This window comes from Balaenoptera ricei, chromosome 1 (genome assembly GCF_028023285.1).
Source record: "Balaenoptera ricei isolate mBalRic1 chromosome 1, mBalRic1.hap2, whole genome shotgun sequence".
NCBI classification, from domain to species: domain Eukaryota; kingdom Metazoa; phylum Chordata; class Mammalia; order Artiodactyla; family Balaenopteridae; genus Balaenoptera; species Balaenoptera ricei.
The window spans coordinates 90,131,454-90,275,632 of record NC_082639.1 but is presented as its reverse complement, the minus strand read 5'-3'; positions in this window follow the sequence as shown (position 1 = coordinate 90,275,632).

Here is a 144,179-nt window from a genome sequence, read left to right as displayed (position 1 = left end):
TTGGTGGTGCTGAATTCTCTTAGCTTTTGCTTGTTTGTAAAGCTTTTGCTTTCTCCATCGAATCTGAATGAGATCCTTGCCAGGTAGAGTAATCCTGGTTGTGTGTTCTTTCCTTTCATCACTTTAAATATGTCCTGCCACTCCCTTCTGGCTTGTAAAGTTTCTGCTGAGAAATCAGCTTTTCACATTATGGGAGTTCACTTGTATGTTATTCATCGTTTTTCCCTTGTTGCTTTTTATAATTTTTCTTTGTCTTTAATTTATGTCAATTTGATTATTATGTGTCTCAGCATAATTCTCCTTGGGTTTATCCTGCCTGGGACTCTCTGTGCTTCTTGGACTTGGGTGGCTATTTCCTTTCCCTTGTTAGGGAACTTTTGACTATAATCTGTTCAAATATTTTCTTGGGTCCTTTCTCTCTCTCTTCTCCTTCTGGGACCCCTATAATGTGAATGTTGGTGCTTTAATGTCCCAGAGGTCTGTTAGGCTGTCTTCATTTCTTTTCATTATTTTTTCCTTATTCTTTTCTGCAGCAGTGAATTCCACCATTCTGTCTTCCGGGTCACTTATCTGTTCTTCTGCCTCAGTTATTCTGCTATTGATTCCTTCTAGTGTAGTTTTCATTTCAGTTATTGTATTGTTCCTCTTTGTTTGTTCTTTAATTCTTCTAAGTCTTTGTTAAACATTTCTTGTATCTTCTCGATCTTTGCCTCCATTCTTTTTCCGAGGTGCTGGATCATCTTCATCATCATTATACTGAATTCTTTTTCTGGAAGGTCGCCTATCTCCACTTCATTTAGTTGTTTTTCTGGGGTTTTATCTTGTTCCTTCATCTGGTACATAGTCCTCTGCCTTTTCATTTTGTCTGTCTTTCTGTGAATGTGGTTTTCGTTCCACAGGCTGCAGGATTGTAGTTCTTCTTGCTTCTCCTGTCTGTCCTCTGGTGGATGAGGGTATCTAAGAGGTTTGTGCAAGCTTCCTGATGGGAGGGACTGGTGGTGTGTAGAGTTGGGTGTTGCTCTGGTGGGCAAAGCTCTGTAAAACTTTAATCCACTTGTCTGCTGATGGGTGGGGCTGAGTTCCCTCCTTGTTGGTTGTTTGGCCTGAGGCGACCCAGCACTGGAACTTACAGGCTCTTTGGTGGGGCAATTGGTTGGGAGGCTCATGCCAAGGAGTACTTCCCAGAACTTCTGCTGCCAGTGTCCTTGGCCTTGCAGTGAGCCACAGCCACCCCCCGTCTCTGCAGGAGACCCTCCAACACTAGGGTCCCTCTGGTTCGGTCTCCTGTGGTGTCACTGCTCCTTCCCCCTGGGTCCTGATGTGCATACTACTTTGTGTGTGCCCTCCAAGAGTGGAGTCTCTTTTCCCCCCAGTCCTGTCGAAGTCCTGCAATCAAATCCCTCTAGGCTTCAAAGTCTGATTCTCTGAGAATTCCTCCTCCCGTTGCTGGACCCATAGGTTGGAAGCCTGACGTGGGGCTCAGAACCTTCACTTCAGTGGGTGGACTTCTGTGGTATAAGTGTTCTCCAGTTTGTGAGTCACCCCCCCAGTGGTTATGGGATTTGATTTTATTGTGATTGCACCCCTCCTACTGTCTCATTGCGGCTTCTCCTTTGTCTTTGGATGTGGGGTATCTTTTTTGGTGAGTTCCAGTGTCTTCCTGTTGATGACTGTTCAGCAGTTAGTTGTGATTCTGGTGCTCTCACAAGAGGGAGCTAACGCACATCCTTCTACTCCACCATCTTGAACCGATCTCCCAACCCATAGCCCTTATGAACACTTTGAAATATTAGAGTAACTAGAAAAATATATCAAATTGCTTGATAGCATTTGAAGATCTCATTATCCCCCTATTTATATCTTGCTTATGAGAGGGAGCAAGTTACCTCTGTGCCCCCTGCCAAGAATACTTAGGCATTACCCTGAGCTACACACAAGATGAGAATTCAGCATTTCTAATATTAGTTGTAGCAGAGAGCACAGTATCCTTCTTTTTTTTTTTTTTTTTAATCCTGGAAGTAGAAACAGTGATGCAGACAAGGACCAGTATGTGGCTGTCAAAAGTACAGGTCTAGGAATTTCACTCAAATTCTTGCCAATAATGCATTAAGTATTGAATGCTGGAGGGATCCATTGTGATGTAAGAGGTTGAAGCCAAAAAAAGCCAGAATGATATTCTTAAGCCATTTCTCTTTCCTAAAAGTATATGGGTGGAAGCCCAGTAACAGGTAGGAAAATAGGGAGTTTTTATTGTTTGGGCCAAAACACTAACAGGGTGCATAAAGATCAGCTAGTTGTTTCTATTCATATAGATTATATACAGGTTATGATATCTTTGCCCAAAGATGCAGAGAGAAGAACCTAAAGCAAAAAGAGGTAGAAAATTGTCAGAAGATTTTACCTATTCAGAAAAAACATATTGAATGTTTTTTATTCTTCAGGTGTTCTTCTAGATTCTAGAGATACATAGTCCCTACTTGCTTACATATTCCATGAATTCCTTTTGTATGGAATGGCAGAAAGTAAGGTTTTGGAAAGAGGGGCAAAAATTTAAGGGCAGAAGTGACAGTAGCTGAAAGAAAACCAATATCTCCCACAAGGCATAACCCAGGATTTATAGTTGTTAACAGATTGAAGTTAGGTACCTTTTTCTTCAGGGGTTAAGCAGGTAATGAATGGCCAGTAAAATATCTTCATGGGTAGACAATGGTTTCATTCAATGCTTGGAGGAGCTGAGTCGTGGGCATATAGTAAAGGTTGAAAGCAGGTAACTAACTTCCAAAATCTCTCTCAGGGCCTCCAGCCATTTGCTTTTATGACCTAGTTTCTGAGGATTTCCCTCATTCAAAAACCGATTGAAGGAAAGCAACATTTAGGAGAAGCAAAACCAAATACGTCAATACCATATCAAAGCAAATAACACGGAGATGAACCACAAACTATGAAAAGTGTTAGCCATGGGCTGAGGTAGACAGCCATCTATTTATTATTCTATGGTATCTAGATCTTTTATGAATATGACCCCAGACCCTCACTTCTTGTCAAATTGCTTAGATAAGAGACATGATAATGATGAAGAGGGTTAAATGGTAAAATGCTAACCACTTGGACAGTTACCCTCACAACAGTCACACAGAAAGAAGCATAAACAAATGCTTTTGAGAGGCTGAGTTACACTAAATCAACAGGAATGTTTATAAAGACAATCCAAATTTTTAGTCTTTGAAGATATCAAAGTCAGATTTTGATGTTGATGTTCAGCTTAGTAACTTACTAGTGAGAATATCAGTAACAGTTATTCTCTTAAAAGCATTTTTATTAGAAAACTCAAGGTCTCCTGATATTTCTAAATTCGAATAATTGTTCACAATCAATTTTCTTTATACATTGTCATATCGGTAATGGAATTCTTAATGGTGTTCTCCATGATTTTGAAGTTGTGTCTCTTTTTAAAAATATTTCTGTTCTTTTTTTTAAGAACTTTTTTGAACTTTTTAATCCATGACTGGATATCCTTTCTTATAGGTTTGTAAGATAATGTATGCATGTGATAAAGACTACAAATTCCATAAAAGAATATGCAATGGAAAAATAAGCCCTGATTTATCCTTTACCCACAGTTCTCAGCTCTGATCCCTAGTTGAAACCATAATAATCTGATTCATGGATATCTACACTTCTCTATTTTCCTCAAAAATATATTTAGGAAATTATTTCATATCAGGCTTTAATAAGTCTCTTGAATCTGGAGAAAAGAAGTCATATGTTGAGACATTGGAAATAAATAATAATAGAGCAATATGAAAGGCATAAAATATTTAAAAGAAAGTTTTTCTAAATGATAGCATGGTCTTGTTAATACATTGGTTTCACTATTTTCCTGCTTATTTGCTGTTTTGTGTGTCAAGTGGTTTGACTGCATAATTTTATCCAATGAACTTGTCTGTGTGAGTGTGTGTGTGTATGTGTGTGTGGCCAGCAGGGGTGGGTGGGGTGGGAAGTGGCAGGTTATTTAAAGTATTTTTACTCATATTATTAAAATTGGCTGATTCAAAGCAGAAACAATGTGGATTGATAAAGATCTGAATTTAGATCACTGAACAAATGATAAATGGATGCCAAAAAAAACCAGATGATAGGGTTGCTTGGAATCAGAGATTTCGATGACCTGTGTTTATCTAATCAAGCCACTGAAGAATGGTTCCCTTTGGTAAAATGCCTAGTGCAGTCTATTTTTATGGCCTAAGAGATGGTACTTCTAACCACTTCACTTAATAGGCTGTTTCACAATCCATCTGATTTAATCATTTGGATATTGCTTCTCTGATAGTCAGCCTAACATTTTCTTTGCTTAATTTTATCTGACTTCTACTTTTACTCTTTTATCACATTATTCTAGAGAAATATGACTGGCAGGTTAATGGATGTAACTTGATGTATACCTTTAATTTGGGGCATTAAAATAATTAGGAAATTAAAGCCATACGATCATTTCTTATCTGTCCCATTAATTGCCTTAAATATTCCTATTATGATTTCACATTGGTCCCATGAGTAATGATATAAGGAAGGACTCATTATGTTATGAAAAAGGAACCTACACATTTATTAGATTTATACCTATGGGTCAAAGTCCATTGCAATGTTACCCCTGATTAATATTATTTTACTTCCCTGAGTTGCAATTATGCTTTGCATAATGGGTGATCAGGATTCAGTACAATAAAAGAGTCATGGAGGTCATGGTTGAACAAGTGGAATGTGATGAGTAATAGCTCTGAGGTCTAGAGTAATATTTAATATAGACTTCATTATTTTGCTAATATATGTATCATTCTTTTTATCCAGAAATTAGGACGTTATTAATGTTCAGTGACATCATGCCTCTTTTATCAAATAAAAGTACAAGACCTTTGCATGACATACTGAAGGAGTAAAAGCACCACGTTTCAATGCTGTTACATAAACTTCTACGTAATGAAAAGTTAAATTTTAATTTGAGTAAAAAAAAATGGATCATAAAATACACACATCTTTGCAATCCCTCCTTGCTAATCTGTTTCACTGATCAACAGAAAAGAGCCTCAAAACATATATTCACATTTCTTGTCTGTAATCTGGTTAGTCAACATCACTTCAGGAACATTTCTCCCCTTTAAGGAAACAGATGAGAGTAGTTGGATGGCTATGGGAGCACTGGGTCCCCAAGGTACAGCTCTATTTTGCTGTTTGAGTTACTACACTCTTAGAAAATATGTTGGAATCCCAAGATAGAAGCAATTAAAAGAATATATTTAATTATTGGACAAGAGATAATTTATCCTCTATATATTACATCCTCTTTGTCAAGATATAATAATATAGCCAAAAATATATCTAACCTTGTGAGGCATAGAATGGAGGTAGGATTCCTAGAAAACATTCCAAAAGAATCTCCCTATAGAAACTTAGAAAAGAATTAACCCTTGTTTTCCCAAGTTTTCTCTATCTGGAGTTATTGGTGTCCTCTGACTGCACTTTTCAATCTTCCATGTTCTCAGCCAGTCCAGATATAGTTAGAAAATAAATGGGCAACTTCAGATTCAGTGACTAATAGGGCAAGGAATTTATTGTACCTCTCTTTCTTATCTTGCAATCACTCCTACCTTTTCCTTACCCAGAAATCTAGTTCCTGCTATGGTCTGAACGTTTGTGTCCCCCCAATATTCATATGTTGAAATTCTCATGCTCAACATGAAGTGATAAATTTAGAAGGTGTTTAATATCCTTCCAAAAGAGGCTCAAGAGAGAGCTCCTTTTTGCCCCCTCCATCGTATGAGAAAACTTGGAAAAATCTGCTACCTGGAAGGAAGACCTCACCTAACAATGCTGGTACCCTGATCTCAAACTTCTAGCCTCCAGAACTGTGAGAAATAAATTTCTATAGTTTATAAGATACCCAGTCTGGGGTATTTTGTTTTAGCATCCTGAATGGACTAAGACATTTCCTGTGGATGGCAACTCAGCAGTTAAACCCAGTTCCCCTTAGCAACAACACAGCTACCCATCCAGGCACTTTCTAATCTTCTACTCTGGAGTGTTAAATCTTGCTCCCTGTACCTCTAGTCATAGACATCCTTCTAATGAATAAAAATACTGCCAAAAAATTGTGTTATTTTTTACCTGAATGTTACCTGTTCTTTAGAGCATTATTTTCCAGAGTTATTGCCTACCACATGGGACAACTTTAGCTTTCTGTAATTAGCAAAAATACACCTGAACTTGCTCTGCCCACTTAGGTATTTTTCACAAGAAGTCTCTGCTGTCCCTCAGGCACCTGCACTAATTAATTTCTAACCACTCTCTCCTATCTAGGATGCCCAGCTTGTCTTATCTGGATACTCTCCTAGGATAACAAGAGTAGCATGTTCCTGATATTGAGATGGCGATTAGTGCTCATTTTCATTTAGCAAGTATTTTGCATGTCAAGGGCTTAGGATTTCCCCTAGAGCAGAATATTAGGGAGATCCCTAACTCACTATAGGCAATTGTTCAATTTCAGTGATGATTGATTTGAGTGGACATCAGTTTCTTGTCAAACAGAAAATCTTGGAATGGGCAAAAGCTATTGTCACAGTACTATATAATGTATTGACTATACTGGGATTCTTTTAAGAGTGAAAGGAAGAGGGACAAATGTTAAGCTTACGAGATGCCCAAGACATAAACCAGGTGATGTATTTGAAGAAGAAGAAAAAAAAGTAAAACTGCCAAGATGGCTTTAACATTCCCCTCAGCTTGACTAAATTTTAGACAGGCTTCTTCCTGATTCTAGACCCCTGACCTTTTCTTAGAACATTTACTTTAGTAAATATAATTGCAAATTCTTTCTCTACCCCTTTGACATGTAAATCTTCTTCCAGCTTCTTGCCAGTTTTACAAACCAGGAATGTCTCTCAAGGACCTGGGAGCCATCCTTGTGAAATGTAATCATCAAGGAGATAGCATCCCTATCTCCTAGTCTCTGAGGGAGGGCAGGAGCCTAATCTAGATAAGGGATAATTAGCAAACACAGATGGCCATATAACACTGACTGCCTCCCACTCTATGTCCTCTAGTACTTTTCCATTAGCTCACTCCAGCTTTAAAATTCTGCTGCCTTTTGTCCCAGTGGAGTTGAGTTCAATTTCTCTCCCCTACATCAACAGTCTTGAATACAGTCTTCCTTGACTGTTTCACTCTATCCAATGCAGTGTTTCTTTTATAAGACTCAGAGAAAAATAGACAACATGGTGCTTTTGAGGAACAGAAGAAGTCCAGTATGGCTAGAGTATGGAGAATTCAAAGGAGTGGTCAGTAGTTTTTATGTTGCTGGAGAATGCAGGGCAACTTTCATTTAGTGAGAATCTGTAGAGAAAATGATTCACTTTGATGTTTTTATCAAACTTCAATAACTTAAGCCCTAAACACCTGGTCCTGATGAATTCTCTCTTTAATGCCAGGTTCCTCTAAACCACTGTTTTAAGTTTTAGCCACTTGCTCAACAACATAAGTAAATTCTATATAGCATAAGCTATGCTCATCACTGTGCATTAGAATGTAAAAAAAAAATTAAAGAAATGTTAATCTGACTTTTGGAATTTTATATTAAAGTAAGGCATTTATATGGCAATATTCAGAATGTACCTGCAATGAGAGACCTAAAAGACAGATATATTCAAGCTGAGGTTGTCAATTTCAATATTTTGGTATTCATACCTTTCCTACTGGTTAAGTCTTTTCAATTATTGGCCTCCTTTAAAACCTCTTCCTATTTATATATTTTTGATTACTCTGTATTTTTGTAGTTATATAATTGGCTCAACCTGATAGAAGCTAATAAGAGATTTCTTAGAGCAAATGTTATCTACATCTCATGACATCACTTTGACATCATTCACTAATACGGTAAGTAATTCAAATGGTTGCCTCCTTTGCCATATCCTCCTTTCTCTATTCTAAATATTTAGATGTGATCTATTTTTTAAAATTATTCATTTAGTGAAAATATGGTACCATATTGAAAATGGTAAAGTACCATTGAGGAAGAGCCCAAAGAATTTTTCCCCTCAGCCTTACCCTATACTTCCCTGAAAAAAAATTAAAATACTACTATGATTCTATGATGAGGCAGTTAAAAAGAATGTATTCATTACCATAATAGAACAGGGAGATTTGCTGGTGAAAAAGAAAGGAGTTAAGCTATGATTCTCAACTCTGGTTTTACATAAGAGTCACAGGGGTTTTTTTACATACCCCAGAGCATGAGCCACATCTACAGAGATACAAATTTAATTGTTTTGTGGTAGAGCTAGGGTATCAAAATATACACTTCATATATATTTTCTATGTCTCCAGGAGAATCGAATGTGCTGTCACAGTTGTGAAAACTGACTAAAGTTAGAGTCTATGCAGGTTGATCTCTCCTAGTATTTCTACTCTATTTCCAATCTGGGAGGCATTGCAAAGAAAAAAAAAATGGTGTTTTACTTCCTCCTTACTGACTGCTTCCACAGCAGGAAAGAATGTGTAATATTATGGCATATATTTGGGGGCATATCTCAAACACCTGAAAATAGTTCTGCTTTGTTTTGTTTTTCTAGCCTGTAATACCTCTCTGTCAATTAGATTACCATGACTAAGTAAAAGGGTTTCTTGCTGTACTGTAGCCTATTTATTAAAGTTCTATAAGTTATGTATGGCTAACATCTCTATAAGTAACATTATAATCTTTGCCAGCATCATTTTATGCACATAGATTTCTCCCATTTAGATGGGATGAACAGTTCAGAATATTTGTGACCCTGGAACCCTTGGCCAAATATCATGTTGATGTCAATCTCCTCTAATACCATCACATAGATTTGCCTGTATGAAAACATTTCTGCCTAAACAATTTATGCTCTAGGTGTGTGATAGGCACAATTTTAAAATAATTGAATAATATGATAACATGATATTAATAACAGCATTGGTAAAGTAACTATCAATACTAATAATTATTACTTATTATAGCTTCAACTCACTGAGGGCCTATGATGTTCCTAAACACATACTAGTCTCTTTACATTCATTTTCTCATTTAACCTTCACTATAAATCTATAAAACAAATATAATTAGACTCATTTTCAGATGATAAAGTTAAGACTTAAATACTTTAGGAAACAGAGGTGAAATTTGAAATCATATTCTAAAATATGTGATGTTTTCATTACAGTAAATATTAAGTTAAATATTAAAATTTCACTATAGTAAATATTAATAGCTACTGTTTACTGACTATCTATTATGTGTAATGCATTCAGTAGATTACTGATCCCCACATTACTGTTTTAAATTAGACATTAGTATTTATTATATATTACAGACAAAGAATAGGAGACATAGATATTTTATGTAAATTGCCCAAGGCCTCCTCACAATTTGGTTACAAATCTGGGTCTGCTGAATCCATAGTTTGTGCAGGAATACTGGCTTATTAAGAAAAAGGAATAGAAACAATTTTAGGAAGAGTGAGCAAACTATTGAATATATATGCGAAGACTGAAATTTAAAAGTAGTATGGTATAACTATGGCACTGGGCAGACATAAGAGAACGTAAAAAGATGAATAAGGAAACCATGTGATATCAAATTATATAAAGCTTTTTACATGTCATTCTTTCAAGCTTGAAAAACAAATATCAACGTTTATGGATCACTTTCCATGCCATATACTCTGCCAGATGCTTTATATAAGAAAATAGAGTCCAACTCCTTGATTACATCACCCACTTGAGCATTCACTTTATGAAATTATGTATTCTGTATTATACAATTAAAACCCTTTCACACAAAATAAAGAGTCAGTTTTTCCAATCTGTATATCTGGAGGAAGAAACACTAATCTGATGCCTTTTCTTTCAGGAGTCCAGAGAAGCTGAGCTCATAAAAAAGAAACATGTTTAGGCTTTCGATTCTTAGTAAATTTGGTTTAGGTATTAACTAAACCATGAAAATGGAGAAAAAAGGAGTAGAGAGTGAACTAGAAGAGACTTCCATAGATGACAACACAGTTGAGAACCAGATCTGGTCCCAATCTAAAGTATTACAGCATTAAGCAAAGATCAGGATCAAGTTTACCTATGAGACATAAAACTCAGGAAGAACCAGATCTCTCCATTCTCAGAAAATCCTGTCAAATTTTACACTGGAACATGACTAACGAAGAATTTACCAAGATTATGAGGTTTTAGAGCACAGGGGTTACTCCTTAATGTCTTTTGTTATCCCCTCAACATACTTTCTATATTGTTTTATATTCAACTAATTATAGAAGGAAGCTGAAAAAGGACTATTGTTTTTAACTTTCTCTTTAGCATTAAGGAGTGACTAATCAGATAATCTCTAATAAGACCCTTCCCTGAGCACCCCATATAAGCAGGTATACTCCCTTAATCTTTGTATTATTCTCTATCACTAGTGCCTATTGTTTTCTTCACACCATTTATAAGTATACATTTATTTATTTATTTATTTTTCTTGCTTAATACCTATTTTCCTCACTAGAAACCAGCTCTATAGAGCTGGGGAGCAAGTCCTTTGGTTCATCAATGTGCCTAGCAGTCGACTTGAATTTAGAGATGTTCAATAAAATGTCTTGAATGGGTTATCAATTAGTCACCCCCAACATATATTCCCTCTATATTCCCCAAACATTAAAGTTGATATGAAACAGTTTTTAATGGTGCAATAAATGGATAAATGTAATAAAATGCCTAAGTAATGCATATACCAATAAAAAGAAAAAAGTGAGAATTAAGAGCGATTAAGCCATTATCAGCACAACATGCAAAATGTTTATTTCTTTTATTACTATTGTTATTATTCCACTAGCCAGAAGAGTTAAAAATGATTTTTGAATTCATTTAACTGACTCCTAAGTAACAGCTCACAAGTAAATTTAATCTGCTCTTGCACTCCTGCCAAAATTGGGGAAAGTTTTAGCACTAGAAGCTAAAAAAAAAATTGCTATCAAAAGAATAGGAGCTGAGAAATTAGTGCTTGAAAATGCAGAAGTAACCATACTAAGGAAAGACATCAAGTCTCCTCCAAATGAAGCACTAAATCATTGTAAAATAAGAAACTAAAGAAGATCCTCACAGGATAATTGAAAGCTGGTTACAGAAACTTGACCCATAACCACAATCCTAACTCAGTTTCATCAAGCCCAAAAATGAAAAAAAGTTTTAAAAAGCTAATAATAGAATACAAATACTAATACTCATAATGTTACTACTACCACTAATAGTTATAATGAAAATAACAGCTCTCCTATATTGATTCCTTCCTATGTTACAGTCATTGTAAAACTTATGTATTAGATTATTTATAACTTAGCAACAACTATGAAATAGATGCTATTATCAGTAATATGTTAAAAATTGAAAAGTTGCACAAAGAGGTAAAATAATTTGCCTAAGTTCTCACAGGCAGTAACTCAAGACCAAAGTTAAACCTAGGTAATGCCAATTCCTCTCAGGCTGAATTGGTGTTAAAAATATATTCCAACCAGCCCTTCAGCTTAAGATCTGGTAGAAGGATATAGATTAAAATGTGGTAAAAATTCGGGGAATTGATTTTTCTACAGAACATATTTTTTGTTTTGACAGTGAGTTCTTAGATATAACAAAAAAATACATGATCTAGAAAAGAAAACATTGATAAGTTGGACTTTATTAAAAACTTCTGTACTATGAAAGACACTATTAAGGGAATAAAAAAGAAAAGCTATAGACTGAGAGAAAATATTTGCAAAACACATATAAAATAGAGGACTTCTATCTAAAATATACAAAGAACCCTTAAACTTCAATAAAAAGAAAATAAACAATCTAATTTAAAATGAACAAAAGATCTGAACAGACACATCACCAAATAAGATATACAGATGGCATAGAAGCTTATGAAAAGATTCTCAACATAATTTATCATTAGGAAATTATAAAATAAAGCAATAATGAGATATTACTGCATACCTATTAGAATGGATACACCAAATACAAAATAATAGTAGAGAGGATGTGGAGCAACAGGAACTCTCATTCATTGCTGGTGGGAAAGCACAATGGTATAGCCACTTTAGGGTGTACTTTGGCAGTCACTTTAAAATCTAAATATATTTCTACCATAAAATCCAGCAATTGAGATAATACTCTACTGATTTGAAAAGGTATGGCCACACAAAAACCTGTATGTGAATGTTTATAGAACCTATATTCATAATTGTCAAAAACTGAAAGCAAGTGAGATATCCTTCAGTAGGTGAATAGATAGACAAACTGTGGTACAACCATATAATGGAATATTATCAACAATAAAAAGAAATGAACTATCAATCCACAAAAAGACATGGGGGAACCTAAAATGCATATTGTTAAGTGAAAGAAGCCAGTCTGGAAAAGCCTTATGCTGTATAACTTCAATTACATTATGAACTTCAATTTGCATTATGGGAAATGCAAAATTATAGAGACAAAAAAAATCAGTGGTTGCTAGTGGCTTAGGGTAAAACTAGCTAAGCATGGGGACTTTGGGGGTCAGTTAAACTATTCTGTACAATATTCTAATGGTATATATTTGACCTTAAGCGTTTGTCAAAACCCATAGATTTTTACACTACAAAGAATGAACTTTAATCTATGTAAATTAAAAAATTATTTAGAAGATGATTAGGGGATCCCAGGAAGGAATGTACACTGTGACAGGAGACTCTAACTGTATTACAAATATATAAACAACTTCAGTGAAGAGAACTGGGGGAAAAATTGCTAATTCAAGTAACCTTGGCTATAAGTAGACTCTATGAGGATTAAGTCAAAAGGAATCACATATAATCTCTGTATTTTAGTTGAAAAAGTTGCTTCCCACAGGGGTACAAGTTATCAATTCTGATATTGTTATATAAGTACACAAAATCTGAACAATTAACAAAATGCCTGGCCAAACTGAGGGCCAGGTTCTCACTGTTGGAGTGGGAATTTACAGACAAGCAAGGGAAGGAGGCTAAGATGACCCATATGGTAATGGACTAGAGTTGAAACATCAGTATGAACTGATGTTTAGTTTAATATAAATGCAGATGAGTATATAAAGAAACAGTCATAGATGAGAATATTTACACACACAGACAAATACTTACATATTCATATTTCCTTGCTCTGTCAGATGAGACTGCCTAGAAGCAATGGCACTCCAGTAGCAAAGAACACACCTAACAACCAGATTTTGCTCTCTAATATCATTCTCCAGTAAAAGGAAACAGAAGTCTTTAGAGAAATGGCTGATTCTAAACTGAGGCAGGAAACATACAAGAGGAACTTGGAGCATTGTAGTGCCAGAAAGTAAGGAATGTCTCAAAACAAAAACAGTAAAACTTACTCTGATGGGAATATGTCAGAGGGACACAGGAGCCAACTGAAAGAGCTCCCAATAGTCAAAGCTGGTACAAGTTGAGTGACAAAATAAAGTAATTTTGGACTATAATCCAAATTATGAAATAAATATCTATAATCCATACTTATATAAATAAATCATAAATAAATTACTGGGTAAATAAAAAATGGGGAAGAAGAGACAAACTTCCCTTGGAGAAAAATTCCAAATAATTGATATACACACTCTATACTTGAGAATGAGAAGCATAAATCCAAATTTATAAAGTGTGGACTTCACATTGTGACTTCTTCCAAAGAGTACAAAATGAAAAGTGGATAAAAGATTAACTTCATAGCAATAAAACCTGACAAACACTACCTCAACCAGCTGATCAAGGTCAATATCAAAAGTAATAAATCATGTTGCCAGTATGATCCCTTGATATGATGAAAACAGCACTTTAGTTATGTGGTCTTCCTCCCCAAACCCATAACTTTAATCTAATCATGAGAAAAAAATCAGACAAATCCCAATAGAAGGTGTCCTACAAAATGCTTGACAAGTAATTCTCAAACGTATCAAGGTCTTCAAAAACAAGGGAAGTCTGAGAAAAACTGCCCAGAGGAGCTTAGAGACATGACAAGTAAATACCAGGTGGTATCCTGGATGGGATCCTACAACAAAAAAAGAATTTATTGATATGTAAAAACTAAAGAAATCAAAATAAAGTATGGACTTTTGTTAATAACAATGTATCAGTGTTGGTTTATTCTTTGTAACAAATGAACCACACCAAGGTTTGATAATAATTATAAGAGAAAATGGGTGAGAGGGTATTTGGAGACTCACTGTACTAAATCCTTCATTATTTTGTAAATTTAAAACCATCCTAAAATACAGTCTTTAAAAAACCAACATTTTATGTCAGAGAAGCAGTTCCTTTATATCCACTTAATTCACCTGTCCACATTCAGCAAAACCAGAATGGCCTTGGAGGATGGCAGTAGACTACTTCACTCGAACAAGAAGTAGCACCAATCATAGCCACCATGACAAATGTGGAATCTTTGCTAGAGCAAATTAATATATTATGTAGCCACTGTTCTGGAAAACGCATTCTTTTTCATCCTTTTACGAAATAAAATTAGTAATGGTTTACATGCAGTTAGAATAAATGACAGTATCCATTTAGTTTTGGAACAAGGCTCTATTAACTCTCCCATCCTAAGGCATAATACAGTCTGAAGAGATCTGAATTATCCGAATATTCTTGTATTAGTTTCCTGTGGCTGCCACAAATTATCACAAAGTTGGTGGCTTAAAACCACAGAAATCCATTCTTTCTTAGTTCTGGAGGGCAGATATCTGAAATCAAGATGTAGGAAGGACCGTGCTCGCTTCAAAAGCTCCAGAGGACAATCTGTTCCTTAACTCTTCTAGCTTCCAGAGGCTGCTGGCATTCCTTGGCTTGTGGCCATATCTCTCTGCTCTATCTTCACATCATCTTCTATGCTGATGAATACTCCTTTGTCCTCTCTTATAAAGATACATATAATTGTATTTAGGATAATCTCTTGATATATGTATTGTACATATATCTATAAGAGATTATTAAATTCATCAGAATAAATAATTTTGAAGAGAGAAAACAGAGATGAGGTGCAGTGGGGGAGAGAGACAGAGAATAGACATTGTAAAGAGAAAAGGAAATCAATGAATGAATACTGGAAATTTTCTAACTTTAGGAATTAGGGCAAGAAAGAAAAGGAAGAGCTGGTTTCCACCTTTTGCAAAACAAAAAGCTTAGATTAGTTTTCTGTTAAAAGAGCTAGATGGAAGAACTAATAGAAAAACTAATATGACCATCCAAAAGCCAAAATTCAAAACTCCAGAAGCTAAGAAGGAGTGTGTGTGATATAAATGTGCTTGTATAAAAATATAATCTACAGAAAATTATACCACCTGAACTCCTCCAAGATTGCTTTAGCTAAATATTCCATGACTTATAAAAAGAATGTAAAGAATGGGCATTTCAATGTGAGGCAAAAAAAAAAGGTTTTGTTTTTGCATTTATAATTAAAACCTGGCATTTCTTAGTATTTTGAATAAATCTGAAGAAAAGACCCTAAAAATATTTAATTATCTATTTTCAAATTTGTTGAGAAACAGCTTATTTTCTTCCATCTATGCCTGCATAATTCACTTTTACAGTCATTATGAAGTCCCTATTTATACATCCATTTTATTAGGACCCCACTATATTTTAATCTTCAGAATAGACTAGAAACATTTACAGATTCAAATTCCCATAAGCATGTTTAAATCTAATATATTTGTTCTTGTGTAAAATTGTATATTTTCTCCTATTTCCTCTCTTTCTAATAAGATTTCTTGGGTAATGAAACTTTTATGCTTCGGTGTTTTAATTTTGCATTTATTCAGTGAAATCATTTTGAAAGTACTGGTGTATAGTTAGGCTAATTAATGCATCTAGAAGTTATTATTACTATTTTCTAAATCTCCCTACCAGGATCAAAAGAGGGTCCTCTTTTCTCCAAACACATCCCAAATCTCTTTCCTGCTTTTCACCATAGCGTTTATAAATACATATTTTATTTATTTAATATTATGTTGGCTATCCGTTCCACTAGAAAGCAGGCTCTATGAGAACAGAACAGTTTTGTTCCCTACAACAGTACTTAGAACAGAGCCTAGCTTGAGTTAAGCATTTCATAAATACATACTGAATGAATGAATAAATGTACTTCTGCCATATATTTGAAAGTAGTTCCACGCTAAATTCACTTTTCTTGCTTTATGGAGAATCTTGTACCATTACTATGGAAATTTTTCCGAATTCAATTAATGTTAAATAATGGGTTTTGACAAAAAGGACTGCAAATACTCATTTTATTAATAAATTTCTCTTATACATATAAAACATTAATTTAAATTTGAGAGAATTAATTTTCTAATGTAAATTTAATTTACATGAAGTTTAAGGAAATAAATACACTTAAGCTAATGGGCAGAAGACCTAAATAGACATTTCTCCAAAGGAGATATACAGAGTGCCAACAAACACATGAAAGGATGCTCAATATCACTAATCATTAGAGAAATGCAAATCAAAACTACAATGAGGTACCACCTCACACCAGTCAGAATGGTCATCATCAAAAAATCTACAAACAGGGGCTTCCCTGGTGGCGCAGTGGTTGAGAATCTGCCTGCCAATGCAGGGGACACGGGTTCGAGCCCTGGTCTGGGAAGATCCCACATGCCGTGGAGCAGCTGGGCCCGTGAGCGGCGATTACTGAGCCTGCGCGTCTGGAGCCTGTGCTCTGCAACAAGAGAGTCCGCGATAGTGAGAGGCCCACACTGCGATTAAGAGTGGCCCCCGCTTGCCACAATTAGAGAAAGCCCTCGCACAGAAACGAAGACCCAACACAGCCAAAAAAAAAAAACAAAAAATCTACAAACAATAAATGCTGGAGAGGGTGTGGAGAAAAGGGAACCCTCTTGCACTGTTGGTGGGACTGTAAATTGATACAGCCACTATGGAGAACAGTATGGAGGTTCCTTAAAAAACTAAAAATAGAACTACCATACGACCCAGCAATCCCACTACTGGGCATACACTCTGAGAAAACCATAATTCAAAAAGAGTTATGCACCACAATGTTCACTGCAGCTCTATTTACAATAGCCAGGACATGGAAGCAACCTAAGTGTCCATCGACAGATGAATGGATAAAGAAGATGTGGCACATATATACAATGGAATATTACTCAGCCATAAAAAGAAACAAAATTGAGTTATTTGTAGTGAGGTGAATGGACATAGAGTCTGTCATACAGAGTGAAGTAAGTCAGAAAGAGAAAAACAAATACCGCATGCTAACACATATATATGGACTCTAAAAAAAAAAAAGGTTCTGAGGAACCTGGGGGCAGGACAGGAATAAAGACGCAGACGTAGAGAATGGACTTGAGGACATAGGGAGGGGGAAGGGTAAACTGGGACGAAGTGAGAGAGTGGCATGGACATATATACACTACCAAATGTAAAATAGCTAGTGGAAGCAGCCGCATAGCACAGGGAGATCAGTTTGTGACCAGCTAGAGGGGTGGGATAGGGATGGTGGGAGGGAGACACAAGAGAGAGGGGATATGGGGATATATGTATATGTATAGCTGATTCACTTTGTTGTAAAGCAGAAAATGACACACCACTGTAAAGCAATTATACTCCAATAAAGATGTTAAAAAAAAAAAGGAACACTTAAACTGCAGCATACAGAAGTTATTTGAATAAGTAAAACCACATTCTCTAAGTATCATAAATTAGCTTTCATTCATGGCTTACCACAATCAAAATTATAACATTCATTAGATTAAAGGATCCCTCCTTTGTTCTGAGTTTTATTTTTTGGCCAAAAAGAAAATAATAAGATTTTGTTAGGTATTAGTTCTCATAATTTATACACTTAAAAAATTTAATATATTCTTGCACATGTATTTATTTAATTGCCCTGGGCAGCAGTTTACACTTCAACTAACTTCTCTTATTCTAGACTTTTCAGTTTAGTTGAGGTAGCAGGTAGACTAAATGAATGGGTATATAGAAGTCACTGATTATACTTAGTTAATTTATAGTATAATATAAATGAGCCTTAGGTGCATTTTAATCTAAGGTTCCCTAAGATCCTGACCAAAGTACCAAACTGCACACTAGAGAGCTGTCTCTCAATGTCCCAGATCTCAAATTCTTTATGTCCCAAACAACTCACTAATTTTGTTTCCTTACACCACTGCAACTCTGCTCTCCTCCTGTATTTCCTGTATTACCAACGAGGTAACAACTCAGACTAGAAACTTAAAAATCATAGTCAGTTCTTTCTTTCACCCCTTTTGGAGCCAAATTATCATACTAGTTTTATCTATGAACACTGTTTTAAACTATTTTTACTCTCTACGTCATCTGCCACTGAACCAGTCCTCAGTTTTTGCCAGAACAATCGCAGTGACCACCTAACTCATTTTCCTACTTTAATTTTCTCACCATTCCTAAATTATCCTCCTGCCTAAAGATGCATTTTTCCAAAATGAATGTCTCAGCAGGCCATGCCCCTGCCTGAAATCTTAAACGGGTTCCTGGTTGCCTACTGGAAATTCAAAATCGATGGTATACCAGGTAAATAAATCCTTCACAATTTCAGCCGAGATAATCTTTCTACATTATTATTGTCTGCCTCTGTATGCTAAGCATCTTCACACAGAATTCTCTGTCATAGGCATATTTCCTTTCCACTGAATATCTTTCTTTTCTCATCGTGCTTAGGATCCTTTTCAGTCAGTATAAATATCATCATTCCTTAAATACCTCCTGCAATTCCCCCCGAATTATTTCAACCACTTCGCTCCTGTAGTAATCTTCTATGTATCTTTATTTTATATTTTATTAAACTGCATTGTAATTCTGAGTCAATGTGTCTGTTCTACTAGGCCAAGAATGGCAGTTTATCTTTGTTTTCTACATGACTAGTATAATGGATGACACACAGATATTATGTAGTGAATATTTCATTTTGGTTATTGTATTTTTCAATCTGGAATTTTCATTTGATTTTTTAATATTTTCTATCTTTTTATTGATACTCTCTGATGAGACATGAACTGCACCTTCCCTTACTTCTTTAGTTCTTTGAGTTTTCTTTAGTTCTTTGCACTTATTTATACTATATTCCTCAAAATTTTTTGTCTGACATCTGGTCCCTCTCAAAGGCAATTTGTATTTTCTACTTTTTTTCCCCTGGGTGTGGATCACACTTTTCTGTTTCTTTCTTGTCTCATAATGTTTTTGTTGAAAACTGGACATTTTAGACAATACATTATAGCAACTTTGGATTCTTACATCTCTCCTCACCTCAGGGCTTGCCATTCTTTGCTTGTCTATTTGTGTAACGCCTACCTCAATTATTTCAGTAAGGTCTATTACCTCTTCTGTTTGCAATCTGATACCATTCCCCAGAGGGTGCAGCCTTGGACATGCATACAGTCATGTGAAATTTATTAGACTTTCTTGAATAAATGTTTCTCTATTGTCTGTATGCCCTTAGGATAATTTCTAGAGACTACATGCTTGGGATTTTTGGTAATAATTTTAACTAATTATGATTGCTTTTCTAGGGAAAATGGTCACAAAGCTCCTTATGGTACCTTTTCAGGTACCATATTTTCTATATTCTATTAATTTTTAATAGGAGCATATTTTCTATATTATATTAATTTATAAGAAAATCAGGAACATATTTTCTATATTATATTAATTTATAACAAAAATCTTTGAGTATTTTAATGATAAAAATGCATTTACGTTTTAATTTTCCAGAAAACTGAGACGTAGAAAACTTACCAGACCTATAGGAATTAATATATAAAAGTATTTTTTAACTGGTGAGATAATATAGTAAATCCTACTGACTCTTAAATATTTAATTTGCTACATGATCTTTGGATTTGAGTATTTGCTCTGTCTTGGAATTACTAATTAAGTAGCTTTTCATTCAATATACTGAAATGACAATAGTATGGACATTGGGTTATTAAAGATGAGAGATGCATCTTATATTTATTTTATTCTGTTTTTTTTTAAACATCTTTATTGGAGTATAATTGCTTTACAATGGTGTGTTAGTTTCTGCTTTATAACAAAGTGAATCAGTTATACATATACATATGTCCCCATATCTCTTCCCTCTTGCGTCTCCCTCCATCCCACCCTCCCTATCCCACCCTCTAGGTGGTCACAAAGCACCGAGCTGATCTCCCTGTGCTATGCGGCTTCTTTCCCACTAGCTATCTATTTTATGTTTGGTAGTGTATATATGTCCATGCCACTCTCTCACTTTATCCCAGCTTACCCTTCCCCCTGCCCGTATCCTCAAGTCCATTCTCTAGTAGGTCTGTGTCTTTATTCCCGTCTTGCCCCTAGGTTCTTCATGACTTGTTTTTTTTTGTTTGTTTTTTTTTTTTAGATTCCATATATATGTGTTAGCATATGGTATTTGTTTTTCTCTTTCTGACTTACTTCACTTTGTATGACAGATTCTAGGTCCATCCACCTCACTACAAATAACTCAATTTTGTTTCTTTTTATGGCTGAGTAATATCTGTCTTGGTGTTATAGAAATGTATGATCACTATGTATTATCAATGAATGAAAATGATAAATGAAACAATACCAAACATGAATTTAGATTTAACAGTCCCCAGCTTTGACAAGGATCCAATATCTAGTCTTTGAAATAAAAACAGAGTAATGGAGCATGTTCAGATACAACAGCATAGTTTATAGAAAGGCATATTTGAGAGTTAAATTCCATGGGCAAGTATAAAATCAAGTTTGGTCAAAGATAATAAAGAAATAAGACCAGTATCTAGGACCAGTAGATGGCTGAAAATGAATTATCACATTATTGTGTCCAGTGTAGAACCCAAACTTCACAAAATGACCAGTATGGCTAAGATTGGGTAAAACCACATGGTTAGCAAGGTGCTGAAAAACAGAGGCCTTGTATTAGTTACATAACTGCCTGTACTTAAGAACAGCTGCCCTGAAAGAACAAATGCCTTCATTCCCATTAACCAACTCTCAGTCTCCATTATAAGTCTACTATATCCTAGCCCACAGACCAGACCCTCATCTTGTACATTTTTTTGTACAGCCCAGGGGACTAGCATAGTTTTACTTATATAACAAAATAGTATTTCCTAAAGTGTATTCCATGGGACACTAGTCACATAATTCAGTAGTTGCAAAAGGCTTATATTTTGAAAATAAGATTGAGAAACCTCATACATTATAGCCTATCTCTAAGAGATTAAAAATCTACACAGGTATATTGTTTGCTCTCATACAAATTCTACAATAGAAGGAGTCTATTTTGTTGTATTTTAATAAATATCTTCCATAGTCTGTTGACTACAATGCTCTTTTTATGTAGCAAATATTAAAATCTCTAGAATATCTCCTGTGCATAGTTTGGAAAAACTTGGTTGGATACATTGAATACTGAATATATGTTTGGCCATTTCATTCATTGATTAAAAATTATTTATTGAATGTCTGCATTGTATGAAACACTGTAAGGGGCACTGAGTATATAATGAATGGCATATTAACTTGAAGAGTGTTCTATTATTATACAAATAAGATCATAATTTCTTCATCTATTCTCTTATAGAATGAAATTTAAATATTTTCTATTGACTCTTCTTAACAAAGAACAAGACTTTCAAGATGATTTTATGAAAGCTGTAAAGAATATAAAGGTGTCAATATAAAATTAAAATTAGAATCTGAACATGTTTTACTATACACACACTTGTTAGGCACTTATTTCATCATTACAGTTAACAGAAGAAAACTACTTGCATTAAACTAGAAATATTTCTGATTCAAGGATCAAAGTGCCCTTTATAGCTAAGAAAGAGAAGCAAAACCTCACTTAAGGCAATTCTTGATAATACTTTTGAGTCTGAAAAGAAAATTTAGGAAACCCAAGGTCACATATTAGTATGGCCAAATAATAAAAGATATAGTTTCTATCTTCAATGCAGTTTACTAAAATGCTTCTCTAAATTTTGCTTGTATGAACAGATTGTTGTTATTAGAAAAAGCATAAACAGAAAAGTGTTTACTACAAATCACACTACAAAAGGACATCCAAGTTAAATATATTTTAGTTTATGTACATTGCATATAATTTCATAGTGTTTTTTCATGGTGTAAACACTTAATACCAGCCAGGGTGGTGATATACAATCCTATAGAGCATTCCTGCAATCCAAACTGCCTGTCTGCTAGACAGTCAGGTGATTTGATATCTTACAGAGAAAGCAATTGAATGCTGTCCCCAAAAACCCTATGTGTCAAGGATAACCACATTTAGAATTGAGTGATCAATTCTAGTTCCATCTACACTTATGGGACTTGTAGTTAAAACTATTCTCTCAACCCTTTTTTTCCCCCTGAAAAATATATTGAATTAGGTGATAAAACAGATCTTAGCCATCACATTCTCTAACTTATTCAATAATGTCCACCAATGTTTACCTGTATTTCCCTTGCCTTACAACATTTATCTCTTATCTTTAGTTGATATTCTGAGTCTGTACAAACTTGCTGTTGTTTAATCTGTTAGTGTTGCACCTGAAGGCAGACCACAGTGATGCATTTGGTGTCAAGATATTTGACTAGCTCATGAATATCACCAAATGATAGGAATTCACAAGCAGAAGCTAGAATGAAACTTCCTGAGACAAACATTTTGGAATTATATTATGAAAGTTGATGTGTCAAGATATTCATCTGAGACTCTCCCTGGTTGCACTGGTTATAGGAAGAGTCTAAAATTGGGGGAGGACTGTTGAATACTGCAATGCAGTATGACAATTTAATCTGTCATATGGGAGCCTTTTGGGTGCATATTTTTAAGCTATGTCCTATGATGTCTCAAGAATGGTGACATAAAAAATAAGTAACTAGGAGGAATAATGTCAATAAGATGGCTGAATAAGATGTTTCTTGATATCCCTCCTCAACAACAATTTGGTACTCATCTAAGGATAAAAGTGTCTTTGTGGGAGTTAAGGGATCCAGTTAGGAGACTGTGAAACACTGTTGAAGTCCAAGAATAAGGAGAGACATTTTGAGAAGGTAGATCTGCACCCAGAGAGCTGACTCACTGACTGTGGTCCTGATTATAGACCAGGACAATTCCATATTCATGAAGACTCAGCTACAGCAATGACTGGCTTTGGTTCTGTCAACAGCACCATACAAGGGACCTAGGAGAAATTTCAACCACTCATGCATTGAGTAATAAGCAGACAGACCTCCATCCTGGCTCTGGACCCTGAAGGGTCTGGCTCTAGCCCTTCTCATCTGCAGTCCAGGAACTTCAGGAGAACCCTGAATTAGACAATCATGTACAGATGAGAGAGCCTTTGAGGATGTCCCAAAGTCCAGTGGACACGTTCCAACATATTATTGGAGCAAAATATGAAATTGGACACATTCATGAGGGTAAGAGATTCAGTTTGACTTTAACCAATTCATCCCTCCCACAAGGCGGCACAGCTCAGTGCCCAAGAAGCCCTTCTCAGACTGTGATTTGTCCTGCTGGTAGAAAGTGAGAATGTATGAGTGAGCACCCAGTTTCCCCAGCTGTGTGGGAAGCTGCCCCAAAGGCCCATTTCTCTCTCTCTCCCTATCCAGGGTGCTGAACAGTGAGCGGCACAACTGAGGGACAGTGAGCATCTGGGCTTGAAATGGAAAGTATCAAAGGCACACAGATGCTACAAACTACATCAGGAACTCCACTGGGAGGCTCACCCACAAGCCACTGAGCATGCCTCACCTGCAGATCCCCTGGCTGGCCCATAGGCACCTCCAGCACTCTGCGATTTTCATGCAAACACACTTCTACCCCACGGCCAACTCGCTGAGCATGGTCCTAACAGCAGCAAAAGTGAGCTTCTGTAGATAGCTAGTGAGCATGCACAGAAAGCCAGCCAAATCTTCAGGTCTGGGAAAGACTGCCCTTGGAAAACCAAAAGGGAGATTTTCAGCACCTGGCTGGCTCTGGAAGATCAAGAAAAGTCATACACACTTAAGAATTCTGCCACAAGAGGGAGCAAGAAGTGTGGAGCAGGCATATTCAGAGAAGGACTGAGAAAGACTCAGAATCCCTAGCAGGACTGACAGAAGGTATTCCTTTCCCAAAGTCAGTCAGTAAAGACTGGAGATGACTGCTACTTAAAAAGCAAAGACACTAGTGCAAAACTTCAATAAACATGAAAAATTTTAAAAAAATGACACCACCAAAGGCACGCAATAATTCTGCAATTACAGATCCCATACACACAGCGATCTGTGATTTACCTGATAAAAATATCAAAATACCCATTTTAAGGAAGCTCAATGAGCTATAAGAAAACACAGAGAGACAATTAAATGAATAAAGTCAGTAAAACAAGAAATAAGCAAAATGAGAAGCTTAACAAATAGAAATCTTAAAAAGAAGCTAACAGAAATTCTGAAGCTGAAGAATACAATGAATGAAATGAAAAGTGCAATAGAGAGCATCAACAACAGAATGGATCAAAGAAGAAAAAAATATGTAAATTAGTAGGTAGACCTTTGAAATTATTCAGTCATAGGAGAACAGACTGAAAAAATAAAACAAGAGCACAGAAAGCCTACACAGTCTAGGGCATATCATTAAAAAAAGCAATCTAAGAATTATTGGAGTCCCAGAAGGAGGAGTGGGAGGCAGAAAGCTCTTTAAAGAAATAATGGCTGAGAATTTCCTCAAACTGGGAAAAATTTGAACATCAAAGTTCATGAAGCTCATAGGTCCCCAAACTCAAAGAGATCTTCTCCAAGACACATTATAATAAAACTATTAAAATCGAATAAAAAGAGAGAATATTAAAAGCTGCTAGAGAAAAGAAGCTTGTAACTTACAAGGGAACCCTAATAAGGCTGTCCATTAATTTCACAGCAGAAAACTTACAGGCGATGAGTGGGATAATATATTCAAAATGCTGAAAGAAAAAAATGACAACCAAGAATACTCTATCCTTCAAAGTTATCCTTAAAAAATGAAGGACAGATAATGACTTTCTCAGACAAATAAAAGCTGAGGGAGTTTACCACCTCTATACCAGCCTTGCAAGAAATTCTGAAAGGAGTTCTTCAAGCTGAAATGAAAGAATGCTAGTTAGTAATATGAAAACGTGAAAATGTACAAAACACTGGTAAAGGTAATTGTACAGTCAAATGCAGAATGCTCTAATACTGTAATATGGAGGTATGTTAACCACTTAACTCTAGTATAAAAGTTAAATGACAAAAGTATTAAGAATAATTATAGCTACAATAATTTGCTAATCAATACACAATATAAAAAGAGGTAAATTGGGACATTGGAAGCATAAAAGGGGGAAGTAAAGGTTAGAGTTTTTGTACGCGATCAATTAAGATATCAGCATAAAATTGTTATATCTATGTTTTATGTAAGCCTCGTGTTAACCACAAAACAAAAACCTGCAATTGAAAAAAAAAAAATAATGAGAAGGGAATCAAGGCATATGAATATACAAGATCATCAATTCACAAAGGAAGACAACAAAAGAGGAAGAGAAACACAGGAACTTATATTCATCCAGAAAACATTAGTAGTTCACACATATCAATAATTACTCTAAATTTAAATGGATTAAACTTTCCAATCAAACAGCATAGAGTAGCTGAATGTATTAAAACACACACACACACACAAAAAAAACAAGCCCCAATTACAAGCTGCCTACAAGAGACTCATTCAGCTTCAAGGACATACATAAGTTCAAAGTGAAGGGATGGAGAAAGATATCCCATGAAAATGGAAACCAAAAGAAAGCTGGAGTAGCTAAACTAATACCAAATAAAATAAATAACTGAGGCAGAAGAATGGATAAGTGACCTGGAAGATAAAATAGTCGAAATAACTACTGCAGAGCAGAATAAAGAAAAAAGAATGAAAAGAATTGAGGACAGTCTCAGAGACCTCTGGGACAACATTAAACGCACCAACATTCGAATTATAGGGGTTCCAGAAGAAGAAGAGAAAAAGAAAGGGACTGAGAAAATATTTGAAGAGATTATATTTGAAAACTTCCTTAATATGGGAAAGGAAATACTTAATCAAGTCCAGGAAGCACAGAGAGTTCCATACAGGATAAATCCAAGGAGAAACATGCCAAGACACATATTAATCAAACTATCAAAAATTAAATACAAAGAAAAAATATTAAAAGCAGCAAGGGAAAAACAACAAATAACACACAAGGGAATCCCCATAACCATAAGGTTAACAGCTGATGTTTCAGCAGAAACTCTGCAAGCCAGAAGGGAGTGGCAGGACATATTTAAAGTGATGAAAGAGAAAAACCTACAATCAAGGTTACTCTACCCAGCAAGGATCTCATTCAGATTTGACAGAGAAATTAAAACATTCACAGACAAGCAAGGGCTAAGAGAATTCAGCACCACCAAACCACCTTTACAACAAATGCTAAAGGAACTTCTTTAGGCAGGAAACACAAGAGAAGGAAAAGACCTACAATAACAAACCCAAAACAATTAAGAAAATGGTGATAGGAACATACATATTGATAATTACCTTAAACGTAAATGGATTAAATGCTCCAACCAAAAGACAAAGACTGCCTGAATGAATACAAAAACAAGACCCGTATATATGCTGTCTACAAGAGACCCACCTCAGACCCAGGGACACATACAGACTGAATGTGAGGGGATGGAAAAAGATATTCCATGAAAATGGAAATCAGAAGAAAGCTGGTGTAGCAATTCTCATATCAAACAAAATAGACTTTAAAACAAAGACTATTACAAGAGACAAAGAAGGACACTACATAATGATCAAGGGATCAATCCAAGAAGAAGATATATCAATTGTAAATATTTATGCACCCAACATAGGAGCACCACAATATATAAGGCAAATACTAACAGCCAGAAAAGGGGAATTCGACAGTAACACAATCAGAGTAGGAGACTTTAACACCCCACTTTCACCAATGGACAGATCATCCAAAATGAAAATAAATAAGGAAACACAAGCTTTAAATGATAATTTAAACAAGATGGATTTAATTGATATTTATAGGACATTCCATCCAAAAACAACAGAATACACATTCTTCTCAAGTGCTCATGGAACATGCTCCAGGATAGATCATATCTTGGGTCACAAATCAAGCCTCAGTAAATTTAAGAAAATTGAAATTGTATCAAGTATCTTTTCCAACCACAACACTATGAGACCAGATATGAATTACAGGAAAAATATCTGTAAAAAATACAAACACATGGAGGCTAAACAATACACTACTTAATAACCAAGAGATCACTGAAGAAATCAAAGAGGAAATAAAAAAATACCTAGAAACAAATGACAATGAAAACACGATGACCCAAAACCTATGGGATGCAGCAAAAGCAGTTCTAAGAGGGAAGTTTATAGCAATACAATCCTACCTTAAGAAACAAGAAACATCTCAAATAAACAACCTAACCTTACACCTAAAGCAACTAGAGAAAGAAGAACAAAGAAAACCCCAAAGTTAGCAGAGGAAAGAAATCATAAAGATCAGATCAGAAATAAATGAAAAAGAAATGAAGGAAACGATAGCAAAGATCAATAAAACTAAAAGCTGGTTCTTTGAGAAGATAAACAAAATTGATAAACCATTAGCCAGACTCATCAAGAAAAAAAGGGAGAAGACTCAAATCAATAGAATTAGAAATGAAAAAGGAAAAGTAACAAATGACACTGCAGAAATACAAAGGATCATGAGAGATTATTACAAGCAAATATATGCCAATAAAATGGACAACCTGGAAGAAAAGGACAAATTCTTAGAAATGCACAACCTTCCAAGACTGAACCAGGAAGAAATACAAAATATGAACAGACCAATCACAGGCACTAAAATTGAAAGTGTGATTAAAAATCTTCCAAGAAACAAAAGCCCAGGACCAGATGGCTTCACAGGTGAATTCTATCAAACATTTAGAGAAGAGCTGACACCTATCCTTCTCAAACTCTTCCAAAATATAGCAGAGGGAGGAACACTCCCAAACTCATTCTACGAAGCCAACAGCACCCTGATACCAAAACCAGACAAAGATGTCACAAAGAAAGAAAACTACAGGCCCAAATTACTGATGAACATAGATGCAAAAATCCTCAACAAAATACTAGCAAACAAAATCCAACAGCACATTAAAAGGATCATACACCAAGATCAAGTGGGGTTTATCCAGGAATGCAAGGATTCTTCAATATATGCAAATCAATCAATGTGATAAAACATATTAACAACTTGAAGGAGAAAAACCATATGATCATCTCAATAGATGCAGAGAAAGCTTTCAACGAAGTTCAACACCCATTTATGATAAAAACCCTCCAGACAGTAGGCATAGAGGGAACTTTCCTCAACATAATAAAGGCTATATATGACAAACCCACAGCCAACATCGTCCTCAATGGTGAAACACTGATAGCATTTCCACTAAGATCAGGAACAAGACAAGGTTGCCCACTCTCACCACTATTATTCAACATAGTTTTGGAAGTCCTAGCCACAGCAATCAGAGAAGAAAAAGAAATAAAAGGAATACAAATCAGAAAAGAAGAAGTAAAGCTGTCACTGTTTGCAGATGACATGATACTATACATAGAGAATTCTAAAGGTGCTACCAGAAAACTACTAGAGCTAATCAATGCATTTGGTAAAGTAGCAGGGTACAAAATTAATGCACAGAAATCTCTTGCATTCCTATACACTAATGATGAAAAATCTGAAAGTGAAATTAAGAAAACACTCCCATTTTTCACTGTAACAAAAAGAATAAAATATCTAGAAATAAACCTACCTAAGGAGACAAAAGACCTGTATGCAGAAAATTATAAGACACTGATGAAAGAAATTAAAGATGATACAAATAGATGGAGAGATATTCTTGGATTGGAGGAATCAACATTGTGAAAAGGACTATACTACTTAAAGCAATCTACAGATTCAGTGCAATCCCTATCAAACTACCAATGGCATTTTTCAAATAACTAGAACAAAAAAAGTCACAATTTGTATGGAAACACAGAAGACCCCAAATAGCCAAAGCAATCTTGAGAAAGAAATATGGAGCTGGAGGAATCAGGCTCCCTGACTTCAGACTATACTACAAAACGACAGGAATCAAGACAGTATGGTACTGGCACATAAACAGAAATATAGATCAATGGAACAGGATAGAAAGCCCAGAGATAAACCCACGCACATATGGTCACCTTATCTTTGATAAAGAAGGCCAGAATATACAGTGGAGAAAAGACAGCCTCTTCAATAAGTGGTGCTGGGAAAACTGGACAGCTACATGTAAAAGAATGAAATTAGAACACTCCCTAACACCATACACAAAAATAAACTCAAAATGGATTAAAGCCTTAAATGTAAGATCAGACACTTTCAAACTCTTAGAGGAAAACATAGGCAGAACACTCTATGACATAAATCACAGCAAGATCCTTTTTGATCCAACGCCTAAAGAAATGGAAATAAAAACAAAAATAAACAAATGGGACCTAATGAAACTTAAAAGCTTTTGCACAGCAAAGGAAACCATAAACAAGACGAAAAGACAACCCTCAGAATGGGAGAAAATATTTACAAATGAAGCAACTGACAAAGGATTAATCTCCAAAATTTACAAGCAGCTCATGCAGCTCAATAACAAAAAAACAAACAACCCAATCCAAAAATGGGCAGAAGACCTAAACAGACATTTCTCCAAAGAAGATATACAGATTGCCAACAAACACATGAAAGAATGCTCAACATCCTTAATCATTAGAGAAATGCAAGTCAAAACTACAATGAGATATCATCTCACACCTGTCAGAATGGCCATCATCAAAGAATCTACAAACAATAAATGCTGGAGAGGGTGTGGAGAAAAGGGAACCCTGTTGCATTGTTGGTGGGAATGTAAATTGATACAGCCACTATGGAGAACAGTATGGAGGTTCCTTAAAAAACTAAAAGTAGAACTACCATACGACCCAGCAATCCCACTACTGGGCATATACCCTGAGAAAACCATAATTCAAAAAGAGTAATGTACCAAAATGTTCACTGCAGCTCTATTTACAATAGCCAGGACATGGAAGCAACCTAAGTGTCCATCAACAGATGAATGGATAAAGAAGATGTGGCACATATATACAGTGGAATATCACTCAGCCATAAAAAGAAATGAAATTGAGTGATATGTAGTGAGGTGGATGGACCTAGAGTCTGTCATACTAAGTGAAGTAAGTAAGAAAGAGAAAAACAAATACTGTATGCTAACACATATATATGGAATCTAAAAAAAAAAAAAAAAAATGGTCATGAAGAACCTACGGGCAAGATGGGAAAAAAGACACAGACCTACTAGAGAATAGACTTGAGGATACGGGGAGGGGGAAGGGTAAGCTGGCACAAAGTGAGAGAGTGGCATGGACATATATACACTACCAAATATAAAATAGATAGCTAGTGGGAAGCAGTTGCATAGTACAGGGATATCAGCTCAGTGCTTTGTGACCACCTAGAGGTGTGGGATAGGGAGGGTGGGAGGGAGGGAGACGACACAAGAGGGAAGAGATATGGGGACATATGTATATGTATAACTGATTCACTTTGTTATAAAGCAGAAACTAACACACCATTGTAAAGCAATTATACTCCAATAAAGAAGTTTAAAAAAAAATAGACTTTAACTCAAAACAGTAAAAGAGGGCTTCCCTGGTGGCGCAGTGGTTGAGAGTCTGCCTGCTGGTGCAGGGGACACGGGTTCGAGCCCTGGTCTGGGAGGATCCCGCATGCCGCGGAGCGGCTGGGCCCGTGAGCCACAATTACTGAGCCTGCACGTCTGGAGCCTGTGCTCCGCAACAAGGGAGGCCGCGATGGTGAGAGGCCCGCGCACCGCGATGAAGAGTGGCCCCCGCTTGCCGCAGCTAGAGAAAGCCCTTGCACAGAAACGAAGACCCAACACAGCCATAAATAAATAAATTAATTAAAATAAATTAAAAAAAAAAACAGTAAAAGAGATCGAGATGGACGTCGTGTTATTATAAAGGGGACAATTCAAGAAAAGGATATAATAATTATAAGTATATATGCACAACATCAGAACATCCAAATATATTAAGCAAATACTAACCTATCAGAAGGGAGAAACAGACAACAATAAAATAATAGTAGGAGACTTCAATATTCTACTTTCAATAATGGACAGATCATCCAGACAGAAAATACATATGGAAATGTTGAACTTGAACTATACATTAGATCAAATGAACCTAAGAGACATATAGAAAACATTTCAGCCAATATCAGCATAATACATTTTTCTCAAGTGCACATGGAACATTCTCCAGAATAGATCACAAAACAAGTCTTTGCAAATTTAAGAACATTAAATTATACCAAGTATCTTTTCCAACTATAATGGCATAAAACTAAAATCAATAACAGGAGGAAAACTGGAAAGTTCATAAATATGTGAAAATTAAACAACACACTTCTAAGCAACCAATGGGCCAATGAAGAAGTCAAAAGGGAATTCAAAGAACACACTTAAGCAAACAAAAATGGAAAACAACATACCAAAACTTACGGGATGCATGAAAATCAGTACCAAGAGGGAATTCTATAGTAATATATGCCTACATTAAGAAAAAAAAATCCCAAATAAACAACTTTCTCCTCAAGAAACAAGAGAAAGAAGAACCAACTAAGCTCAAAGTTAGCAGAAGGAAGGAAATAACAAAAATCTGAGCAAGAATAAATAAAATAGAGACCAGAAAAACAATGGAAAAGATCAACAAAACTAAGAGCTAGTTTAAAAAAAAAGATAAGGAAAATTGACAAACCCTTAGCTAAACTAAGAAGAAAAGAAAGAATACTCAAATAAATGAATTCAGAAATGAAAGAGGAGACCTTACAACTGATACAACAGAAGTAAAGAGAATCATCTAACAGAATAGTAAGACTACTATAAAAAATTATATGCCAACAAACTGGACAACCTAGAAGAAAGGAATAAATTCCTATAAACATAAAACCTACTGAAACTGAATTGTGAAGCTACAGAAAATCTGAGCAGGTCAATAATGACTAAGGAGGTTAAGTCAGTAATCAAAAACCTCCCAACAAAGAAAAGCTCAGGACCAGAAGACTTCATAGGTGACTTCTACCAAGCATTTAAAAAAGAATAAATACTAATACTTCTTAAACTTTTCCAAAAATTTCAAGAGGAGGGAACACTTCCATTTCATTTTATGAGGCCCACATTACCTTGATACCACAGCCAGATAAATATACTACAGAAAAAGAAAACTATACAGAAATATCCCTGATGAATATAGATGCAAACATTCTCAAAAATATTAGCAAACTGAATTCAACAACAGATTAAAGGACCATACATCATGTCAAGTGGGATTTATCCCTGGCGTGCAAGGATAATTCACTACACATGAATCAATAAATGTGATACACAATATTAACAGAATGAAAAATAAAAATCATATGATCATTTCACTAGATGCAGAAAAAGCATTTGGCAATGTACAACACCATTTCATCATAAAAACTCTCAAAAAGTGGTATAGAAGGAACTCATCATGATAAAGGCCATATACAACAAGCTCACAACTAAAATCACATTTAATGGTGAAAGGTTGAAAGCTTTTCCTCTTAAAATCATGAACAAGACAAGGTTGCCCACTCTCACCACACCTATTTGACTAAGTACTGGAAGTCTGAACCTGCACAATCAGGCAAGGAAAAAAAAAATGACATCCAAATCAGAAAGGAAGAAGTATAATTGTTTCAGTTTGCAGATGATATAATTTTATATACACACACACATATATAAAATTCTAAAGAATCCACCAAAAAACGGTTAGAACTAATAAACTAATTCAGTAAAGTTGCAGGATAAAAAATCAACATACAGAAATTGTGTTTCTATACACTAACAAGAAAATATCTAAAAAACAAAGAAAACAGTCTCATTTAAACAGCATCAAAAACAAACAAAAAAATACTTATAAATGAATTTAAACAACAAAGTGAAAGATCTGTACACTGAAAACAATAAGACACTGATGAAAGAAATTGAAGAATACACAAATAAATGGAAAGGTGTCCATCTTTAGGGATTGGAAGGATTAATATTGTTCAGCTGTTTGTACTACCCAAAGTCATCTATAGATTCAATGTAATCCTTATCAAATTCCAATGGCATTTTTCACAGAAAACAAAAAATCCTAAAATCTGTATGCAAGCAAAAAATACTTCAAATAGCAAAAGCAATTCTGAAAAAGAAAAACAAAGCTGGAGGCATTACACGTTCTGATTTTAAACTATATTACAAAGTGACAGTAATCAAAACAATACGGTACTGGCATTAAAAAGAGATCATGGACCAACAAAACAGAATAGAGAGCCCAGATAAACCTCTACATCTACAGTCAACTAATATTTGACAAGGGAAATAAGAATACTCAATGAGGAAAGGACATGTTCTTCAATAAATGGTGTTAGGAAAAGTGGATAATCCCATGCAGAAGAATGCAATTCAACTTCTATCCTACACGACTCACAAAAATTAACCTGAAGTGGAATAAAGACTTAAAAATAGGATCTGAAACTGTAAACTTCCTAGAAGAAAACATAGGAAAAAAATTCCTTGACACTGGTATTGTCAACGATTTTTTGGATATAGCACCAAAAGCACAATCAACAAAAGCAAAAATAAGTGGGAACTACATCAAAATTAAAAGCTTCTGCACAGCAAAAGAAACAAATCAATAAGATGGAAAGGGAACCTATGGGATGGGAGAAAATATTTGCAAACTGTCAATCTTATAATAGGTTAATATCCAAAATATACAGGAATTCATACAAATCAATAGTGAAGAAACAAATAATCTGATTAAATTTTTTTCCAAAGAAGACATACAAATTCCCAATAGGTACATGAACAGATGCTCAACATCACTAATCATCAAGGAAATACAAATTAAAACTACAATAAGATATCACCTCACCCCTGGCAGAATGCTGATTATCAAAAAGACAAGAGACTACAAGTGTTGGCTGTGGAGAACAGGAAACCCTAGTGCATTGTTGGTGGAAATTTAAATTGGTGCAGTCACTATGGAAAACAGTATGGAGGTTCTTCAAAAAATTTAAAATACAACAACCATATGATCCAGCAAAACCACTTCTGAGTATACATGCAAAGGAAATGAAACCAGGATCTCAAAAAGATATCTGCCCTCCATCTTCACTGCAGCATTATTCACAATAGCCAAGATATGAAAATAACTTAAGTATATGTTGCTGGATGAATGCACAAAGAAAATGTGGTATATGTATATCCAATGTTATATTATTCAGCCATGAGAAAGAGGGAAATCCTGTTATTTGCAACAGCATGGATGAATCTTTTGGGCATTATGTTAAGTAAAGTAGCCAAAAACAGAAAGACAAAAACTGCATGAACTCCCTTATATATGGAATCTAAAATAGTTGAACTCATAGAAACAGAGAATAGAATGGTGGTTGCCCGGGGCTGGGAGTGGAGGAAATGGGGAAATGTTGGTGAAAGGGTACAAGCTTACAGTTAGAATATAAATAAGTTCTGGGGATCCAATGTATAGCATGGTGACTAAAGTTAACAGTATGTACTGTATTATATACTTGAAAGGTGGTAAGAACATGTGGAGAAAGAAGAATACTTTCTCACTGTTGGTAGGAATGTAATTGGTGCAGCCACTATGAAGATTCCTCATATGAACCAGAAATTCAACTTCTGGGTACTCATCCAAAAAAAAAAAAAAAAAAAACACTCAAAAATATATATGCACCCCCATGTTCATTGAAGCATTATTTACAATAGCCCAGATATGGAAACAACCTATATGTCCATCAATGGATGAATGGATAAAGAAGATCTGGCATATGTATATATATAAATATATAGTGATACTATTTAGCCATTAAAAAATGAAATATTGCTATCTGAGACAATGTGGATCAATCTTAAAGACAATATTCTGTCAGACATAGAAAGATAAATACCATATGATCTCACTTATATAGGGAATTTTAAAAAACTAAAAAAAAAATCCCAAATAACCAAAAAACAAAAACCAAGCTCATAAATACAGAGAACAGACTGGCAGTTGCCAGAGGTAGGGGGTGGATGAAATGGGTAAAGGTCAAAAGGTCCAAGTTCTAGTTATAAATGTCATGGGGATATAATGTGGAACATTTCACATAACATTTCATTATTCTTTGGCAATGGCACTTCTAAAAAACAGGACCCTCTCCATTGTTGCTTCCATTCTCTAAGGGCTAGGCAGGGGCTAAAGCAGTGCAGGTGCAGAGAGCTTCCTCCTAGATGTCACCCTTGCCATCTGTGTGCTGACATCCACCTTAGGAAATGTATGGTGAAATGCAGCATGCTGGGCTCCCTTATAACGTTAATGACTGCTGGGATGCTGCACCCAAATCTGTCCCTTCAGAAGGGCATTCATTTTCCCAGCTGCCGGGAGAGTTGACTGCTGATGGCTTATACCTAAGACCCACCTCTGGGAATGGAACTCAGCAGAAGGGTGTTTTCTCACCCAAGAATATTCTCCTTTTCCCATTCCAGTGACAGGTTGATCAAAGTACAAAGCATTGCCCTCTTGCCTTACTTTGGGACAACTCTGCAGAAAATTCCCAGTCCCGGCTCCACCTGGGGTGGGCTTAAACCTCTGTCAACAATTTCATCTCAGCCCAGTTTCTCTCTCTGCTCAAACCTGCTTCTTCCAGGTCTCTTCCTTAGAGCCCTGCTCAATAAGCCTTGTAATTGCAACCTCCATTTGAACCCTGTTTCCCTGGGACAAGGTAGGCCTAAATTTCCTTAACAGTAAAGTGAAGGTCTTTGGTGCCATAATCTTTAAGATATGTCTGAGCTTTAACATGCTTTGATTCTAAAGCCATAGCTCTTCACTCTCCTCCTATAGTTATATTTGCTTAGTCTGCTATTAATTGAGAAAATAAATTAATTGCTCACAACAGATTTTCTGTTAAATGAAGGGTATGAGTTTAAGTGCATGGGCTTAAGTGTACCATAGGGGCTACATAGACAGATTTTTTTTTTTTTTAATTACACTAGGTTTTGGGCTACATTCTGAATAATTTGGTCAACGGATAGTGACTATAAGATAATTGCTATAAGATCATTTATTTTGAGGGCAGATACTGAGGAACACATATAATTAATAGAAGCACCTACACTTAACAACTTCCACAAGTATAGAACTTTTATGAAAATTGCTGACAAAGGTGGTACTATACATAATAGTGTGATTATGCATTAAGTATTATAAATATTTTAATTATACAATTTAGTAATTTATAAAGTAGGCGAATAAACAAAAATAATTTAAACCTTAAGAGCTGAAATGGAATTGCTTTTTGATAAAGGAGCCTAGAACAAGGATATTTGAACAACCAAAACATTCTATATTGCAGACCATTCTTTTTTTTTTTTTTTTTTTTTTTTTTTTTTATTAAATATAACACTTTAATAAACTCTCTTTCTAGCCACATTTTAAAAATCCTACTTGAAATATCTTGACAATTTTTACCATGCCTTCTGAAAACAAGTATTTCTTTTTTTTTTTTTTTTTCACACACACACACACTGTATTTTATTTTTACAAGAGATAAATCGACTGACACCAAGCATTGTACATGGATGACCACAACAAAAGCAACAATGATTGCAATTACCAAACATGAAACACACTCATACTATGTCATAGTATTGACATTCAGTCCAGTAATCCTCCACTGTAACAGCTCCTTTACTTTGCAGTGAAAATTGATTTGTATATTCTTTGCCTCTGAGTCCTTGTGGAATTTTTTTTTTTTTTTTTTTAAATTCAGACAGAAAGTCACAAAAATTATACTCATCCTCATCAGTTCACTCAGTCCCATGTAATTAATTTTTTTTTTTCATCTTGATCTTTTGTTAGCACTTTTATGAGTTCATCAGTTTTTCATTAGAGTTCTGAAAATGCTTATTCATTCAGTTCAGCAGTACAGTCCGTTACCAGAAACCTGTACTTGTCAGAGTCTTTTCCATGTATTTCTTGAAGATGAAACCCTTTTATAGGAACATATTTGCAAAATCATCAGAGTACACCCAGAACTGTCTGTAAATGACAAAAGACTTAAAAATGACCCCGGTTAAAGATTTGATGACAGTTCATAATAATGCAGTTGACAAGAAAATTAGTTATTTCTGAGATATACATTTTAAAGTAATAAATAGGATTATTACTTATAACATTATACCAGAACATATAAGATTTTTAGAAATTTCATGTGATGTCTGAAACATTTATATTAACATATTTCCATACATATTTCCATACAAGTACAAATATAAGATTTTTAGAAATTTCATGTAATGTCTGAAACATTTATATTAACATATTTCCATACATATTTCCATACAAATACAAATATGATTTTTAGAAATTTCATGTAATGTCTGAAACATTTATATTAACATATTTCCATACATATTTCCATACAAATACAAATATAAGATTTTTAGAAATTTCATGTAATGTCTGAAACATTTATAATAACATGTTTCCATACAAATAACCCAATGAAAGTTTAGTATTAGTTGTTTTGTTTGTTTTTTTATACTGCAGGTTCTTATTAGGCATCAGTTTTATACACATCAGTGTATACATGTCAATCCCAATCGCCCAATTCAGCACACCACCATCCCCACCCCACCGCAGTTTTCCCCCCTTGGTGTCCATATGTCCATTCTCTACATCTGTGTCTCAACTTCTGCCCTGCAAACTGGCTCATCTGTACCATTTTTCTAGGTTCCGCATACATGCATTAATATACGATATTTGTTTTTCTCTTTCTGACTTACTTCACTCTGTATGACAGTCTCTAGATCCATCCACGTCTCAACAAATGACTCAATTTCGTTCCTTTTTATGGCTGAGTAATATTCCATTGTATATATGTACCACATCTTCTTTATCCATTCGTCTGTTGATGGGCATTTAGGTTGCTTCCATGACCTGGCTATTGTAAATAGTGCTGCAATGAACATTCGGGTGCATGTGTCTTTTTGAATTACGGTTTTCTCTGGGTATATGCCCAGTAGTGGGATTGCTGGGTCATATGGTAATTCTATTTTTAGTTTTTTAAGGAACCTCCATATTGTTCTCCATAGTGGCTGTATCAATTTACATTCCCACCAACAGTGCAAGAGGGTTCCCTTTTCACCACACCCTCTCCAGCATTTGTTGTTTGTAGATTTTCTGATGATGCCCATTCTAACAGGAGTGAGGTGATACCTCATTGTAGTTTTGATTTGCATTTCTCTAATAATTAGTGATGTTGAGCATCTTTTCATGTGCTTCGTGGCCATCTGTATGTCTTCTTTGGAGAAATGTCTATTTAGGTCTTCTGCCCATTTTTGGATTGGGGTGTTTGTTTCTTTGATATTGAGCTGAATGAGCTGTTTATATATTTTGGAGATTAATCCTTTGTCCGTTGATTCATTTGCAAATATTTTCTCCCATTCTGAGGGTTGTCTTTTCATCTTGTTTATGGTTTCCTTTGCTGTGCAAAAGCTTTGAAGTTTCATTAGGTCCCACTTGTTTATTTTTGTTTTTATTTCCATTACTCTAGGAGGTGGATCAAAAAAGATCTTGCTGTGATTTATGTCAAAGAGTGTTCTTCCTATGTTTTCCTCTAAGAGTTTTATAGTGTCCAGTCTTATATTTAGGTCTCTAATCCATTTTGAGTTTATTTTTGTGTATGGTGTTAGGGAGTATTCTAATTTCATTCTTTTACATGTAGCTGTCCAGTTTTCCCAGCACCACTTATTGAAGAGACTGTCTTTTCTCCATTGTATATCTTTGCCTCCTTTGTCATAGATTAGTTGACCATAGGTGCGTGGGTTAATCTCTGGGCTTTCTATCTTGTTCCATTGATCTATGTTTCTGTTTTTGTGCCAGTACCATATTGTCTTGATTACTGTAGCTTTGTAGTATAGTCTGAAGTCAGGGAGTCTGATTCCTCCAGCTCCATTTTTTTGCCTCAAGACTGCTTTGCCTATTCGGGGTCTTTTGTGTCTCCATACAAATTTTAAGATGATTTGTTCTAGCTCCGTAAAAAATGCCATTGGTAATTTGATAGGGATTGCATTGAATCTGTAGATTGCTTTGGGTAGTATACTCATTTTCACAATGTTGATTCTTCCAATCCTAGAACATGGTATATCTCTCCATCTGTTGGTATCATCTTTAATTTCTTTCATCAGTGTCTTATAGTTTTCTGCATACAGGTCTTTTGTCTCCCTAGGTAGGTTTATTCCTAGGTATTTTATTCTTTTTGTTGCAATGGTAAATGGGAGTGTTTCCATAATTTCTCTTTCAGATTTTTCATCATTAGTGTATAGGAATGCAAGAGATTTCTGTGCATTAATTTTGTATCCTGCAACTTTACCATATTCATTAATTAGCTCTAGCAGTTTTCTGGTGGCAGTTTTAGGATTCTCTATGTATAGTATCATGTCATCCGCAAACAGTGACAGTTTTACTTCTTCTTTTCCAATTTGTATTCCTTTTATTTCTTTTTCTTCTCTGATTGCCGTGGCTAGGACTTCCAAAACTATGTTGAATAATAGTGGTGAGAGTGGACATCCTTGTCTCGTTCCTGATCTTAGAGGAAATGCTTTCAGTTTTTCACCATTGAGAATGATGTTTGCTGTGGGTTTGTCATATATGGCCTTTATTATGTTGAGGTAGGTTCCCTCTATGCCCACTTTCTGGAGAGTTTTTATCAGAAATGGGTGTTGAATTTTGTCAAAAGCTTTTTCTGCATCTATTGAGATGATCATATGGTTTTTATTCTTCAATTTGTTAATATGGTGTATCACATTGATTGATTTGCGTATATTGAAGAATCCTTGCATCCCTGGGATAAATCCCACTTGATCGTGGTGTATGATCCTTTTAATGTGTTGTTGGATTCTGTTTGCTAGTATTTTGTTGAGGATTTTTGCATCTATATTCATCAGTGATATTGGTCTGTAATTTTCTTTTTTTGTAGTGTCTTTGTCTGGTTTTGGTATCAGGGTGATGGTGGCCTCATAGAATGAGTTTGGGAGTGTTCCTTCCTCTGCAATTTTTTGGAAGAGTTTGAGAAGGATGGGTGTTAGCTCTTCTCTAAATGTTTGATAGAATTCACCTGTGAAGCCATCTGGTCCTGGACTTTTGTTTGTTGGAAGATTTTTAATCACAGTTTCAATTTCATTACTTGTGATTGGTCTGTTCATATTTTCTATTTCTTCCTGGTTCAGTCTTGGAAGGTTATACCTTTCTAAGAATTTGTCCATTTCTTCCAGGTTGTCCATTTTATTGGCATAAAGTTGCTTGTAGTAGTCTCTTAGGATGCTTTGTATCTCTGCAGTGTCTGTTGTAACTTCTCCTCTTTCATCTCTGATTTTATTGATTTGAGTCCTCTCCCTCTTTTTCTTGATGAGTCTGGCTAATGGTTTATCAATTTTGTTTATCTTCTCAAAGAACCAACTTTTAGTTTTATTGATCTTTGCTATTGTTTTCTTTGTTTCTATTTCATTTATTTCTGCTCTGATCTTTATGATTTCTTTCCTTCTGCTAACTTTGGGTTTTGTTTGTTCTTCTTTCTCTAGTTTCTTTAAGTGTAAGGTTAGATTGTTTACTTGAGCTTTTTCTTGTTTCTTTAGGTAGGCTTGTATAGCTATAAACTTCCCTCTTAGAACTGCTTTTGCTGCATCCCATAGGTTTTGGGTCGTCGTGTTTTCATTGTCATTTGTCTCTAGGTATTTTTTGATTTCCTCTTTGATTTCTTCAGTGATCTCTTGGTTATTTAGTAACGTATTGTTTAGCCTCCATGTGTTTGTCCTTTTTACGTTTTTTTCCCTGTAATTCATTTCTAATCTCATAGCGTTGTGGTCAGAAAAGATGCTTGATATGATTTCAATTTTCTTAAATTTACTGAGGCTTGATTTGTGACCCAAGATGTGATCTATCTTGGAGAATGTTCCGTGCGCACTTGAGAAGAACGTGTAATCTGCTGTTTTTGGATGGAATGTCCGATATATATCAATTAAATCTATCTGGTCTATTGTGTCATTTAAAGCTTCTGTTTCCTTATTTATTTTCATTTTGGATGATCTGTCCATTGGTGTAAGTGAGGTGTTAAAGTCCCCCACTATTATTGTGTTACTGTCGATTTCCTCTTTTATAGCTGTTAGCAGTTGCCTTATGTATTGAGGTGCTCCTATGTTGGGTGCATATATATTTATAATTGTTATATCTTCTTCTTGGATTGATCCCTGGATCATTATGTAGTGTCCTTCCTTGTCTCTTGTAACATTCTTTAATTTAAAGTCTATTTTATCTGATATGAGTATAGCTACTCCAGCTTTCTTTTGATTTCCATTTGCATGGAATATCTTTTTCCATCCCATCACTTTCAGTCTGTATGTGTCCCTAGGTCTAAAGTGGGTCTCTTGTAGACAGCATATATATGGGTCTTGTTTTTGTATCCATTCAGCCAGTCTATGTCTTTTGGTTGGGGCATTTAATCCATTCACGTTTAAGGTAATTATCGATATGTATGTTCCTATGACCATTTTCTTAATTGTTTTGGGTTTGTTTTTGTAGGTCCTTTTCTTCTCTTGTGTTTCCCACTTAGAGAAGTTCCTTTAGCATTTGTTGTAGAGCTGGTTTGGTGGTGCTGAATTCTCTTAGCTTTTGCTTGTCTGTAAAGCTTTTGATTTCTCCATCAAATCTAAATGAGATCCTTGCCGGGTAGAGTAATCTTGGTTGTAGGTTCTTCCCTTTCATCACTTTAAGTATATCATGCCACTCCCTTCTGGCTTGCAGAGTTTCTGCTGAGAAATCAGCTGTTAACCTTATGGGAGTTCCCTTGTATGTTATTTGTCGTTTTTCCCTTGCTGCTTTCAATAATTTTTCTTTGTCTTTAATTTTTGCCACTTTGATTACTATGTGTCTCGGCGTGTTTCTCCTTGGGTTTATCCTGTATGGGACTCTCTGCGCTTCCTGGACTTGGGTGGCTATTTCCTTTCCCATGTTAGGGAAGTTTTCAACTATAATCTCTTCAAATATTTTCTCTGGTCCTTTCTCTCTCTCTTCTCCTTCTGGGACCCCTATAATGCGAATGTTGTTGCGTTTAATGTTATCCCAGAGGTCTCTTAGGCTGTCTTCATTTCTTTTCATTCTTTTTTCTTTAGTCTGTTCCGCAGCAGTGAATTCCATCATTCTGTCTTCCAGGTCACTTATCCGTTCTTCTGCCTCAGTTATTCTGCTATTGATTCCTTCTAGTGTAGTTTTCATTTCAGTTATTGTATTGGTCATCTCTGTTTGTTTGTTCTTTAATTCTTCTAGGTCTTTGTTAATCATTTCTTGCATCTTCTCAATCTTTGCCTCCATTCTTATTCCAAGGTCCTGGATCATCTTCACTATCATTATTCTGAATTCTTTTTCTGGAAGGTTGCCTATCTCCACTTCATTTAGTTGTTTTTCTGGGGTTTTTTCTTGTTCCTTCATCTGGTACATAGCCCTCTGCCTTTTCATCTTCTCTATCTTTCTGTAACTGTGGTTTTTGGTCCACAGGCTGCAGGATTATAGTTTTTCTTGCTTCTGTTGTCTGCCCTCTGGTGGTTGAGGCTATCTAAGAGGCTTGATGGGAGGCTCTGGTGGTGGGTAGAGCTGACTGTTGCTGTGGCGGTCAGAGCTCAGTAAAACCTTAATCCACTTGACTGTTGATGGGTGGGGCTGGGTTCCCTCCCTGTTGCTGTGGCGGTCAGAGCTCAGTAAAACCTTAATCCACTTGACTGTTGATGGGTGGGGCTGGGTTCCTCCCTGTTGGCTGTTTTGCCTGAGGCAACCCAACACTGGAGCCTACCCGTGCTCTTTGGTGGGGTTAATGGCAGACTCTGGGAGGGCTCACGCCAAGGAGAACTTCCCAGAACCTCTGCTGCCAGTGTCCTTATCCCCACGGTGAAACAGAGCCACCACTCGCCTCTGCAGGAGACCCCCCAACACCAGCAGGTAGGTCTGGTTCAGTCTCCCCCAGGCTCACTGCTCCTTCCCCTGGGTCCTGATGCACACATTACTTTGTGTGTGCCCTCCAAGAGTGGGGTCTCTGTTTCCCCCAGTCCCGTCAAAGTCCTGCAATCCAATTCCCACTAGGCTTCAAAGTCTGATTCTCTAGGAATTCCTCCTCCCGTTGCCTGACCCCCAGGTTGGGAAGCCTGACGTGGGGCTCAGAACCTTTACTCCAGTGGGTGGACTTCTGTGGTATAAGTGTTCGCCAGTCTGTGAGTCACCCACCCAGCAGTTACGGGGTTTGATTTTACTCTGCTTGCGCCCCTCCTACCGTCTCACTGTGGCTTCTCCTCTGTCCTTGGACGTGGGGTATCCTCCTTGGTGAAGTCCAGGGTCTTCCTGTCAATGATGGTCCAGCAGTCAGTTGTGATTCTGGTGCTCTCGCAAGAGGGAGTGACAGCACGTCCTTCTACTCCGCCATCTTGGTTAATCTCCTGTCTCAGTTCTGCTCTCCACCTCACCTCTGGCGCATGGAGAAGGGAGACTGGGTTTAATCTCTTGCAGACCATTCTTAAAAAAGATTTTTAATATTTTACTGAGTTTTCAAAAAGTCAGTGAAAATAGGGAGAAGGACACAGAGAAAGTTTTTAAAATGTAAAAGTTCAAAAGCACAGCTGATGTATATTATAGATTCACAATATAGGTGAAATATATGGCTTCTTAGGAAACCACTTTTCTTAAAGGTTGATGCATAGTTACCATAATCTCCAATTTTAAAGATACATTTAAGATTCTAGTGAAGCTTTACAAATTAGGTTCTATTCTTGCAATTGTATCAATGATAGAATAATTCACAAGATCCTAAGTGTTAGGTGCTACCTTCTACTATAAATGTTGACACTTCAGTCATTCACCTTCTAGAAAAGCCTACTTTCAGAGTAGCTATAGTTCCCAACACCTTTTATATGGATTTTAAGTATTTTAGTATAAGTGATACAGTGCACCAAATGCCACAGGCTCAGGTGACTGTAGATTCCTGCAGCTCTCAAAAGTTTTACTAACTAAAATGATATGATCAGAGACTGACAAGTTCCAGGAACAGGGAAAAATGCAGAAGACTTCTCATTGCTTTTGAAAATGACTCATTCAAATGATAATTCTAGATCAATCAGATGAACTATAGTGACCTTATTCACAGTTTGACAAGTGACAAAAAGATTGACTTAATGGAACATTTGTTACTAGTCTCCCTATTTTAAAATGAGCAAGTACAACCAGCAGTTCTTTTCTGTTGAACAAATAATACCGCCACCAAGAAAGGATACTAAAATATGGTTAAAGAAAAATATTAATCTTACTTTAAAAACATTATAAATGACAGAAAATATTTATGTTTCTCGTGGAAAAAAAAGTATTTCAAAGAAGTTCGTGTGAATTCTAATCTATTAAGCATATATAGGTTCCCTGTGAAAAAATTTTATTTTACCCTTCAATACCTTTCTCATTAAGTTAACAATTTAAACTGGCCATAGGGATTTTAACTTTTAAACCAACTTAGAATATTGTACTCTGGGATTTATTGTATTTTGTAGCATTCTTACAGTATTTCTGATAAGACCCACTTCATTTAGTCTGAACATATTGACATTCTCAAAATTAATTATCCGAAAGTTAAAACTAAAACTTCGTGAGAAACAAAACAGAAAAACCCCAAGCATCCATCACACAATCTCAAAATAGTTTCAACCCTCACTTTCTAAAAACTAGATCCTTCCTGATAAATAAGAGAATTTTGATTTTTTTTGCTTATTTTGTTTTGTCTTTTTGTCATTCAGAAAACAAAATGATGATGTTTAATATAGAGAGTAAAACTGAGTTTTAGAATTGGAGTTCAAGTTGAAAACACAATATTTATATTTTTAATTCAACTTTTGTCAAATAATGTAAAAAATAAAAACACAGACACTAGAATAATATATGTCATGTAATCATCACTCAGTGATTTTGTTGAATGAATTAGCATATAAGTTTAATTAAAATAGTTAATATTACATACTTTGACAATATTTATTAATCAAAAGAAATAGTAAATACTTCGCAGCTTTTTACCTTAGGGTAATGTGATATCTATATATAAAGGATACCCTTGTTGAGAAACAAATTAATCTTTTCTATTGAAGGCACTGCATTTCCCACTTGGGGAACCATTCCAGAAATCTGAAAATGAATATCCTCTATGTCAGCCTATATCCCTATACCCCTTACTCTCCACCACAATCTTAGTTCCAAAGATGTATGAGCATAGAGCTTTTCTAAGCCTTTCTAAGACTCACTGCCCTCAGCTTTAAAAAGTAGATGGTAATACCTACTGTGTTAGTTATCAATTTATTGCCTCTCAGCTCCAAATTCACTCTTAATTGCCTGATCTGGAAAAATGGAACTAGGTCCTTTAAATAATTTTTCTTTGCCACCTACCAGTAAAGAACGCTAGGGAGATACTGCAGGAGGAAAGGACTTGCTTACTGGTTCTGTGGTGCCTCTAGTCTGGTTCCTGCAGCACGTGTAACTCCTGCATTGCCAGCTCCTGTGATGCCAGCTCTGGGCTCCTTCAGTACATGGCAACCAGCAGCATCCAGCAAGTTTCCATGGCACCCCCTCAGGCAGTTTCATAAAGAAGTGTCTCCAGCAAGACACCTCCTCATGAATAGCTTTTCCTAGCACCTTAAAGGACAAATTTCCAGCATGTTCCATCATCATGCCACCAGAGAAATTTCTGTTATTCAATGAGCAGAACTCTCACCAAAAAGCTCTAATCTCAGCCCTGGAGTCAAGGGTCTTCATTGGATGCTCTATCTTAGCCTTAGGGATAGTGATTGTTCATTATATCTGATATTCCTATGTTTTTTACAATTCCTTTTTTTTTTTTTTTTACTAGGTAATACCTTGCCATTCCAGTCTCCTATTATATTGAATCATTATTTATATTAAATCTGGACTTTGACTGACACACTATCCTACATTATTTAAGGATTATTCATACTTAGCACATGCAATGTGAAGTTCAGAGGATGCCACCCCAAAATATGCCTTTCTGGTGTAACAGTTTTGACTTAAAGTCACTTGAAAAACAGCAAGTAGAGGAAAAACACTCTGATCTTCCTTCTTTTTCTTTAAAACAGGAGATGAAATTCCCATGTGAAAGATGCCCACCTCATACTAGAAGGAAAGTAACATTCTTATCACTGGTGATGAGGGGTTGAGACACAGAAAATTCTACACAAATAGACCTTGTTAAAATAATTATGTTTCTTTAGCTTCCCCACATAGTTTAGTTACTTTTCCACAATTGCCTCTCTTTGTTCAACCTAATATAAAAGCAAGTAGGCTTTACCATTTCTTTGGGTCTTCATTCCTTATAAAGGCTCCCATGTCACATAAAACTTGTATTAAATAAATGTTTATGTTTTCTTCTGTTCATCTGTCTTATGTCAATTTAATTCTCAGGCTCAGTCAGAAAGGACTCTAAGGTGGTAAAGACAAAAATGTGCCTCTCCTACAAAGCCATCTGATATATAACAGACACTCCACAACTAACATTTCTCTTTCTGTCCTTGGATTTTCAATATCATTACATCAATTGCGTATTTGTCAGAAGCAAAATTTACTAAATATTAGACATTTTACATTTAAGCAGAATAGCAGAATCTGTTAAAAGGAGTTACATTTTTCCCAATATACTGACAATTTAATTGTAAGGAGAACCCCAAGGTGAAATGTATGTGAACAACTACAATTTAAAGAAATTAAAAAAAGAATCTGACAACTTTCTTTGTTACTAATCTCTTTTTTCCCTTTCTGTGTTCATTCATGGTACCTACCATGTGTCAATCATTGTTGTAGGTACTAGGGAAATCAGAGTAAAAAAACTCTGGATGTTATGATATTAAATCAAAGTAAAAATACAAATGTAATATAATGCAGTAATTAAAATAAGGAAGACAATAACAAGATTACAAGTTATATAGGGAAATACATAAAAAGGTCCCGATCCTGACTCTGTATATGAAAGAGTGAGGGAGGGTTTGCTCTGAGAAATCTCCCTAGACTAGGAATTTTGATAAGATTATGCTGGGAAATTAATGTTGGAATAATAAATAATATTTAATCAGACTAAAAGGCAAATAATGAAGAAGCATGTGGTAAGCAAAACCTATGTAAAAGCTTAAAGACATAATAGAAGTACAGAAAATCCACGTAGAGTAAGTAGTTCTTGATGGTTGGATGAAATAATGTAAGAAGGGGGGAATAGCAGAAGATGAAACCAGAAAGGTAGTCTTAGCTACCTGCATACCACTAGCTTGCAATACTAAGGTGTCTTAGCACTGAAGATGTTGGCAGAGACAATAACATGATCAGCCTTAGGTTTTCAGAAGATTATAGCAGCAATAAAGAGAAGTGAGTAGTGGGTCACACAGAGTGGGCCAGGAGGCAAAGAGGAGCAAAGATATATAACAAGAGTCTACAATCAAACAGAGAAGACAAATGAGGAAGATTAAAGAGATATTTAGGAAATAGAATAAACACTCTTAGTCAATAATTGGATGGACTGATAATGGAAAGAGGAATGAATTAGTGATGTCCCCCATAGTTCTGGTTTGGTCAATAGATGAAATGATATCAACTGGGAGGGGAAATTGTAAAGAAGATGATTTGTAAGAGTGGTGGGAAAAGAAATAATTGGTTGAATTTTGAACTGATTGAGTACAAGATATCTGTTTTTAATTACTAATCATTTAGATATCTTTATTTGACATTCAAAAGAATGATTTCAGTGGGTGTATATGATATGCATTAGCTCACCATCAGTATATTTTATGTAGATGGAATCAAGAAAAATCTATGTTCATAATGGGGGGGGGGTGCATTAGTAGGCTATTGACACAATAATACTGCATTAACAAACCACCTGAACATTTTAGTGGCATGCAAAAGTAAGCATTTATTTTTGGCTATTGCGTCTATGGATAAGCGGGGCTTCAGCTGATACAGGCTGTGAATAAGTAGGACCAATTCCAACATGCAGACTGGGTCCAGGTCCAGGTCTGCTTTATCTATCTAAGCCTCCTTGGGTCGGTGGCTAATCAAGGCAAGTGTGCCTCATGGCAAAAGGCAGGAATACAAAAAGGTAAGCCCAAACATGCAAGCACATTTCAAACCTCTGTTCACATCATATTTCTTAGCATCACGATGGTCCAAGCAAGTCATATGACTGAGCTAGAAATAAAGAGCAAGAAGGGACATTATGAACTCTTTATGCTTTATAGAGCAGAAGAAGCAAGTAATTCATCACAGATGATCTCTATTTTCTGTGAGTGAAACTTCTACTGGGCCTAAGAAGCAAGGTAGTTGAATAGAGGCTTGAAAAGTGTGATAAATTCTAAGGAGGAAAAATATTTTGTTCAACAGAAATTTGGAAGGATCTGCAGAAAACTTTAAGGAATATGAGACAGGTTGAAAACTGTTTATTGTTTCACTTAAGGCAAACATGAGGGGGATCCATGAATATGACCTTGGTAAATATTTACAACTCTAAGAGTTATTGTAGTTTTCTTTATTACTATTCTTTCAGCATTTTGTATATACTAATTTGCATTATTTGTGGTTTTATGTTAATATTATCCTGTCCCAAATACATTACAGTTGAGACTTTTTATAGCTACTTATAACACCATCAGTAACTTAAATCTTTACTCTTAATGATGTTTAATGATGTTGATAGCATTAAAAATATAACGAGGTAATGTAAACAAAGAGCTTAGCACAATGCCTGGCACAAAACAGTTGTTCAATGACTCTTACTTTTCTTCCTCATTATGCCTATAAATATTAAATCAAAGAATAAATGGAGGAGAACAGGGTAAAATAAAATCAATGGCAATTTGGTTTTCCTATGAGTGAGTTTCACTTTCTCATTTTAAAGTGAAAAATATAATAATTTAATGTAAAATAAAATTGGAGGAAGATATAGAATAAGTGAATTTACATATATTTGTGAAATACCCCAAATTATAGTATATACTGTTAAAAGGGCACATAGAAAAATATCTTTTAAGGATATAAAAATTGTGGGATCATAATAACTTCTGAGAGGAGAGGAAAGAGAATAGAATTAGGGCAAGACACAGAAAGAACTTGAATAGTATCTTTAACATTTTATTTGGAAAAAATATTTCAACAGATATGGCAAATATAAAAGGTCTATATTTGTTAAATCTGGGTGAAGATTATTCTCTCCAATCTTCTAAATATAAAGAATATTTCATCATTTTCAAAACTGGAGGAAAAACAATAAAGATGTGAAATAAGAATGGTAAATATATTTTAGAAAGGCAAACTAATCTTTAATCTGGCATTTAATATGTAACCAATGTTTTTCAGAATTTGTATTATCTGAGCCCTGATGTGAGGATTACTTATGAAATTTTTGCTTTCAGATAAGACAAGACAAGAATTGAAGCAAAAATTGAGGAGTGGCTTACAAATATTTCAGTGAGGTTCTGTTAATATTTCAGTTGGATCAATAGGTAAAAATCTGACCAGCTGTGATACTGAGAATAAAGTTTGCCTGAGTGCTGGAAAATTAAACAGTGTACTTAAGTTAAGCAGTCCATTCAATTGATGAGAATATAAATAAAGGTATTTACACATAGAACCTCAAAAAAAAAAAAAAAAAGGATTCCAATCAGTACTTTTTAGATTGATAAGTAATACATGATCTTTCCTGACTTTTATCCTTTCTCAGCTGAAGTAAAATATTAACACAGTACAATACATAATTTTCATTGTACAATTTGATGAACTTTGACCTAGGAATGCACTTAGGTAATCGTCACCTAAATGAAGACATAGAACATTTCCCACGTTCCATTAAAATCAATTCCCACCCCCGATAAACAAGCACTGTTCTAATTTTTATTACCATGGATTGCCTGTTCTGGAGCTTCATATAAGTAGAATCATACAGTATGCACTCCTTTTTATCTGAATTACTTTGCTCAACATACTGTTTTTAAGATTTACCTATTATGTTGCATATATCAGTAGTTCTATATTTAATGGCTAAGAAGTATTCCATTGTATGAATATATGAACATTTATTCATTCACCTATGTTTATAAACAATTGATTGTTTCAGTTTTTACATATCAATTGCCATATTAATTTTATATAGGTCTTTTTATGGATATATGTTTCCATTTTTCTTGAGAATAAGTGAGTAAATATAGTAAATAAGACTAGAGTTCCTGGGCATATACATATGTAAACTTATAAAAAACTGCCAAAGTTTTCCAAAGTGAATATACAATTTTATACTCTCAAAGCACAGATATATAAGAGTTCTAGTTGCTCCATATTATCACCAACATTTGGTGTTTTTCGTTTTTAATTTTTAACCATTATTATGGGTATATAGTGGTATTTCCTTCTTAGTATTTTTCTTAATGTATTCTTTTATTATTGATATTTTATTATTGATGTACTGATATTCTTTAGAGTTTCAATATATAAGTTCTTTGTAAGATATGTATATAGATCGAAAATATTTTCTCTCAGTGTGCTCTTTGACTTTTTATTTTGTTTTAAATGTCTTTTGATAACCAGAAGTTTTAATAATTTTGATGAAGCACAGTGAATCTCTTCTTTTTCTTTGTAGTTGTTTTTTTGTGAAATATATAAATAAATTGCTTAATCCAAGGTTGTGGAGGTAGTCTCCTTTGTTTTATTCTCTATACTTCATAGTTTCAGCTTGAAGTTTATGTTTGTAATCTATCTCAAACTTCTTTTTTGTACCATTCAAGGTAGGAGTCAAGATAATTTTTTAATATAGCTGTTCCAGAACCATTTGTTGAAAAGACTATTTTTACTGAGTTGCTTTGATGCTTTTGTTGAAAATTAATGTTTCAAATATATGTGGGTAATTTTCTGTCCCTGTCCTGTTCCATGGTCAATTTATATATTCTTAAACTCAAACTAACAAGATTTGAATAATGTAGCTTTTATAAAAAATCATGAAATCAGGTAGTGTGTATTTTCAAACTTTACCTTTATTTGTTTGAGATTGTTGTGTATACTCTTGTCCCCTTGCTTTTCCATATAAAGTCAACTAAGTATTTTATGTTTTATTTTGATGCTATGTAAATTAATTTTTAAAATTTTATTTTCCAAAGTTTGTTCCTAGTACTACTTAGGAAGGCAATTGATTCTGCATGTTAACCTTGTATTCTATGACCATTATAAATTCACTTATTAAAGCAGTTTTTAGATACCTTTTGATTTTATGTATATATTATTTAGTTATCTAAAAGTAAAGAACGATTTTACTTTCTAAACTATTTTTTGCCTTTAATTAACTTTTATTGCCTTATTTTACAAGATGAAATTTTCAACATGATATTGAATAGAAATGGCAAAAGCAAACATCTTTGCTTGTCTCTGATCTTGGGTGGAGAATCATTCAATATTTTACCATTAAGTATAATGTTACCTCTAGGTATTCCAGAGGTTGTCTTTAATGGAGTAAGAAAGGTTCCTTTATTCCCAGTTTTCTTGGTGTTTTTAACATATATATCGTTGTTGAGTTTTGTCAAATCGTTTTCCTGCATTTGTTGGGATAACCATATGTTTTTTGTTTTTTTTTTCTAATTTATTCTGTAAATTTGATGAGCTACACTGATTACTTTGCAACTAGTAAAGCTTTGCCTTTCTGGGATAAACTCTACTTCACTATTATGTATTATCTTTTTATATACTGCTGGATTTGTTATGTTAATATTTTGTTAAGAAGTTCTGCATCTAAGGTCATGAGAGATACTGATCTATAATTTTACTTTTCTGTAATGTTTGTTGAGTTTTGCTGTCAGGATTTGTTGGCATCATAAATTGAGTTGGGGTGGAGGCCTTCTGTCTATTTTTTGAACTAGTTTACCCATGATTGGTATAATTTCGTATTTAAATGTCTGCTAGAATTCACTAATATAATCATCTGGGCCTGCAGTTTTCTTTCTAGTAAGATTTTAATTACCAATTCAATTTCTTTAGGAGATACAGAGCTATTCCCATTTTCCATTTACTTGGTCACCCTTGATTCATCACGTTTTTCCAAAAATTCATCAAGTTTATTGACAAAGTTATTCATAGTGCTCCATTTTTTTCTTTTACTATATGGAGGTTTTATAGTAATAGCCTTTCTTTTATTCCTCATATTGATAATTGGTGACTCCTTTTTATTTTTCTGTAGTCAGGTTTATTATTATTTTATTATGATTTTAAAACAATCAACTTTTAGAGTTGTTAATATTATTATATCTTTATCTTATTGATTTCTGCTTACAACTTTCTTATTTCTTTGTTTCTAATTCATTATGTTTAATTTGCTCTTCAGGTAGAAACAGATTTTAAACATTTCTAATTTTCTACTATTACTATTTAAAGCTCTGAATTCCTCTCTAAATACAGATTTAACTGACTCTATAATTTTTTAAATGATATATAACCATTATCAGTAAATTTAAAATATTTTCTAATTTTACTTGTGATTTCTTCTTGACCCATGGATTATTTAGAAAAACGTAGCTTGTTTTCCAAATATTAAAATAGGTGAGGGAGATTAAGAGGTACAAACTTCCAGTTATAAAATAAATGAGTCATGGATATGAAATGTACAGTGTGGGGAATATAGTCAAAAATAATGTAATGTCTTTGTGTGGTGACAGGTGGTAACTAGTCTATAAGCTATTTTATTGTTATTGATTTGTAATTTATTTCTGTTTACATTAGAAAATGTACTCTGTAAGACTTCAGTCTTCTAAAATTTACTGAGTAATATTTTATTACCCAGCTTATGGTTTATTTTGGTAAGCATTCCATTTGAACTTGAAAATAATGTATGATATGGAATTGTGGGGTATATTAATTAGAATCAAGGTTGTTGACAATGTTATTCAGATATTCTATATTTTTACTGGGTTTTTTTTTTGGTTTAATTATTCTATTATTTATGAAGAGAGTAGTGGAAATTCATCTACTTTGTCTACTATTTTCATTAGTTCTATCAGTTTCAGCTTCATTAAAAAGTGAAGTTCTATCATTTGGAGTATATACACATTTATGATTGTGATCTTTTCCTGATTAACTAACTCTTTTGTCATTATAGAATGTCTCTATCTCTGGTGATACTGCTTTTCTTGTAGTCTACTTTGATATTAAAATCACTAAATCGGCATTCAAAAATCTGTTTATATTTTTAAAGTTTATCATAGAAAGAATATATTTGGGTCTTACTTTTCATCCAGTCTAATACCCTCTGCCTTTCATTTGGAGTATTTAGCCTATTTATATCTAGTATAATTATTGATATGGGTTTAAGTCTATCCTTGTATTAGTCAACAATTTGTCCCATTTTGTTGTTCTTGTTTTTCATTTCCAGTCTTCCTTTAGTTGAATCAAATAGTTTTAGTATTCCATTTTAATTTATCTACCAGCTTTTTAGCTGTATCTCTTTTTATTATTATATTTTTAGTGGCTGCTCTAGGAGTTACAAGATATAATCTTACCACATAAAAATTTAATAATTTCCAAGTAATATTCCACTTGTTTTTCTGGCCTTTGTGTTATTGTTTTCAGATATTTTACATTTATATACCTAATAATAGTGTTATTAATATTTTTGTTTGGCTTTAAGTCATCAGTTTCCTTTAATAAAATTTAATGGGGAGAAAAGGTATTTATTCCAATTTTGACCATTTCTGTAGAGTTTCCTTCTGGTATCATTCCACTTTATGTTAAAGAAGTTTTTCCTGTCATACAAGCCTTCTCTCAGTCATCTCAGCTTTTGTTTAACTTTTGTATTTTCCTTCCTTTACAGTTCACAGTCTGTGCTGCTTCTTGTTCAATGCCTGAAAACAGTTGTCATGTATTTTGTCCATATTTGTAGGTATTTTTAATGAAGGGCAAGTCTGGATACAGTTACTACGTCATTGCTGGAAGCAGAATGTATCACTTTTATTTTAATAATTATCACTCTCCTATAAGAAACTATGGCAGGAAAGAATAGCAAATGGCCTTAGACTTCTCATTCTAAAGCTTACATATAGATTACTTATTGGATCTGTGTGTATTAAGGAGGTTAATTTAACCTGTCACTGTCAGTAGGAGATAAGGTACAATTTAAGTATCTTATTTCATTTTATAAGGTAGATGAGACTTGAGCTCCTTCTATTAAACCCAAGAAACCCTTCTACAAAAAAAATAAATAAATAAAAATAAAAACAAACAAAACTCCACCAAAAACAAAAAATAAAAAAAAAACAAGGAAAAAAGTTTAAGGTTGTACATACCTTTCTTTGTAACAAGTCAATAGACAACTGTGTCATAAGGGGCAGTTTTCTATCTGCAAAGGTTGGGGCAAGATTAATATTATTGAGAACAAGTATGGGCCAAATGCCAAGCTTGATCAATTTTGCATGCTTCAAGTCAGTAAATTCTTAGAATTCCTATTTTACACATGGGAAAACTGAGGAACAGAGATGTTAACCAACCTTCCCTTGGTCAACAGTTAGTAAGTTTTAACCTGGGAATAGGAACACAGTCTCTTTAAAAATTAAAGCACGTTTACCAAAAATACACTTTGGATAATCTCTAGTGATACTGTCATCAGGCAAAAGTTCTAGCTACGATAGAACAAGATTATAACTAAAGAAAGTTGACAGTGTGTGGTAAAAAAGAAAATAAAGAATGGAAGCTTTAGTCAGGAATTGGCCACTCAAATTCCTTCAGTGTGCAGCCAAATGTGCACCTGCATAATTGCAAAAAAATTTTAAGGATAAGTAAAGAAAACAGGTCTGCCTGCAGCCTTTTTGCCTTCCATTGGCTGCTACTTGTTCCATTATTTCCAAAGTTTTCCAGTGGCTTTCAAACGGTTCATGATGGATACAAGGAGATGCTGAGAAAGTGCCTGAGAAACTGCCATATGGGAAGGTTCTGAGAGGGAAGATAAAAATTCCACCTCTTCTTCAAATAGAACTCCATTTTTAACACTTTTATAAATTTGACTTCCTACTAAATTTTTTAAAGAGTTTTGTTGCTTTAAAAAAAATGGAAACTACTGAACAATGGATTCAAGGAGGTTTCAAATATTTTAGATCCATTTCTATGCCTGACCTCATAAGCTCAATAGAAGGATTCCAGGAGGTAACAGCGGCATGAGGGAAGGAGGTCAACCATTTTACAGTCATTTCATAAAGTACCTCCTATTTTAAGTCACAGAGAAATATGGCCTGTGAGGTCAGATAACAGGGTTTCAAAGGGCTGTGTTACCTACAGAAAGTGACTGGCAGCTGCAGAAAGGAACGTGATTGGAGCACCAGGATGTCCTGTCCTAAGTTAGCCTTTCCAACCACCTCCACACTTTATAAGGAAAAACAACAACAACAATAAAGAAAAATCTCCCCTAATGTCATCTTCAAAAGCTGAGAACTCTCATGCATGTATTTTTAAAACAAAAATCTTTCAAAAATATTTACAAGAAAAATTATGCCATTATTCACTGTAAAATGCTCATGATACAATCTTATTTCTCTTTTCTTATCCTAATACAAAACTGAATTTTTTCATTTACTGAAGGACATACTGTTTTCTGAGGAAAGGCAAACTGAAAACACAGTTTTCCATAGTAGACCTAAACATCATGTTTCTGATTCCAGTTACCCCAATGTACGTGGTTAACTTAGTGATTGTTATTTATGTATTTTTGAGTATGGCATTCTCTTGAAACAAATATGAATTGCATAGTTAGGCAATAAATATATTAAAATTAAATTTCCATAATATCTCTAATACTTAACCTATTTTCTTTAAACTTGACAGTTAAAACCTTCTTTAAAATCTGATTAAACTATTGGGAACTCTTTTTCATGTACATTTTCTTAGAGACTCAGGGATACCTTGCACTATTCAAGGTTATTATGGCTCCTGCTTGGGCTCCAGGGACAAGATAGATATTCTTATTCTGCCTGTCTTCCAAGGAGATGATATGAGTAACAGGAAACAAAATAAAAAGGTCTCTTGGTTAGGTGATGTATTTTTGCTTGGCAAAATTACAGAGCTCTAGAATTATGATAATTACCTCTTCTCACCTTAGTCTCTTTTCTCTCTTTCATTATCCTCATTTCCTTTCTACCTATTAATAGTTATGCATTACCTTGGAGGACAAATAATCCTGGGATATTTGTTATGTTATTAAAGTTAGGGAAATTTTCCTCTTTCATCACCCCATCTCTAGCATTTTCTGAGGCATATTGTAAACAGTTAATACATTTTTATTGAACTGGGCAGATCCTGGTTCAGGAAAGAATCTAACAGTTCAGTATAAATCTAGCATAGATTCAGAATAAAAAATAAATAACTTCCTGAAACCTTCCTGAATCTATTACAGTAACAATCAGTAGTAGAATTAAATCATATTTATTTTTGAAAATAGCTGCTCTATAAGTTTTGGTGAGGTCAAAGAGTAAACTTTGTAAAGAATTTTCATCATAATTTTGCCAATTATTTAATATTCCCAGCATTTTAAAAAATGGATGGTGTATAAATCAATTTATATGCAATTTGCTGGAGATAAAAAGAAAGTAAACTGTATTTGTTTGGAGGGTACCAGTATACTTAGAAATAAGCATGCAAACAAATAATTGCAATGCAGTTATTTGGAGATTGCTATATAAATGTGTGCATATACAGATCATAAGGATATGAAACAATGAAGTAAAGCAAAGGCAGTCAAATAAGGGTTTCCCAGGAGAGGCTGCTTTTGAATGGAACTTAGGAGAAGTAGGAGTTGTGAGCATATGCAGTCATGACAGTGTAAAAAAAAAAAAGTAACAAATTCAGGGAAGATCATAGAGATTGTCAAGGATGAAAACACGTTCAGTAAAAGACAGAAGTACAAATTTTGGTAATAGAAATGAGAATTGCAGAAAGTTAAAAGACAGGGAACATGTTATGAAAATCCCTGTAAAATATACAAATATGATGATATTTGACCATAAAACAATGCTAAGTCACTAAACTGAGAAATAAAAATAAAGTTTTTCCTTGCTTTAAAATATCTGCATTAAGAATGAATAAATTCCCATTTAAAGCATAATAGTTAATGATAAATATTTTTCAAATATATAATTTTAAATAGCTGTCATATTCCATTGTACTGTATTTAATAATGCTTGCCTATATGTTACTTAGATTATTTTTTAAATTTCACAATTTTAAGTACAACTGAGAAAAACAGATCAACGATTATTTCTTTAGGACAAGTTTCCACAAAAGGAATTACTAAATACTTAAGTTTTTAAACTTCTGGTACTTGCTATCAGATTACTCCAAAGAAAGAGGATACCAACTTATATTCCAACCACCTTTATCCCTTAGTCTTACCTGAACTTAAAACCCCAAAACTGTATCATTATGGATGCTAAAGCTAGTGGGTTAACCTTTCATAAGAAATAGGGTTTTACAAATCTTTAAATACCTTCTTGCATATGTAAATTAAAAGCCAAAAATAGTGATTTTAACATAGAAAGACCTAGCAGATAGAACTTCAATCAAGTAACTGAAGTTGATATCACCAGTAATAGATAAAACTACAAAATTCACTAGAAAGAACACAGCCTCGCTTTCATGGTGTTCCTGCCAAAATATACACATACACTGATATAAGCATGAGGAAACATCAGACCAACCCAAATCAAGGGACATTCTATGAAACAAACTAGCCTATAAGGTTCAAAGAGGCAAGATCAAGAAAGATAAAGGAGGGGGAAAAGGAGGGAGACAGAGGGAGGGAGACAAGCAAGAGAAAGAATGATGAAGTAAATGAAGTAAAATGTACATAATTGCTGACTATGGGTAAGGGGTATTTGGGAGTTACTTTTACGATTGCAGCTTTTCTGTAAATCCAAAATTATCAAAATTAGAAGGTACAAAAATTGTCAATGTGATAGAAAGAAGCCATAACTTAGAAAGAAAAAAAATCTGGTTAAACATGCTGTATATTACAAGCAGTCCTCACTTGGCATGGTATCGTGAGATGGTAATATAAATGTGCAAACTGAAAGCACATAAAGAGAATTTAATAACCAATGGGAAAAACCATGATCGTTCCTTGATCTTTACAAATGTTTGTTAAATTTAAAATCTCTATTAATGTCAGTTATAAATGTATAGGGAAATGAAAAAAACCTGATATTTATTTTATGCACTATAATTTAGAACATTAGAAACATTGAGAATTAAACTGTTTTCTTTGGAAAACCCTATCAAGAGTAGTTTGAGGAGCATTTACCTTTCTATGACTTGTCAAATTGTCTTATTCCTTCATAACTTTGAATCAGCTCCAACATTATATTCTTTAGATTTTCAATGCCATAAAATATCTCCAAATGTTCTTTAATGTGAATTATTTTGCTGGTGTCACTTCCTCTGGGACATCATCATCATTTCATCAAGATCACTTTCCTCATTTATGTTGACAATTTCACCTTCATTAAATTCCGGTGGCTGCGTACCTAGTCTTTCCAATAGTGTCAGTGTCAACATTCCCATAGTTGACTATTTCTTCTATAACTCCATTTACAAATTTCACTTCCAGTGCTATTTTGTTTCTTTGTTGCTCTTTCATTTTTGTTGGCCAGTTCCCACTTCTGATTATTAATTTTTATAAAATGTCAAGTGGGTTTATTACTGGAAGAAAAGGGGGCAATACAAATACATATTTTGCTCTCTGTATACAAACTAAATAAGAGCTGAACAGTGACCAATCACTGACAACTTTGAATAAAGTGATATAATGGGTCACTGATCGTGATATGGGTCTGTTATCATTTGTGTACTGAAGAGCTAGCACAGAAATGTGTGCTTTATGCATTTACTAAGAGTTATTACACTGTGGTAATGGAAATTTGAACCTTGTTGCTAAAGGACTGGTATTACTTAACTAAACCATTGTAACTGAAATTTGTGCATTTAAGAACCATACAAAAAAAGGACACTCTGTACTTTCTTTCGTGATGTTAATGGAAAAAATACCTTAATCTTGATAATAATGAATTTTTTAAGTAGATAAATATATTTTGAAAATTCTTTGATATGACATGTTTGAATTCCCATCAATTCACTGTGACTACTATGACTTTACAGAAACGCAACTGTGGGTCAGAAAACCAGGGTTTTACTTTTAGCTCTGCCACTAATGTGTCACATGATGGAGATAAATCATGTAAAGTCCTTTGAACTCTTGAGACATCTATTAAAAAAAATTGGAATACATTTTTTTCTAGGACAGTTCATCATACTCCTATTGTCCTGGCATTGTTATTTAAAGCTACCCTTCCACTCGAAAAATTGTCCCAATTGGGAGAATCAATTATATAGCTTGCTCCCCACCCAATCTTCTCCGTGTCAAAGTTTTGTCTCCATGACAGAACAGAAATACTATTTGTGACACAGTAGTATTGGTATTGCAAGGTTATAATTGTTATTTACAATTATAAGAATATTAAAAAACAAAACAACTTTACAGATGACCTTTAAATATATTCTCAGGTGCAAAACTCTATTCTTCCTTACATTTTCTGTGTCTTGTATATTTTTGCAAGTGGTACCAAGTTCTTATAGATACTGAAACCTTTTATCACTTTTCAATACAAACTCACTTTTACCACTAAAAAGAGCTCTATGAAATTCACTTGATATTACTAAGCATATTATGCCTGTTGACCTGTCCTATGTTATAGAGCACCAAGCAGTAAAAGCCCATATAGAAAAGTGATCTAAGTCAGGACTTCTGTACTTTCCTGGTTTTGCCTCTGACAGGTCTGAATTGAGAAACATGATGATATTGGTTTATAAGTGGAATTATATATTTAAAAAATATTTAGACATTTTTATGTGGTTCAGAATGGGGGAACAACAAACAATGTTTAGGTGAAAGAATTTTAATTTTACTTGATATATCAGAAATGTTCCAGCAATTTCATTGTAATTATCTCCAACATTTACCTCAGACAGTAGCATTGACAGAATAGAATAGTAATAATCTTCCTACAGAACTGTGATGTTTCTAAATCTAAATGTTGAGCACAGCCACCCCCAATCATATCTTAATGTTCACTCTAAGCTACATTCAAACAGAGAAATGTTGCATGAAATCTGATGACAATAAATTATGAATTTAAACAAGATACACATTATTCTTTCTTTACTGAAATTCTGAAATACCAGAATGTTTTATCAAAAGTTATTACTTTATATCTAATGTTTTAATATATTTGATACCAGACATAATCTTTCTCATCTTTCTAATGAAGTGCAAATTTAAAAATTTGGGGTTGAAGATCAATATGAACCAAAAATTTGGTTCATATTTTCCTGTGTAATCTTTGCCTCCTGACATAGCATATTTGCTTATTTATAAGATTATTTATAGAAATATTTAAAACTTTTAAGCCCTACTTAATTTGATATCAATGAAGAGTAACCCCTCAATTAAATATCAGTATTTAATTTGATATTTAAAATATCACCTTTACTTTAAAAAAAAGTTTTATAGTTATATGCACATTAATATATCCTGGAATTTCTAGGTTCTATATAACATAATATATAATTCCATAATTTAGTGCCTTATTATTAAGTTCTAGGACCAAAATTTTATGTAGAGTATACAAATTATATAATAATGACCCCTGTTTATAGTAAATATGATTTATTTCAAATATATCCTTTAGTACCAAATTTTGGCCAAAATTCTTTAATGGAACACATATACATAAATGTAATATATTATAAAATTCTGGCAATCTTCAACTATTCAGTTAGCCATTTTCAAATGTGGTGATTTTTAAATATTTGACTTGATCAAATTATTACAGCAGTCCAGTATTTTTAAACAGTGGTTGTTACAGAATATCTAACGTTCAAATTACTTGGACTGGCTCAACCAAGTAACTTTGCTCTTACTCTCATATTCCAAGTGTAAAATGTAGGTATCAGATTGCATTATTTCCAAGGTTCCCATCTTCCGTAGTTTTTTTTTTTTTTTTTTTTTTTTTTATTTTTTGCCGTGTTGGGTCTTTGTTGCTGTGTGTGGGCTTTCTCTAGTTGCGGTGAGTTGCGGTATGTGGGCTTCTCACTGTGTGGATTCTCTTGTTGCGGAGCACAGGCTCTTACGCGCGTGAGCTCTAGAGCATGCGGGCTTCAGTAGTTGTGGTGTGCAGGTTCAGTAGTTGTGGCTCTCAGGCTCTAGAGCACAGGCTCAGTAGTTGTGGCGCACGGGCTTAGTTGCTCTGTGGTATGTGGGATCTTCCCGGACCAGGGCTCGAACCCATGTCCCTTGCATTGGCAGGCGGATTCTTAATGACTGCACTATCAGGTAAGTCCTCTTCCATGGTTTTGTAAGAGGTTCAATAATAGCATTCCCAAATCCCAGAGTTACTGAGACATTATTTATGACTATTTTGTGTTAGATTAAAATTTTTTAACTTATCCATTTATTTATTTAAAAATTTAGAATTCTTACATATTTCCTCCATTACCCAGTGTCTGTGAGAAATCACAAAAACATGTTTTTTAATGGTTTACTATCTATAAGAACATTAATGTTATATAATTTCATTTACATCATCTCCCTTAATCCTCTGAATGTTTCCAATGATGGAAATATGGTTATCATCCCTATTAAAAAAAAAAATAAGGAAGAAAGAAAGAAAGAAAAAAGAAGCTTAGAGGCTTGAAGAGACTAAATAATGATGTCATGTAGCTAATGAGTACATGGTAGGGACTCAAGCCCAGATTTGACTTCATTAAAGTGAGCACCCTTTAAACAATGAATTACAGTATGGAGTGGGTTGGAGATTTTACTTTATTTTTAAATTATATATTAAACCAATTTTTTCTAAATCTGACTTTGGTTTCACAATTATGAAAAATATTACATTTCAGGCTTTCTAGCTGCAAAATCTGGGATATCACACAAAAGTCTGAATAGCTAATTTAATGAATATCTTTATTGTGTCTATATTTAATCCAGTGCTACTTTAAGAATGTGGAACTTCTTAAAATAAATATATGTCAATTATCCAAAAGTAAGTAAAACCTTGCATTTTCAAATAAAAATGATAGAAAGAAAGGGTCTATTTTAAGAGTACACCATGTTCTAATTTGTTTATGACATATTGAGTTTAGGCATCATTTTTAGCAAAGTCAATTTTATGAGTAACTGAATAAACAGTTAAAGTGGTTTTAAGACTTTTAAGAACCACTCAAACCCAGATCTTAATTACTGCTATAGATAACTTTTGTCCTAGCCTCTAAGTTTTGCCCTATCTAAAATATCTATTATAATTCTGGCATATTTACTTTTTAAAATATCAAATATGCAAACACCCCTGCATCCATTGGGAAGACAGACAACACTTAAAATCAGTCATTTTAGATATCTGACTGTGAATATATTACTAAATAGCTCTCTGTCTTTTCTTAAAGTAAAATTACTGCCTATATTCTTAAAACCTGCCACTTAAACCACAGAGTGCTGAAATCTTGAAAGACCAATATTCATTTTACCTTTTATGCACCCAATCCCCTCAACGGGAATACTCTCCCTGCTCCATTTATAAATATTGCCCATTTGCAAATTCAATTCAAGCGTCACCTCTTCAGTGTTTATTGAGTTTGTGATATTTCTTCTTTCGTGGCATTGTGCTATTTAACTCTCTTTGTTCTTTAAAACACTGTATAGAGCAGAAGGAAGACGAACTACAATCCTGCAGCCTGTGGAACAAAAACCACATTCACAAAAAGATAGATAAGATGAAAAGGCAGAGGGCTATGTATTGGATGAAGGAACAAGATAAAACCCAAGAGAAAAAACTAAATGAAGTGGAGATAGGCAACCTTCGAGAAAAAGTAGTGAAGATGATCCAGGACCTCGGAAAAAGAATGAAGGCAAAGATCAAGAAGATGCAAGAAATATTTTTAAAAGACTTAGAAGAATTCAAGAACAAACAAATAGAGATGAACAATACAATAACTGAAATGAAAAATACACTAGAAGGAATCAACAGCAGAATAACTGAGGCAGAAGAACAGATAAGTGACCTGGAAGACAGAATGGTGGAATTCACTGCTGCAGACCAGAATAAAGAAAAAAGAATGAAAAGAAATGAAGACGGCCTAAGAGACTGCTGGGGCAACATTAAACGGAACAAAATTCGCATTATAGGGATCCCAGAAGGAGAAGAGAGAGAGAAAGGACCAGATAAAATATTTGAAGAGATTATAGTCGAAAACTTCCCTAACATGGGAAAGGAAACAGCTACCCAAGTCCAGGAAGCACAGAGAGTCCCATACAGGATAAACCCAAGGAGAAACATGCCAAGGCACATAGTAATCAAATGGGCAAAAATTAAAGACAAAGAAAAATTGTTGAAAGCTGCAAGGGAAAAACGATAAATAACATACAAGAGAACTCCCATAAGGTTAACAGCTGATTTCTCAGCAGAAACTCTACAAGCCAGAAGGGAGAGGCATGACATATTAAAGTGATGAAAGGGAAGAACCTACAACCAAGATTAATCTACCCGGCAAGGATCTCATTCAGATTCGATGGAGAAATCAAAAGCTTTACAGACAAGCAAAAGCTAAGAGAATTCATCACCACCAAACCAGCTCTACAACAAATGCTAAAGGAACTTCTCTAAGTGGGAAACACAAGGGAAGAAAAGGACCTACAAAAACAATCCCAAAACAATTAAGAAAATGGTAATAGGAACATACATATCGAGAATTACCTTATATGTGAATGGATTAAATACTCCAACCAAAAGACACAGGCTCGCTGAATGGATACAAAAACAAGACCCATATATATGCTGTCTACAAGAGACCTACTTCAGACCTAGGGACACATACAGAATGAAAGTGAGGGGATGGAAAAAGCGTTTCCATGCAAATGGGAATCAAAAGAAAGCTGGAGTAGCAATACTCATATCAGATAAAATAAACTTTAAAATAAAGAATGTTACAAGAGACAAGGAAAGACACTACATAATTATCAAGGGATCAATCCAAGAAGAAGATATAACAGTTATAAATATATATCCACACAACACAGGAGCACCTCAATACATAAGGCAACTGCTAACAGCTATAAAAGAGGAAATTGACAGTAACACAATAATAGTGGGGGACTTTAACACCTCACTTATACCAATGGACAGATCATCCAAACAGAAAATTAATAAGGAAACACAAGCTTTAAATGGCACAATATACCAGATAGATTTAATTGATATTTATAGGACATTCCATCCAAAAACAGCAGATTACACTTTCTTCTCAAGTGCGCATGGAACATTCTCCAGGATAGATCACATCTTGGGTCACAAATCAAGCCTCAGTAAATTTAAGAAAATTGAAATCGTATCAAAAAATCTTTTCTGACCACAATGCTATGAGATTAGAAATCAGTTACAGGGAAAAAAATGTAAAAAATACAAACACATGGAGGCTAAATAATACATTACTAAATAACCAAGAGATCACTGAAGAAATCAAAGAGGAAATCAAAAAATACCTAGAGACGAATGATAATGAAATCACGATGATCCAAAATTTATGGGATGCAGCAAAAGCAGTTCTAAGAGGGAAGTTTACAGCAATAAAATGCTACCTCAAGAAACAATAAACATCTCAAATTAACAATCTAACCTTACACCTAAGGGAACTAGAGAAAGAAGAACAAACAAAACCCAAAGTTAGTAGAAGGAAAGAAATCATAAAAATCAGAGCAGAAATAAATGAAATAGAAACAAAGAAAACAATTGCAAAGATCAATAAAACTAAAAGCTGGTTCTTTGAGAAGATAAACAAAATTGATAAACCATTAGCCAGACTCATCAAGAAAAAGAGGGAGAGGACTCAAATCAATAAAATTAGAAATGAAAAAGGAGTAGTTACAACAGACACCGCAGAAATACAAAGCATCCTAAGACACTACTACAAGCAACTCTATGCCAATAAAATGGACAACCTGGAAGAAATGGACAAATTCTTAGAAAGGTATAAACTTCCAAGACTGAATCAGAAAGAAATAGAAAACATGAACAGACCAATAACAAGTAATGCAATTGAAACTGTGATTAAAAATCTTCCAACAAACAAAAGTCCAGGACCAGATGGCTTCACAGGTGAATTCTATCAAACATTTAGAGAAGAGCTAACATCCATCCTTCTCAAACTCTTCCAAAACATTGCAGAGGAAAGAACACTCCCAAACTCATTCTATGAGGCCACCATCACCCTGATACCAAAACCAGACAAAGATACTACAAAAAAAGAAAATTACAAACCAATATCACTGATGAATATAGATGCAAAAATCCTCAACAAAATACTAGCAGAGTCCAACAGTACATTAAAAGGATCATACACCATGATCAAGTGTGATTTATCCCAGGGATACAAGGATTCTTCAATATATGCAAGTCAATCAATGTGATACACCATATTAACAAATTGAAGAAGAAAAACCATATGATCATCTCAATAGATGCAGAAAAACTTGTGACAAAATTCAACACCCATTTATGATAAAAACTCTCCAGAAAGTGGGCACAGAGGGAATGTACCTCAACATAATAAAGGCCATATATGACAAACCCACAGCAAACATCATTTCAATGGTGAAAAACTGAAAGCATTTCCTCTAAGATCAGGAATAAGACAAGGATGTCCACTCTCACCACTATTATTCAACACAGTGTTGGAAGTCCTAGCCACGGCAATCAGAGAAGAAAAAGAAATGAAAGGAATACAAATTGGAAAAGAAGAAGTAAAACTGTCACTGTTTGCAGGTTACATGATACTATAAATAGATAAGCCTAAAGATGCCACCAGAAAACTACTAGAGCTAATCAATGAATTTGGTAAAGTAGCAGGATACAAAATTAATGCACAGAAATCTCTTGCATTCCTATACACTAATGATGAAAAATCTGAAAGAGAAATTAAGGAAACACTCCCACTTACTACTGCAACAAAAAGAATAAAATACCTAGGAATAAACCTACCTAGGGAGACAAAAGACCTGTATGCAGAAAATTATAAGACACTGATGAAAGAAATTAAAGATGATACCAACAGATGGAGAGACATAACATGTTCTTGGATTGGAAGAATCAACATTGTGAAAATGACTCTACTACCCAAAGCAATCTACAGATTCAATGCAATCCCTATCAAATTACCAATGGCATTTTTTTTACAGAACTAGAACAAAAAATCTTAAAATTTGTATGGAGATACAAAGGACGCCGAATAGCTAAAGCGGTCTTGAGGGAAAAAAAGCTGGAAGAATCAGGCTCCTTGACTTCAGACTATACTACAAAGCTACAGTAATGAAGACAATATGGTACTGGCACAAAAATGGAAATATAGATCAATGGAACAGGATAGAAAGCCCAGAGATAAACCCACGCACCTATGGTCAACTAATCTATGACAAAGGAGGCACGGATATACAATGGAGAAAAGACAGCCTCTTCAATAAGTGGTTCTGGGAAAACTGGACAGCTACATGTAAAAGAATGAAATTAGAACATTCCCTAACACCATACACAAAAATCAACTCAAGATGGATTAGAGACCTAAATTTAAGACCTGATACTATAAAACTCTTAGAGGAAAACAGGAAGAACACTCTTTGACATAAACCACAGCAAGATCTTTTTTGATCCACCTCCTAGAGTAATGGAAATAAAAACAAAAAATACAAAGAATAAAACACTGTATATTATAATTTTTAAAATACACATAATATCTGGTAAGGTCTAATGAGTATAACAGATACTTATAATTATAAAGAAATATGGACAATTCCTAACACAAGGAGAATTCTAGAATGGCCCAGGAGTGCTTGATTCAGTGACAGAAATTTGTTCCAAGATACTAATTATGTTACTTTTTAAACATTACATAGTTACCCTTTAAAAATGAATAGATTAAATAACATACTCTAATTATTTGCGAACCCTGAACTATTCATTCCCCATGTCCCACATCTACGATTGTTTAGAGGGTCAAGTTTGTCCTTTTCATTCATTCATCTGTCTTCACTAGGTCAAATACTTTCAGTTGCAGAGCTTAGAGTATATGATGTAGGTCTAATATTCCCAGAAGGAAATCTCAATAAGGAAATCACAAAGCAAAATTTGGCCTATACTTTTGACACTGATTCCGATGACTTGCTTGAAACATGCTCTCTGATGTTTTAGATTAGAGTCAATGATTTTTTTCGGAGGAGGTAATTGAGTCTAATCTGGACAGTAGCTTAGAATATGATAGCTGAAAAACATTTTGTAATCACAAGCAGTAAAAATACAATTGTCAAGCTTTTCCATATATGTCCGTACCATGGGTAGAACTTTCATAGATTGTTTTTATTGTTCAGTAATTGTCCAGAGATTCAGAGGCCCCAGGGTCTGAAAATCCATTCTCCCATTTAGGAATGTATTATTTTTCCTTTGAGGAGACTTTGGATTTCAATTTCTTGTTAGGGGCCCTGGAAATATACTTGGTGACTTCCTGGAAACAAGAAGCAGAATGGTCAAATTGAAGAAAGACAGAGGAAATCACAGACTGGTTTTCTTAAATTCTGTCTTGAAATGCTCCAATAGATGGACAGAGCATACTGACTACACGTGAGGATGAGATACTGAGAAATCAAGGAATATATATATATATATCTGGAAAGTCTGGCAAGGAGGAAAATGAAGGACCTAATATTTATTGAGCACATGAAAAGCTGATTATTGTAGCATTGTGTTGCTTGATAAATCTAGTGTCTATAGTCACACTGTCTGCTACTTTGTCCTTGCGATGATAAAAAAGTTTTAGTAAAAGACTGTCAGGTTTAATAAAAGCAACCATTTGGTGATGAAATCAATTTTGTGATAAAATTTTTCTGCTTTATCAATTGAATCAGTCATCTGTATTATCAGTTGGATTAGCCGTCGTAATTAGCAATGATGGAGAAGATCAGCTTGAACGTGTATGTGTGTGTGTGTGTACTGATGACATCATACACACATACATATTCTTATTAATACATATATATACACACATACACACAACTGTATGTATTCCTGTAAATCTTGAAATATAAGGAAGTAGCAAATGGTCTCTGATTGTTGAGTTGATTTAAATTTTTTTTTTGGTTGGCTTAATGATTCTTTTTTTTTTTTAGTTTTTTTAAATTGAAATATAGGTGCTGTACAATGCTACGTAAGTTGCAGGTGTAAAAAATAGTGATTTGCAATTTTAAAGGTTATACTCCACTTATAGTTATTATAAAATATTGGCTATATTCCCTGTGTTGTAAAATACATCCTTGTAGTTTATTTTATACCTAATAGTTTGTACCTCTTACTCCTCCACTCCTATATTGCCCCTCCCCCCTTTCCTCTCCCCACTGGTAACCCCTAGTTTGTTCTCTATATCTGTGAGTGTGCTTCTTTTTTGTTATATTCACTAGTTTGTTGCACAACGGTTCCCTTTTCTCCACATACTTGCCAACATTTATTATTTGTGTTCTTTTTGATGATAACCATTCTGACAGTGTGAGGTAATATCTCATTGTGGTTTTGATTTGCATTTCCCTGATGATTAGTGGTGTTGAGCATCTTTTCATGTGCCTGTTGGCCATCTGCATTTCCTCTTTGGAAAAATGTCTATTCAGCTCTTCGGCCCATTTTTAAAATCATGTTGTTTTTTTCATGTTGATTTGAATGAGCTATTTACATATGTCAGATATGAATCCTTTATTGATCATATCATTTGCAAATATTTGCTCCCGTTCAATAGGTTGTCTTTTCATTTTGTCAAAGGTTTCCTTTGCTGTGCAAAAGACTTTAAGTTTAATTAGGTCCCATCTGTTTATTTTTGCTTTTATTTCCTTTATGTTAGGAGACAAATCCAAAAAATATTGCTACAATTTATGTCAAAGAGTGCTCTGCCTGTGTTTTCCTCTAGGAGTATTATAGCATCGATCTTACATACAGGTCTTTAATCCATTTTGAGTTTATTTTTGTGTATGGTGTTAAAGAATATTTTAATTTTATTCTTCTACATGTAGCTGCCTTGTTTTCCCAGCAGCACTTACTGAAGAGACTGTCTTTTTTTCATTGTATATTCTTGCCTCCTTTATGATCTCTTTTTAGTAATCCATTAAGCATCTCTATGTTAACTAAGAACTGAAATGACAGAGGCATCTAAAATGTTTAAGCAGATATATGTAATTATTTTTTTTTATATATGTAATTATTATAGAGAAATATTGGTACAAAGTACGGCCCTTAATTAAATGAGAAAACTCTGCATGTACCAAAAATGTGAATAATTTATCTGAAATTTTAAAAATGAACAAAAGTTAATGAGGCTGAAATGAAACACAAAGAACATAATCTTCTGCATTGTTTAAGCATTTCATCCTAATTATATCTAGAATATCTACCGGAAAGAAACAAATTTTACCTGATTAAAAAAATCTAAGGTGATTCTGAGATTCATTTGTTTTTTAGGAGGATGAAAAATCATGATTTTGTTCATTAGGTTCGTTAGGTGTACATTAACAGGAGCTACCTAAGATGTGGTTGAAACTTTTGTAAATTCATTGCTCCACCTTTTATCTTTTAATAAAGAATCTGAGGTAAATAGGAATGTGAGATGTAAGGAAATGACTTAGAATATCCATTCTATGTAATGAAAAAAGAATTTGAGGAAGAGTAATAAATCTGGAGTTGCTTTGAGTTATAAACTTGTCCTTTGTCTGAGAGAACATGTTTGACAGATCATGTCACAGCTGGTTCCCCTCCACACATCAGTCTCTGGGATGGGAATATACCAGCCAGGAATGAGGACTTTTTAGAAGGTGGTGGGGGTGTGAGACTGAGCTGCATCTTCATGGTTTTAGGAATAAACAATTAATAGTAAGAAGGTACCCATGTTAGCCCATATCAACAATGAAATAAAAAGGTCTTAAGAGTTAAAAACTCTACTAACTATAGTTTCTCCAAATATACTGGAACATACTAGCTTTCCAAGATCTAATGTGTAGCACAAAAATAAAATTAAAAAGAAAAACTATTTAAACAGAGTCTGTTTTAGAATTTCTAGAGGTAATAAAATCAACTAAGGCAACAATAGCTATAATTTATTGTGTGCCTATTATATATTGGTAAATGTGAACTATTCAAAAATATTTTCTTTAGTATAGGTAAATATTTTATTACCATTTTAAAGTTGAGGAAAATGAAGCTCAAAGAGATTGTGACTTGCTCAAAGCCACATGCTGCATAAAAGACACAACTTAGAACTTGAATGAACCCTGATCTCACTTCAAATTCCAAGCTCAAACCACGTCAGGATCATTCTGTGACAGTAGTCAAGGGACAGAATAAGAATATTTTATGATTTTTAACACCTCCAATGTTTGCTATTTTTGTAAATCTTTTTCAAAGTAATAATGGATAACATAGCTATAGCAGTTTTCTATTGCCTCTGTAATAAATTAGTACAAATTTATGGCTTAAAACACAGAAATTTATTATCTTACAATTAGGTAGGTCAGAAATTTGAAGTAGGCCTCACTGGGCTAAAATCAAGGTGTCGGCCAGGTTCCACACATTGTTTCAAGCAGTTAGCACGTATCAATTTATTTAGTCCATGACATCCCCCCTGCCCCCCCCCCCCCGCCGCCACACACACACACACAGTTCATATTTTCCCAATGCCTATTTCAGAGAAAAGGAAACCAAGGCAAAATGTGGTTAGTAGCTTGTCTAAGGTCATGCAGTTAGCATGTTTGAGTCAGGACAATAATAATTAGCAATAAAATATTTGAAAGCAGGGCTAATGTATGTTCTAATTATCTGACATTATAAGAAAAAAAGTTACTAAGAAAATATATTTGACTTTATAGTTCAGAAGACAGAAACCGAGGAGGGAAAAATAGGTTGTTTCTACTCTAGAAAGGAGAAAAGAGTAAGTTGAAACTCTATGACAAATGAGACTTATAAAGAAACCATCCTAGGTGCAAAGAAATGATCCCAGAGCTAAGATCTTGCTACCTGCTGCCAGACTTCTTGGATAAAAAACACCTGCCATCTTTATTTTCATTCTATCACTCACTCCAGATTCTCCACTATTGAAATGAGATTTCTACCTAGCTACTAGAAAACTACCACTTTTTTTCTCTCAGACATGCCCCCTGTATCTGGACTCTACTATCAATTGTCACCCGATTCCCTAGATGATAAGTTTTGCTTGCCTGCCTACATTTCTTCCCACTGCATACAGCTGGGTCCCTCAATAGTATTGACCCTTAAGCAGGGTCATTCACTCCTCCATCCTAGACCATTGAGGAGGACAGACATGTGTCATGAATAGGGTCAAATTTGGACTCCTCTCCCCACCCACTTTATACACACTTCCCTAAATGCACTGATTCTTCATTTTTTTCTTACAAAAATTATCAAATGCAAATTAAGCAAACATCAGAATGTTTTTTCCTCTAACATATTTATAAAAATGTTGACAAGTGAAGGTTCACTACAAACTTCCCTTCTTCACCCATCATATAATTTTTTTATGTTTGATCAAATGCAAATATATTAAACACTCTCAAAACAAGTCATAATTTTTTATCATGATCAGAAAAACAACCATAAGATCTGTAGTTAAATAATTTATAAAATTCAAGATATACAGTGAATAAGGTGAATGTGCTCCTCTGGTCCACATACCAATAGTGTTACATGCAAAATAAATGATATTAAAATCATTTTCTTTGACATTATTTTTCTCAGTGAATTTATAGTGATACTTCATGTATGTTATGTTCTTTCTTAAGTGCCAAAAGTTTCTATAACAAGCCTAGATTTTGGTCAGATTTATCGCATGTTTTAGTTTATAGATTTTGAGTTTTTTTCTTCTTTAAAAGAGGAGGGGCATTGACTTATCTCATCTTGCAATAGTAACAATTGCCTCATATTTTCATAGTTTCCCGAAGAGAAACAACTAGCGGTTCCATAGTAATACCGAAAATATCTTTCAGTACTTAGACATGTGATCTGATCCATCTGTTTCAACACATAAACAAATTATAAATGACTATACTTTCTCCTATTTATCACTTTATTAAGCATTAATTACTCTCTCTTTTATTCTATTTTGATGTACCTTGTTGTCTAGAAATATAAAAGAAAAATATATACATAAAGAATCTTCATATTCTCCAACAGAAGAGCATGGACTCTGGAGCCAGACTTCCATGCTTCAAATCCTATTTCTGCCACCAATAACCTATGTGACTTTGGACCAGTTTAAATGGTCTATGTCTTAATCCTTTCCTCTATAAAAATGAGAATTATAATATGACACATCTCAAAGGGTTGTTGTGAGAATCAAAGTATATCATATAAAGCACTGTTACTGTTTTAGATTTTTATATATTTTAAGACTTTACTCCAAGCCACTTTTCAATTTCATTTTTACCCAAGCATAGACTTTTTAAACCCCATTTTACATATTTAGTATTTCTATATAATAAAACAAGTTTGTCTTTGGGTTGTGTGTTGACTTCCCTCACAAGTAACAGACATTGTTATAAAATATTTGAAACAATTCTAGGCTATTAAACATTTTTTCTAACATTTGTGGCATATCTTTTGGACATGTGCTTTAATATTGACCTGATTAGAGAGCTAACAAAATTTTCCCTTTTTATTCATCATCAAGGTTAATTGTAATTTGTATAATCAGAATTGCACCTTATAATATTGCTTCTCATATTGGATGCAATAATTCTGTTCAGAGCCCATTGATTTCTTAATAACAATCCAAATAAATCTATGGTTTGGCATAGGTAAGAGGATTTTTCAGGCTTAAGTGAATTAATCTATTTCCCTTACATTGCTTTTGATTAGGATTAAAGCTTCAGGTATAGTCTACTTATCATTTAAAATAATTGTATTGTATATATTTTTATAAGTCGAGATTTTATAAATATCATGCTTATTTTTAAAACTACATTTAAAGAGAATTTTGGTATTTCCTTCCCTCTAACCAAATTCCCCTAAATGTCAGATAATAGAAATATAAATAAATTAGTAACAATACAAAGTAGCAAGAAAGGATGACTTCAGTGAATTTCATTTTGGTAAGTTCAATGGATACAGAAAGCAGAATGGATGAAGGAACAAATGCAGAGAATCTACAGCCTAAAATACACATAAAAGAAAATGGTTACAAAGTTAAGAACAGTTCCAGAAATAACCCAAACTCAAATCCAATAAATACCAGGAATGCAAGGGGGCTGTGAGGTTTTCAGTGCAAAGAAGTCAAGAGTTATGATCAGAAGAACTGTACTTGTGAACCCCTTGCCACACCAAGAATGATGCCAAATAGCTACCAAGTAGAGAAATACATTCCTCCTCAAGCTAACAATGCCATGAACAATATCTTTAAAAAGGGAAAGATCCTCAGACTTCCCTGGTGGCACAATGGTTAAGAATCCGCCTCCCAATGCAGGGGACACGGGTTCGAGCCCTGGTCCAGGAAGATCCCACATGCCACGTAGCAACTAAACCCGTGCACCACAACCACTGAGCCTGCTCTCTAGAGCCCACGAGCCACAAATACTGAAGGCCACGTGACTAGAGCCTGTGCTCCGCAACAAGAGAAGCCACCGCAATGAGAAGCACGCGCACCGCAACAAGGAGTAGACCCTGCTCGCGCGCAGCAGCAAAGACCCAACGCAGCCAAAAATAAATAAATAAATACATTTTGGGAAAAAACAAAAGGGAAAGATCCTCTGGAGAAGCCATCTAGATAGAATGCTAGGATTGGCGAGAGCAGCAGAAAATTTCTTCTGAGAATTCACAAAAACATCTCTGAAGGAAAAATCAAAGGGGACCAACTGGCTTTTTCCAGTCTAAAGTTATGAGAGTTATTATCCGAAAGGGAGAAATTTCTAAGGAGTTTCCCAGAGGCACTTTCCACTTTCACTCAGGACTTTATCTATACAATTCTGCCCTACTCATTGTCACCAATAACGTCCACATTACCCAATCTAATATTCAATTATTCACCTTCTCAGAATCATTAGAATAAACTAATCGTAATCATTCCAGTTGGAAACATTTCCTTCACTTGACTTCTGAGACAAGAAACTTTTCTGCTTTTCTTACTCTCGCAGTGTTCTCTTCTTTAAACTTTTGCCCTTTCAAAACTACAATCATTTGCTAGGTGGATAAACCCATCTCATGACTTTAAATACCAACGAAATGATCATGACTTCCAGATCTATATTTACATGAAACCCTCACACTCAGTTCCAGACTTGTATATCTGACAGCCTACAGGACAACTTAACTTGTATGTCTAGTAGCCATCACACTTATGACATGCAAAACCAATTCAGTGTCCTGCAGAAACCTGTTTCTACCTGAGTGTTTCTATTTTTAGTAAATAGTCCCAACTTTAACATAAATTGCTTAAGCAAAAACTTGGAATCATCCTTGACTCCTCTTTCTTTCACACTCCCATACAATCAAGTAGAAAGTCCTGTTATCTCTATTCAAATTTGACTACTCAAAATTGACAATTTCCCACTGTTCTATTACTGTTTCACTCAATCAATAGATGCAAGTAATTCACATATATCAATACATATTAAAAAACAGATTATACTCAATAATTAATATAAGATGAATACAACAAAGATTAACAAAAAGAAATAATATATAAATAGGGAATCCATATTATTCTTAAAAAGGATTATTAGGAGACAAAATAAAAAATGAAATAAAGGAAATTTTTATTTTGTATTGCTGTCATTTAACTTTATACACAAAGTTTTGATAAATGCAATTTTTTAAACTTTTGTTTAATATTATAAATGTTTAATGAATTGTGTAATATTGTAGATAAACATTTGAAAGTTGATTTTTGGTTATACTGAGGAGATTAACCAAGATGGTGGAGTAGAAGGACATGCTCTCACTCCCTCTTGCGAGAGCACCAGAATCACAACTGGCTACTGGACAATCATTGACAGGAAGACCCTGGACTTCACCAAGGAGGATACCCCACGTCCAAGGACAGAGGAGAAGCCACAGTGAGACGGTAGGAGGGGCACAATCAGAGTAAAATCAAATCCCATAACTGCTGGGTGGGTGACTCACAGACTGGCGAACACTTATACCACAGAAGTCCACCCACTGGAGTGAAGGTTCTGAGCCCCACGTCAGGCTTCCCAACCTGGGGGTCCGGCAACGGGAGGAGGAATTGCTAGAGAATCAGACTTTGAAGCCTAGTGGGAATTGATTGCAGGACTTTGACAGGACTGGGGGAAACAGAGACCCCACTCTTGGAGGGCACACACAAAGTAATGTGTGCATCGGGACCCAGGGGAAGGAGCAGTGACCCTGGGGGAGACTGAACCAGACCCACCTGCTGGTGTTGGGGGGTCTCCTGCAGAGGTGAGTGGTGGCTCTGTTTCACCGTGGGGATAAGGACACTGGCAGCAGAGGTTCTGGGAAGTTCTCCTTGGCGTGAGCCCTCCCAGAGTCTGCCATTAATCCCACCAAAGAGCACGGGTAGGCTCCAGTGTTGGGTTGCCTCAGGCAAAACAACCAACAGGGAGGGAACCCAGCCCCACCCATCAACAGTCAAGTGGATTAAGGTTTTACTGAGCTCTGACCGCCACAGCAACAGGGAGGGAACCCAGCCCCACCCATCAACAGTCACGTGGATTAAGGTTTTACTGAGCTCTGACCGCCACAGCAACAGTCAGCTCTACCCACCACCAGAGCCTCCCATCAAGCCTCTTAGATAGCCTCAACCACCAGAGGGCAGACAACAGAAGCAAGAAAAACTATAATCCTGCAGCCTGTGGACCAAAAACCACAGTTACAGAAAGATAGAGAAGATGAAAAGGCAGAGGGCTATGTACCAGATGAAGGAACAAGAAAAAACCCCAGAAAAACAACTAAATGAAGTGGAGATAGGCAACCTTCCAGAAAAAGAATTCAGAATAATGATAGTGAAGATGATCCAGGACCTTGGAATAAGAATGGAGGCAAAGATTGAGAAGATGCAAGAAATGATTAACAAAGACCTAGAAGAATTAAAGAACAAACATACAGAGATGACCAATAAAATAACTGAAATGAAAACTACACTAGAAGGAATCAATAGCAGAATAACTGAGGCAGAAGAACGGATAAGTGACCTGGAAGACAGAATGGTGGAATTCACTGCTGCGGAACAGACTAAAGAAAAGAGAATGAAAAGAAATGAAGACAGCCTAAGAGACCTCTGGGACAACATTAAACGCAACAACATTCGCATTATAGGGGTCCCAGAAGGAGAAGAGAGAGAGAAAGGACCACAGAAAATATTTGAAGAGATTATAGTTGAAAACTTCCCTAACATGGGAAAGGAAATAGCCACCCAAGTCCAGGAAGCGCAGAGAGTCCCATACAGGATAAACCCAAGGAGAAACATGTCGAGACACATAGTAATCAAAGTGGCAAAAATTAAAGACAAAGAAAAATTATTGAAAGCAGCAAGGGAAAAACGACAAATAACATACAAGGGAACTCCCATAAGGTTAACAGCTGATTTCTCAGCAGAAACTCTACAAGCCAGAAGGGAGTGGCATGATATACTTAAAGTGATGAAAGGGAAGAACCTACAACCAAGATTACTCTACCCGGCAAGGATCTCATTTAGATTTGATAGAGAAATCAAAAGCTTTACAGACAAGCAAAAGCTAAGAGAATTCAGCACCACCAAACCAGCTCTACAACAAATGCTAAAGGAACTTCTCTAAGTGGGAAACACAAGAGAAGAAAAGAACCTACAAAAACAAACCCAAAACAATTAAGAAAATGGTCATAGGAACATACATATCGATAATTACCTTAAACGTGAATGGATTAAATGCCCCAACCAAAAGACATAGACTGGCTGAATGGATACAAAAACAAGACCCATATATATGCTGTCTACAAGAGACCCACTTTAGACCTAGGGACACATACAGACTGAAAGTGAGGGGATGGAAAAAGATATTCCATGCAAATGGAAATCAAAAGAAAGCTGGAGTAGCTATACTCATATCAGATAAAATAGACTTTAAAATAAAGAATGTTACAAGAGACAAGGAAGGACACTACATAATGATCCAGGGATCAATCCAAGAAGAAGATATAACAATTATAAATATATATGCACCCAACATAGGAGCACCTCAATACATAAGGCAACTGCTAACAGCTATAAAAGAGGAAATCGACAGTAACACAATAATAGTGGGGGACTTTAACACCTCACTTACACCAATGGACAGATCATCCAAAATGAAAATAAATAAGGAAACAGAAGCTTTAAATGACACAATACACCAGATAGATTTAATTGATATATATAGGACATTCCATCCAAAAACAGCAGATTACACGTTCTTCTCAAGTGCGCACGGAACATTCTCCAGGATAGATCACATCTTGGGTCACAAATCAAGCCTCAGTAAATTTAAGAAAATTGAAATCATATCAAGCATCTTTTCTGACCACAATGCTATGAGATTAGAAATGAATTACAGGGAAAAAAACGTAAAAAGGACAAACACATGGAGGCTAAACAATACGTTACTAAATAACCAAGAGATCACTGAAGAAATCAAAGAGGAAATCAAAAAATACCTAGAGACAAATGACAATGAAAACACCACGACCCAAAACCTATGGGATGCAGCAAAAGCGGTTCTAAGAGGGAAGTTTATAGCTATACAAGCCTACCTAAAGAAACAAGAAAAATCTCAAGTAAACAATCTAACCTTACACCTAAAGAAACTAGAGAAAGAAGAACAAACAAAACCCAAAGTTAGCAGAAGGAAAGAAATCATAAAGATCAGAGCAGAAATAAATGAAATAGAAACAAAGAAAACAATAGCAAAGATCAATAAAACTAGAAGTTGGTTCTTTGAGAAGATAAACAAAATTGATAAACCATTAGCCAGACTCATCAAGAAAAAGAGGGAGAGGACTCAAATCAATAAAATCAGAAATGAAAAAGGAGAAGTTACAACAGACACCGCAGAAATACAAAGCATCCTAAGAGACTACTACAAGCAACTTTATGCCAATAAAATGGACAACCTGGAAGAAATGGACAAATTCTTAGAAATGTATAACCTTCCAAGACTGAATCAGGAAGAAACAGAAAATATGAACAGACCAATCACAAGTAATGAAATTGAAACTGTGATTAAAAATCTTCCAACAAACAAAAGTCCAGGACCAGATGGCTTCACAGGTGAATTCTATCAAACATTTAGAGAAGAGCTAACACCCATCCTTCTCAAACTCTTCCAAAAAATTGCAGAGGAAGGAACACTCCCAAACTCATTCTATGAGGCCACCATCACCCTGATACCAAAACCAGACAAAGACACTACAAAAAAAGAAAATTACAGACCAATATCACTGATGAATATAGATGCAAAAATCCTCAACAAAATACTAGCAAACAGAATCCAACAACACATTAAAAGGATCATACACCACGATCAAGTGGGATTTATCCCAGGGATGCAAGGATTCTTCAATATACGCAAATCAATCAATGTGATACACCATATTAACAAATTGAAGAATAAAAACCATATGATCATCTCAATAGATGCAGAAAAAGCTTTTGACAAAATTCAACACCCATTTCTGATAAAAACTCTCCAGAAAGTGGGCATAGAGGGAACCTACCTCAACATAATAAAGGCCATATATGACAAACCCACAGTGGACATCATTCTCAATGGTGAACAACTGAAAGCATTTCCTCTAAGATCAGGAACGAGACAAGGATGTCCACTCTCACCACTATTATTCAACATAGTTCTGGAAGTCCTAGCCACGGCAATCAGAGAAGAAAAAGAAATAAAAGGAATACAAATTGGAAAAGAAGAAGTAAAACTGTCACTGTTTGCGGATGACATGATACTATACATAGAGAATCCTAAAACTGCCACCAGAAAACTGCTAGAGCTAATTAATGAATATGGTAAAGTTGCAGGATACAAAATTAATGCACAGAAATCTCTTGCATTCCTATACACTAATGATGAAAAATCTGAAAGAGAAATTATGGAAACACTCCCATTTACCATTGCAACAAAAAGAATAAAATACCTAGGAATAAACCTACCTAGGGAGACAAAAGACCTGTATGCAGAAAACTAGAAGACACTGATGAAAGAAATTAAAGATGATACCAACAGATGGAGAGATATACCATGTTCTTGGATTGGAAGAATCAACATTGTGAAAATGACTCTACTACCCAAAGCAATCTACAGATTCAATGCAATCCCTATCAAATTACCAATGGCATTTTTTACGGAGCTAGAACAAATCATCTTAAAATTTGTATGGAGACACAAAAGACCCCGAATAGCCAAAGCAGTCTTGAGGCAAAAAAATGGAGCTGGACGAATCAGACTCCCTGACTTCAGACTATACTACAAAGCTACAGTAATCAAGACAATATGGTACTGGCACAAAAACAGAAACATAGATCAATGGAACAAGATAGAAAGCCCAGAGATTAACCCACGCACCTATGGTCAACTAATCTATGACAAAGGAGGCAAAGATATACAATGGAGAAAAGACAGTCTCTTCAATAAGTGGTGCTGGGAAAACTGGACAGCTACATGTAAAAGAATGAAATTAGAATACTCCCTAACACCATACACAAAAATAAACTCAAAATGGATTAGAGACCTAAATATAAGACTGGACACTATAAAACTCTTAGAGGAAAACATAGGAAGAACACTCTTTGACATAAATCACAGCAAGATCTTTTTTGATCCACCTCCTAGAGTAATGGAAATAAAAACAAAAATAAACAAGTGCGACCTAATGAAACTTCAAAGCTTTTGCACAGCAAAGGAAACCATAAACAAGACGAAAAGACAACCCTCAGAATGGGAGAAAATATTTGCAAATGAATCAACGGACAAAGGATTAATCTCCAAAATATATAAACAGCTCCTTCAGCTCAATATCAAGGAAACAAACACCCCAATCCAAAAATGGGCAGAAGACCTAAATAGACATTTCTCCAAAGAAGACATACAGACGGCCACGAAGCACATGAAAAGATGCTCAACATCACTAATTATTAGAGAAATGCAAATCAAAACTACAATGAGGTATCACCTCACTCCTGTTAGAATGGGCATCATCAGAAAATCTACAAACAACAAATGCTGGAGAGGGTGTGGAGAAAAGGGAAACCTCTTGCACTGTTGGTGGGAATGTAAATTGATACAGCCACTATGGAGAACAATATGGAGGTTCCTTAAAAAACTAAAAATAGAATTACCATATGACCCAGCAATCCCACTACTGGGCATATACCCAGAGAAAACCGTAATTCAAAAAGACACATGCACCCGAATGTTCATTGCAGCACTATTTACAATAGCCAGGTCATGGAAGCAACCTAAATGCCCATCAACAGACGAATGGATAAAGAAGTAGTGGTACATATATACAATGGAATATTACTCAGCCATAAAAAGGAACGAAATTGAGTCATTTGTTGAGACGTGGATGGATCTAGGGACTGTCATACAGAGTGAAGTAAGTCAAAAAGAGAAAAACAAATATCGTATATTAATGCATGTGTGCGGAACCTAGAAAAATGGTACAGATGAGCCAGTTTGCAGGGCAGAAGTTGAGACACAGATGTAGAGAATGGACATATGGACACCAAGGGGGGAAAACTGCAGTGGGGTGGGGATGGTGGTGTGCTGAATTGGGCGATTGGGATTGACATGTATACACTGATGTGTATAAAACTGATGCCTAATAAGAACCTGCAGTATAAAAAAACAAAACAACTAATACTAAACTTTCATTGGGTTATTTGTATGGAAATATGTTAATATAAATGTTTCAGACATTACATGAAATTTCTAAAAATCTTATATTTGTATTTGTATGGAAATATGTATGGAAATATGTTAATATAAATGTTTCAGACATTACATGAAATTTCTAAAAATCTTATATTTGTATTTGTATGGAAATATGTATGGAAATATGTTAATATAAATGTTTCAGACATTACATGAAATTTCTAAAAATCTTATATGTTCTGGTATAATGTTATAAGTAATAATCCTAGTTATTACTTTAAAATGTATATCTCAGAAATAACTAATTTTCTTGTCAACTGCATTATTATGAACTTTCATCAAATCTTTAACCGTGGTCATTTTTAAGTCTTTTGTCATTTACAGACAGTTCTGGATGTACTCTGATGATTTTGCAAATATGTTCCTATAAAAGGGTTTCATCTTCAAGAAATTCATGGAAAAGACTTTGACAAGTACAGGTTTCTGGTAACTGACTGTACTGCTGAACTGAATGAATAAGCATTTTCAGAACTCTAATGAAAAACTGATGAACTCATAAAAGTGCTAACAAAAGATCAAGATGAAAAAAAAAAAAAATTAACCACATGGGACTGAGTGAACTGATGAGGATGAATAAAATTTTTGTGACTTTCTGTCTGAATTAAAAAAAAAAAAAAAAAATCCCACAAGGACTCAGAGGCAAAGAATATACAACTCAATTTTCACTGCAAAGTAAAGGAGCTGTTACAGTGGAGGAAAAAACAAAAAACAAAAAAAAAACAGAAAGTTGATTTTTAAAACTATATGTTTAGATTGCTTTATATTGATATATGTAGATGAATTTTGTTTACTTAAACTTCTGCACTGAAGCTGATTATGTAATTGAATACCTAGCTGAATTGAATGATTAAATCATATGTCACTTACATATTTTTCCTACAGAGGGACAGTTACTTGTCTCTATTTTTCTACTCTGGGACAAAGAGTGATAGAAGTTACCTGATTTTACTCATCACCTTGGCCATAAGTGCAAGAGTTTCTCTCGTAAATAAACAGACTTTCTGTGTTACAGGGTATATAAACTTCAATTATACTAGCTGTGATTAAATTAATTTCTGAAGTGGTTGTGACAATTGATTTCCACTCTAGCTCTGCACTAGAGTTCCTGCTCCCACTTGCCAGCAAAAACTAGATGTCATCAGGCGTAATAATTTCTGCAAAGCTGATGACTGGGAAATAGTATCTCACTATTTTGATATGTATCCCATTGACTATTAAGAAGACTGAACAGCTTTTGCAATCTCTGTTTTTCTTTTCATTTCTCTTGTTGTACCTTTATATTTTTAAAGAAATCCTTCCTTAACTCCAAGATAATAAACATATTATTCAAATGATAATAAAGCCATGTTCCTACATTTTTCCTGTGCTTTGATACTCCACAACTTAAAATCTAGAATAACCTTAGAAAAAATCACTTACTCTGAACCTCAATCATCTCACCTGTAAAATGAGGATAATAAGGGTTGTTGTGACAAATGTGCACCTTGCCTTATTTAACTCACTTTCTGACTTCACAATTTACTCATGCTCATTCCTGTAGTTCCAGTATATTTTTAACTGTTGTAAAGCATTTTATTATAGGAATATCTGTGAGGTATTTCTTCTTTCTGCTCTGAGGGGAAGAAATCAGAGAAATCTTTAAGAAATAGTATTTGAACAAAATACTAGCAAACAGAATCCAGCAGTACATTAAAATGATCATACACCATGATCAAGTGGAGTTTATCCCAGGAAGGCAAGGATTCTTCAATATGTGAATCAATCAATGTGATACATCATATTAACAAATTGAAGGATAAAAACCATAGGATCATCTCAATAGATGCAGGAAAAACTTTTGACAAAATTCAACACCCATTTATGATAAAAAAAACTCTCCAGAAAGTAGGCATAGAGGGAACTTACCTCAACATAACAAAGGCCATATATGACAAACCCACAGCTAACATCGTTCTCAATGGTGAAAAACTGAAACCATTTCCACTAAGATCAGGAACAAGACAAGGTTGCCCACTCTTACCACTGTTATTCAACATAGTTTTGGAAGTTTTAGCTACAGCAATCAGAGAAGAGAAAGAAATAAAAGGAATCCAAAAGAGGAAAGAAGAAGTAAATCTGTCACTGTTTGCAGATGACATGATACTATACATAGAGAATCCTAAAGATGCTACCAGAAAACTACTAGAGCTAATCAATGAATTTGGTAAAGTAGCAGGATACAAAATTAATGCACAGAAATCTCTTGCATTCCTATACACTAATGATGAAAAATCTGAAAGAGAAATTAAGGAAACACTCCCATTTACCATTGCAACAAAAAGAACAAAATACTTAAGAATAAACTTACCTAAGGAGACAAAAGACCTGTATGCAGAAAACTATAAGACACTGATGAAAGAAATTAAAGATGATGCAAACAGGTGGAGAGATATACCATGTTCTTGGATTGGAAGAATCAACATTGTGAAAATTATTATACTACACAAAGCAATCTACAGATTCATTGTAATCCCTATCAAACTACCAATGTCATTTTTCACAGAACTAGAACAAAAAATTTCACAATTTGTATGGAAACACAATAGACCCTGAATAGCCAAAGCAATCTTGAGAAAGAAAACAGAGCTGGAGGAATCAGGCTCCCGGACATCAGACAATACTACAAAGCTACAGTAATCAAGACAGTTTGGTACTGGCACAAAAACAGAAATATAGATCAATGGAAGAGGATAAAAAGCCCAGAGATAAACCCATGCACATATGGTCACCTTATCTTTGATAAAGGAGGCAAGAATATACGATGGAGGAAAGAAATCCTCTTCAACAAGTGGTGTTGGGAAAACTGGACAGATACATGTAAAAGAATGAAATTAGAACACTCCCTAACACCATACACAAAAATAATCTCAAAATGGATTAAAAACCTAAATGTAAGGCCAGACACTATCAAACTCTTAGAAGAAAACATAGGCAGAACACTCTATGACATAAATCACAGCAAGATCCTTTTTGACCCACCTCCTAGAGAAATGGAAATAAAAACAAAAATAAACAAATGGGACCTAGTGAAACTTAAAATCTTTTGCACAGCAAAGGAAACCATAAACAGGATGAAAAGACAACCCTCAGAATGGGAGAAAATAGTTGCAAACGAAGCAACGGACAAAGGATTAATCTCCAAAATACTGAAGCAGCTCACGCAGCTCAATATCTAAAAAACAAACAACCCAAGCCAAAAATGGTCAGAAGACCTAAATAGACATTTCTCCAAAGAAGATACACAGATTGCCAACAAACACATAAAAGGATGCTCAACATCACTAATCATTAGAGAAATGCAAATCAAAACTACAGTGAGGTATCACCTCACACCAGTCAGAATGGCCATCATCAAAAAATCTACAAACAATAAATGCTGGAGAGGGTGTGGAGAAAAGGGAACCTCCTTGCACTGTTGGTGGGAATGTAAATTGATACAGCCACTATGGAGAACAGTATGGAGGTTCCTTAAAAATCTAAAAATCTATAAATAGAACTACCATATGACCCAGCAATCCCACTACTGGGCATATACCCTGAGAAAACCATAAATCAAAAAGAGTCATGTACCAGAATGTTCACTGCAGCACTATTTACAATAGCCAGGACATGGAAGCCACCTAAGTGTCCATCGACAGATGAATGGATAAAGAAGATGTGGCACATATATACAATGGAATATGACTCAGCTATAAATGAAACAAAATTGAGTTACTTGTAGTGAGGTCGATGGACCTAGTGTCTGTCATACAGAGTGAAGTAAGTCAGAAAGAGAAAAACAAAACAAATACCGTATGCTAACTCATATATATGGCATCTAAAAAAAAAGGTTCTGAAGAACCTTGGGACGGGACAGGAATAAAGACGCAGATGTAGAGAATGGACTTGAGGACACGGGGAGGGGAAGAGTAAGCTGGGACGAAGTGAGAGAGTGGCATGGACATATATACACTACCAAATGTAAAATAGCTAGTGGGAAGCAGCTGCATAGCACAGGGAGATCAGCTCATGCTTTGTGACCACCTAGAGGGGTGGGATAGGGAGGGTGGGAGGGAGACGCAAGAGTAAAGGGATATGGGGATATATGTATATGTATAGCTGATTCACTTTGTTATACAGCAGCAAGTAACACAACAATGTAAAGCAACTATACTCCAAAAAAGATGTTAAAAAAAAAATGAAGTAGTATTTGACCTGAACTTTGAGAAATACATACGCTTTTACCACAGAGATGCTAGAGAAAAAATAACTGTGCTCCTGAAAGACATTTTCTTTCATGTAGGGAAATTCAATCTCAATAGTTTTACTCTTACAAAAATAATTTATCTTTCAGTCTTTCTGACTGAAAACATTGAGGTTATTTTCAAATTCCTGGTCCAATTCAATGTTACAAATGGTTATAACAACAACTATAGTGGTCATATGCCAGATACACACCTAACTGAACTAAGGAAAAAAAGCCTCTGCACTAATGCCTTTGCTTTGTGGAAAATGAATTTTAATGAAACAGTCAAGTGAAGCTCCAATGATTAGGGTTTCTGTCACTTTAGGTTTCGTTGAAAGCAGTTTTTTGGAAAGGTTGCTCCAGAACCTTCTCTTTGGAATAATAGCGCATGCTTAGAAAATTAAATTGTTTTTTTCCCTTGAAAAAAAAATGTATTTCACAAATACTTTCTCATCTTTTGTTACTCTAAACATTACTGTTCTTTTGGCCTTTTTTGGACTGATATTTTTAAATCATGTTTTCTGTACCCAAAATGTTTCCCTTTAGAATACAGCAAGTTTTTATTTATTTGAGTACATTTGAAGCCAAGTAGACCTGATAACATTAGAAATCATGTAAAATTAACCATGATCAAATGTAAAGTTATTAATTTAAACATGTAAAACATGCTTTTCAATTCTTGCTATTAAATTATTAATGTACGTCACCTCCATCCTATACACCAAAAAGATAATCCTCCATATATACTCAGATTCAGTTCATATTCAAATATTCTTAAATACAATTCCTTGTACATGTGGATTTTAGACATTCTTTTCTTAGAGATGTGGTTTTATTATTAATACATTAATGCTTATGCAAAGAATCTCTGAGAATATAAACAAGTCTTCCAGAGAAAAAGATGAGAAATGTAAAAAACTTGTAGCATTTTTAATTGAAATTTCTTGAATTAAACATTTAACTTTTTGTTTCTTTCTTTAAAACAATTTCTTTGTTTATCAAATGAGCCATATGGAATCAGTCTAGGTTTGGAAGATGATGTCTCATGAGATTATATTGGATACATCAGTATTCTTATTCAGAATATTTTCTATTTGATAAGAAAATGCCTTTACTTTTCTGATTTCCTCTTAGTCTCTTAGATTTGCTTTAACTCATTTATTAATGAGAGAACCAAGAATATGTTGTGACCAGTTCAAGCATTTAAGAAGGTAGAATATTCACAGGCAATAAAAAGGAAAATGTTAGGATAAGATTGTTGAGATACGTATCAACATGTTTAAGGTACAACAGGTCATAAGTATTTGAAGTTATCTGTAACACTGGGCAGAAATTATTTGCATCTCTACTGACGAAATTCTACAAGTTAACAAGGATCTCCACTATATATGGGACTTCTGATCAATAGTGACAAAGACATTAATTTAGTACATTCCCCAGACAATCCTTGTTATAGCCATTGCCCCATATATTGAAGGCATGCTATATTTTTTTGCCATATTTCCAAATTGTGGATAATTTTTTCCTACACTACCTCCTTTAGCACCTAATACAGTTGTAAAATTTAGAGTTTTGTTGACAAATTGATGGCATTTTCATTTCTTTTTCTCACCCATGCTTATTACTCTCTCGTTTTTTCAAAGAACAGGGATTGCTCCAAACAATGAACAAAAGCACAATTGTCATTTTCTCTATATATATTTTTTAAATTTCAGAACTTAACCTAGAACATTTTTCCACTTCAGGAACCCCAATCCTTTATTTTATTTTATTATTCTAAATTTTTTCTGTGGTAATTTCATAGCAGCAAGAATTGTCTTATTGATTATATATTATCAAGCCAAGAGTTTTGTTTGATCATTTGTTTGATTTGGTTTAATCTAATTTTCTTTTTAACCAGAATAAAATTAGAGAATGTATCTTATTCCTTCCTTCTGAAGCTGAATTTCTAAGAGAATTTTTTTAAAAGTTTCTGTCTGGGTTGAGCCTGATGGAATTACATTTGCAGTCATTAATAAAGGACCATCACATGGACCCTCTTTAGAAATTGGAGGCTTTGCTTCTAAAGTAAGAGATTAACCCACTCTTTCTTTCTACATATTTTTTGGTCAAAATTGATCCAGCAGTTTCTGCACTATCTCCTACCTATATACTTTCTCATGTCTGTCCATTAAGAAGATATCAGAATTTTTTCTTCATAAAATAAGAAAGATTCATGGTAATATGATGACTTAATTAAAAATAATTTAATGTGCTGGATTAACATGGTGTAGAAAGGAGAATGGAAGAGTTACCTGGCAATTGATCAAGATGCTTTATCTTTAGAGACACTACTCACATAAAAATACCTCATAAATCTGAAAGTCTGATTACTTTAGCAGTAGTGGAAACATTTTTACAAAAGAAAATTCAATTAATGAGAAAGGGATCTTTAATAATACTGAAGTGCGGTATTCCTGAGCTTTTTCTCTTAGGTATCCTTATATGGGTTATATGCATATTTCATTGAATGTGTTTAAAGAGAGCAAGAAGAACTCTCCTCAGGTAGTCTTCACAGTGTTTTAAAACAAAGAACTTCAGTAAAGAGATAAATAAATACAAAAATAGCTTTACACACGTGGTGACATGCATTTAATATAAACAACACTGTTGAGTGTTGACTGTTATTCATCATATGAATATAAATTGAGTTTTTATAGCCATTGCAAATGACCTCACTGTAAGAATCTGTCAGTTTTTTGAGGCACCAAGTGGACACACCTAATAACCAGATTCATATTGACTATCTTCCTATAGTAAATGAACTGGTTTAATCTAAAAGCATACATTCAATATATATCCAAAATTTGACCTGTTGTAATTTGACAGTATAATCATACAATGTTGGTATATACTGCAGTCCTTTGAAAATAGTTATATATTTTTCCTTTGAACTTAAATTTATAAAACTTCATACAATAATAAATGTTTTTCATGGAGAGATGGATAAAACAATCTCATGATATCAGGTGCTCAGAATGAACACATTTAAAAGGGTGTTTTAAGGGCAATTAGTGCCCTTGATCAATGGCTAGGTCTTTTATGACACTGTCTGGATAAAAAAAAAAAAAAAAAAAAAAGCTACGTAATGGTGTACACAGATAAATATTCTTCAACAAATACAATTAATGGACTTGATGCTATTAGAATTGGAGGAAATTCTTTCCCCAAATATACGTCTATTGACCTAAATCCATATATATCCAAATAATTAAGCTGAAAATGGTTCCATTATTGCTAACATTTGATGTGTCCTGTATCACATGATTTCGGAACCACTCTGACATTTGCACAGAAGTAATGCAATAGAATATCATGTGCAATCATGCCAGAGACTGTTATGACATACCTCTGTTACATAAAGTTACATATAAATACATGATATAGAAAGGAAAGGACAACATGGACTTGTAAATCAATTCTATAATTCAATAACCCAGAAATGTCTCTTTACGACAGTGTAAGAAAGTATAAGTTTTTTAAGACAACTCTGTTGGAAGCCAAGACAAACACCTGTCATATGGTTGCTAATCTATTTAATAAAACGACTTCCTAAAATAATAACATTAACACTATTGTCAGGATTTCTTGTGTTATACAAAAGGGGAGTAAAGCTTAGGTCAATTTATAAATGATAGTCCCAGCATCTACCAACTGAAGTTAGAAACTTTACAGTTACCACTTCTAAGGTTGACAACATGAGGAAAAAAATCAATAAATATTCCCATGAAGAGTATGTTGGATTTATCGCAAAAAAATAAAAGACTGGATAGACTATTCATCTAAAACAGAAACCCTTGAGTGAGGTTGTAGAAAAGTTTACTGGTGTAGAAATGTCTTTAAGACATTGTTTTCTGCTCCTATCTCTATCCTTAGTGTAGGTCAGGCATTCAAGAAGAGTGCTGAATAATGAATGAAGCTTGCCCCAGCAAAGATAAACCAGTTTTTAGCCTAAAGGAAGCATTTACAGCAACTCAGACCTCCTATGTTGCCATCTCTGCAGGCATTCTACAAAGAGGAAACTGGCATAAGTGTGTTCCTTAAAAGCTTATAGTCTTCCCCAATCTCCTTTTGTATAGAATGTGACCAAGGTAGCTAGTTACTCTCGATGGTGTTGAAATGTTCCAAGGGCAAATCATTAGGAAAAATACATGTAACAAAAGGGTCAAGAGTATTCATCTTTTTTATTGCATGGTTTGCATTCTGTTGTGTCTCCCCTATATTATACTGACTTTAATTTTCTTTGCTCTTAATTTATTCCATACAAACAATCTATTTAATTACAGTTCTGAAAGATGCTTCCTTTTAATGATTTTCTTTGCATATTTTACTTCTTTCAATTACAGTTACCTGAGGAATTATACTAGAATAAGGAAGATTATAGCCCTTGGTTGAGACCATGTTCAATTTCAACAGTGGCAGAAATGTGCAGAGAGTTCTTTTCTTATTTTTAAGCTGATAGTGTCTTGAGAGCAAAAGAAATGTTAGTCAAGACAAGCAATGTAAATTTTTTATGATTTAAGAGCACAACGCCTTCTCTACAGAATCACTATGGTTTGCAGCAAATTCCACATCAACTATGAAATACAAAAGTAGAGAAATCTATTATTATGTACTATTATACGCACACTGCTTCCAAATAGAATATATATTAATTCAGACATCTGACATTGCTTGACATCAACACAGCATGAGTTAGCTTCTGAGTTCCTTGCCTCTGTTTCTTTTAACCAAAATAAAAATATATTTTCTGTATTTTCTCAGATGTTAATCACAGGGAAGTTGAGAGGAAAAGATGCACCTACTTCCAAGTGGTTAATTAGCTTACACAAGAAATGAATAATGGGCCCAGTACTGTTTTGTAACACCTTAATCATAAAGTTTAAAAGATAAAACATATTTTCTGCAGTTAGAATTGTTTTTATATTACCTACAAGGTATCTACATATTTAAGAAGAGTATTTTTAGATTTTAACCAATTCAAGTAAATATACAGTAAGTCTGTATTTGATATAAAGATAACATCTTTCAAAATCATTATTTCATTTGCTTCATTTAGAAATCCTCTCAGTGCAGGTAAAAATATCTGTCTGCCCATGTACATTTTAAGTGTCCCATAAAAATTCATTGTTTGAAAATGTCTTCCAAAAATCTAAAGTGTTGGAAAAATTTTAGATATATATGTTATTGTATATAGTAAGATGGGTAAGTTTTAGTACTACTGAGACTAAAATGTATATAAGTGTAGAAAAGAGTTGAGTCCTTAACACAGAAAATCTTTCTTCTTGACATAATATCCTTATAACCAAGCTTAAAGGTACTTCTATTTTCAAGATCGGAGTACAAATAGTAGGGAATCTGGGAAGGGAATCTGGGCGCATAATCCACATTTTTCTCTAAAGGATAATGTGGCCATATACGGCAACATTTAATAGCAGCATGAGCTCTAAATAACAAACTACAAGCACTGTTTTCACTAAAATCTGAATATGCAAATCATTGTTCTCATCTGGGTCATCTTATGTAATTTTCTTTTCAGAAGCTTCATGTCACTTGATGTTTCAGCAGAAGTGGCATGCTTTGCTCCAAGCTGGTCAGACATAGGACTGAGACAAGCAGATGTTTATCACTATGATAAACATTTGCAACTGTAATTTACTTAGGCCTTTGTTGATCAGACATGAGATCTTGAGAAAAGACTGACATTTGATGAGTGAACTGGTGACAGGACAAAAATTGTTTTCTACAGTATAGCTTTTGCCATTTGGAATATGCTGAAATAAACTTGTGCCCAAGATTTGTAATCATCAGAAAATATGTCTGTGAACTAGCTTTTAAATAGCCATCAGGACGCATTTCTGAAATGCTCTACTGCAAAGCTTATTTCTGTTCACAAACAAAATCTCTATAAATGCTTTCACCTGCCGTGCTAGCACAGGCCTTTTTCACTGGTTTATAATTCCTCAAATATTTTATACTTTAAAATACTGAACTTCTACTATGTAAATAAAGTACCATAAAGGACAATAAATAAGAATGCACTGAAATGATTAAAATACACTCTTTGTGTATGACTTAAGTGAATAAGTTGCTTAACTTTAGAGAAAAACGTCAAGATAGCTTTATTATTCTGGCTAGAAAATGTTAGCATCAAGAATAAGGAATAGAGACAGACTAACCAAATACTCCTATTGTTCTACAGTTTAGTCGTGTTTTAAATGGGGGAGAGAAGGCTATACCCAAAATAAGAATCAGTTTCCTGGCAATAAGTGAAGTTACTAACAGACCTGTTAATGACCTCTTTGACCTAATTGATAATAATGTTTTAAATGACCGTCCCGATTAAAGATTTCATGACTGTTGAAAAGTTAAGGTCATTTATTTCATCAAGAAAGAGTGTGGCATAGGCAAAAAGTCACTCGGTTCAAGTCGAGAATCCTGTTTTCTGATGTCACTACAGCCATCCACTGAACGATTGATCTTCCTTATATTCGCAAACACTCAGTCCAATTGTACAATGTTTACTCTAGCAAGAGGATATGTAAGCTTTCTTTTGCCTATGTTTCTTTGAATACTTTAACTGGCATTTCCCATAGACTGCAGATAAAATATAAGAATAGCTCTTAATTGTACCTTTGGATTATCATAAATATGGACCAAATTTGTTTTATTAGGTAGAGAAGGTCCCATTTAAGTGGAAATATAAACAGCCAAAATGTTTATGTATAATAAGCTACATGGCTTAAATGGGTCTTTCATATCCATTATCATAAATCTCATTTAAAAAAAAAGGTTTTCTGGCTTCCCTGGTGGCGCAGTGGTTGAGAATCTGCCTGCTGATGCAGGGGACACGGGTTCGAGCCCTGGTCTGGGAAGATCCCACATGCCGCGGAGCAACTAGGCCCGTGAGCCACAACTACTGAGCCTGTGCGTCTGGAGCCTGTGCTCGGTAACAAGAGAGGCCGCGATAGTGAGAGGTCCGCGCACCGCGATGAAGAGTGGCCCCCGCTTGCCACAACTAGAGAAAGCCCTCGCACAGAAACGAAGACCCAACACAGCCAAAAATAAATAATAAAATAAATAAATTAAAAAAAAAAAAAAAAAAAAAAGGTTTTCAATCACAGAAATGTAGTGAGTTAAAAGGTGACCATGGTAGTTCTTCTTCTAGTATGGCTAAATAACTCCTAAAAGAACAACTATGCAGCAGATAATAACTACAAAGTGTGGATAAAATATTGAGAAAAAAATTCCCAAAAGCCACAACAGCTGCTTGAATGTAACAGAGGGTAAACAAATATAAGCAGAACTGGAGAGAAGCTGAGATCTGGAGAGAATAGAGCTTGAAAAGTTCATATTTTTATCACATTTAGCCAAATGCCACCCACCCCCAAGTCTGCACTATGTGGGTTGGCTAAAACTCTGATGGAAAACACAAGGTCACACTGTCTAGCAAATTAAAGGACAGTGTGCAAGCCACCACAGCCACTAGAAAGTGAAGATGCAAATTCTTGAAAAAAGGATGCCAGTAAAAGGAAACTCAAATTAGGGTAATAGCTAAATAGCTGATTGATCTTTGCACCAGATAGGCACAAGGCAGACTCCAAGCAGACAACAAAATCAAAGACCGTAGCTTGGTTTATCAAAGATAAATGCTGCTTTAAAAATTGCTCTTTGGCAGAACCTAACTTAATTCAAATTTCCTGCAACACACAAATCAAAATGTCCAAGACAAAAAATCCAAAATTACATATCATAGAAAGAAGAAAATAAGACCCATTTCTTAAGAGAAAAACAAACAAAAAATCAATGCAATAGGGACCAATGCCAGATGAAACAAATATTAGATTTACAGATAAAAAATTTTAAAGCACAAATTATAATTGCTCAAGGAGGATGAACTGATAGATTAATAGAGAAATGAAGAGATGGACAGATATGCAATTAACAGGTATGGTAAAAATATTAACTGTAGAATCAAGATTATGTGCATGTCAAATTTCTTTCAAGTTTTTGTGTTTTTAAAATGTTTTCATAATAAAAAGATGAAAAGAATAAATGCTTTATAAGAATGAAAAGTACTGTAACACTGAAGAGAAATATTATTTATCTGTTACTGAAATAAAGTATATTTTACAAAATTTGCCATATGCATATAAATGTCTCTGCTCAATTAGTTAATTCTATCTATCTGATAATGTTGAGAAGGACATATAAGTATAATAACTAAATTTATATTTATATGTGAAAAACTGACTAGTATCAGAAAAAAGAAGTGCTGTGTACAAGCTTTGAAAGTTAAAAAAAAATTGTTTTACACAGCAGTTAGTCTTTTCTCTACCGTCATTATTCAAGTCAATTTTCTCTGAGCTTACATTTCTTCAATTTAAAACGTAGTTAATTTTACATATCCCCTAGGATTATTGTAAGATCAAATGAGAGAATGTATTCTGAAGGCATTATAGCAACTAAGGAGCATGCACAAAATATGATCATTATATAATAAGTGGGAAACAAGATATTTGACCTATCTCAAGGGGTCTCAAAGCCCAGGAACCCACTGTGTACTCCTGCATCACTGCCTTTGAATTAGTTATTAGTAATGCTAAATTCCTAGTTATTATGAGGATAAAATGAGATAAAATTTATGAGCATACTTCATAAATTATATAGTGCTAAAATGTTATTAACTAATATAATTATTATTTTTTAATTTTACTTTAATATAACTATTTTGATTACTATTTAACAGAACATAATCAAAATTACATATATATCATACATATATAATTATATACATATATGTGTGGTTTATATGCAGATAATTATATAAACATAAAATTTTGGTAATACACAATTAAATAATGGTCACGGTTTATCTCTAAAAATATAGATAGATATAAATACATATTCTTTATAATGGGTTATCTCATTTATATAAGTACATTTTCTTCTAAAATTTCCTTTTACTAGTATAAAATTTGCTTTGAATTCTCTGTGCCACACTGCAGTCAGATAATGAAGCAACCACATCTAATTTACAAGAAAAACATCATGTATATGGATAACACAGGTGATCATTTTTAAAAAAAATTTTATTGAAGTATAGTTGCTTTACAATGTTGTGTTAGTTTCAGGTGTACAGCAAAGTGAATCAGTTATACGTATACATATATCCCCTCTGTTTTAGATTTCCTTCCCCTATAGGTCACCACAGAGCATTGAGACATATATACACTACTATGTATAAAAGAGATAACTAATGAGAACCTACTGTATACCACAGGTGATAATTTTTAACTTTTAAAAATTTATGGGGCTTCCCTGGTGGCGCAGCGGTTGAGAGTCTGCCTGCCAATGCAGGGGACACGAGTTCGGGCCCTGGTCTGGGAAGATCCCACATGCCACGGAGTGACTGGGCCCGTGAGCCACAATTACTGAGCCTGCACGTCTGGAGCCTGTGCTCCACAGCAAGAGAGGCCACGATGGTGAGAGGCCCGTGCACCGCGATGAAGAGAGGCCCCCGCTTGCCACAACTGGAGAAAGCCCTTGCACAGAAACGAAGACCCAACACAGCAAAAATAAATATAAATAAATAAAATTAAAAGTCAGTACTTGTAATTGGTCTGTTCAAAAAAAAAAAAAAAATTTATGTGCAATAGTTAAAATATCCTTATTTCTAAGACTTATACCTTACAATATTATACTATATATTGTATTACATGTCATTCATATATATATATATATATATACACACACACACACAAACACATAGTAGCTTACTGTTAACTGTAAGTAGCTTCAACTAATTAGGAGGTTGTACAGTATAACCTTAGTAACGGGCCCACCCTTTGGTTGTTGGAGCTGGAAATTGATTGTGACTGGTCCATCCAACCAGGTCTCTGAAGGGCTTAGCAACAGACAATACAGGAAAATAAAATAAAACCTATTCATGAAATTAACCACAATGATTATAAGAACAAAACAGGACTACAGTCTTGAGAGGCTAAACTCTGTGGTTCCCAAGCCTGACAGATCATTAAAATCACCTAGGCAAAATTTTAAAAATACAGTTTCCTAAAAAACAAAGTCCTAATAAATCAGAATCTCTGGAATGTGGGGCTTAAAAATTTTGTATTTTTTTGATAGCTTTCTGTTGATTCATATGATCAGTCAAGCATGAAAACACCCAGTACTGTATTTATGTTATATACATCATCTAATTCCCATGTTATTAAAACAGAAGCTCAGTCACAGAGAATAATATGGAAACTCATTTTCAGAACTGGACAGCTCTGGGTCTCAAAGTCTGGGTCTCAAAAATAAGAGAAAGCAGAACCTTGATTTCTTTTTTTCAAAAAGAGGAGATAATGATAATTTTATTTAAACCAATGATAATAACTAATAACTTATTTTAAGGTACACTGCCTGTTATTGAGCAGTTGCTGTATTCTTGGCATTTTCTTTCATTGTTTCAAGTTGGGCTTCTCTGATTTTTAAGGAGCTGCTTGTAGAAGAAACCAATAGGGAGTGGTGGGAGTTAAGACAGAGAGTGAGAAGACAAGCATGAGTAGCATTTCATGCACAACCTATATCTGATTACACAGAAAGTTCTGAAGCATAAATTTTACTTCAGAGTTTGCCCTTCCTTGAGGCAAGGGTGTTGGGCTTCCATATTCCTACACTAGTCAGTCCCAGCTGGAAGTAGGGGAGAGAATGTAAAATCCCAGGTGACTTCCAGCTCTTCCATGCATGTGGGCAATGGGCTTCAACAGGCCAATGGAAGTTGCCTGTGCAAATTCTTAAAGCATACAGAAACTGAGAGACAATTGGGCAGTACGAATAACTGAATTGAAGGTGCCTGAGAGGAACACTAACAATGTCTAATATATCGATTTAACAAATGTTTAATGAAGGCATGCCCTCTGTCATACCTGTCACTTTGAGGCACTGGAGACACAGCAATGAACAAACAGACCAAACCATTATCCATATGGAACTTACATTCTAAAGGGTTACATGATTTGCAATGAATCAGGCTCAGAAATCAAGACTTAAATAAAAGGCATTTATTGGGGTAACACAGGAAGCATTGGATGCAAAAACAAGGGAAAGCCTATATCGCTGTATGTAATCAAGTTGGCAATGGCTAGAAGGGGTTGTTCAATCTCATGGGTCCTCCTAAGAAGCTCTATGAAGTTCACATAGAACTATCTGTTGGAAGATGAAAAATGAGGAAGGTATTTTTTCAAAGGCAGTTCACTCCACAGGGCATTAACTCCCCCACGCTACCAAAATGTGCATGTTTATGCCAAGAAATTTCTTGTAGCATCCACACTGTAGCAGCCACTACCGTGTAATCCCGGGGTATGACAGCAGTAAAGGCCAGGAAACTAATAAGTATAGCAAAGGACTGATTTGACATACTCTCAGAGCATGTACAGAATGGATTCACAACAGCCATGGCTGGAATTAAAAACAAATGAAGACAATCAGATATGAAGTTGTGCACATGAGTTATCTAATACAGGTCACTTCTTGCACCACACTGTTCCACTTGTTTCCTCCCTTAAATCAAATCCAAGGCAGAGTTACTATCCAGCTGATCGTCTACTGAAATCTCTGTAAAGTCGTGAGGCAAGAAGGCTATTAAAATAGGCTACAATCAACAATGCAACCACTGATCTTTAGATTATATTTAATATTGATTAAATATATCTTTCAATATCCTTCTAGATTTATCTCACCTCATATATCAGTTTAGCTGCTCTGAGACCCAATTCCCAAAAGGAATGAACTCTTCACTGTTTGCCCTTGTCAGCCCATGGCTGCTGTAATATAGATTCAGATTTATAACTAATCCCAAAAGCTTCAAGAGACTTTGAAGAGAATATCTTATATTCCAGTGTACTCCTCTTCCATTGTTTAACAGCAATCCTAGCTCCTCATTTTATTTGGAGTCAATTACTCCTGACAGTTCAGTTATTCCTTTCTTTGCTTGCCAGTCTGCTGGAACGAAAAGACCAAAATGAACTGGATATAGTTTTAATGTTCTAGGAACAAATAGTGTTTTCCTAAGCAGAAGCACCCTCTCCATCACGAGGAATCAGGAGGTTAACTGTAACAGAACCTAAAGTGGTGAAGACAGAAAGTACAGATTCTGAAAGTGGATCACTGGAGTATGTCCATATCTTGGTTCCTGGACTTACATATTCTAGCACTGGAGACAAAACACTATGTATCAATGGTCATTTCAGCATATATACCACACTCTGGATATCAGCCCCCAGCTTCAGAGGATGTTAATCCTTTTCAGACATGTTAGCTCAATATTCCATGTTATTTAAACTAGCTACATGTTATATTAAACCAGCTACTTGCAACTGATGAAATACATGTTAACACCTGTATATCTCAGGGTCACTGTTAGACATCTTTTGTTGTAAAATAGGTATCTAATTGCAAGGCAGTGTTATGTGGGATAAATGCCTAAGAGATTAGGCGTTCTCTAAACTCTCAGTTGGTCACAATGGAGGAGGCACTGTGGGAAAGGAAGATAAACCCAGATCTGGAGTTGATGTCAAATTCCTAACTGCTGCCTCTTCTAGGGTGAATGGTATCTGCTTCAGCTGAGGTATTTAAAGGGTCTCCAGGAAAGCGGAGATTTCTCTCCTCTGTGAAGGAGCACAGATCTTTTTTTCAACGCATAGAAAGTTGAGGGAAATTTAGTGGTCTGAGTTCCATGGAATCATCCATCAAAATGTCCCCATCCTGTTCTCAAAATCTTACTCTCCCTATCAAGGTCTTAACCAAGCAGAAGAAACAAGAAAAAAGGACACCTGTCAAGGCTATGGATTTATCTCCTTTGCAATTCTGCCTCCCTTATAGATTCTGACCTGATTTTCAATACAGTCTATCTTGAGACTATAGGAGATGAAGCTGTCCTTAAACTGCCATAGAGACCTGCTACTCTTCAGTTGATGGTTATGAGATTTAGCCTCTGATTTTTTTTTTTTTCCAAAGATCCCAGTGCCAGTATCTCCACAATCTTTGCAATATTTATTTCCTCTATATTTCCCAGGTATCACAGTCACAGTGTAACATAATGCCTTACTATTTTTCCTTCATCCCAATCCATCAAAGGTGAGAATAATATGAATTGTAAAGCTGGTGTGTATCCCAGGGTTTTTCAGCACTCCACTTAACCCCAAGAAACCCCAAGTTTCTTACTGCCATATGACTGATTAATGATCCACCTCCAAATTTCAGCTTTCTAGGCAACTTTGGATACTACTGTCTTAGCCTGTTTTTCCCAATAAAACAAAGCCTAAAATGAAAGTTTAAATATAAGTAATTTATTGGGAAGTATAAGACAAGCAGCAGAGGTTGGGAGTGGGGAAAAAAAAGCAAAACAGTTGAGCAAACTGAAATGGTGCATGACAGTGGTTGATATAAAGAAAAGGTAAACAATAAACAAAATAAAATGTACAGTCTGGTAGGTTGTGATAAATGCTATGGAAGAAAAATAAATCAAGAAAAGGGGATAGATACATCAGAGAAAGGTGAGTCAATTTTCAATAGAATGAACAGGGAGGGCCAGAGAGGTAAAATGTGGCCAAATCATACAGGGCTTTGAGATACATTTTAAGGAGTTTGGTGCTGAGACAGGAAGAAGCCTTTGGATGATTTGGAGAGGAGATGTGGCATGTATTGACTTATTTTTTAAATAGCTCTGCCTGCTGTCTGGAGAACAGACTATATATGGGGAAACAGCTGAAGCATGAAAATATATTGAGGCTATCACAGTAATCTAGTGAGAGAAGATAAAGTCTTGATCCAAAATGGTAGTGGTGGAGATAGTAAGAAGTGATCAAATAATGGATATATTTGGAAGGTAGACCCAATATTATTTGTTGACAGATTTCATGTGGGGGTCTAAGATTACAGACTTGAACAATGCAAGGACTGAAATGGGAAAAAAGGTATATTATATTCATTATTTTAATTTTACTCTGTACAATTGGTATTATTATCACCATTTTCTGGATGAGGAAACAGGTTCAAGAGAAGTTAAGTGTCACATCCAAGGGCAACTAATACAGGGAAGAACTGGTATTTAAAAATATGTCTACTGGTCTCCAAGTCAGATGTTATCTCTTATAATACACTTCCTTTTCAAAGATCATTTCTGGAAATGTGACAGAACTGACTATTTTGAGTTTCACAGCATTGAATTAGAGCCCCTTATATTCTTTTTGCTTAACCACAGGATTTGGGAAGAAATGGAATGTTAAAGTATGAATTAAGTGACCTCAACTTTGGTGGTACTGGGAGACTTTACAATTATTTTGAAGTTACAAAAATTGAAGCATGAAACTCTAAGAATTGTGAATTAAATCACCAACTTCACAGTCCAAATTATCCAAACCAATGAGCAGCCCCATGGCTATTGGAGCCCTGGAGAAGCTGCGTGGCTGTCAAGTCCTTAATGCTGGTAGTCATAGTGATCCATCAACATAAGAGAATGCTTCATGCTTCATACTTTAACCAAAAGATGTTATCCTTTAGTGAAAGATGACACCTTCATGAGCAATCATCTTGAAGGAAGGGAGAAGTACTCTTGGAATACCAGCTACTTAATTTATTGGTTTGGCAGGAGGGTAGGAAAGAAGCAATTCCATTGTCTGAAAAATAAATCTCTGGAGGTTGTACAGTCTGCCTTTACTCATGAAATTCATCTAGACATAGCACTTCCACTAACCTCCCAAGGAACTCTAACCTTTGATCGGCATCCCTAAGGATGAAGAATTACAGGAAAAACTGTCTAGCTCCACCATACTTAACACCTGTAGAAATGAAAAATGATAAATGCCTTTACTCTGGGTTTATAATTCTCAGTTACCTTAAGAATTCCACAGATTGAATGGGCAGTAGGACAAGGATGTAAATATGAAAATAAAATAATGACTGATACCAAGTTTTGTGAAATAACATTACTGTAAATTGAAGTCTTTTAGGAATTGAAAGGGCACTTTGATTAGTGCATTTTAAGTAGAAAATTTGTATCTCAACTATTGGCAATTGATTTGGAGATTTAACTCCACTGAGACATTAAAACACAAGCAAACGTCTCAGTCTATTAAAATACCAATAAATCCTGTGGTGTTAAATATTTGTTAAGGTAAAAACTTAATTCTAATGCATGTTGAAAGTTCCAACCTTTGGTGGAATTTTGAGTCTAAATCTACAACATTATCACTTAGCCTCGTTTATACTTGTGAAAAAGGAAAATATCAATTATATTAAAATAGGGCTAAAAATATAGACTACTGTAATTGGGCAAAATTTGGAAACTTTCAAGTCTATGAATTTAATACACATTTCTTATGTATGTTGTACATAATTTATAACACTCAACATAAAGCTATCAAAATAATTTATAATAAGACCAGATAGTAAAAAGTATTTAACAAATATTTTTCTTTAGCATAATGTATTAAAGTACTCTTTAAATACACATATGAGAAACAGAAGGATCTTTAAGTATCTGAGAGTTTTAAGTAATTACACAAGGAATTAAAACCTTAGGATTAAACTAGCATGTGCCATTAAAGAGATTTAGATAAAATGCTAAAGGATTTCAGAGAAGATTCTACTCCCAGCTATGAAAAGGACAGGCACCAATCTAAAGCTAATGACTTAGTATCCGTTGACTAGATGTGAATTAAGTAATTAAGTAAAATATAAAGTAAAACCTTGGCAATGCAAAATCTTTCATTAATGACTGATTCACTTGAGACACTGAGGAGAAAGCATGGTTAAATCTACTATATATCTGCTTTCCTTCCTAAAAGGAGTCCAAATAACATAATATAGCTTTTACTTTATGATTCAATGTCTTCATTATAGTTGTTAGTTATTCTTGTGCACTCCAGTGGAGTGTTACATAATGGTCCAGCTGGAAATGGTATTGTACATGAGGTTAAATGTGTAGCAACTACAATGGAAACTAGAACTTGATTTATCAAAAAAAAGGTCAACCCTTTTTTAATCTTTTTATATATTTTTCAATCTTTTTCTTGGAAATTTCTGTCTTTAAACTGTTGCTTGAAGGATGAGTACTTGCATGAATTCTGAAATTTCATAGCATAGTTGTGTGTGTGTGTGTGTGTGTGTGTGTGTGTATTCACAGGTTTAAGTAGAGAGTCAAAGGCTAAAACTGTCTTTCCCCAAATGGCTTTCTCAAATATTCTTTAACTCTTTAGCACCATTTAAAACAGCATCTGATTTATACACAAACACATGAAAAACAAGCTCCTTCTTAAGAGCCTGCGCTTATTATTCTAGGTCATTTGAAGCACATCTGACCTGGTTATGAAGAAGTGGCAACACCTTTCAAGAATCTGTGGTCAATTTTCTTAAGGAAAACATGATCCAAAGCCTATATTTTTCATCATCAGAGGAAAACATTTATGTATACCTGATACTAGGTAATATTTATTCTTTAGTTTTGACTTTTAACATAACTTCAGAAACAGAAGGTTTCTTCATCATGGAGCTACACGCCCTCCTGTCTCAGGAGTCAGAGAAGTTGAAGGAGAATTCAGGGGAAGGTTGAACAGATACAAGACTGCCTGCTAACCCCACACTGACAGGATTAGACAGCAGATTGGAGACAATATGTGCCAGCTAGAAAATGCCTGTTGCTTCACTTCTCACCTCCAAATCTTGCACAGAACTCCCATTTATGGCCTCCCCTAACTGGAAATGTATAAAGAAGGAAATTCTGGGGTGTGCATTTCACTCTAGCCAAGGTAACACATTACAAAGCCACCACACCACATACCATTTTCTTAGGCTAAAGTTCAAACTTCTTAGCATATTATATGAGATTTTTTCAAAAAATCTCTGGCTTCACTTTCTACCCCTGTTGGACAGTTACCAAACTATACCGTATACCAGGGTCTCAAAAATTTTTCCTGTAAATATTAAATAATGAATATTTTAGGCTCTGTGGGTCATATATGGTCTCTGTCACATACATACATTTATTTATTCATTTATTCATCAACCTTTAAACCATTTTTAGCTCATGACCCTGTAAAAATAGGTCACAGGCTGGATTTGGTCTGTGGGTTGCAGTTTACAATGTTGTCTCACCCCATCCCACAGTGTAGAGGCTTACAATTACACCCATTTTCCTTACATAATCACATACTTTCAATAAATAAATCTATTTCTCTTTCTTTACAGGTCTTTCTTTAAGAGATACATTTCTCAATGTTCTGTAAAACTACTATTCATCAAATAAAATGTCTTTGTTCCTAAGACAACTCTCCCAATCTCCTAAGCAATAAGGTACTTTCATTTTCCCCATAGAACATAAAGCTCTAAAACAATGCCTTATAATTATTAATTCCTCATGCTTACCTTTTTAATTGAACTATGAGTTCTGTAAAATGTGTCAACATTTCTGTATTTTGGTTTGCCAGTGGCTAGGACAATGATAAGCACTGAGTGGGCCCTCACTTGATATAACTTGAATTGTAACCACATCTGTATCCACTCTGACTCTTTAAACAAAGGATTTGAGGTTACTAACAGCAAAAATATAAACAATGAAATGACAAAATAGAAATGTAAAAACAGAGCCCTGGAAAGGAAGGCTACTGCACTACTAAAACATGTATCAACATAACTGCTGCGGTGAGTTTCAAATTTGAGGAGCAAGAAAAGAAACACAATTTGTTATATTGTTTTGTGCATAAAACAGAATGAAGCAGCATATCATTTGTTCATGAGAAACACTGACTTTCTTCCGGTAGAATTCTAAACCAATCTCAAGAACAGCTTTATATAGGAGATTCTAGTTGAATGATATGATAAAGTGTCCCCTACACTTTTGCAGCAAATACAGTAGTGAACTGAATCCAACTAAAATGGGAGTTTAAGGAGGATGAGAGCCTTCAGATGGAATCAGGTGCCTTGAATAATCTTTCTGGTACTGTTTTGGAGTGATTGCCTTACCCACATAGACATTGTATGGGCAGCTAGACAACTACAGTCATTATCTGCAGGAGCACAGTCTGGTTGATTGAGTTTGACAACCCAAGGAAAGCTGCTTTGAAGGAGAAAGAGGCGAAAACCACAAAAGATTCCTCTTTAATACCTGTCCAGAAGAAGAATGTGTAACCAAAAAAATGGCACTTTTGCCAATTTATTCATCTATAATCACTCCTATGTGGAGAACTGAGTAAGAAGAAAAGGTAAAGAAAATTGGCTAATATCATTAAATATTCTTGCTTCAATACGGAGCAGTAGTGGAAGTTTTCTTGAGGAAAACATAAGGACAAGATAACAGGGGTCCACCCAACAGCTGCTACTACAGAAAATCATACCCAAGAGCATAAAATTACAATACAAGTTATAATGAAAGGAATTTTGCTGTGGAGCCAAGTTAACATGGTTGGTACATGTAGCCTGATAGTGGTCATATCGATGCAAGAATACCTCAGAGTATTAAATTGCATATGTCTAAAAATTCTTTCCTAAATCTGACTTTTCTCAGTTGGAGTTTGGATAGAAACCAGGCAAGAGACCATTTTCTGTGTGTTTTCATGAAACGGAAAAGCCAATATTCTATATCACTTCTATATTTCAGATTTAATAGTTCAATGAAGAATTTAAAAATGAATGAACAGTAGGTGACTATTATTTACCATATCTCTTCTACGTCTGTCCCTTTATGACACTGTCTCTTTTCTGCTGCAGGCACAACCTCTGCTCGTGGCCTCCATCAGTTTCTAATAAACGCTGATATTAATGCAGCTTCCATTGATGCCATTACCGCCTCACACCTCTTCCTTTAGCTCTTCTTCATGCTTGTCTATCCTGCCAGTGTCACGTTTCCCATTCTTTCTGGTTTATAGGTAAAATAGTTGGGCTTTTTACACTCTGTGAAATAGAGAGCACGTTTCCTTTTATATGATCTTCAGATGTACCAGACATAAATAAAATCTTCCTAACTAAGCTCAATAATCTCTTGGTGTCAAGGGTAATTTTGGGGATGATTTTAAGGCTGGAGGTTTTCCTGGGGTCTAACATCCTAAGTGCCAGATTTCAGATAGCTGAGATTTCGATATCTATGCTTCTATATTAAATTTTGTGGCATTTGCAGTTTTCAGTGATTTCGTTTCTGGCTTTCTTGTAATAAGTCCCTCTGTGAAACTGCTGCTTCAGCCAACATATAGTATCTATTGCCTGTTACATGGATCTGGAGAGCTCCCTTCCTTGTGCCTTTCCTCAAGCGTTCTCTCTGCCTGCAGTGCCTCATACTCCTTCTTCCACTTGTGGAATTGTGATGGGTGTTTTCAAACCTGGTCTTTATCCAACTTCATCTGTAAAGCTTTCCTTATCTTAGCCAAAACTTCTTTCCCTTTGTGACCTGCTGTGACAGTGGCAGGATTCGTAGAAATGGAACAGCAAATAAGAAAGAGGTAGGAAATTTGCTTTCTATTCTTGGTTCCACTAATTATCTGACCTTAAATAAAACTCTTAATGTCTTGTAGTTAATAATAATTATCCAGCTTAACATCCAGTTCTATTTTGAGCTTCAAAAGACATATGATGCTTGAATTTATAACATGAAAAAAATCTTGGAAAATTTAAGGTGTGTTACAAATAACATTTCTGTTTTATAATTAAACATTTGCTTAAAGTCATTGTTTGTTATGATTTCATGCTTTCCTCACATGATGATAAATGCAGTACCCACCTCCTAGTGGTAAATGAAATACATGTGAAGTGCTTATCACAGAATCTGGCATTTAGGAAGAGCCTGATGCTTACCACAGTGCTTTTCTTTGACTGCTTTTAGATTCACATTGTCCCACAATTCACTTATGTCCAGTTTTTCCAGTCTTTTTTATATATGTGTTTGAGTTTGAATAATTTCTATTGCTATGTCTTCAAATTCATTGATCTTTTTTGTTTTGCTATGTCTAATGCACTTTAACCCCATTCGGTGTATTTTTAATTTTAGGTATTTTACTTGTTCATCTCTAGAAATACCATTTGCCTCCATTTCTTTCCTCATTTTATTCATGTGTTTCTTCTCATTCTAGACCATGTGGAACATACTCATATATGTTTTAACATCCTTGTCTGCTACTTCTATCATCTCACTTGTTTCTGGGTCTATTTCTTTCTTCTTTAATAAATTTATTTATTTTATTTATTTATTTTTGGCTGTGTTGGGTCTTCGTTGCTGTGCACGGGCTTTCTCTAGTTGCGTCGAGCGAGGGCTATTCTTCGTTGCGGTGTGAGGACTTATTGTGGAGGCTTCTCTTGTTGCAGAGCACGGGCTCTAGGTGCTCGGGCTCAGTAGTTGTGGCTGTCGGGCTCTAGAGCACAGGCTCAGTAGTTGTGGCGTGTGGGCTTAGTTGCTCCGCAGCATGTGGGATCTTCCTGGACCAGGGCTCGAACCCCTGTCCCCTGCATTGGCAGGCGGATTCTTAATGACTGCATCACCAGGGAAGCCCCTGTGGGTCTATTTCTATTGATTGATTTTTATCCTATGTGTGAGTCATATTTTGCTGCTTCGTCCCATGTCTTGTAATATTTTATTTGGCTGCCAGATGTTGCAAATTTAACAGTATTGAGCACTCAATGCTGTATTCCTTTAAATATCACTGGGTATTCTTTTGGACCACAGCTATGTTACTTGGAATTAACTCAATCCTTTTCAGCCTTGATGTTGAGTTTTAATAGGGTATGTCATGTCCACAGAAACCTTATTCCAGGGCTTATTTAGCCCCACAGCTAGGGCAATTCTCTCCTGAGGATTCTATACAAGGCCCTGAAACTACAAAGTATTAACATGCTGACCGCTGGGAAAATAAACTATCCCCAGTTTTATGAGAGCCCCAGAGATTTTTCAGTCTGCTGCTTTCTGTTGGTTAGTGCCTACTCACACAGAGAGTACTCAGCTCAAGGGTCCTGCCAGGACCCTTCTGCAGATCGGAACTCGCTCACTCTCACTCATTCTAGACCTCTCTTTCTCTCTGAGCAACTCCTTCGTCTCTGGTACTCTGCTCCACAAATTGATCTCCCCAAACTCTGACTCTGTCCTCCACTCAGTGATCCCCCAATGACTTGTTTAGGTTCTCCCTCCCTGAATTGCTAGCTGGAACCTACTTCTAGGCAATAAGTTAAAGTAATCATAGGCTCACCTTGTCTGTTAGTTTAGTTAAATTTATTCTTAGATTAATTCTTATTTATTAAGAATTAATTTCTTAAATTAATTAAATTATTTATTAAGAATTAATTTCTTAAATTCTTATTTATTTATTCTTATTCTAACCTCTTCAGTTAAATTTATTCTTTCCCTGAGCATAGTCCTGAGCTGCCTGCTGCCCAATAGCTGAAAACCTTGTTTCATATATTTTGTGTAGCTTTCTAGTTTGTAAGTGTAAGGGTAAATTCAGTTTTTCATATCCCACCATGGCCTAAAGCAGAAATCCTTATCACGGTGTTTTACAGAAAATTATACTAAGAAATATTTCTGATATTAATATTCTGATTAAATAATTGGTGATGAAACACAACTAGGTGAATGTCTGAATGATTGAGTTGGCATGATCTTATCCTTCATGAACCTGAATTCTTTGCTTTAAATTTCCTGTGGCAGAAACAAATACAAGACCACCTGAAAGGAAATACAGTATACAGGAGAAACTAGAGAAACATACGTTTGGAAGTGAGTCAAAAAGCAAACAATCAGATAGATATTAAAGTTTACCAGTTCACAAAATGCCCTATGTGTCCTGTTTTCATTAGTATCCTAGGGAAGAAAACAGGGGAACGGAGGAAGAAGCCTGATTTACTGTAGGTAAGAAAGAATACTTGGAATAAGTTTAATTTTTCCACTGACTGTCTTTAGAAATTAAAAGTTTGGGCATATGGTTTTTGAGGTTTTGAGGTTTTGAGGTTTTAAATCCTTTAGATACAACACTTATGAGTCTGCCAAAATGAACAGTGAATAAAGCAAATCCAAAAAAGGTGCTGACCATGCTCTTTCTATTCTGGTTTATAATTTATGAGTGTTTTTCTTTCTGGTTGAATTCTCTATCTTACAGCTTTATAACTTGTCAAATTCCAGCCACAACTCTATTTGTCTATCAAAACCTCAAGCATCACAATATAGAAATAAAGTCCAGTGAATATAGAATGTTTTAGAAATGGTACCAGAATATGACAAACTGTACTCACTATACACAGTGAGATATGCCACCATATTTAAATATAGTTCAATATCAAAGTAGATTAGAGCAATAAAGACAGATGACCACATATTCACAGGTGCTGCTATAAAATCAAAAAGTAAGATTTATACCTAATATATGTTTTAACTAGTAATTTATTATGGGTTAGGAAACCAGCTAACCAAACTTGTTAGAAAGATATAAAATAAAATTAAGGACTTTTTGTGCATGGATTTATAGATATCTGTTTCATTGTTTGGGGTTTTTTAAATTTGTGTTGTTTTGTTTTTTAATTTTATGTTTCCTTTTTTACATTTTCACCCCCTTCACTCATTTTCCCACTCCTCCACCCCCACCTCTGGCAACCATCAATCTGTTCTCTGTATCTTTAAGTTCAGTATTTTTTCCTATTTTTTTTAGATTCCACATATGAGAGATCATAAGATATTTGTCTTTCTCCGTCTGACTTACCTAACTCACTTCACTTAGCATAATGCCCTCAAGGTCCATCCACATTGTCAAAAATGGCAAAATTATATTATTATTATTATTTTTTTTAATGTCTGAAACATTTATATTAACATATTTCCATACATATTTCCATACAAGTACAAATATAAGATTTTTAGAAATTTCATGTAATGTCTGAAACATTTATATTAACATATTTCCATACATATTTCCATACAAATACAAATATGATTTTTAGAAATTTCATGTAATGTCTGAAACATTTATATTAACATATTTCCATACATATTTCCATACAAATACAAATATAAGATTTTTAGAAATTTCATGTAATGTCTGAAACATTTATATTAACATGTTTCCATACAAATAACCCAATGAAAGTTTAGTATTAGGCAAAATTTCATTATTTTTTATGGCTTAATAATATTCTATTGTATAAATACCACAAATTTTTATCTACTCATCCATCGATGGACACTTAGGTTCTTTCCGTATCTTGGCTATTATAAACAATGCTGCATCAAACATGGGAGTGTACATATCTTTTTGAGTTAGTGTTTTTGTTTTCTTTGGATAAATACACAGAAGTGGAATTTCTCATTCATATAGTAGTTCTATTTTTAATTTTTTGAGAAACCTGCATAATGTTTTCCATAGTGGCTGCACCAATTTACCTTCCCACCAACAGTGCACAAGGGTTTCCTTTTTGCCACATCCTCACCAACACTTGTTATTTCTTGTCTTTTTGATATTATAATAGCCACTCTGACAGGTATGAGGTGATATTTCATTGTGGTTTTGATTTGCATTTCCCTGATGATTAATGATGTTGAGTATCTTTTCATGTGCCTGTCGGCCAACTGGATGTTTTCTTTGGAAAATGTCTATTCAGATCTTCTGCCCATTTTTTAATCAGATTGTCTTTTGTTTTTTGTTTTTTGTTTTCTTTTTGCCTTTGAGATCTATGGGTTCTTTATATATTTGGATATTAGCCCCTTAACAGTTACATGATTTGAAAATATTTTTCTCCCATTTGGTAGGCTGCCTTTTCATTTTGTTGATGGTTTCTTTTGGTATGCAAAAGCTTTTTAGTATGACGTAGTCCCCCATACTTATTTTTGCCTTTGTTACTTTTGCTTTTGGTGTCAGATTCAAAAAAATCATCAGCAAGACCTACGTCAAGGAGCTTGCCACCTATGTTTTCTTCCATGAGTTTTGTGGTTTTAGGTGTTACATTCAAGTGTTTAGTCCATTTTAGCTAATTGTTGTGCATGGTGAAAGATTGTGGTCAAGTTTTATTCTTTTGCATGTGGCTGTCCAATTTTCCCAAACACCATTTATTGAAGAGATTGTCATTTCTCCATTGCATATTCTTGGTTCTTTTGTCATAAATTAATTAACCATAAGCATGTGAGTTTGTTTCTGGGCTCTCTATTCTGTTCCACTAATCTATGTGTCTGTTTTTAATACCAATACCACACTGTTTTAATTACTGTAGCTTTGTAATATAGTTTGAAATCAGGGAGCATGACAGCTTCAAGCTTGTTATTTTTCAAGATTGTTTTGCCTATCTGAGGGGTTGTGGGGGGGTTCCATAAAATCCATGAGCAAGAAATATCTTTCAATTTATTTGTTTTTTCTTCAATTTTTTTTTGTGAATGTCTTGTAGTGGTCAATATACAGGTCTTTCACCTCTTTGGTTAAATTTATTCCTAGATATTTTATTCTTTTTGGTGCAATTGTAAAAGAGATTTTTTCTTTATTTCTCCTTCTGATATGCCTAATAACTTTGATATAATATAAATATAATAATATATTATATAAATGTATACTATTTCAATAGATTATATGTATGCTATATAAATATATAAAAATATGCAGATACTAATGAAAAGTCAGTTTACAATTATTCTGCCAGGAATGTTGAACTCACGTATTATTTTACCGAAATTCCAAATAATTCCAAATAATTATAAGTAGCCTGCATTTTTTTCTAGATATAATAGTGCATTGGTGTGCACTGCTTATTCAATACTCCCTCATCAATAAAAGAACTCTGCATGGGCAGAGACAGAGTAAAGTCAACAGTTCCACAAAGATTCAAGATTAGGACTTTTTGCCAAGAGCCCTATGTTATAATGATGAGTTAGGTTCATAAGGTACAAACTACATTTCAAAAGAATTTTTACATCTCCCCATAGTATTTTGTATTTGATTTTTAGGCAACTACATAATAAGCTAGCAGTTATTCCCTTAAGCACACCTCATGAGGTATCCCTTTAAATCCATGTCAGAAACAGAGTGCTATAAATGCTGTTCTGTCCACTGATCACCTTCAATTCAATAAACTATAATGGAACATTTACTAGTTAGTTTAATTAAATCACTGTAAACAATAATATTTCTAAATATAATGACTATATTTTTAAAAATAAAAATAAAAGACAACTCTTAAGGACAGAAACTTCCTGTATATTTTATGGTACCTGGTATCTTAAACATACTTTTCAAATATATTAATTTTCAAGAAGATAAAGGTATTTTATTGAACAGTAAGACATATTAAAATTTCTTAGTGTTTGTAGGCTACAAAAAAATCACATTCTGGGTTTCTTGAATTAATCTCGTTTGCTTCTAGATAGCAAAAGACTAATGTACCAACAATACTGATAGTTAAAACTTACCAATGGAGATAGTTCAAAACCCATCATTGTTATGGCATGTAGACATAGTCATAATTAGGCTAAAATTTAAATAACTTAAAAAAGGTAAAAGATAGATGTTACCTGTTTGAGCAAGTGTATACAATGGTGAACTGACACACTAGAAAAGGGACTACCAAGAGAGATCATCAGAAAATTAAAAATATGAAGTTCACATGTTCATATTTTGCTATTTTTAGTAAAAGAAGATAATTTCAGTAGAAGTCTTTTTGAAGAAGAATAGGAAATAAATAAATAAGCACATGTAAACTTTAATTATTGAATTAGGGAAATGTAAACACTATTAGTACAACCACAAGTTCCCCATGCATAAAATGGATGTTGAGCAAAATATGATTTGATTTGCTTGGGACTGAAAATGATTTTTTAAAGACAATAAAAATGAAATCTACTTGAAGTCAGATGCCTAAAGTTATAAAATGCTGCCTGTAAAATAAAGAGGACATATAAATTATTTAAACAAAGGAAAATATGTACTAGAAAAGATAATTGATTTTTCTTTCTCTCTTGAGACTTTGGGAGCTTAACTATCGGGCTTTTATTCTAGCTCATGGCATCATTCAAGTTATCTCTCAAAAAATGTGTATAGCAAAATGCATTTATTACATATCCAATGCAATTTTAAAATATATTAGCTTTTAATCGTCAAATATAGATAGCAGTTTTGTAAATGATGGCTTCTCTCATGGGAGTTTGAAAATCAAGATTTAAAACTTTTAAAAATTAGGTTTGAATCCTCACTGTGCCACTTGCTACCCATGTGACTGTCAGTCATGCACCATTCTTAATCTTTGTTTCTCAGTGTGTAATGTATGTAATATCTACCAGCTTGCTGCAATGATTACATGCTATGACATTCATAAGGCATGTAGTGTGGTGACGGGTACTGAGTAGTCCTCAGTAGAAAGCTGTGGTTGGTTACCACTTGTGGCAATCATTCCTAACAAATATTATTTTATAATTTATTTTCGTTACCTTTTCCTCTTTTGTGGATTCTACATTTTAGTCTAACTGTACTTCAAAATAGAATGCTAGTTGCAAGGGTTTTAAAATGAGAAAACTGTTCAGGAGAAAACAGGGTAGCTATTTGTAACACCCTCAGAAATATACTGGATCCTTATATGTTCACAGCTGTAGATACCAGTACTGTGCCAAAAGTCAGTGTCTTCCAACCCATGCTCTATAAACCCTGAGTAATTCTTGGTGGGGATGGGAGGTGGGGGTGGGCGACGTGAGGAGATCAAGATCGTTCAGTCTTCACAACCTAACAGTCTGGGAACTGAAGAAGATCAAACCCGGTTTATTGCAGACAAGCAATTTTTAACCTCCAAAGAAACACAAAAGGTACCCATTGTGATTGTCTCATAATCTTTGCAGTGTTACTACTTTCTGCACAATTCAGTCACCATTTCCACAAAGACGTGTGTGTCAAAAACACAGCTTCATAAAGCAACATGACTCTTCATCACTGATTGCTAATTGTCCTTGCTAATCTCACACTTTATGTCAAAGAGTAATGAATGCTGTGGGATCAGTACCAATTAACACGAACCTCTGTTTTCTGAAAATCAGAGTTTATTTAAAATTCTTTTTTCATCTAGTTGGCATTCCCCTAAGTAGAAAGTACTCCTACTGAGTGTTTTGTATGTCCTTTCTTTTCTAAGCTTTTTGTAGGCAATTGAAGATTTATGAAACAGGGAAAAAAAAAAAAAAAAAAGAGAAAGCAAAAAAGAAAAACCATGCCCTCTCACCGCAAAGCAGAAACAGAAAGATCTCTAGCTTTCTCCAAATTACACTGAAGTGCCGGTAAAGCTGCTGAGAAATAGGTAGTCACACACTTTGCTGGTGGGAGCCTAAATCAATAAAATATATTTGCAAAGCAATTCAGCAATGTTTTTAAAACTCTGAACATGTTTATACCTTTGACACATTAAATGTAGTAATTTATTCTAAAATACCATAAGAAATGATGAAAAACTTTTTGCCCCAAATTTTTGTTGAAATATTATTTGTAATAGTGGCAAATTGAAAATAGCCTAAATATTCAATAAAAGAGTTACTATGAGGTAAGTTGTGTACTTCCAGTAATACCTTATATTATACCCAATACATGAAAAAATATTTTAAAAGATTTTTAAAGTTGTTTAAATGAAGGTAATATGATGTAATGTAAATAGCAGCTCCACACTTAGGTTCTGGAGTTGGACCCTAATTTCAATTAACTACTAGTTAGCTTGGTGATGTTGGGTGAGTGAGTTACTTAACTTCTCTGTACCTCAGATTCCTTATCTATAAAATGAGGAAAATCATATGATTTACCTCATCAGGTTGTTGTGAGCAACGAATGAAATATTGCATATAAAGTGACTACAGCATTCCTGACATAGAAATCAGTCAATAATATTAACTCTTACTATTACTTGCATAAAATTATGATACCTAAATCTGTGTGTGATGTGAAAAATACTTAGAAACAAGACTTACATAAATTGCACTCATATGTTAAAAGTAGTAATCTTTTAATGGTGAGTAAGTTTTTTTTTCTATTTTGATATGATCACTAGACTTTCTATACTTTTCTACATCTACTGCTTTTTTCACTGAAGAAAAGTAATTTTTAATTATCATTTAAGATTAAATAAAAAATAAATGTCTCTGAAAATTTTTGTAGACAACCTCTACTTCTAAATCAGCATCTCTGTGTCATGAGGAAAATGTCAACTGTGTTGCTCAATCACAAGTTAAGCTATACATAACATCAATCACAGTTTGTTAGATGCTAGTATACTTCCAAGAGAAATGACAGAGACACAATTTAACATCTTCAGATATTCTCAATTAGTTCAACAGCTCACTTGCTCTCTCGATTAAAAACTTATATCTACATGGCTAGTCATATAACATTCCACTTGCCATTACTCAAAAACTACGTTTCAAAACTAATCAGGATTAATGGAGGAGGAATTCAAGTATAAAATGACTTGTTACACTAAGTCTATATTATAACGTGCCCTTTGCTATTCTATTTGTCAATGGATTTCTTCTTTCTTGGTCTTTGTCATTTTATATCTATTTCTAGTGTCATTTTTTGAGAGTCTTAAGCTAAACTGTATCTACCATTTCCTGCTTAATTGGCCCACAGCAAGACTCTTCACTGCAATTATGCTAGACAGCATCAATAAGTAATCATTATAATTTTAGCAATGGCAAATTTAATAGGTATGAGAGAAAAGGTTTATAATAGTACTTAATTTTCAAAATGCTGAGTTGTAAAAAAGTGGTAAAGCAATAGTGTATATTATATGCAGTAGGTTATATTTCTTTTTATTTTAATACTTGTTCATTTTATGTGATACTAACAGGGTTCAACTGATGTAATGATTCTCAATTCTACCCTAAAACAAACACACAGAGAAAACAAAACATAATGTTGCTAAGAATTCAAATTCATGGAAGTCATAAGATTCTAGAAGTGATACTGATGTTAGTAAAGCTTGCCCAATATCATGAGACACATTCACTTTCATAGGCCTGCAGTCTCTTTAAGTAAATTACAACTCCTGATGCACTAAATAACACTACTCACCTGACAGAACATCTTTGAAAATTGAGGACTATCAGTTTTGATACATAAGTAACATAGTTTACTCTTTTATGTATCCTGCTTCCCAAAGTGGACCTGTTTTGAGATAAATTTAGTTAACTTGATTTTTATTTCTAAATATCCTTATTTACTTCTCTCTTGTGTATGACTATCATCACTGTTGAAGTAAATTCTTGGCATACTGTGGGAATGGAAAGGGAAAGAAATTTCGAAGAGCCCAGTAATAAGGACACTGGCAAAAGACAGCTATGGAACAAAACCAAGCGGAAAGTGAAGGCAAATCTGAGATAATAGACTGGAATCCAGTGGGTATCTGGAAGCCCATGTCTACGGAGAGCATGGAGCCTAAAACTGGTGAACACAAAGGAGGAGTACTGCATACAGGAGTTGTACACTGCTAAAGCAGTGTAGCAGGAGCCAGGAGACACCTGGCTGGATGGCAGCAGAATACAACTGGCTGCAGAAACATTAAGAAAGTTTTAAAAAATAATAAAATGTTAAAATAAAAACAAAAATAGTAGTGGCACTATAACAGCAGCAGGAGCAAGAAGGTGGGGTATCAAGTAAGAAAATTAAACTGGAAATCTTATAATTAGAAGATAAGGAACTTAGGAAGATAAACTAAGTGTCCATCATGGGTAATACAGGAAAGAATAATTTGTTTCTTAGACAAGTTTTTAATTCAACCAATGACTTTCTAATACAATTTCTGTTGGAGTAAGAATTAATCCTGAAATTTAGACAATTTATGGTCTTAGGAGTAAAAACAAAACATGCCAAAAAATAATATTAAGTCTGGTGAGACTGTGGTCCATATGTGTATTATCAAAGAATATGATCAAGGCAAACATTCATGAAATCAAACCCTTGCTGGATCATTTGCCATCAGGGTGACTGTGGGAACATCATTTCACTGAAACTCAATTTTCTGATCTCCAAAAGAGGATATGAATTCCCACCTCAGATATTATTGGAAGACTGGAGATAAATGTAAAGTATTTAGTACATAAAAGATGCTTCATAAATGATAGTTATTTTTACTAATATTAAAATCAGAGAAAATTTTAACCTAAATAATTTAAGCAGTAATATATTTCTTCCTAAAAATTATAAAACTGTTTATTTAATCTTAGCTATCTTATGATAATATATCATAGGGATCTGATTCCTTTCTTTTTGGTTTTGTGTATGAATTGCCAATTTTCTTTATATTTCTCAACGTCTTATATTTCTCCACTGACCCTCAAAGCCACTTCTGCCACAAATGAACTTTGTATGTATAGGTTTGTTTCTCAGTATTACATTTTATTGCATTGATCAACTTGTTTATGCCTGTGTTAATGCCACAATATCTTTGTTTCTTCTGCTTCATAATATATCTTAAAATATGATAGAGGAATTCTTACCCTTGGTATAAAATTTTTTTCTGAGATAAATCTGGCTATTCTGTCTCTTATAAATTTGTTTGTTTTGCATGTTCAAATAAACCTACGGCTTTCAACCAAGGGTATTTTTCCCTCCAGGGGGCATGTGGCAAAATCTGAAGACAGTTTTGATTGTCACTACTGGAAGTTAGGAGGTAAAGGCCAGGGATGCTGCTAAACATCAGGGATCCTACAATGCATGGGACAACTGCAGATGATAAAGGATTATCTGGCCTCAAATGTCAATAGTGCTGAGTTTGAAAAACCCTGTATTATGGAATTGGTAGTCCCTAGTTTATGCCAATTTAGCACCTAGCATTTCTGAATTATATTTATCACAGTCTTGTTTCTCCCATCAAGGGCTCAGAGATAGAAAGAGAGAGCATGATAGCAACGAGCAAAAAGAAAGCCAGAGTATTCGGACCTGACTTTCTAAAGCAATACCCCATCACTTTTACCATTTTCTACTTATTAGAAGCAAGTTACTAGGCCCAACTCATACAAGAGAAAAGGGGATTACACAAGGCTGTGAACACCAGCAAGGTAAGATCATTAAAGGCCATTTTATAGGTTGTCTACCACAGTCCTTTCTCTGTCCTTTAATGATTCAATCCCTTCCTACTATAGCATCAGCTCAAAGTCTCAACATATAAATCAGATTCAAGCCTCTAAGGAGGCTTAGGTAAGCCTCCTTAGATGTTATTCTTAACACCTCAGCTGTAGTTAAGCACATTCATACCACACCATTGGGAAACGGCACATGGAAGCTAGTGCACGGTTTCTCTTGGACCCTTGCTTTTTTTTTTTTTTTTTTTTTTGCTGATTTTAATCTGTATCCTTTAACTGCAATAAACTGTAACTGTGAGGATAAAAGCTTTTTCTGAATCCTGTGGGTTCTATTAGTGAATCATCAAACATGACGGCAGTCTTGTGGATGCTCAACGTCTACCCTCAAGTCTTTGCTTGCAAATCTCCTTAGCCATATCATCCAACTCACTAGGCATACTTTCTACTTTTCATGTTCATTAAGTAGATACTGTTGTTAAGCTTCTGCCACTCCATAACAAGTTATGTCCCTTCCTCCAGTTTCTAAGAACATGTTTCTCATTTCCCTTTAAGTTCTCCCTGGAAAGGCTCTCCACCTCCATATTTTTACTACGTCTTATAGTAAAGACAATTTAGGATTTTTCTAACACTATGCTGAAAATCCTTCCCAGTCTTTACGCACTACCAGCTTCCTAAGCCACCCTACACACGTAGATATCTGATAGAGCATCACTCTACTCCTAATACAAAAATCTGTATTAGTTATATATATGAATTTCTCCACAACTTAATGGCTTGAAACAACAAACATTTTTTTTAATCACCTAGTTTCTATGGGTCAGGAATCCAGGCATAGTTTAACAAAGGTCCTCTAGCTCAGGGTTTCTCACGAAGTTACAATCTAGGTGTTGGCTACAGCTGCAGTCTTCTCAGGGTTTGACTTGTATGCAAAATGTGCTCTTAAGTCTCTCATGTGGCTACTGGAAGCCTCACACCCTCACTGGCTGTAGGTCAAAGACATCAGTTCCTTGCCACGTGGGCCTCTCTCTGTAGAGCTATCCAAATATGGCATCTTGTTTCTCCCAGAATGAGGCCCGATAAAGAGAGAGAGCAGGAGAAAGTGGTAGAAAGAAAGAGAACGAGAGAGAGAGAAACAAAGAAATGGGAAGAAAGGGAGAGGAGGATAGAACCCAGAAACATTTTGTAACCTAATCTTAGAAGTGACGTCTCATCACATTTGCGCTACTCTGTTCATTAGAAAGAAGTCGTTAGTCCCAGCCCACACTTAATGGGAGAAAATTACACAAAGGTGTGTATACCAGGAGTTGTAGATGAACGGGGCTATCTGCCACCTACAACCAGACCAGAAAAAATGAGAGGAGACACAATTACAATATCAGGATTGAAAAAATACTATTTCTATAGATATAAAATGATAATAAAAGAATATTATGAAGAAGTTTATGCTACTACATTCAACAACAAATTCTTTGAAAGACACAAACTTCCAACCTTCTTGGAAGTTATTAGTTTTCTATTGCTGCATAACAAATTACCACAGATTTAGCTTACCATTTATTAGCCTACAGTTCTATATGTCAGAAATCTAAGCAGATTTAGCTAGGTCCTCTAATTAGGCATTCATGAGGCCAAAATCAAGGTATTTGCTTGGTTGAGCTCTTACATGGAAATTCCGAGGAAGAATCTACTTTGAAGTTCATTTATGTTGCTGGCATAATACATTTCTTGTAGTTGTAACACTGAGGTTCTCCTTTCCTTTCTGGCTTTTAAGAAAGAAACTCTACCAAATCTACACAAATACTTCCAGAAAACTGAACGGGAGGGAAACTTCGCAATTCATTCTTTGAGGCCAGAAATCAAAACCAAAGACATTCAAAGAGAAAAGTACAGAGTAATATACTAACCCTCACGAACATTGATGCAAAAGTTATAATTTTAACAGATGGTATTAAACAATATATAAAAAGAATAATATATCCTAAGTGGAGTTTATTCCAGGAATAGAAGTTTGGTTCAACATTTGAAAATTAATAAATGTAATTCATTCTCTTAACAAACTAAAAGAAACCCCTTATGATCATCTCAACAGACACAGAAAAAGCATTCCACAAAATTCAAAATCCAGTCCTGATTTTTAAAAAGAGAATAGAAGAAAATTTCCCCAGTCTTATAAAGGGCATCTAGGAAAATCCTAGAGCTGAAATCATATTTAATGGTGAAAGACTGAATTCTTTCCTCCTAAGATCAAGAGCAAGTAAATAATGTCTGCTCTCTCTCCTTCTATTGTACAACTTGCCAGCACAACCAGGCAAGAAAAAGAAAAAAAAAAGCATCCAGACTGGAAAGGAAGAATCAAAACAGCCTTTATTCCTAAATGGTGTGATTGTCTATGTAAAAAAAAAATCCAATGGAATCCTCAAAAAAAGAACTATCAGAACGAATAACTGAATATAGGAAGGTTGTTGAATAAAATGTCAATAAGGAAACATCCATAGTATATTTATGTACTAGTAATGAATAACTGTACACTGAATATTAGAAAAAATAACATTTACAATACCATAAAAATATGAAATACTTAGAAATATATCTGGCAAATGACATGAAAAATCTGTACACTGGTATTTAAAAAATGTTGCTGAGAGATTTAAAGACCTAAATAAATATAAAGATATATATCACTCATGACTAAAGATTCAATAATATTAAGATTTCATTTCTTCTCAAATTTAGCTATATATGCAATGCACCCTAACCAAAGTCACAGCAGTCTTTGTCAAAAAATTATAAGATAGTTCTAAAATTCATAGGGAAATACAGAGGACCCAAAATTGACACAAAAATATTTGAAAAACACAAAGTTGAAAGACTAATACTATCTGTTTTCAAGCCTTATTTTAAAGCTTCAGTAATCGAGATGCTTTGGTATACGGGCAAAGATAGACCAATAGAACAGAAGCGAATGGCTAGAAATAGACCCATACATATATGGTTTTTGACAAAGGTACAAAGGTATTTCAGTGGAAAAAGAATAAAGTCTTTTAAATAAATGATGCTGGAATAAATGCATATCTATACACACACACACACACACAAAGTTAAGAAAGACCTGTGATTCATACCACATACCATACTCAAAAAATAACTCAAAATGGTTCACAGACCTAAGTATAAAATGATAAAGCCTCCAAAAGAAAATATAGGAGGAAATCTAAGTCAGGCAAAGATTTCTTGAAAAGTACCAAAAGCACGGTCCTTAAAAGAACAAATTTACAAATTAAATATTATTGAAACTAAAATATCTGTTCTGTTAAGGACAATGTTAAGGGAAAGAAAAGATAAGCTAATGATCAGAAGAAAATGTTTTAAAACTTATATCTAATTTTAAAATGTACCTAGAATATATAAAAAATACTCAATAATAAAATAATAGCTACCTCAATTAAAGATTGGGAAAAAAGCCTGGACACTTCATCAAAGAATATATACAGTTGTAAATAAGTTTATGAAAGACTCTCAACATTATCAGTCATTAGAGAAATACAATTTAAAACCATAATGAGATATCACTACATACTTAGCAAAATGTGTTAAATTTTAAATATCTGACCACACCAAGTGTTTCTGAGAATGTGGAGGAACTGGAACTTTCATACAGTACTAGTAGAAATGGAAAATGGTACAACCATTTTGGAAAATAGTTTTACGGTTTCTTAAAAAGTTAACCATAAACATACCATATTATCCAGCCATCTTATGTATTTACTAAGAGAAATAAAAGCACATGTCCATTCAAAGACTCATGTACAAATGTTAATAGCTGCTTGACTCATAATAGACAAAATCTGGTAATAACTCAAATGTCCATCAACAAGTGAATGGATAAACAAAGAGTTATATCCATACAATGGAACACTATTCAGCAACATAAAGGAATAAGCTATTGAAGTGTGCTACATGTATATCTTTCTAAATAACCAAGCCAAGTGAAAGTATACAGACAGAAAAGAGTACACATTCTATGATTCCATTTATATAAGATACCAGGATATGCACATTAGTGTACAGTGAAGCTTATCAATGGTTGTATGTGAAATTAAGGGAAATGAGAGGTGGCCTATAGAGATTACAAAGTTTCATGATAAAAATTTTGGGGGTGATAGATATGTTCATTATCATGTTTGTGGTGATAGTGTCATGAATATATATTTATGTCAAAATATCATATTGTACCCTTAAAAATGTACAGTTTAATGCATGTTACTTATTCCCAAATAAAGTTATTTTAAAAATTATTTTAAAAACACGCAATATAATACTACTTTATATAAACCATATTGGCAAAAAATAAAAACATAGACAATTCCATAATAACAGAAACGTTTATACAGTACTATTGGTCAAGAGAATATAAGTTTCAATAAGAGCAAAGATTTCTTCTTTTGATTTGCTCACTGATTTATTCCTAGGTCCTAGAACAGTGCCTAGCAGATAATTTATGCTTCGTAAATATAAATTTAACACTTGAATAAATGAATGAAGCATTTATCAGCACATTTGACATTATGTCATAGAGTCAACAGTACTAACTTCACAAGAGCCAGTAATTTCATTTATCTTGTACTTGCACAAATACACCAAGAGACATATACAAAAGCATTCATTAGCAGTATTGTAATGACAAAAGCCTCAAAGATGCAAATGTCTGTGGTAGGTAAGTGACAACTTGACAACATACCATGCAGTGGGATACTATAACTCAAATTAAGGGAATTAGTACAGAACCATGCGGCAGTATGGCTGACTCTCAAAAATATAACATGCATGAGTGAAAAGGGCAGTAACAAAAGAATATGTGCACTATGATGCCAATGACATAAAGTTAAGAAAAATTACTGATACATTGGTTTTACTATTAAAGTATCAATAGCAAAACAATTGTAAAACTGATATATAACAAGTCAAAATTCAGAATTGTGATTACCCTTGGTGTAGAAAGGAATAGGATGTGAGAAAAAGCACAGTCATGGTCTATGTAACTGTATGTTCTTAGCTTCTGTTATTATCTGTTGTACCTTATTTATCTGCATTGTATTTATTATTTTGTACATATCAGATAGTCCATGAAAATAAAATCATTTTGAAAAATAGCAAGGAAATAGGAAAACTGGGAGTTCTGCGTGTGACAGCCCGCAGAGCGAGAAGGTGGGTGGCTGTGTTCCGGGGTGTGGGAGAGTAGTGGGGGTGTAAAGAGCTAAACTGAGGAGGCGTTAATTGCTCTGCCAACACTCACATTAACTTCTCTCTTTTTCCCAAGATGCTTCTTGGATGTTTAAGAGAATATTCTTTTTTATTTATTTTTTCCTGAGGGTATAATCATCAGGCTCCTTTGCTCCGTGGACCAGGGATATGTGAGAGGAATAGGAAGCAGGCTCTCCTCTATACATCCCTTTGTATTCACCCACTGCTGGAGTTTCAACAGGCAGAGGAGCTCACTCGGTCAACACAAGAATGTTTCTGGTTCCCTCTCTCGAAAGGCTGCAGTTTTCTCTCCCATATTTTCCACCATTAACACTCTTTTATCTAACTTTTCTTGCACAGTTTTATTGAAACCTCATTTTCTTTGATATCTCTGCTCCTCTTACTTTATACAATATCCTTAAAAAATACATATCCTATATATTTTAAGAGAACCACTAGTGAGAGAAGCAATAAACACATTATGTTCAGTCTGCCATCTTGAACTGAATTTCTATATTTATTTCCCAATGTAAACACTCACACAAGAAAAAAGATACCAAATATAAATAAGCATAATGTTTTGAATAATTAGCTGTTTTGAATTATTTCATTTTTCTTTTCACTAGTGTGAAATTGACCATATAAAGCAGCCATTTTTAGCTATTGCTTTCTATTCTGTAGCTTACCATAAAATAAGACGACATTAAGATCAGTTTGTTCTGGTTTCTTAAATTGATGATTCAAATAATTTACTTCTTGATTTTTTATGAAGAGTATCTGTCTGACTAAGGGACAGCATGTGAGAAAAACTTGATCTTTACCAACTGAGGGAGAGTGAGAAAATAAATAACCCAAGTTTACACAAACATCTAGTAGCTTAAGATTTCTAAATGACCGGAATGGCTTCCAGCTGACAAAGAGATGACATTCTGTATTCATTTTCAGTGAAGCACCTACGTTTCGGCTGAGTTGCTTAGGATCTGAACACTCAGCAAATCTCACAGTTAAGTAAGTTATACCAAAGCAAGACTTGGATGGGCACCATCCCCGAAAAAGGAATATAAACGTGTTATAGTGGAGATGATGTTAAATTAAAGATGTAGTTCTCTTTATTTTCTAAATTAATTTTAAACCTTTCATTAAGGCAACTTCTTATATAAAATTTAGGCCTTTGTTACCTAGGTTATTCATATCTGGGTCTAATCAAATGATTTATTTCCTTGGCAACTGTGTGACCAATAATACAAGTATCTTTCTTTTTAACAGACTAATCTTGTATATAATCCCCTGAACACCCAGACAAAGTCTCCTTAACAGTGGTGACAACAGAATGGCACAATGCCATGGTACTTATTAAAATGTATATTTTGAGATATAAGAACTGAATTCAAGTTCTGAATTCAACTCTGAGATACAAAACCCGAATTCAAAATCAAGTTCTTAACTCAGGTTGAATTACAGGTTCATTTTTAAAGCTGTACCACAATGAGAAGTTACTTGAAGTCTCTATCTTAATTTTGTCATCAGTAAAATAGTTAGTCCCTTAAAGAGAACACCTACTTACTTGGATTATTGTGAGGATCAAATTAAACAACACACGGAAAAGTAGTGTGCAAACTTTATAAAAGTTATATATGTAATATGATACATTGCTTGATAAATATTTGCTCATTCTAATGGAAAATCCTGGATTGTTTGTAGTATGAAGGTTTCCTAAGTATATAGTAACTAATAAAAGTATGATGCACCCTAATATTTCTCGGAAGTTCTCTAACACTTCAAAGTTAACACAGCACTTTTTTTTTTTAATAGTTTTTGGTTTTGTTATTTTTATTTATTTATTTATTTTATTTTATTTATGGCTGTGTTGGGTCTTTGTTTCTGTGCGAGGGCTTTCTCTAGTTGCGGCAAGTGGGGGCCACTCTTCATCAAGGAACACAGCACTTTTACACTCATTTGACCTTCCCACTCTTTTGCAACTTTTCTGCGTCTACCAGGTGTCCTCAATATTTCTTCTCACCACAGCCAAATAATAATAATAACTATGTGTGTTAATGTATCTTTAATGCCTTCTTATTATCTCTATAATCTCTACATTTTATGATATGGTTCCAGAAAATGTAAGGTTATTCCATATAAACTCTCCTGAAGGTAACTGGAGAAGTCCAAACAAATGCCTGCAATGAAGAGGGCAACTGCATTAGTTTTCTGTTGACACAATGACAACTTTCTACAAACTTAATAATCTAAAAAACATGAATTTATTATCTCACAGTTCTTTAGGTCAAAAGTTCAAAAGGGTCTTACTGGGCTTAAATCAAGGTGAAAGCAGGGCTGCTTTCCTTGATGGAGGCTCTGGTGAAGAATCCACTTCCAAATTCATGCAGATTGTTGGCACAATTGAGTTCCATGCAGCTGGAGCACTTAGATCCCTGTTTCCTTGCAGGATATAGGCTGGGTCATTCTCAGCTTCTAGATACTGTCTGAGTCCTTGGCTCATGGCCCCCTTTACCTTCAAAACCAGCAACAGTGGGTTGAGTTCTTCTCATATCTCATCTCTCTTATCTTCTATTCTTCACCACATCTTTGTCTGACTCTTCCGCCTCTTCTTTCATTTTTAAAGGCCCATGTAACAATCCAAGATAATCTTTCTATTTTAAAGTCAACTTATTAGAAACTTGATTACATCTGCAAAGTCCCTTGTACCATATATCATAACATATTCACAGGCATTTAACATAAGTGGGTTGAAGATTATGGCCGATGTTAGCCAAAAACAGCACAACCTAATAGATAAATAACCATTTAGAAGACAGGAAAATATTAAAAACTTTTAATATTCTACAAAATATTCATATGAACACTTTTATGTACTCTTGATTTTAGAGAAGATATTTATTCAAGAAAATATGAAATATGGCAATTCTGAAAGACTAATCAATATAATTCTGTTATTCCTGAGATATATTAAAACAAAACTTTTCAATATAATATGTACCTAGACTCTTCTTTTTTGTGGTCTAACTTTTTCCTTTTTCATTACATTCTGGATAATTTATTTTTATTTTCAGTTTTTTGGTTAATATGACTTAGGTCAAACTCTGGCAGAACTCAAAAGATGCCTTAGACCTTATTTTTATTTTCAAATAATGTCAACTACAAATACAATGGATTATTACTCCACCATAAAAAGAATGAAATTTTGCAACAACATGGATGGACCTTGAGGGTTATCATGCTTAGTGAAATAAGTCAGAAAGAGAAAGACAAATACTGCATGTTATCACTTATACGTGGAATCTAAAAAATAAAACAAACACATGAATATAACAAGACAAACAGACTCACAAATACAGAGAAGAAACTAGTTGTTACCAGTGGGGAGAGGGCAGTGGGGAGGGACAAAGGAGGGGTAAAGATTAAGAGGGACAAACAACTATGTATAAAATAAGCTACAAGGATATACTGCACAGCACAGGGAATATAACCAATATTTTATAATAACTTTAAATGGAGTATAATGTATGAAAATTTTGAATTACTATGTTGTACACCTGAAACTAATATAAATAACTAATATAAATCGACTGGACCTAAATAAAATAATAAATAAGGTGGCATACAATCAATCCATTCCCTTATTATACATAATGAAGGACAGATATTAATATTGGAACATATAAAGTATCATCTATAGAAGGACTGATCAACCAACATTGAATTTGGAGTAAGGAATTTAACACTATGATAAGTCCAGCACTAACTGCCCAAGTCACTACAGGCAGGTCATTTCTTTCTTCCATGTACATACTCTTTGCTTTATAAAATATTGCTGAATGAGTTATCTTTATGCTTTACATAGTTTGGGCTAATTACTCTAATTGTGGCAATACAGCATTTTGCTTAAGAGGAACAATTTGTGACCACCACGGCCTGGTTCAAATCCTGGCTCTACCACTTATGAGCTCTGTGACCTAGGATAAGTTATTTAACCTCCCTATGCCTCAGATTCTTTATATAAGCAGCGCATAAAATTACAGAAAATTAATATCTAATTTCACATGATTATGTTAAAGATTAAATGGTTATTATTTGTAAAGTTCTTAGAAGAGAACTTGGCACATATGAAATATGTTCTTTTTAAAAAAAATTTTATTTTATATTGGAGTATAGTTGATTTACAATGTTGTGTTAGTTTCAGGTGTACCACAAAGTGATTCAGTTGTACATATACATATATCTATTCTTTTTCAGATTCTTTCTCCATATAGGTTATTACAGAGTATTGAGTAGAGTTCCCTGTGCTCTACAGTAGGTCCATGTTGATTATATATTTTATATATAGTAGTGTGTATATGTTAATCCCAACTTCCTAATTTATTCCTCCCCCCACCTTTCCCCTTTGGTAACCATACGTTTTCTAAGTCTGTCTGTTTCTGTTTTGTAAATAAGTTCATTTGTATCATTTTTTAGATTCCTCATATAAGTGATATCTATGATATTTGTCTTTCTATGTCTGACTTACTTCACTTAGTATGATAATCTCCAGGTCCATACATGTTGCTGCAAATGGCATTATTTCATTCTTTTTAATGGCTGAGTAATACTCCATTGTATATATGTAACACATCTTCTTTATCCATTCATCTGTCAATGGACATTTAGGTTGCTTCCATGCCTTGGCTATTGTAAGTAGTGCTGTAATGAATATTGGGATGCACATATCTTTTTGAAGTATGGTTTTCTCCAGATATATGCCCAGGAGTGGGATTGCTGGATCACATCTATTTTTAGTTTTTTAAGGAACTGTCAGATATTTACACCTGTTCTAAAATGCTTACTGGCATCTGATTACCTGTAAGTTTCAAATTTCTTAGTGTACCATTCATGATCTTCCATACTTTGATTGTATCTTCTTTTTCAGACCTAATATTCCATTCTTTTGGCCAACTTCTCCCCCAACACACATACCTCTCTGCTGACATGATTTTTGGTGACAAACAGGTTTATTTTTCACCTCAAAACACCCTTAAAATGTCTGGTTTCTTTTTTTATTACCTACACTACCACCATGGATTGCCCTCCCTCAATCTTTCTACCTGTTCAGTTGTTCTCACCCTGCAAAGTCCTATTCATATTAATAACACAGGTTTATCACCTCTGGATGCCTAATATTTATGTCTACCATTCATTTGACAAATGTATACTGCGTTACTTTCAGTATAGTTGCACCTTCTTGAAGACAATGTTTTCAGCTTCTGCATATTCACTACTATGTCGTTATTTACAATAAAACTGTGTGGGCTTATTTATTGAACACTGACATTATAATTTAATTAAAAATTGAAATTATACTATTATTGAATTTGATCTTATGCTACAAATTAAATAAAATTATAATAGGAATTGGTACTTCTCTATTATTTCTTTGTAATTCTATAAAACAAAAGCATGAGTTTACAATGTAATCATGGCAGAGATGCTTTAAGGTATATTACATTGTTGGTTTAATTTGAGAAATATGAACACAATGCTTTCTGGAATTTTTAATATAACAAAAATACAATGAAAAATTCAAAATAGCCTTCAAGGGAATAAAAATGTATTTTGTAAGAGAGTTTATAGCCTGGGTGTGTGTTTTTTTAAATTCTAGCTTTACTAAATATCTGAAGAATTGAAAAATTGAAACATTTTTCCCTTCCCTATAGCAAAGCCTTTTAATTTAACTACCAGGTTGCATACTAGCCATTTTTACTATGAGTTATAACATAATGTGAAAGATTAACTGAACAAGTGAAAAAGTAAATATACAATTTGTTTAAAGATTTACAAATGTATCAGAATAAAAAGAAAATGAGAGGTGTCAGATTTTATATTGCTATACAACTTTGGTTAGGCATAAAGAGGTACATCTGTTTCCCTTTAAGAATTTACAAGTGCTTCCTGAAATTAAATTGATACAGTCATTAAATAGTTTGTTAATTTGGAAGCAGAACTTTAGGGATAAAAAACTATAATGGATGAGAAGCTTATCTAGTCTTGGTGTTTTAACAGTGACAACAAACCAACTGAATTTTTAAAAGATTTGTCTTGGATAAGCTAATAATTGAAAGCTCCTATAAGTATTGCTTGCCACTATGGCTTATCAGCAATAAAAACAAATGCAAATTTAAAAAGAAAAGCAAAGAATAAACTATCTACTTGATCAAAATTATTTCTGAGGCACACATTTAATACTGCCTATCTCTGATAACCCTATTAAAATGTTAACACATTTTAAATAGCACAGTAAGTATCACGGTTATTTTATATTCAGATTTATTAACTATTACTAACAGAATACATACGTAATTTGTCAGTAGATAAAAGTTTACACCAATAAACTGATAGGCTAAGTTTTTTCTTTGTGTTAGTATTTTGTTTTTATAACATGAAAGGTCAATCAAAAGAAACTACAGATGGGTGATTAAGAGTTTCATTTAAGATCCTGAATATATGAGAAAAAAATCATAAGATATGTAATTTTAGATAGCAAACAATAAGAATTTATCAAAGAAATTAAACACATCAGTAACATTTCAGTTCCCTTGGATATTGTAATAGCATCAGTTGGTAGTGTATTTTATTTTGATTTTTTTTATTTTTGCTTTTTTTGTTTTGCTTTTTTTTGGCTTTTTCTTCTTTAGGCAATCTTACGAACAAACTGCTTTTTATTTATTCAACATGTTTTATTCAATTACAGTCATTATTACTTAAATTCCTCTAATTGCTCCACATTTGGCCAGTGAGAGCCTCTTTATATGAGCTGTTATGTCCTTTCGACATGACCCTATTAGTCTTTGAAAAATTTCTTCTTACTGGCACAAGACATTCTCTGCTCCTTTTGTGTAGTCTTTGCCCAAGACCTAGAATCAGTGAGTATTTCAAGGAGTGCAAATTGTTTTAAGTGGAGAAAACACACACACACACACACACACACACACAATCTGTTTCTGATTTTCCAAAATGTTAATGCTATTTGGAGAAAGAAATGCGAGGAGAGACTGTTACTCTCATTGCTCTCCTTGGTTTTCAGGAGGATAATGAGAAGATTCAGTAAGAATCTGCCAGTAGGGTCCTGATAAAACCCTGGAAGTTTACAGTCAAAAGAGATGTCAAATCATGAAACCATTGAGAAACCAAAAGTCTAGTATGTATAGGGATTGCATAGGTCAAAATAATAGGATATTTTGAATGCAACCTCAAACCAGAAGTACCCACATATTAAAGAGGAAAACAAGGCAGATGGCTGAAGATAGAGTGGCTGGAAGGAGCAAGGAAAGATAAAAACACATCAGACAGATACACAGCCATAGGCAGCAGTACCAAGAAGATCTGGAATCTGAAGTTAACTTTTTCCTGAAAATATCTTACATGCATCCTGCTGAGGTAAAGTTACATCTTTGGATTTGGCAGCCACCTCATAAGATAAGAGAAAAATAAGCATCTAGACAAAAGTAGTAATAATTAAAATTTTGCAAAGTCTTTGAAGCCCTCGCAAAAGGTACAAGCTGATTCACAAGTTAATTAATTAATTGCCTGAACAAAATTCAACACTGTCTATAGTAAAGCCACAAAATCCAGACACTCAACAACATACATGCAAAATGTCCAACATCTAATAAAAAACTATGTCAAGTAAGGAACGTGACCCATAACTAGGAGAAAAATCAATCAATAAACAAACTCAATATATTAAAGAAGATATAATTAGTAGTCAAGGACCTTAAATGAGCTCTTTTGACATATTCAACTACTTAGAGTAAAGCATAAAAAATATGAAGATGGACTTCGAGACTAAGCATGGAACTTCCAGAGCCAAAAAATATCAGAATGAAATATCACTGGCTGGGCTTTCAGAAAATTAGAAAAGGATGAAAAAATATTAGTAAAGTTGAAGACAGGAAATAGAAACACCAAAACTGAAGAAGAGAGAAAACAGACTTGAAAAAAGAAAAAAAACAGATGCCCAGTGTCCTGTGGGGTAATATCAAGCAGTCTAACATACATGAATTTGGAGACATTTGTAAAAGACAAAGAGAAAAGAGGACAGGGGAACAAAGGTAAGAAATAACACAAATTTCTTAAAATGCAATTCAGAAGACAATGTAACAACATCTTTAAAGTGCTGAAGGAAAAAAACAAATTGTCAACCTAAGTACTGTTTGCAACAAAGCAACCATGAAAAATAAAGACAAAATATTCACATTTTCAGATAGGCAAAAGCTGAGCGAATTTTGAGCCATCAGACCAGCACTACATGAAATGCTAAAGGAAATTACTCAGGCTGAACATAGAGTTTCCAAAATGGTAAATATGTGGATGAAAAATACTATTCTAGAGTTAATAGAATAATTCTATTCTATTCTATTCTATATACTATTATATTATAATAATGATAGTTTACTTTTTAAAGCAAAATTAATAATACTATATTGAAAGTTTATAACTTGTATAGAAAAAAATTCATGATAATAAGAACAGCACAAAGATAAGAAGGGGGAAATGGAAGTATGCCCTACTAGAGTATTTAATTACATATAATGCTATAATATCTTTTAAAGGTAGATGGTCATATTTTAAGGATATACACACACACCCACATACTCCTACTATGTATAGTAACTCTAGCAACCATTAAATCATAAGGCAGAGAAGTATACATAATAAGTCAATAGATGGGTTGTTTTTCACCCCTTTCATTACTTTCTACATTCCTTCTACCTGGACTGAAATTTCCTGCTGTTTTCTCTTTTTCCCACCACTTCTGTACTTCTGACCCTACTTTGGAATTTTCAGTTATTTTATTATATATGAAATACTTCATATATCACACCCTCCAATCTCCAGTTATGTGACCCACCATAATTAGGGCACACATCTTAGGGCATACAACATTACTGCAAGCATTTTCTTTGATGAGCTAGACACTAAAATAGGTACTGGGGATGTGGCACTGAACAAGTTAAAATGAATTTCTGTTCTCAAAAAGCTTGTATTCTATGACTAAAGACAAATATTAAATGTGTGATAAGTATAGCTAAAGAGATTTACAATACAACTAGTTCTTATTCATCTTTGTTTCCCTATTGCCTAGTCCATTTTGAATCACAGAAAGCACTCAGTAAATAATTACTGACTGAATAATGGAATGTAGTCATGATTTAAATGCTGTTTTCTGGTAATGTCTTCTCTGATTTCTCCAGGAAATATAAGCTTCCACAGCTCTTTGTTCATGTCAGTTCTTAATAATCCTTACCATCATATCGATGATAATCTATCTGCTTAAATAACTGTGGGCTACAGGAAGGCAAGTTCTGTACATATTCTATGAATAATCTGAGTATCTCCAAATTAATAAAACTTCTGAGGTAACCCTTTATTATTGTTTAAATCGCTTTGACTGATTTTTCAAATGGATAACCACCCTTGCATTACTGAAATAAATTCCACTTGTTCATGATGTATTATGCTTTCCAAATACTGTTGGGTTCCATTATGAGTTAGGAATGTTCTTCTCTATTTTATATGCTAAGATAAGATTGGTGCTATTTCTTTCTTAAATATTTGGAAGAATTCTCTGGAGAAGACATATGGGCCTGAAATTTCCTTTCAGTGAATGTTTTTAGTAAGAATTTCAGCTTCTTTAACAGATATAAGACTAACCATATTTCTTATTTCATGTTCTAGAAGTTTTAGAAAACTTTGTTTTTAAAAGAATTTGTCCATTTCACTTAAATTCTAAAATTTGTTGGCATAAAGTTGTTCAGATCACCTCCTAAATAGTGTGATTGTAGAAACTGTGTTGAGATTACCTTTCTATTTCTAATCTTGAAAATGTGTTCTTTTCCTTTTTTCTTCATCAGTCTTAAGGAGTTTATAAATTTATTAATCATTTCAAAGAACATAATTTAGGATTGGATATATTCTTTATTAGACATTCATTCTCTATGCTATTGATTTCTGCTCTACTTTTATTACTTTATTCTATTTCCTTTGCCTTTGAATTACTATGCTTTTTCTAGCTTTGGGGAATAGCAATTTATCATTCATTTTTAGCCTTTTTTTCCCTAATATGTACATTTCATTCTTGTGAATGTTTTAGCTGTGTGCCATAAGTTAGATATACATATTTGTTATCATCAGGCTCAAAATATTTTCTAATTTCATTGTAATTCTTTTTGACCCATGGATTATTTAGAAGTGTATCTTAATTTTCAAGAAGTTGGGCACTCTGTTATTGACTTCTAGTTCATTCCACTAAGGTCAGAGAGTATACTCTGAACTACTGAGGCTTTCTTTATGATTTAGAATATAATCAATTTTGGTAAAAGTTACACATGCATTTGAAAATAATATAGTCTTTGTCATTGGATTCATTTTCTAAATATGTCAATTAGGTCAGTTTATAAGTTGTGTTAAGATTTTGTCATTTTATTCTGTCAGCAATTAATAAAGACATTAAATTCTCCCTTTCTGATGATGGTTTTGTCTATTTCTGCTTCTGTCAATTTTTGCTTTATTTATTTAGAACTATGTTATTGGGTGATATACATTTAGAATTGTTTTATCTTCCTTATGGATTGACAGTTAAATGAATGAAAACAAACTCCTGTAAATTTGCAGTGATGCAATTTAACAGTTGTTTTGTCAGCAATACATCTACATGAGCCTAGTGATTAAGGTTTGAATAGTAAATTACTTATCCTTTTACTTCCAAACTTTTGAGGGTTTTTTTTTTTCCCCCCTGGGTATGGAGTTGTAGTTTGATCTGAATTATCTTTTAGCATTTTAAAGGTGTCATTTCACTGTTATATGGCTTCTGTCTTTAGTGTTGAGAAATATTATTGTTCCTTTGAAAATAATTCCCCCCCTTTGGCTAGTTTTAAGATTCTTCTGTCTTTAGTTTTCAGCAGCTTTATTATGATGTGTTTTATATTCGCTGAGCTTCTTGAATCTGTTGGTTGATATCTTCCTTCAGTTTTATATAATTTTTATCATTGTTTCAAATATTACATTTGCCACATTTTTTATTTCCTATCCTTCTGGGACTCCAGCAACATATATGTTAGGGATACCAAATACACATATGGTTGAATGTGTCCCACATATGTCTTACCATCTCTTTTTTTCTCCATTCTTTTTATTTTTTATTTCTACCTCAGAAAGTAGATTTCCTATTGAAATGCCTTTTGAGCTACTGACATGATTTCTGCTGTTTCCTGTCTACTGTTAATCTCAATTATTGAGATCACAATTTTGGACATTGTAATTTTCTAGTTTGAGAATGCCCATTTGATTTTTTTTAAAGATTCCATTTTATTATTGAAATTCTGTATCTTTTAATTCATTTTGTCAGTCTTTCTCTACTTTAACATATTTATAAAAGTTATTTAAAGTCCCTATCTGCTATTTCTAACATCTTAATCATATGAATCTGTTTCCATTATCTATTTTTTTCTTGGCATACCTTATAATTTTGATTGAATGCTAGGTATAGTGCATACAGAGTCTAGAGATTCCATGCAATGTTATCTTCCATCAGAGTGGGTTCACTTTCTCCACTACACAGATAAATTGACACGTGGGTTGCATCTTAATTTAGAGACTGAGCTGAGTTGAGTCCAGGCTACAATTTTTCTATAACTAACTGTACTCTTACATTTCCCCTGTTTTTTAGATAACATCCTTCATGCTTTCAACTGGTGTTTTCAGTAGGTTCCTGGATCCTGGCACATCTTTGTCTTCTGAGCACCATTAGACTACAGGTAATTCCACTCTGCTTTTCAGAAGTCTTCAGCTTATCTGATTGTCCTACCACCTTGCTTCAGAATTGAGCAAATGTCTGCTAGGGAAAACAGGCTGTTCATTGATTCTACTCAGATTTCCTATTTTGTCACCTCAAGTCCATACAACTGCCAAAAGCTCAGTTGGTTTCTCTGTTCTAGCAGTACATCTGTCCAAGTTCAGATTCTTAATTCTCAAAACTGGCAAATACCACCAAGGGAAAACATTTATAGATTATCTGTATCTTTAAATACAACTCTCAGATATATTTAGACAGATGATTTTTGCCTTTTAAAGTTTTCTCAGTGGGAGTATTTTTCTGCTACAAATAACCTAAAAACTGTTCCTTAACATGAGAAAAAAATCACTCAAACTCCACTCCAACAAAATTTCAATAGGTCCAGTACTCTTCCCTGTATTTCTACAGATCTCTAAATGTGGGATTCAATGCCAGGTGAAGTTGAGGGGTGGTGGTTTCTTTTTCTTGTGTATACCTATAATCTCTTCAAATTCCTGCTCTCTTAGCTCAGTTTCTGTCTTTTGTTGTTAGCTGCCCATGATCTTGCCTGCTGTTTTCTCTGGCTGACTTTTGCCTCAAAACATTAAAAAAATTACAGGAGACAAAAACTAATTTTTCACTACCAAACCCTCACTAACACAGCCGGCTAATATAAACAGACAGTTTATGATGTTTCAGGCATAATAAGATGAAGTTATAACATTTAATTTATTCTATTATGTAAAATATTATAACATCCCCCAAAACAAACTAACCTGGACACACCCTTTCTTAGTCAAAAGGCTCGATAATATAACAAAGAAAAGAATAAGTTTTCTCCTGTTGTTTTCTTTGAACAATTAGTCAAACAAAAGCCAATATTTAAAATAGTATTTTTGGAGATACCTGTATATTAGTGTAAAGAAGACTAATTAATATAAAATTGTAAAGCTTCTGCCTGAGATATGGTAGATGTCTGGTGATATTTATAAGGGATAAACCACATATTTTTCTCAAGTATAGTTTTTACTAACTAAACACAAAGAGTGGTATTTATTTTTTTCTATACCAAATGATCTTTAAATGCCAAAAACTGGGCAATGAGAAATTTACACAAATCTGTTTTTCTTGGGCACATATTTGAAGGAATTATTTGGATGGTGGCATTATTTGAAGTCAGAGGGTGTGTGTTGAGTTCTGATTTGGCAATTGATTAGCTATGTCACCTTAGGTAACAAATAGATTACTCACTAGTTCTTTCTGAATCTGTTTCCTCAAAAGTAAAATAAGAGAAAACTACCTACCCTGCAGGGTTGTTGTGAGGCGTAAATGCAAAAGCATTTAATCATTCATCTTTCATTTAGTGCCTATTTTGAGCACTATGTTGAATGTTGTGGAAGGAGATATAAAAGATACATTTCTGGCTCTGAAAGTGTTCAGTGTATACTGAGGAAAACAGAGATGCATGTACATGATTAGAATTAAATGTGATGAATACCATGGCAGAATCAAGCTTAGGATGTAATAGAAATCAATAGAAGGGCTAGATTCAGCCTGGAGGGGCTAAGAAAGAAGTAAATTGAGATGTGAAACCAAATACAGAAGTTTGGAAAAGATATTCAAGGTAGAAGGAACTGTTTGTGTAAAGAACTGTTGTGAGAGAGTGCACGGTATTTTGGAAAAGTTAAAAGTAAATCAATATAACTTGATTATTTTCACCTAACAATTAGGATAATTGATTAAGGAGAGCAAGGTTGTATCCAAATGCTAAAAACCTTGTGTGCCATCCTAAAGGATTTATATTATTGTCATGGAGTTAATGGGGGGCCACCAAAGGATTTTCAGAAGGATCAGATTTGCGTTTTGGAAAGATATATACGTTCTTATTAAATGCTCAGTCATGATTATATAAATGATAATCTCTTTGCTGAACCTGAATTCATGGACTTGCAAAAGATTAAAGTTAATTAGAGAATGGATCCATGACACGGCCTCATTAACCTAAAAATTTGCCAGTCACATTTTGTCATGTCTGACTAACAACTAAGGGACAAACATTAAGCCCTACGAACCATAAAAAATCAAGGAAGTTTTATGACATCCCTATGGCAAGCTCTATACAAAACTTCAGCACATTTTATCTTCATTAAACACTTTCAAAATATCAAGTTGTGAGTTTCTCCACAAAAATCTGTATCAAGGGGTTACCATGGATCAGAGGAAGATGTAGATGCTGGGGGGAGGGGGCGGTGAAAAGCAAGTCATGTGGTGGGTTCATGGATTTATTTTTCTGCAGTGGGCCTAATCCAGACTATTTTTTTTTAAGTGATAGCTTTGTCATCCAAGCCCAAATCAAAATTCCTGCTAAGTCAGGATACTTTTTTTAAACTTTCTTTACCAGGTCTAGGATCCTTCCTTAAGCTAAAATTATTGTGCTGCACACAACAATATTGATTATTAGCTAATACTAGTGATCATCAAGGTCCTGTCAAAGTTTATTGATGGTTTGTTCAAGTATTTTTCCAGGTATCAAGTTAAAAAAAATGACAGTTCTGTAACCTTAAAATTTTTAAGAAGTTCATTTACAAAAAGAAAAAAATGCATTACTGTTCCTTCTTCCTGGTTTAGAGGTGGGGTTGTATTGCAGTATCTTCAGTTAATACTCAAAGGTAATAGCTAAGGAATATAGAAATATATGACACTAAGTTTCCTATAAATGAAAGGACTTAGATTATTTTAGAGAAAGGAGGAGCTTCTCTATTAAGAATGCATGCCTCTAATCACAGATTGGCTCTAATCTGGTTGTCTGACTTTATTTGCTAAAACTAACATTTTTAAGTAGAGTATTAATAGCCCTAGTGTCTTAATATCTTCTGACATCAGTGTTTTCACCAACCACCACCTCCCACCTCAAATTATCTTATTCTTGATCTACTGAAGGACACATTTTTTTTAAGCTGTCACAAAAATAACAGTTTGCTGTTCTTATTGCTTTGTGTATTTGTTTTTGGTTAAATGTTTTGGTTGGCAAAGGCCTTTGTTCTAAAACAAATGTCTAAGTTTAATAAGATGATATAAACCTTTGGGTCATAGTATATAAAGATCAAACATGGAAAATTGTTTCAAACCGACATGCCAAGACTATTAGAAAGTACATAAGAACTGCATTTCAACATTTTCTACCATTACAAAGCAGAATTTGATTAAAGTTCAGAAACTGCCTTCTTTCTTTTTATTATTTGCAGTAAAACCAATGCATTAAGCTACTGTTCCTGATAACCAGACTTTCTACTCCTCCCTTTCCAAGCTCAAACTCAATTTAGAGATTATAAACTCTAAGTAGTAAATACGATTTGCAAATACCACTAAGGTGGCAAGTAGAGTCCATTAAAGGAAAAGATTTCTTCTACTTCTCTATAGAAATATTTGTCTTACTATTAACACAACGTATCAGGTTGCCCTTGTCTGACGACCCCAAATATAAATCTGAAGCACTGAAGATAGAAGTCCATTTGATTTGATTCCAAAACCTAAGGGCAGAACTTAAAAGAAAATAACAATTAAAATAAACAAAAAAACATTTTTTTGCAAAAGCAAAAAGTGTAAGAACTTCTGTAACCCCGTATAACTAAGTGGTAGGGGAAGAAATGGCCTTTTTTTTTTCCATTTTATAATGGTCAATATACCCTCTCTTGAGAAAACATTTCTAGTTGGTGGTGGGTCAGTACTCAGGAATATTATATTCAAATGAAAGAATGTTCATCAGGCTGGTCTTTTTTTATAAATAGCAAAATATACATACCATGAAATTTACCATTTTAACCATTTTTAAGTGTACAATTCAATGGCATTAAGTACAATCACAATATTGTTCAACCATCACCACGATACTTTTCTAGAACTTTTTCATCACCCCAAACAGAAACTCTGTACCCATTAAACAATCACTCCCCACTCCCTTCTCCCTGCCTTACTAACCTCTATATTATTAATTGTCTCTATGAATTTGCCTGCTTTAGGTACCTCATGTAAGTGGACTCATACGATATTTGTCCCTTTTTTGTCTGTCTTATTTCACTTAGCATAATGTCTTCAAAGTTCATAGATGTTGTAACATCTATCACAATTTCATTTTTTAAGGCTGAATAATATTCCATTGTATGCATATACCACATTTTATTTATCCATTCATCTGTTGATGGACATTTGGGTTGTTTTCATTGTTTGGCTATCAGATATAATGCTACTACAAACGTTGGTGTGTAAGTCTGAGTCCCTGATTTCAATTCTTTGAGGTACACACCTATAAGTGGCATTGCTGGATCATGTGGTAATTCTATGTTTAACATTTTGATGAACTGTCATACTGTTTTCCACAGTAGCTGCATCATTTTACATTCCCACCAGCAGTGCACCAGGATTCCAATTTCTCCACATCCTCACATTTGTAATTTTCTATTTTTTTGATGAGTCATCTTAATGTATACGAAGTGATATTTCATAGTAGTTGATTTTCATGTCCCTAGTGATTAGTGATGATAAGCATCTTTTCATGTGCTTATTGACAGTTTCTATATCTTCTTTGGAGAAATGTATATTCAGATTCTTTGACCATTTTTTTAGTCAGGTTGGTTTTTGTTCTTGTTAAGTTGTAGGAGTTCTTTATATATTCTGGATATTAGTCTCCTGTGATTTGCAAAGATTTTTTTTCTCATTCTATGGTTTGCCTTTTCACCCTCTTAATAGTATTCTTTGAAGGACAAACAGTTTAAATTTTTTTTTAACATCTTTATTGGAGTATAATTGCTTTACAATGGTGTGTTAGTTTCTGCTTTATAACAAAGTGAATCAGTTATACATATACATATGTCCCCATATCTCTTCCCTCTTGCATCTCCCTCGCTCCCACCCTCCCTATGCTACCCTTCTAGGTGGTCACAAAGCACCGAGCTGATCTCCCTGTGCTATGAGGCTGCTTCCCACTAGCTATCTATTTCACCTTTGGTAGTGTACGTATGTCCACACCACTCTCTCACTTTGTCACAGCTTACCCTTCCCTCTCCCCGTATCCTCAAGTCCATTCTCTAGTAGGTCTGTGTCTTTATTCCTGTCTTGCCCCTTGGTTCTTCATGACCATTTTTTTTTTTTTAGATTCCATATATATGTGTTAGCATACGGTATTTGTTTTTCTCTTTCTGACTTACTTCACTCAGTATGACAGACTCTAGGTCCATCCACCTCACTACAAATACCTCCATTTCATTTCTTTTTATGGCTGAGTAATATTCCATTGGATATATGTGCCACATCTTCTTTATCCATTCATCTGTTGATGGACACTTAGGTTGCTTCCATGTCCTGGCTATTGTAAATAGCGCTGCAATGAACATTTTGGTACATGACTCTTTTGGAATTATGGTTTTCTCAGGGTATATGCCCAGTAGGGGATTGCTGGGTCGCATGGTAGTTCTATTTTTAGTTTTTTAAGGAACCTCCATACTGTTCTCCCTAGTGGTTGTATCAATTTACATTCCCACTAACAGTGCAAGAGGGTTCCCTTTTCTCCACACCCTCTCCAGCATTTATTGTTTGTAGATTTTTTGATGATGGCCATTCTGACCAGTGTGAATGATATCTCATTGTAGATTTGATTTGCATTTCTCTAATGATTAACGATATTGAGCATTCTTTCATGTGTTTGTTGGCAATCTGTGTATCTTCTTTGGAGAAATGTCTATTTAGGTCTTCTGCCCATTTTTGGATTGGGTTGTTTGTTTTTTAGATATTGAGCTGCATGAGCTGCTTGTAAATTTTGCAGATTAATCCTTTGTCAGTTGCTTCATTTGCAAATATTTTCTCCCATTCTGAGGGTTCTCTTTTCATCTTGTTTATGGTTTCCTTTGCTGTGCAAAAGATTTTAAGTTTCACTAGGTCCCATTTGTTTATTTTTGTTTTTATTTCCATTTCTCTAGGAGGTGAGTCAAAAAGGATCTTGCTGTGATTTTTGTCATAGACTGTTCTGCCTATGTTTTCTTCTAAGAGTTTGATAGTGTCTGGCCTTACATTTAGGTCTTTAATCCATTTTGAGTTTATTTTTGTGTATGGTGTTAGGGAGTGTTCTAATTTCATTCTTTTACATGTAGCTGTCCAGTTTTCCCAGCACCACTTATTGAAGAGGCTGTCTTTTCTCCACTGTATATTCTTGCCTCCTTTATCAAAGATAAGATGACCATATATGAGTGGTTTATCTCTGGGCTTTCTATCCTGTTCCATTGATCTATATTTCTGTTTTTATTCCAGTACCATACTGTCTTGATTACTGTAGCTTTGTAGTATAGTCTGAAGTCAGGGAGCCTGATTCCTCCAGCTCTGTTTTTCTTTCTCAAGATTGCTTTGGCTATTCGGGGTCTTTTGTGTTTCCATACAAATTGTGAAATTTTTTGTTCTAGTCCTTTGAAAAATGCTTTTTTGGTAGTTTTTGCCTGTGCTTCCGGTGTATTATCCAAATAGTTTTGCTTAAAGAAAAATACACAGTAGTTATGTACAACTATGTTCTCTCAGAGGAGCAGAATAAGTTCACTTAATGGATTTACTGTATCCTTTAAAAGCTATAAATAAGCTTTTTGGAGTTATTGATTGTTGTTTAATTACTCTTAGGTCATGGTGTCTGTGATTCCATGTCTAGTTCACCAAGTAGCTAGAAGTACTCCCAAGGAGTGGTTACGCTCTGCCTCTCGCAAGGCTTATCTGGGGGTATTTATCCTAAAATACATTTTGGCATCTAATTTTAAAAGTTTTAAAAATCAGTTTGTAAACTGCAAGTCACTTAGTATTTAGATTAAGCTTTATAAACTGAAAAGGCAACTTCCCCATTGCCTTCCAGATTATCCTAAAGAAATCTTAGGACAGATTTCTAGTCAACCTTCCAGATTACCTTTGCCTTTCATTGTTTTGATTAGGCTATTTTACAACCCTAGAGAGACAGAAATTAATTTGTAGAAAAATGTATAGCTATGCAAACAATTCTTGTCCATAGAAATGAAACATCTCTCTAGTGGAGGTTCAACTGGTTTCCTTTCCCCACTGTAGAAAAAAAGAGTTTGTATCTATTAAAAAAACTTATTTTAGGATTTCTAATGGCCTGTAAATATGTCTGCTTTGTGGATTTTCCATAAAACCAGTTACAACATTTTTCTGCTTCCTTTATTAATTAATGAGTTAAATAAAATCTTTGACACATTTATTTTACATTTTTATGAGAACCATGACTTGGAATATTTACAAAAATATTATTTAATAACCTGCACCCCACTAAAATAGTTATTTAAAAAATACTCAGGATGATTTTTTTTAGAGAAGTAAATACATCCTTTAAAAAACAGCTTGTTTTAATATTCTTTCTGTGCCATCTTAAAATTCTTATCCCTATACTATGCATATTTTAAAGTCCAGGTCAAGGCTTTTCTGGATCAATTTAAAAATTTTGGATTTCCCTGAACTCAGATCCCTTATGCACCAACAATTTATTCAATAATTGATCTTGCACAGCACTGGAATGCATTTGTCTTCGTACACTGTTTAATTTTTCATATATTAATGTCTATTTTCTCAACGTAAGTCTACAGTTCTTATATGTTGGGACTTTTCTTTATAACATCCATAACATAAGGCTTTATATAGAATAGGAATTTAAATATTTGATTTGATTTGCTGATTTAATTTTCACAATATCTGATAAAGCTTACAGGTACAGTTCATTATCAGATTAATCAAAATTTTCTATTAGTTAATGACATAAACACTTAGGGCTTAAAAAAATAGTACTAACACTTTTTTACTCTCCCCATCGAGATTATATGGAATGGACCTGAATAGATGACCAAGAATGTCTTCTTGACTTGTTTTTCCTTAATCTAGTTTAGTCTTTTTAAAATTTACTTTACCCTTCCTCCAGCTCCACCCCCACAAATCTCACACAGTCTAAGCTTGACTATAGATCAATCTTTCTCAACCTTTTCAGTTTTGCTTCTCAAGAGAAAATTTGAACTTAATTTAAATTTTCATTGAGTGTGGTAAAGTACTAAGGAATAACATTTTGTCATGTAAGATTGAGCTTTGGAGGGCCAAAATATATTGTAATATCTAAATTATTTTCTTTCCCACAAAGCCAAGTTTTACCCCCTTGTGGGCAATATCACCTCCACTGAGAATGCATGCTATATATGTTTTTCAAGGTTGCTGGAAGTTGTAATTTCAGGAAATGACTTAAACTTTTTAAAAAAGTGGAGCGTTTATGGGGACACAAACCTTTATCATATGACTGAAATTTGACACATTATTATGCTAACAAAGCCCTCTCCTTTTATGTTATTTCTCAAAGACCCTCACCCCAATTTGATAGAGGTGAGGGTGAGGGAGAAAGCAGGTAAAGAGGAAAAAGTATTGTCCTTTAACACTGTCATTTTTATTACCTCACTATATATTTTAAACATTTATATATTTAAACATTTCTAAATGAGTTATTTATTTATGAAGTTCCATTCTCAAGGAGCATGCATAGTACAGATAGTCCTATCTTTGCATGGTTCTATGTGCACAAATGTCAATTATCACGGTTTAGTTTAAAAAACATCAGTCACCCAAAAACATGGTTCTAATTTCATTTACCATACTGTACTAGCTCTAATTACATAAACTGCAATTTGATTCTGTCTCTTCAGACCACAAATCACTATGTAAATAATAGATGTACATCATGATTAGTGATCAGTCACATCACTTCTTTCAAAGTCTATCAATGACTGGTCACTGTGCATCTGTTATTTAGTTCACAGCAAAAGTGTAGCTGTGTTGCCTCCTTTTTCCCAGTGATAAACTCACAAGACAGTTTACAAAATGATTAATCAAAAGAGAGCACTGGTCAGTAAAGATGAAAGAACAACAAAGAAATGAAAAGTGATAATGCTGGAAGTGAAACTGAGATCCAAAGTAAATGGAGTGACAGAAGAAACATCTGACTGCAGTATTGCTGACACCATCACAGTTCAAGAGATTCTAGAAAAGCAGCCAGGGAAACTTAGTGAAGGTGAACTTATGGGCATAATGGAAGAAAATGATTGTGACGAAAGGAAAGGACTTTGAGAGGAAGTGAGGTCAAAAAACTTCACATGAATGCAACTCAAAGAGATATTTCAGGACACTGAATGTGCAAAGCCTCCCAAAATTTTGGAAGTTGTTTCAAACTTAGAATGGAGTACGACAATCCTCCAAGGCAAAGAAAAAATACTCTATCATGTTATATCAGGAGAAGAAGCAAACACTGTTCAAAGTACTCTTGATAATTTTTTATAAACATAAAATCCTTTCTCATTTAAAAAAAAATTACAGTGCACTAAATACATACTAGTTTTACTATATTTTTTTTCCCTATACATTTACAGCCAGCAGTAAGAAAGTTTTAATGTTTTGACAGGAATATTTAGAAGTTATAGAATAATGGTATTTTCCCCTATTAATTATTAGGATTTTTTAGCACAGATTTAGCTTTCATGTCATTTTCACCTTTATACACTACCCAAGAAAGCAAGACCTGCCAATTCTCAAACTTGACACCATTCATTCACCAAGTTCCAATGTCTGATCCCATAACTTATTTATATTATTTAATGTAAATAAGTCTCATTGATTGCACATGTTAGTGGATGCCAGATATTTTTTAAGCTATTGGTTAGGTACCATCATGCTGATCTCTGAACAGAGATGGAGTTACTAGAGGTGTTTTCTGAATTTTTGTTCCCAGTTACTTCCTTTGCATATGATTGGGCACTAAAATGTGGCTGGTAGCCACCTACAGTGGTAGGGGAATTTTTTTCTTTCCTTCTTTCTCTTGACCTACTAGTTGATGGTTGTTATGATTTCCCCCTCTCAAGACATCTCACCCCTTTTCCTGTACTGAGGCTGATCTGGGTGATAAGAACTTTTACAAGCAAAAATAGCTGCAAGTAAAGAAACAAAAGAGAGAGAGGTACTAGAAATGCCTAATAAGAATTGAATTTCAAAGTATCTCCTGTTCCATTAGCTCTTTTCCAAGTAAAGCTTCTGACCTATTCCTCACTTCAGCATTTGTCATAAAATATTTGGCATAATGTGGGGTTTTGTTTCTAAAGTATAGATGACTTTCACATATGGCTTTTGTGTAAAAAGGCAACCGATTAAAACGTACATGCATTTTTTTCTTTCCCTGCAGGATCAAACAGAAGGAGGAGAAATCTCTTAGTAGGAGTAAGAAATATTTTAGCTCTCAGTC